This window comes from Centruroides vittatus, unplaced genomic scaffold, assembly GCF_030686945.1.
Source record: "Centruroides vittatus isolate TY-2023 unplaced genomic scaffold, ASM3068694v2 contig_3146, whole genome shotgun sequence".
In the NCBI taxonomy this organism is placed as follows: Eukaryota; Metazoa; Arthropoda; class Arachnida; order Scorpiones; family Buthidae; genus Centruroides; species Centruroides vittatus.
In genome coordinates this window covers 204,236-343,906 of record NW_027122026.1, presented here as the reverse complement: position 1 = coordinate 343,906, position 139,671 = coordinate 204,236, and the positions used below count along the sequence as shown (strand labels likewise).

The 139,671-nt window shown below is 29.8% G+C and overlaps 3 protein-coding genes, 2 long non-coding RNA genes and 1 other non-coding gene across 10 annotated transcripts; 2 read left to right on the top strand and 4 right to left on the bottom strand.

Annotated features, from left to right (window-relative positions):
• Positions 1 to 22,339: 22,339 nt before the first annotated feature.
• Positions 22,340 to 23,320, bottom strand: LOC136973333 (uncharacterized). The gene has a single exon (XM_067268065.1). The coding sequence runs from the start codon at positions 23,318 to 23,320 to the stop codon at positions 22,340 to 22,342; it is 981 nt and encodes a 326-aa protein (XP_067124166.1).
• A 6,141-nt stretch (positions 23,321 to 29,461) lies between these two features.
• On the bottom strand, positions 29,462 to 29,543 carry TRNAS-GCU (transfer RNA serine (anticodon GCU)). Its single transcript has one exon. It is a non-coding gene; the product is annotated as a tRNA-Ser (tRNA).
• Positions 29,544 to 39,987: 10,444 nt separating this feature from the next.
• On the bottom strand, positions 39,988 to 42,318 carry LOC136973346 (bone morphogenetic protein 7-like). Its single transcript, XM_067268081.1, has 2 exons — positions 41,777 to 42,318; positions 39,988 to 41,110 (listed from the first exon to the last, which is right to left on the bottom strand). Exons 1-2 carry the CDS (start codon positions 42,063 to 42,065, stop codon positions 40,290 to 40,292), a joined length of 1,110 nt encoding a protein of 369 aa, XP_067124182.1. The 5' UTR covers positions 42,066 to 42,318; the 3' UTR covers positions 39,988 to 40,289.
• A 22,615-nt stretch (positions 42,319 to 64,933) lies between these two features.
• LOC136973338 (3',5'-cyclic-AMP phosphodiesterase 4C-like) lies at positions 64,934 to 123,018 on the bottom strand. Of its 5 annotated transcripts, none has more exons than XM_067268076.1 (14): positions 122,753 to 123,018; positions 72,824 to 73,003; positions 69,770 to 69,871; positions 69,458 to 69,513; positions 68,652 to 68,764; positions 68,285 to 68,372; positions 68,017 to 68,213; positions 67,831 to 67,929; positions 67,580 to 67,741; positions 67,407 to 67,506; positions 66,957 to 67,111; positions 66,757 to 66,879; positions 66,496 to 66,678; positions 64,934 to 66,417 (listed from the first exon to the last, which is right to left on the bottom strand). In XM_067268076.1, the coding sequence occupies exons 1-14, from the start codon at positions 122,854 to 122,856 to the stop codon at positions 66,121 to 66,123; spliced, it is 1,959 nt and encodes a 652-aa protein (XP_067124177.1). In that variant the 5' UTR covers positions 122,857 to 123,018; the 3' UTR covers positions 64,934 to 66,120. The 5 variants fall into 5 exon arrangements, with proteins under 5 accessions (XP_067124177.1, XP_067124174.1, XP_067124176.1 ...); XM_067268073.1 differs by lacking the exon at positions 122,753 to 123,018 and adding an exon at positions 78,024 to 78,651; XM_067268075.1 differs by lacking the exon at positions 122,753 to 123,018 and adding an exon at positions 73,979 to 75,126.
• On the top strand, positions 68,274 to 68,759 carry LOC136973341 (uncharacterized). The gene is made up of 2 exons (XR_010880474.1): positions 68,274 to 68,453; positions 68,539 to 68,759. It is a non-coding gene; the product is annotated as an uncharacterized lncRNA (long non-coding RNA).
• LOC136973345 (uncharacterized) lies at positions 103,816 to 115,413 on the top strand. The gene is made up of 4 exons (XR_010880478.1): positions 103,816 to 103,867; positions 106,727 to 106,840; positions 114,665 to 114,894; positions 115,178 to 115,413. It is a non-coding gene; the product is annotated as an uncharacterized lncRNA (long non-coding RNA).
• Positions 123,019 to 139,671: the final 16,653 nt, after the last annotated feature.

Genomic DNA, 139,671 nt, shown 5'->3' with positions numbered 1-139,671 from the left:
AACGAATGTTTGGAAACAAAAATACTCAAAAACAGTAAATTTGATCTGTTTAAATCAATGTTACTTTAAATTATTTAAAACTACTTACCATTAATCTTGCTTCACGTCTGATTTAGACACGTACTAAAGAAAAAAGATTTATAACACAAATTTACTTTTGTAATGAAAATCGAGGATTGACCCAAGAATTGACTTGTAAAACAAATTATATAATCGTGATTTTCGGTATAATTAGTGTTTTTATAATTGCAGATAAAAGAAAAACTAGCGATAATCATTTCATGAATAAAATTTCAATAGTTAAGCTATTCACATTTAATAAATGTAATATTTTATGATTTTTATTTATTTTGAGATTTCTCTTTGTAATGCAATGCAGTAAGAAATTCTTTTTATAGTAATGATTATGCCAGTTTTGTGTTGAACTTGGAGATTACATTGAACATGACCAGTTATTTAAGCAAGAATTTGAACTAATGTTTATAGTTCTATCTGACCTATGCCCTTAAAACTCTGCAATGCATTTTATTTTGAATTATTGATAATATCTAGTAATTAAAGTGCTTGAATGAAGTGAAGATGAGATATTGTTAAGATGATTGTTCAGTATGCCATTTTAAAAATTTAAAATTATTGAGAATCCTAAGAACGAAGCTATTGAGTAAGAAAGATTGAGGAAAATAAGCTCAATATTCCATTCTAAGATGATGCCATTTTAAAAATTTCAAGAGTTGTCAGTATCAAAAACATTCTTGAATTGAGTAATTCACACACATTAATTAAATCAACTTAATAATTGATTTGAAGCTATTGGGTTTCTAGATTTGTAGAATACCCAAAATTGTTCTCTGACCAATGGCATCTAGAAGTTTGTGGGACATATAAGTGAAGAGTATTGAGGTGCACAATCATAAAAAGAAAGGTATTGTGTTGCGATACCAAGTTTTCAATGTTTTCTCATGACCAAATTTGCACGTGTACCAATACAGTTTGACTCAATTTGGTATAAAAGCAGCTGAGTATTAATCATTGTATGATGCAATTGTTTGGCAAGAATGTCTCCAAGTCTAGTCTGATTGGGTCAGTAAATTTAAAGCTGGGCAATATTAAGTTAGATAAGCTACATGCAGTTCTATTGGATGACACGCGGTATCTGGTGGAAACCAACCCGCATATGTCTCGCTCATTTCTTGCATCGTCACTTGGTTGTGATCAGTCTACCATAGTTTGTCACTTACATGTCAATAGAAAGGTCTGCAAGATCAACATTTCAGTTCTTCATAATCTGAACATAAATGAGACTTTATTGTGTTGAAACATGCACAGAACTTCTAAAAAGAGTTCCTATTCTTGATACTCTTGTTACAGGAGATGAAAGGTGGTGCCTATATGTCAACTTTGAAACACAAAAGGTTTGGGTTAAGCAGCACAGTCAGTCCCAAAACCAGAATTTCATCAGTACAAGGTTACGCTGTGTATTTGGTAAGATTCTCATGGACCAGTCTTGGGAGATGCTTTCACGGAATACTACTATAACTTAATCTACTGCACTTGGCTACAGTGTTTAGCTGATGCTATCCACACTAAATATAAATATATAACAACAACCGATATAAACCAGAAGTTGCATTATTTCAATTCAAAACTTTTCCCCTGAAAAGAGTTAATGACTGGCAAGATTCTGTTGCTAACAGGAGAAGTATGATGTACAAAAGCAAAGCGATTTTGAACTTACCCTATCGATCTCGGACGAATTGTGAAAATTTCACACAACTGATGTAACAAGCAATTATTTAATTTTTTCATTAGACCTAGTTTTGAACTCTTCAAGAAAATGCACTAAAAATTAAAGAATAAATTCTGATTTATTATTTAAAATGCACAATCAAACCTCTGAACAACAGCCACTAATGGGGACATAAAAAAATGGCCACTGTTCAGAGAATATTTTGTTTGGATTTCAAAAAGGAACATTGCCGAATAAAATGTCATTTAGAGGTGACTGTTATTGGAGGTTTGAATTTATGCTCAATTTAAACTCGCAATGCTAACATAATTTCTGGATATTTCCCATCTTTCTATATAATTAAACATATTTATCTAATATTTTGAGGTTTAAGTTTTTGCATGTTGATCAATTTCTGAATAGAAAAAATTAACATATCTTAATTTTGATATACAGTAACTACATGCTGAGATTTTTAGTAAATACTTAAAACAAGAGGTACAGTACATAGATATCATTCTTTGGAGAACAGTATCAGATTTGATGGCCATTCTCGATACTGTTAATAACCTACGGATCAACCTTAGAAGTCAAACTAGCTAACCCCCGAGGGTTGCACTTCCTGGACATAAATATTAGAGTGGAGGGGTCAGCATCCATCCACACGTCTGTTTTCCATAAACCAGGTTTGGTGTCCGCGTACATACTGGTGGGGTCGTGTGACCTTTTTCCATATAAGATTGCGACATACAAGACTTTAGTTAGGAGGGCGTTTACACATCTACTTCACAAGCTCTTGCTGCCAAATTAATGCTTGTACAGTGTGTAACCTCTGCACATGAGCTAGGCCCATCAGTGGCCAAGCGGTCTTCATATCCTGAACACTGGGAGTTTGGTCATGGGTTCATGCCTCGCTTGGACAGGCTGGCCACGTGGAGTTTTCTGGGTTTTCTCCATGTCTAACGCCTAAATAGGGGCCAATTTTCCTTAAAAAGACCTCCTGGAAGGCATCCCTCTCTAGGCAGATTGCCCAAGTGTTGTGTTGCCATAACTTAACAAACAACTCTGCACATGGGTACCTGAAGGTTACCAATAATTTGATTGAACATTATCACCGCACACACCCAGAGCACGCTGCCATGATTGACACACAGGGACAACCAACCTGATGACAAAGAATGGGTCCCTATCACATTTAATCCATATGTAAAATCGTTATGTACCGAGATCGTCAAGAAATGCCACATTTGGATCACATTCAGGAGGTGACCCACCATCTTTGATATCCTCTGCAACAGGAAGGACCCCCTAACCAGAACAGAGTCCTTGGCATATACAGTATCCCCATTAGGGAGAACAAATTTGATAGTTAACCTGGTTTACATTGGCTCAACTAAACACTCCTTGGGGGTCAGATTACAGCAGTCATACAACATGCTAGAGATACCACTGCCCTCGCCACGTACGCCGCGGATCCAGACATCGTGGCGGCCTTTAACCTGGCGAAGCTCATCCTCACTTCGCCCCGCACAGAACACTTAAGATGGTCGGAGGCCGTTCACGTATATAAATTAGCCTCATCGCCACATGCATCAATTATAAAGAGGAGTTGGTTTTGTCGGTAGCCTGTCGGGCACCGATTCACACTAGTGTTGCCCCAGGCCAGTTTTTAAATTCAGGTTTGGATTAATTAATTAATTTGTCCAGTTTTTGTAGAAATTGTGTAATTATGACGAAACAAATGACTGCTATGATTTTGAAAATGCTTTTTTTTTTATTTCAGTTCAAAAATTTAATTTAAAAAATAATGTTCCAAATATACAAGACTGCTGTGAACTTGATAAATATATAAATAAACTTGACTTCAAAGTAAAAGGTGACGATGTTTTTAATGAACTTTGCACAATAAAGGAAATTTGGAGAACAAGTTAAAAGCAGAAAACAGAATTGACAGTTATGGGCATTTATATTTTAAAACAAAGGAAATCTTCCAAATGTTCAGAGAATAATTGAATTCATATTTAGCATTCCAACTGTTTATGTGAAGAGAAGAATTTTTTAAAAAGCATTGAAAAGGGAAAAGCGTCACTCCAAAAAATTATGTAAACAGATTGCAGAATTTGCAATGATACAGGTAAAATTTTATTAACTAAACTACAGTCGAGTCCGCATAAGTTGTCACCTGGATAACTCGACACCGTAGGTTAGTTAGTCAGTTTTCTGTGGTCCCGGCTGACTTACATAGGCAGTAATGTTATTAACGTTAAAAAACTCTTTACTCGACGTCATTTAAGTTGTCAACACTGGATAAATCAACATACTTTTTCCGTTTCACACTTTTTAGACGTCTGATAAGTCGACTCCCCTCCTGAAAAAATGAGTTCACACCGTACAATAAGCTGTGTGGTGTGAACTCATTTCAAGCTCTAATTTGGAATTTAGTTATTAAATAAAATATTTATGCGTATTATATTGATAATTTAAAGAGTGTTTGTTTCTTTGAATATTTTATATTCATCAATCTTTTGTGCTGACTCTTCTTTTTTGAAAATAAAAAATTTATTAATAAAAGAAGTTATCAATAAAGGATTGGAAAAAGTGAGGAAGAGAAGAAAAAGGAGAAAGGGGTGACAAGAAGGAAAAAGAATGAGAGCAAATAAAGAAAATAATGAAACACTGGAGCCTTGTTTCATCACCACATCCACTGACACAAGAGATTAAAGGGTAAAAAAAATTCAATCAATTTTTTTTCAATTTAACTTTTTAAAATTAGTTAATTAAGAAATTTGCTAATTTTATAAAATTAACATAATTAATATTGAAATTTTGTAGTTATTTACATTTTTGATTTAATTTGTTTAATTTTTATGTTATCTAATGCAAATTTTTAATTTCAAATTTAATAAAAATATAGAATTTTTTCATGTACTGAAACTGCTATATAAAATCTATATATTAATCTATTCTAGTGAAGAAAACAACGACACAAGAAAAAAATTGAAAATGGAACAACTCGAATTAAAGGTTAAAACAATTTTTGACCATACAAATAATTCTGGGTCAGTTCAAATCCTTTTTTAATATTTCAACTAGAGACAGCTGGTTAACAACTTTAAACACCGATGGCACGACATTAAAAAACACATACAATATACAATTGACGTGGATCTTTTCTTTGAGGATCCAACGTCAACAACACAATATCAGTCAGGTACATATCTGTTGTATTTATACACATCTGTAGATCTCTGGTGGAAATCCAGGAGTTCATCAGAATTAGTAAATTCGTATGAATATTAAAATTTCAAGGATTAATCCTTTGATTAAAACAATTGGTCAAAAATTGTTTTAATCAAATAATTAATCCTTGGAATTTTACTATTCACTTGAATTACGGTATTATATATTTTAAATAAAAGTAGTAAAAACAATAACTTTGATTAATTACTTTTCCTAAAAATGGGCTTAATCAATCCAAAAATGTTTGCGAAGTTGTTATAAATAGAAGTTATTATATTTGATTTCTAGTATATTTTTGTTGATAAACACACACAAATGATCTTCATCTAAATATATATGTTATTCTTCAAGTACATTTATATTTTGTGAGCAATCTCCTTCAACACAAAAAATAAATATAAACTAATTGTAAGATATTAACTATAAGAAGTTAATCATAAAATATTCGTTATTGTCTCATATTACCATTCAAATCAAACTTTCTTGAATTGTTTATTAACTACAAGCTTTATAAGTTAATAACTTACTTTATGTTTAAAATTGCATTTATTGTCATCAACTAGAGATGATGATAAATAGATTAGTAAACATGTTCCAGTCTTATCTATAATGAAATTTAAAAATTTTCAATTGTGATAATGTGTGAAGCACCCTCTATGCTTCCGTATTATTTGGCCAAAGTATCAACATTTCTTCTGCGATGACTATGTCAAGATAGAAGACACTGCACAGTAACTATGGCTGTTTTTTTGTTTAATCTCAGTGTTGATGTGAGATCATGTGAACAGTCCCATGTGCAAGTGATCGGATTCAGGATGGAGGAGATCTGAGAGACGGCACGTCAGAAGTGAACCATTCAGATGCCAGGTTAACAACTAATAACTGTTTAATTTCACAGAAAAAGAGTACATGATACAAACTTCATAAGACATTAAATTAACTGATCTATATAATGTACGTGGTGGCAGGAGAGAGAGAGAGTTTACAATAAATTGCATGTTGGTGTAAATACCTGGGGTTCGTGAGATTTTCTAAAAGAACAAGTGAAGGTGATGAGTCAGACTGTCTGTTACTCAGTTTATCACTAGTGAAGGTCAGCATGTTGGGAACATTTGAGATGCAGTTACGTATTCACATTGGGATTGAGGTTATTCCGTATTCAGAGAGGATGGTATTCTGTATTCAGAGGCACAGAGTTCTATATTGGTTGAGGAACAGGCAACGACTGTAACCAAAGGAGGAATGGGTGGCGAATTATTGAGTCGGGGAGGAATGGGCAGTGACTGCCCCGTTCGACCGTCAGTTCTGAGATTAAAACAGTGGTGCATGGCCGGGAGGTCAAAGGATCATGGGAAAGCATTGCTTTCTCTACCGAGAACATGCAAACTGAGAAGTTCTTGGGTAGTAAAGGATAATCAATAATAACAATTGTCAAAATAGGTATGATGAAATCAAAAAAAGATTTATGTTAAAGTCTGGGTTCTCACACAATAAAATTGTTTATGGGATTAGTTGTATGTTGTTGTATATAGGACAAAAAGAAAGATTTTACAAATACATAAAGAAGGATTTTGAATGTACCATAATTTATGGCTTATAAGATGCATTGGGCATAAAAGATGTACCACCATTTCAGCACAAAATATTTACTTAGTGTATTTAAGCCATTCTATGCTTTTGGTACTCAGTACCAAAGTTTTTTTTACTGCTGGTTTAGAAAAATAAAATTAGAATGCACACTTTTATTTATCAGGAAAAAACAAGAGTTTAGAATAAGCCATATACAATTAAAATTTACCATCAAAACATTCTAAATGAATAAATGCAAAAGCTGCTTACCTATAGCAAGCAAAATATACAGTGTATATGTAAAAAGCAAGCTGCCTATATTTTTTATTGAACATCATAGGAGAAGTTCTTTACAATAAAAATATCATTTGTGAATATTGTACATGCAAAAGCTTGTTTAGATATAGTAAAAAGAATTTTACAGTTAAAATATCCAGAAACCAAGAATGCCATATTACATGAAAATCATACCAGTAACAATATAACTTCAGTGTTAGTCTTATTCAATATACCAAGAGAATAGGTGAAAAAACATTAGTCTTCAGTTAAAAACACTTTAAATCATCATCAAAGTCTGAAAATAACATATTTAATTAAACAATAACATTTTTATTCAAAAGTAGGACTAAGTAGAGTTTAGGTACAGAAGGCCATTTGGGGAACTCATTAGCATATGAGATATGGTAACTCCACATATAAGACATGGTGATTTTTTGAGTCTTTTTATTGGACAAAAATTATATCTTATATGTTGCAAAGTAGAGTATTTAACAATTTTCTAATACAGGGTTCAGAATCTGATTTTTCAACAAATTTATTACACACAGTAGTATGGTTGTTATAAACTACAACTTGATAGTCCGACATTTTGTAATCCGACATGCTCAGTAGTCCGACGCACCTCCCATCAAGGTCACCGTAGTCCCCGCCTTCAAAGTGTGAGTACAGTATGTACATATTTACATATGTACATAATTAATCTACCTACATTGTAACATTTAGTTATAATGTTTATAAATTACTGTATTATTTATGCCTATACATACTGTATGTACATTTATTGGCTTCCATATTTCTTTTAATAAGCATGTTTTAGTTAACCGAAATGAGTGTTTCATTTCCATATTCACCTAGGCAGCATTTTACTCATAACATGTAGGAATATTATAGGCTACTACTAGCAAAACAATGCCAAATATGTAATCACTTTCGGTAATCTGACACCCCTTTGGTCCCATACCCGTTGGATTATCAAGGGACAACTGTACTATATATGAATTTAGTTTACTAACTGGAAGAAAGGAAGAGAAGAAATTATAGGATAGATAAAATTAAATAAAAGTGGACAGTCCAAAAATATACTGTTGAGAAAATAAAGGCAAGAATTAACCTTATGCTTTTCTTTTTAATATTTAAGTGTGAAAAGCAAGGATTCCAGATCAACCGTGTTCCACATACAGGATGGAAATGAAATGAAATGAAAGAAACAACTGTGAAATCTTTCCTTATAAAGAGTCCTGACACCAGTTAGGATAAAATTTAATCACGTCCTAACTTGCGAATCTATCATCTTTCGAGTGGAAAAAAGATATATTCAGAAACTTGACTGGAATTTTAGTTTAAACGTTAACAACTTGAGATACATGGATTATGTGAATTTTGTGGGCCAACGATGGAGTTAGGCATCAATCAATTAAATGACAATTAAGAACATGTCTATATATTTATTTAACCTATATCTATCATATATACATACATTAAATGGAGGTTCAATAAAAACTATTATGAATAAAAATAAAAATATTTCATCTTGATACTCTTACAAGAAAGGACTTCAAATCCTAAACCACTAAATCTATCCTGATGAGAGAAAGTTTACATATTTGAGTTAAACATAATACCTCATTTCGATTCCTTATTTTCTTCTTAGTCGTTTACGGACCAAAAGTGTTTCCTGCATTTGGCAGGAAACACTTTTGGTCTGGACACAAACTTTTGCGAGAGTTCTGTTTTCCAGTTCCAGCATTGGGCATTTGTGTTTGACTCTATTTATAGGATTTTAATCATCCAATGATCTGGGATGATTCAAATCATCTGAGGCAAGAAACAACAAGGAAGTTCCTTGTTGAGTTGATATCAAAGTCAACATTTCTCCTTAGGAACTTTCTTCTTAATCAAAAGAAAGTTTTTCTGTGACTACAAACAAAAATGGTTCATGTTTGTCAAATTTTTAAATTTTATTAATTAAACATAAAGTATTGGCCCCAGATTCTCACATTAGCATTCACATGTTACACCTTTGCTTCAAAACTTACACAACACAAAAATATGTTTTTCATAAAATACAATAAAAATGTCTTTGAATATTATTACAGATTTTTTTCCAAATCAGATTTATTTGAAAGGAGATTTATGCTAAGGAAATCAGGATCAAGTGTCATTTTGGTCATTGTTAGCGTGTAACTAAATATCTACCTTTTTTAAGTTACGACATTTCTGATGCACTTCATTGGTATTTATTATCTTGAATTATGACATGTATAAATTAAACATCAAAAGTGTCAATGAAGTATTATTTCAGTTTATGATACTAATGAAGTTTATGTTTTATTGTTAGGTTCTTATTCTTCCTATATCAGATTAGAGATATTGAATAAAAAATTCACAATCTGAGAATTTATTTATTGTAACATTGTCTTCCCTGTTGTCTTCTCAATTTCAACTTTAGCTTGTATATCAATTTTAACAGCACTGTCAGAATTACTTTCATTGGAGGAGCAGACAGTGAAATTTGGATCTTCTTTTGATTCATTGCCATCGTCAGTGTATATTGGAGATATATATGGTAATTTTTGTCTTTCTGTCTTGTCAAATTCATATGACATTCTGAGTGACACAACACAATATAAGTATCATTATTTCCATCAGTGGTTGGATTATTGGAGGGTTTATTTCTACATGGCTCATTTCATTATTTGAATTTTCTGTGTCTCTGTACCATAGAGCTGCCATGCATAAAATATTGGTGGCACAACTTGAAGGAAACGGGTGTGATGCTAATGACAAAGAAAAATTATGTAAGCATTATTACTTCAGTCAGGGCTGGATTATTGAATAGGCAAAGTAGACAAATGTCTAGGGCCCGTAATTCGGAGGGGCCCGGTTTCAGTGCAGAAGATTTCTCTGTTTTAGAACGAGTTAAAAATTATTTAAGAAATGCCATAGGACAGAAAAGGCTGTATGTAACAATTCTTTTCTTACTAAGTTCCGCTCGACCAACCATTATCTAAAAAAACAGTCAACAACCACCTGTGCATCAGAAGTAATGTACAGTACACCACGGGATCTCTTGCGCCATCTAGAAATATTCCTAGGGCTGCGTCTCTTGGTAGTACTGATGTATGGATGGTTATGATTTATTTTCTAAATCTACACCTATACGTCGCGACATCGCATATTCAATATAGCGTTCAAGTTGCTGGAGTGCGAAGATATTACAATTCAATAGTGTTTTATAAAAGAGTTAAAAAGGGTGACACTACGGTGTGACTTGGGGTGACACCACAATATCCGCACCGGGTGTCACCCATGCTAGCTACGCTAATGTCACATTATATAAGATTTGTTTAGAAGCAACTTATTTAAATGGGGCCCCAATTTAAATTTTGTCTAGGGCCCGCTAGAGGCTTAATCCGATGCTGACTTCAGTGATATATAATTCTTCAAAACTGACATAATAAAAACACTGGCAGTAATTCTTGTACAGTGACACAATTCAAAATATTACCAATAACAAGTATTTAGAACTAATACAGTTCACAAACAGCAATATTATGTTTACATTGAACAGTATAATAATTTGATTAGAAAAATAAGGGTCTTGTTATCATTAAAGTAAACAAAAGGAGAGTGGTTATTCTTCAAAAGGTTATAACTCAAAATGGCCATAAATAACTACTCTAAAGTGGTAGTATTCACGACTTGAAGTATATTAACTGATTCCGCTTATCTTGATCGCTTACAATGTCTCAAATTGCAATACAACAGACAAATAAAACTGCAGCACTAAGAAAAGTGTCAGAAGTCAAAATACTGCACATTTTAGCTTAGCTCCAACAACCTGTTTATCACAAGAATCACAGTACAACTGATATTATGCTTTTGTAGTAATCACAGAAGCATTCCAAACAGTAAGAATTTGAATAAAATCTACAAACTAAACAGAAGAAACAATTTAATTTATGGTAACACACAGTGGCGTAGCGTAGTGAGGGCGGCACTTTTCAGTAATACAAACTTTAATATATTGTTAAATTTTTTAGCTAAAAGAACTAAAAGATGAAAATGAAGAGCAATACAAATATATGTATAATGCAGAAGAGAGATTTGATCTCTTTCAAAAAGGTAAAACATTTGAATGACCATCAATAATAATAAAAGTGAAAAACTGTTTATAATATAAAACTGAAAAGTGATATTTTTATCATCATTATCATTAATATAACTTTAAACATAATGAATTTTTGATTAATATTTTAAATTTGATATGTATATACAGTCAAACCTGTTTTTATGCGGTGGATAGGGACAACATTAAAAAAACGCATTAAAAAAAATCGCACGAAACTTCACGAATGGCTGTAAAAAATAGTTTTCGCAACACAATTAAAAAAATATTTTTTTATGCGGTCAACAGGGACCGCATAAAAAAAGTCTCACATAGAAAATAACTGAAAACCGTACGAAATAGAATTTATTGACAACAGATGTCAGCACTTGACTGCATCGTCTGGTCTATCGTCTGTTTTACATATTTTTGTCCAGGTGGTGTTTTGTTGACTTAAAAAGTAAATTATTTTATTTTTCGCATATTCATGCAATAATATTACTATAATAAGTGCATTTATGTTATAATAAGTTTATTTAGCTATAATAAGTCAACGTGAGACATGACGAATCGCACAAGACTAGTCGCCAACTATACCGCACAAATAAAAAATCGCACAAATTAAAAATTCGCATAAAAAACTCGCACAAAAAAAGACCGCATAAAAACAGGTTTGACTGTAATTGTTTAAAAAAATATTTATAATCTAAAATGCAATTCTGTGAACTTTCATTACAAAATTCCTTGGATAAATTATTCCATACAAAAGTTTACCTTAGAAAGTAAGTTGTTAACTTACAAAATTTCGTATTCACAAAGAGATTTCATCCTGTAATCATATTAAAGCAGGATAATTGCTTCTTAAATACAAAATTCTATCCTGCGGAAATTTCTGCAGGGATTAATTTAGCCAAAGGGTTCTATGAGAAAATAAAAAAGAAGTTATTCAAGGTAATATCTGTAATAAAATAATTTTTTTACAATTTATTTTTATGAATTGATTTTAAAATTATTAATATGTAACTTAAAACTGAAAATTTTTTGTTTTCAAATTTTCAGTTTTAGAACTGTTAAATATTCGGTGCAGCAACATTTCACTGCAAAATGAACCGTTGAATAACGTCACTGCAATTCCATCTACAATAAATAATGGCCAATTTAAAAATGGTGTATGTATTTTATTTATTTTGTATAATGCTTAATATATTCTTTATTAATTAAAAAGTTGTAATTTCAAAAATCACAACAAATTTCAGAAGTATGAAATTCAAATATAGTAAATATAATGTTTTTTAAAAGGAATTTTAAATTTGGGTTGATGAGTTAAGGCAATATAACACTGGTAACTGCTGTCACTGCCTCCTACGAGGAAACTGGCCTGTATTTAGGTGATAGACATAAGAAATTCAGAAAACTTTACAGGACCATCTGCTGGTCGGGTGTAAATCAACTTCCAATATTCAGTGATTTTATACAATTGGCCATTGGTGCTAAAAGAAATTCCTGAGCTTATTGTTGATACACAAGATATTTAGTAGAGAAATTTGAAACTATTACATCATCATTCAAAATAAATGGAATAAATGGAGATGATTAAACATTGCTATAGGTCAAATAATCTGGTTTCTATAAATGATCAGGGTCATTGAGAGCTTGTATTAAGTGCAGAGTAAAGTGGCCCTTTTGCCATATTTTGTTGAACAAATGAAGAATGAGGAATGTTTGTTTATTAATGAAAAACAGACTTAAAAGCTTTTTTTTCTGATAATAAAAATAACATTAATTTATAGAGGTAGGAACTGCTAAGGGCCCTAAGTTTTCTTGGGGAACAGAAAATCCCTAGCTTCCTTGTCTCAGTGGCATTATGATATATGAAATTTGTCATTTTGCTGTATTTAATAAAGGATATGATACACTATAAATACAATTACTTGCATTAAGGATTAATTATAATTGACTAATAATAAGAATTTAGATGTTCTGCTGCTGCACATTCCAGAAGTTTTCTTTCTTTCTATTAATTAATTGTTATTTTAGAAATATTCAACTCACATTGATACATATTTGGATAATGTGATTGTTTCCCAATTATATAAACCTTAATGTCTAGTTCTCCCTTAGGATATAAAAAAATCTTTAAATATAATAATGGACAGATACATTGGCGTAGCGTGGGTGTCAGCCGCCCGGGGCGGAGGAAAATTTTGCCCCCTTAAATAAAATATGGGGAATCCCTACAAGTCAGTACAGACGGTGTTGTCAGTCATTACAATGAGCAAGATGTCATTATTATACATTCATTTAAAGAAAAGGGATTCCCCATTTTCGTCACAGAATAAGTAATGAAAAATTTCGTGCTTATTTCAATCGGTCTGAATTGTAGGTGTGACAAAAATATGAAATGAAATGGTTCAAATTTTTACAAGATATTATTATTATTTATTGTGAAAAAATGCCGCCCCCTAAAAGTGCCGCCTGGAGTGGGCCGCCCCTGCCGCCCCCACTACGCTACACCACTGGACAGATATATAAATGTATATTTCAACTGTCTGGATTGATAATATATATATATATATATATACATACAGTATATTGCCTTTCATTATTCATATATCTATTGTAAATACAACATGGAGAAATATTTCTTAATTCTCAACACACCATTTAGAATAAAAATAAAAATTGTTAATATATAACACAACCAATAAGCTACTTTACTGAGTTCACATTTATTTACAAGTTACATGAATAAATGTGAACTCCAGTAAAGCAGTTTATTGGTTTTTGTTATCAGTGGCGTAGTGAACGTAACTGGTGCCTGGGGCACGATACTTTATTGGCACCCCCTCCCCTTCCAGAAACACATATAGTTTGTCTTGGAGACCATTTGGGCGCCCCTCTACAAGTGGTGCCCGGTGCATGATAGACCCCCTTGCACCCCCCTCACTACGCCACTGTTTGTTATATATCGGGTCACCAAACCACAGCCTGCAAGGTCAGTTCATCCACTGCCGCACTGCACAAATGAGCTAAAATATAATTATTTATATGGAAATATCATAGATTGTAGATGAACTTACTATGTAGAAAAAAGTAAAATAAGTATCAGTAAAATTGCCAAAATTGGTCCAATCCGATTTTTGCATTTGACAGTAATATAATTTTTAGGAAAATCAGTGAAATGAAAAATTCGACTTTTTGCCACTTTGGATACCAGACGCTTTTTGTGTAAGTACCTGCAATGAAGTTTCTAAGGAAAGCGATTACAAGCTTGCTGCAGCAACTGTGTTTGTGTATTGATAAATAAATATGTTGGTTTTCTTTATTTTTTATGTATTCAGTATACCGTATTGAACAAAATGGTTATGCGGCCCGCGCTCGTCATTCTCTCGGTTATCTGGACCGCCGTGAAAAAAGTTTGGCGATTCCTGTTATATATCACAACAAACTTGCTTTATTTGCAACATTGGAGTTACTTTTGCATTAATTAAAAATTATCATTTCTTTGTGAACATTTTTTACTTTTGTTTAAACATTTAATGAATTTATATTCTTGCAGAATAAAATAATGAAAAAACTGTTAAAGGATTGTAAAGCTTTGATAGAAAGGATAAGAGTTTTGAGAAAGAAATGTGCTGTTTTAGCCAAGACTTAAAATTATTTGTAGACAATAGGCCAAAGGAAAGAGACTCAGGAAGAACTGAAGACCAAATTATACAGCAAAATATGAAAATGGCAACCAATCTGATATAACCATAGGAAAGCAGATGATGATGATTGATAATAAGTTATTTTTTTTAAAGTAATATCAAGCTTGTTAAATTATTTTGATTAAATTACTTCTAAAATAATAAAAAATTGTTTTATTATATTTCAGAATATACATATTCATTTTATATTAAGAAATGCTTAGTTATTTTTTTGTTTTTTGAATGAGGAATCCGAGATTGGTTCCTTCCACTCTTCAAATATTTTTATGTTTTTGATCTACTTTTAAATGTTTCTTATTGAGAAAATTTGGAGAATATGATTTGAGATTGTTATTCGCATTTCTAGTGCTTCAAATAATGAAAGTATTTGAACCGAAGCAAAGTTTATATAATTCAAGGGTTTTTTATTTTTAAATTTTATTTATTTTAATATCATAATTGAATGTTTATTCTGAGACATACTTTATTTTAAACTTTTTAAACTCTGCTTTCTGAATGTCAAGAGAAGAGTCTTCCTTTTATTATGTCGTCATGGATTTGGCCTGGCCCACAATGGAGTTGGTCAGATAATGAAGGATGGTCCAGTATATTCATGAAAATTTATGAAGATTCAAACTGTATTGAATGCTTTACTAACTCTTGTTGACAATTGTTTCTATTATTTTCATAATCTCAAAATATTTCTATATAAGGAATATATTTAGTTTACTTTTTTTGTTATCAAATAAACAAACTTTTTTCTTGTCATATTCAACAATACACTGTCTTTTCCTATGGATATGATATTGAGAAAAATATTTGATGGAGTTCTTTGAATTCTCAAGCATAGTGTAAATAGGGTGGACATGAAAATACTTGAATGATGACTCATAGAACTAAAGCAGAAATGTCATCAACACTAACCACAAACAACTACTCTCATTGTCCAATTAACCTATCATTCTTTTGTTTCTGCCAAAACAATATTCCACTCTGTTTAATAATGATTGTTTAAAAGCTCATTGAACGTTGGACACAGAATGACAGATCCTATCAAGGAGCATTAGCAGGACCATTTGGCTCTTGGCCTGATATCTACACGAGCCTCATTTATTACAAATGAGGCTCCTTTATTTGAAAAGATTTTTGGAGTGTCTTGCTGATTTTTATCATGATAAATGTCCCAAAGTGGTAGGCTGATGTCATAACTACATTGAGCATCCAGTCTTCTTCCACATGACAATTTGCTTTGAGGCATTGCAAAAAGGAAATTTTAAATTAGTTAACAAAAGTAAAACACATGGGAAGAAGTTAAAATTTGTATTGAGACATTATACATTCCAATTAGAAATTATCCTTGAGTATTTTGTGGTCATACTAGTCCAAAGTATAAATATAGATCTGCAATAGTGTGTTACCGAAAAATAAGAAAAATTGTGTGATCAAATTATTATGTTATTCATAATTAATGCTTGAACACTTTAATATGAACTGGTTTTAAGTACACTCATTGACAAAAATAGTTATGCATCCAGATAGAATTATCTGATTACAACAGAACTCAGCATATAGCTATGTCTTGGACAGGTATGTAAATGATTGTATTCATTTACATGTCAGATTCATAAGGCACTCCTGTGGCATTACCTTGTATGTTTAATTATAATGCTACACTGAGTGCCTTAAAATATCTACCCCAGTATCATATAAAAAGGTTTGCAGAGACTCATTGTGTTCAGAATTTTCATTGTAGTACAGTACCTGTTGTCTTTGATGCTAGGCTTGTGTCAAAAATATTCTGTGCGTGTTTTCCAGCAGGCACCCATGGATCCCTCTCTTCTCTTATCTTTTTCCCTCCCTCCTTCCCATTCCCCTCTTCTCCCATTCTCCCATCCTAAACTTTCTCTTTCTCTCACTACCTCATCCCCTCCTTATCTTCCTAAAAGGCTATACCTTCGAGTCTGGCCTTATCTTTAACTACATGTACAGTACAGTACATGTCAAAGATATGCACAGCTGATAAAATTTGAGAAAGGTAGCATCATCAGGTTGAGGAAAGCAGGATGGTTGTTTTACAAATTGCCTGCCATTTAGGATATTCTGATCTGATTGTGAGGAGTTGGAGCAGCAGATATGTGAGCATTCACGCAAGGCAGGCAGGCTCTGGATGCTCCAGGCGGGCCAAGACAGTTGATTATCTAATTATGAGACAAGCTTGAACAGCTACAATGAAGTCTTTGTTCTGTCCACCATTCGAAGACAATGGAAGCTACGTTACAGAATCATGTCTCTTCCTATATCATTAGCAGGTGGCTAGCAGAGAGAAATTTTCATGTACAGTGATATTGTATGCTTTAATTGCAGTGGTGCTTTGACACAAAACATAGACTGCTATGGACTTGCAGAGTATCATCTTTTAGCAATGAATTTTGGTTTTGTTTGGAAATGTACCTTGTTAATGTGGAAAACCACTGATGAACATTTCAGTCTCACTTTACTGTTGAGCATCACACTGTCCCCACTTCTGGAATCCTGGATTGGGAAGTCATCTCGTAAGTCAGCCACATTGACAGCACAGTAATTTGTTCAGAAAATCCTCTTTGTGTGTGTTGTCTTTCATAGTAGAGCTACAAACAATATTATCTTGCTGGAAAATGGCTCAGTTGTTAAGGCGAGTATGGGCCGCTTCTCAAAAGGTATAGCCCCAAGATAATATTCAGCTGCACACAGCTAGAGTTTTCCAGGAATGTTTTCATCACATTGTCACACTTCCTTTTGCCAGTCTTCTCTAATGTTGTAAAGTACTATTTTAGTTTACAACGATTATCGACTCTACCGTGTCGGAAACAACCGTTAACCTACCGGGTACTTTACTCGGATTCGCGTTAGCGTGCCAGGCCTGGACTTTAAGCGTGCACCGAATTAAATAAAGACAATATGTGTCAATAGAAAAAAACCAAAGATTTAATTAGTCGTTTAGCAATAACTATGTACAATATTTAGTAAAAATCAAACAATAATTTATTCTAAGAAATTCAACAAAGTCAACCCGACAATTCTCGATTCAAATCTATGTCTAACTTAACTCTATTCCCCTTGGGAATCCGACAAAACCAAAAAGCTTAACTTATAACAATAATTCTTATAAACTAGAGATCCTAATCGTCACCTCAATATACTCGGAACCTATTTCCTCAACTCTCAAGACTTTCTCAGACTGTCGATCCAAATTCGAATCACTTCAAATCACCTTGGAACTATTCGAGATCCTATCGGACACCTCTCTTACTGCTGCGAAGCTCACCAAGCTCGTTGCTATCAGAATTCACCTCTCCGTCTTCACTTGAGACTCGGGATTTATAGTGTGAGGTGACGTCACAATTCTGAATGCGGTCACTCCCCTCATTTACATACTTAAATGCTAACAATAACGTTTTTCATCGTCTGGCAGCCCTTTTTCCGACAGTTTACTCACTAACCTTTTACATTATTTGTTTTTACAATTCTTTCCGGGACGTTTTTATTACTTAAGGTTTAGCGAGTTTTATTTCGTGCTTGTAGGTTCTCCCCCCCTCTTCTCGGTGCGGACCTATTCTTTGCCGCTCGGGGCGCGAAAATGTGCGTGAGTCCTATGGCGCTTTTCTTTCGTCGGTGAGTTGGGTTTTAATTCTTCTCTTTTTAATTACTGAAGGTGAATGGTGAGGAAACCTTCGTCCTAACAAAACATAAGCCCCAAACAAAAATAGAATAATAAGCAAAATAAAAGTAAAATAAAAATAACGCTCGGACTTGGTTCCTTACACCCCTTCCCCTTTAGAGTAAAGAGAAAGTTATTTCTCTTTTTTCTTACTGCCAAAATCCTCCAACTCTTTTTTTCTTTTAAGTAGTGCGCTTTATTTACAATTCCTGCCAGGTTACAAAGGAATCCGTCCCTTACAATGATTTATCATAAGCGACAGTGACTCGTTGCTTAGTAACTTTATTCTAACGTAATGATACAATAGAGGGGAAACTGTTGACATGTGCTCATTTCGTGTTCCAAGGTTTGTTGCCATTTTCACGCTCTAATTTGGCGTGAGCAGGGTGAAACGTTAACCCAAAATTTTGTTCTAACGATTATTATCATCTTTCTTACGCTACGGACTGATTGTCGGGTTATAATTTAGCATTGTTAATGGTTTTAGTGTGTGGTTACTCCAGTCAGTCATCGCGAGAAAAACAAAAATTGTTTTGTTTTTTTTCCCCCCCGTAGCCAAAATCCTTTCCCTTCTAGGGACCCTTGGATTACAATTAATTTGGTCAAGGACCATCTGTAAAGAAAAATATATACCTCTGGTTTCCTTCTCTATCTTTGGGCTCTCGGCTTCCTGGTGAGACCGGCGAGTTGTCTGTAATCCACTCGTTGCATCGGTCGTAATCGTCGTTGGATGACTCCAGACGGTCTAGCTCTGGCGATGGACGGCGCTCGGGTTCCGTGATCCATCGACGATCCCGTAACGGAGTGTGATCCTCTAACGTTGCCCCTATTGGTTGCGAGTAGGGGTGTAGCAGTTTTCCTCTTTGGAAAAAGGGTGTATCGCTTCAGATTAGCGATATGTTGACTTCCGTGGCTGGCCCCAGTGTGGGGATCTTTTATCTCGTAGACTACTGGTGAGATAATCTTAGCGATCTCGTAAGGTCCTGACCACTTAGGTGCCAATTTAGCGCTGAAGTGTCGGCTAGAAGAAGAAATAGGGTGAGCTTTTAAAACAACTAATGAACCCACCTTGAATGTATCTGGCCGTCTTCGTGAATTGTAAGCCCTTCTCTGTTTCTGTTGTGCAGTTCGCACGTTGTCTCGGGCTTGTTTTCTTATCTGTTGTAATTCTGCCCATTTTTCTCTAATAGTCGTAGGGCGACTTGGATAAGCCGTTAGACGGTCCCACGGGAGTGCAATCTCTCTCCCGAGATGTAGTTTAGCTGGCGTATATTTCGTCGAATCCTGTTCTGAAGTTCGTAAGGCCAGCGCAAATTCCGATATGTGGGTGTCCCATTCTTTGTGGTTCCTTTCGATGTATGCCGCAATCATCCTACCCAAGGTGCGGTTCGTTCTTTCCGTAAAATTCGACTGAGGGTGATATGGCGTCGTCAGGATATGCTTAATTCCGGTGCGGTTACAAACTTCCGCTAGGAGGTGAGATATGAATTGGGGTCCGTTATCGGATACTAAGATTTTTGGCATGCCATACCTGCAAAAGTATTCTTTATACATACAATTTACCACATTTTCCGCGGTAATCTTCCGCAGGGGAAAAATCTCCACCCACTTACTGAAGTAATCCACCATAACAAGAAGATACTGATTACCTTTGTTGGACTTGGGATAGGGTCCCATAATGTCTACGCCTACCTTTTCCCCTGGTTCCGTTATCTCGGGGACTTGCATTAGTCCGGCCGTTTTCTTCTGGTCGAACTTCGTTATCTGGCATGTATGGCATCCTAGTACATATTCTTTTATGTCCTTTCTCATTCCAGGCCAATAGCAACGTTGTTGTATTTTTTTCGTAGTCTTTCGTACACCTAAGTGGCCAGCAGTGGGATGATTGTGTAGTTCTTGTAATACATCCTCCCGTAAGTTGTACGGAATTACTGGTCTGTAACCTCCAGTGTCATCTGTTTTCCGGCTATAATATAAAACATCATTTACTAGCCGGTAATGGGATGACTTACCTACTATTTCTGCTGACATGGCTGGGTCATTTGGTAAGTTCCCAGTCGCTAAGTAATCGTACAGTCCGCTCCACTGTGAATCAGTTCGTTGAGCGTCTATAAGGTCTTTCTCTCGTTCAAATGTTGTTACCGCTAACAATTTTGCGGTTATGTCTGAGTCGTTACTTAGTTGTGGATCTTCCAATGGACGTCTAGATAAAGCGTCTGGCAATTGATTGTCCTTTCCACTTCTATGTTGGATTTGGAAACTAAATTCCTGCAATCTTAATGCCCATCTCATTAACCTACCTGAGAGGGATGTAGAACTATTAAGCCATCGTAATGCAGAATGGTCCGTTACGACGGTGAATTTGGTTCCGTCTAGGTAGATTTTGAACTTCTCTGTAGCCCATACAATGGCTAGACATTCAAGCTCCGTGGCCGTATAGTTCCTTTCGGCTGCGTTTAAAGTACGGCTAGCGTATGCAATGACTTTCTCCTGGCAAAGCACTGCTCCCAGTCCTACCGTGCTAGCGTCTGTATATAACGTATAGGGCACACCTGGCCTAGGAAGCTGCAAAATAGGTGCAGTTATCAACTTACTTTTTAGCTTTTCAAAAGCTTGCCGGCATTCTTCCGTCCACTCCCATCGTTTCCTTTTCCGCCGTAATTGATACAATGGTTCGGCAATAGTTGCGTAGTTAGGTATGAATCTACAGTACCAGCTGCACATTCCTAAAAAGGTGCTAAGATCCTTCGTATTTCTGGGCGTCGGAAACTCTCGAACGGCCCTTACTTTTTCGTCTTCCGTCGCAATGCCTTTATTGCTGACTTTAAATCCCAGGTACTGAACGTCTGGGCGGCAAAAGTTACTCTTAGCCAACTTAATGGTTAGTCCTGCAGCTGCCAATCGTTTGAGCACATTGGTCAAATGTTCGATGTGTTCTGTAAAAGTAGATGAGTATATAATAATGTCGTCTAAGTAAACTTGGCAATACTTCCCTTTTTCTTCCTTTAGGACTTTGTCCATTAGTCTTTGGAATGTTGCCGGGGCGTTTTTGAGTCCAAACGGCATGACCAGGAATTCATACAAGCCACTATTCGTAATAAAGCTTGTCTTCGGTCTGTCTTGTTCCTTTAATGGCACTTGCCAGTAACCAGACGATAAGTCCAAGGTAGTTATAAAGTTCGCTTCCTTAAGCGAAGTCAGTAATTCTGAAATAATCGGTAAAGGATATTTATCAGTCACTGTTACCTGATTTAGCTTTCTATAGTCAATACATAATCTCCAATCGCCCGTTTTTTTCTTGACCATGACGACCGGGGATGCCCACGGAGAATTTGATGGTTGGATGATACCATCTCTTAACATTTCCGCTATCTGGCGGTTCATTTCCTTTAACTTTACGTCAGAGTATTTATACGGACGTCCACATACTGGTGTCGCTTTGTCAGTGACGATTTCATGTTCTATCATATTAGTTAGTCCCGGCTTATCTGTAAACAGTTGCGAGTATTGCAATAATACATTTTTCAAAGTTACTAACCTTTCACCACTTAAAGTGGTTTGGAGTTCGTCCCACTTAGGTGAAATTCTCTCTTTGGGATGACTTACGTCCAAAGAAATTGTCAAATTTTTAAAGTCCATTGTTATTCTATGATTCTTGGCGAAATCACGCCCTAGTAAGCATGGTATTATAAGTCCTTTTACTACTACGCACGCTTGTCGAAGGGTAACACTTCCAATCTGGATTTTTGCCAGGAATTTTCCAATGGAGGTTCCTTTTCCTCCTTCAATGGCTAACTTAAAATTCGGCCCTGCTTGTAACCGAATATTTCTATTCTGAAAAGAAATTCTCCTCCACACTAACTCATTGATTAAAGTAAAGTCAGAACCCGTATCAATCCGGGCTGAGGTTAGTACTCCATTAATAAAAATATTTACCTCAGGCAACTTGGAGGCTTCACTCACGATTAGTCCTACAGTGGAGGTATTTGGATCCATATTGGAGACAGGATCCTCCCCTCGCTGTCTCCAGTTTAGTTTAAAGGTTTTCTTTTTCCATTACCCTTCCTTTTCCAGGTTACTTTTCGTTCGGGACTATTGGGCGTCTTGACATTTGTTTGATCATTTTGTCCTTTCCCTTTTGGACAATTCCTCGAAAAATGTCCCACCTCACCACATGAATAACAGGTCATGGGTGACTTTGCCGGTGCAAAATTTTTCGGCTCTAGCTGCTTACTTACTTTTCGACAGTCCTTAATCTGCTTTGCACTGTCAGGAGAACCTTGGTCGTTTCGTCTAAATTCGTACTCTTTCGCAGTACGTACTAACTCGTTTAATGAATAAGAACGGCGATTTTCCAGATACTCACGTAACGGAAGAGGCATCTGGGCAACTACACATTGTATAATTTCCTCATCTCGAGCTAAAGGTCTCCACGTGCGGTATAGCTGTACTGTGGTCCATATAAACTGCTCGACTCCATTGGTTCCTGTGTATTGTCGACTAAATAGTTCTTTAGCGACAGCTACTTCGTCAGCTAAAGGAGCGTAAAGATCCAGAAAAGATCGCTTAAACAACGGCCAACTGTTGCCGATTCGGTGGCGTCCTTCATTCTTCCACCACATTGCTGGGCTACCGCGAAGACAACTAGCGGCAGTATCAACCCATCTAGTGTTCGGTATTTGGTTTACCAGGAAATGCTGTTCGAGGTCCTGCAAGAAATCATTAGCAGTTAATGCTGACCTACCGTTAAATTGGATGGCTGGCGGCGGCGGTGCAGTCTGAAGCCAGACCATCGATGCATTAGATGTAGGCACTTCCTGTCTCGGAGTAGAAGTTTCGGGCCGTACAGCACTTGTAACGTTCGGTGTTGTTGGCTCTACAATTCCAGACGTGACACATGAAGTCAGATGAGTCACGGCGTTTGACAAGGATGACACTTGTTGCAACAGTACTGACAATTGTTGTTGCAACTGGTTATATTCGGCTCGGGTGACTGGTGCACTATCTTCCATTTTTTTTTTCTGAGATTACGAGGTGTTATTCCTCTAAGCTAAAGTCAAGATCAACAAAGAAAGCAACAAAGTCTAATATTAACCTTTAGAGTCCCTGTTCGGGCGCCAGTTGTAAAGTACTATTTTAGTTTACAACGATTATCGACTCTACCGTGTCGGAAACAACCGTTAACCTACCGGGTACTTTACTCGGATTCGCGTTAGCGTGCCAGGCCTGGACTTTAAGCGTGCACCGAATTAAATAAAGACAATATGTGTCAATAGAAAAAAACCAAAGATTTAATTAGTCGTTTAGCAATAACTATGTACAAGATTTAGTAAAAATCAAACAATAATTTATTCTAAGAAATTCAACAAAGTCAACCCGACAATTCTCGATTCAAATCTATGTCTAACTTAACTCTATTCCCCTTGGGAATCCGACAAAACCAAAAAGCTTAACTTATAACAATAATTCTTATAAACTAGAGATCCTAATCGTCACCTCAATATACTCGGAACCTATTTCCTCAACTCTCAAGACTTTCTCAGACTGTCGATCCAAATTCGAATCACTTCAAATCATCTTGGAACTATTCGAGATCCTATCGGACACCTCTCTTACTTCTGCGAAGCTCACCAAGCTCGTTGCTATCAGGATTCACCTCTCCGTCTTCACTTGAGACTCGGGATTTATAGTGTGAGGTGACGTCACAATTCTGAAGGCGGTCACTCCCCTCATTTACATACTTAAATGCTAACAATAACGTTTTTCATCGTCTGGCAGCCCTTTTTCCGACAGTTTACTCACTAACCTTTTACATTATTTGTTTTTACAATTCTTTCCGGGACGTTTTTATTACTTAAGGTTTAGCGAGTTTTATTTCGTGCTTGTAGGTTCTCCCCCCCTCTTCTCGGTGCGGACCTATTCTTTGCCGCTCGGGGCGCGAAAATGTGCGTGAGTCCTATGGCGCTTTTCTTTCGTCGGTGAGTTGGGTTTTAATTCTTCTCTTTTTAATTACTGAAGGTGAATGGTGAGGAAACCTTCGTCCTAACAAAACATAAGCCCCAAACAAAAATAGAATAGTAAGCAAAATAAAAGTAAAATAAAAATAACGCTCGGACTTGGTTCCTTACAATGTAAACCGACGGCAGACCGACAGGAAGCTTGAACCATTATGGGAGGCCCGTTTTGGGGATGCTAGCCTAAAGGCTGAGCTGTAAAACTATTAAGCGGAAGGATTCAAGGATTCATCTGTCGACGTGCAGGTTATGAATAGATTCTGGCAAGTTCAGTGAACCCATACAGTCAAAGATTCGAGCATTACAAGCACTCGAAAAAGTTTTAAATGTCAGTGACTTTGTATTAACGAATTGCTTTGCGGGCGCTTCTATCAGCTGATATATTTCGTCTGAAGTCTAGTATTGACAAGATCTTATAAAGACCTTGGTATTGAAACCGATAGCAGCGCTGGCACTAGTATATACTGGGACCTCGTCATTGTTGATAACTGGTTTAGGTCATTAACGCTGGGACTTGTCAATTTGCCAAGCAAAATATAAACTAAGAATATTTTAAAATAATTAGTTACAAAAGACATTTCGTATTATAACATTTATATCACATTTAATAATAATTACTTTCTCATCTTTTAAATTGTATTTAAAATTACATAGATTTTTTACAAAAATCAACTTCATTTACAACTTTTTTAAGATTTTGCATGCAAACTTCATATTCCATTTTAATTAATTGTGAGTAAAACGAACTGCCGGATTATTCGTCGGTTATAACATGGCTAATTTAATGATTAGTTACGAAGCAATTTGTTTATAAGTAGACGATTAGACCGCCATCTAATGACAAATTTAATAATTAGAAATTTAACTTTTAATTAAAATTTAGAATATTCTGAGAAAAAAGCCCGATAAATAATACTAATATCATAGCTCCATAAATAATTCGACTGTTCGTTTGTTATTACTAATCGTCATTGATGTATTTATTATTATTATTTTTCCGGCTGTCATATTTAACATGACGATTTCTTATCATTTTATACCGGTAATAATTAACTCAGCGAGAGCCCTTGTTTAGAAGCTCATTGTGGATTCAGCTACAGGTTATCAGATTTTCAAATTCGTTGTTTGGACGATGATAAACAGAAACACCAATGCTGAATTTTGTATTACAGTGGACCCCAGATATAACGCGCATGTCAAGCGGGAAACAACACCCGCGTTATAAGGTGAACCACGTTATACCGAGCGGCGCGGTTCATCTCTTTAGCAATAATGTCAAGCTTTTACTCATCATGCATACAATAATTAAACACTATTCAAAATACATGCAGGAACTCAATACATACACAATTAATCAATACGCAGTAACAATAAAATGCACTGCTCACTAACGCCGCACGGACCTGTATAAACGTGTTTGAGCTTACCGCCCGCGCTATAACCGAGTGCGCGGTATAGTGAGCAGCGCTATAACGAAGTATAACACTATATATTTTAATTGGGTTGCAATTTGAAAAAATTGTAGACTTATAAATTTCCATTCTCTTTACTTCATTTCGAGAACCGTGTTGTATAGATGAAAGTCGAGAAAGCTTACGGGCAGGAGGCCCGATTAACTACATACGAACTTCCTGTCTAGGCCGGAAGTCACGTGTTTTCAATTAAAAAAAATTCTGGAGTTATATAGATGTGGCTTATGCTGACGACGCCCTGCTGCTCCTTGGGGTCGCTCTCGTGCTGCCCTTGAGGCCGGTGGCAACAGGATTCTGGAAAAAATTCTCAAATGGGGTGAAGACTACAAGCTTCAATTTAACGCTAATAAGACCAGGGGCATCGTTTTTAATAAGCCGGGCCACCAACATCTTTACCTCAGGGTACTTACCCTTAAAATGGAAGGCATTCGATCTCTATTGATAAATCTATCAGGTACTTGGGTGTCATCCTGGACCACTGGCTCCTTTGGAGGGAACATGTTGAATACATCATGGACAGGACCGGTAAAATTTTTAACGCTTTCGCCCGTATCGCAAAGAGACGCTGGGGTCTGGCCTCTGAGGCCATGGACACAATTTATAAACAGATTTTCGTGCCCATTACCTCCTATGCTTGTGGCAGCTGGGGTTCAGTAGTCCACAAGGTGCACAACAAACGTAAATTTATCTCTGTTCAAAGGAGTGTCCTTATGCACATCACTAAGGCTTATTCTACCATACCCAACGCCACTTTACACATTCTGTCTAAAAATGCACCAGTCGACAAGGTCATTACTTATAAGGCTAAGTTTGAGCGGCCGGATGGCCGAGCGGTCAAGGTTAGCAGCCTGCCGCCCTGGGGGACCCGAGATCGAATCCGGACGGGTCGAAAAATCCCCAGGAATATTTCGGGGGATGGTCCGTCCAGATATGTCGGTCCCCGTCCCTCACCACCCGGCCGCCCCATTGTGGGCTTGGCCGAACCCATAATGGGCTTGCTATAAGAGGCCCTCTTAGTGCCCACAGGGCGGAAAGAGTTACAAAAAAAAAAAAAAAGGGCTAAGTTTTGGCACCTCAAACGTGGTCAAAGCGTTCATACTGGCAACTTTACTATCAACTGTACTAACTTTGAAAGCAGCATCGACTATGCTCACTCCAGGCATCCAGCTACCTCCACCGTCAGCAACTTCTCTCAGCCCGATCACACCAACTTTGAAATCTTCACCGATGGATGGAAGGCAGATCTTAATGTGGGTTGCGGCTTTGCAGTCTTTCAAGACAACAGCGAAATTGCCTGTGGATAGTATAGGTTGGGCGAGCACTGTTCTGCCCTGCAGGCTGAGCTGTTTGCCATAAAAATGGCGGCGGCCTGGTCTGCTAACAATTGCCAAAACTGCACCATGGCCATCATCATTGATAGTGCCACTTCCATTACCGTGCTTCAAGGTGTTAACCTCCATCCTATTATCAAGGACACTCAGGACATTACTGCTAACACCAATAACCACTACTTTATCTACTGGACTCGTGCTCACCAGGGCACGCCCGGCAACGAATGGGCTGATGCCCTGGCAAAATCTGCTGGTAACAACCTTGACCTCCCTCTGTCTTATAACAAAATGACAACCACGACCATAAAAAATCTCCTTTGGAGGGACCTTCTTGTGTCTTGGCAGCAGGACTGGGACAATGACAACCACGTTTCACCTATAAACTTATCCCCGACATCGAATCTTTCATCACCAGCCGGTGGTACAAGCCCTGTCATCAGGTTAGTCAATTCCTGAGCAACCATGATAGATTTAACTCTTACTTGGCCAGGTTTACTAATGCACCCAGCTCTACCTGCTCCCTTTGTGAAATCAACGATAGCAGCCGACATTACCTCATCGACTGCCCTATGTTAGAACTTGAGAGGTACCATCTTAAATCCACCATTGAAATGCACGGCGGCCAGTGGGCCCAGAGACTAATCGCATCTTTAATCATCAAGACAGCTACAATGGCTTTCTGGATCTCGTTAACAAATACAGTAGAGAGGCGTTTATCCGAATCAATTGGGGACTGGGGTTGTTCGGATAAGTGATTTGTTCGGATAACCGATTATGTACAAAAAATATATTAACCTATCCGATGTTGAAATTTTTCTCCGTTGCGTGTCGCTTCGTGTTGAATTTTGGTCGATTTTAAGCCTAAAATTTTTATAATAATAATCGAGACCATTGTATCGTTAAAAATGATTTCTTTATTTTGTACAAACAAAATAAATATATTGAAAAATATAAAAACAAAAATTATATTTTAGAAGTTAATCTAGTATCAAAAAAGTTCGATTCAGCACGACACAGTCCGACTGGAAAGCGTTGGATAACCGGGGTTCGGATAAACGATGCTCTACTGTACTACAAGCGTACTTCTGTCCGCATCTATACTTAGCTGCTATTGTACGCGTTATTGTTAATACTTGTATATACCTTATTTGTTTGCGTACTACTTTTGTTATTGTTTTAGTTGCTATACTTTTGCCATGCTACTTTTTACTGTATCTGTTCACTACGCCATAACATTCCACTGTGTTATTTATCGCGCTCTACCTATGCTCATATATGTACTTTTGCCGTGGAACGTTTTATTGTATCTGATTACTATGCCATAACATTCCACTTTGTTATACAGTATTTTGTGTCTTTCTTCTGTTCATTTATGTATATGCCTTTTCTTTGTATCCCCTTTTTACATATAGCTTCTTTTACATTTGTATCAACTCCTCGTTTTGTAACTTGCTCTGTTATGTTATGCGGCGGGTTATGTTTATGCGGCACCCAGAATGTACTGTACTGTACATGGTATGTTTTAATAAAATATAAGTCTAAGTCTAAGATGACCGGCGTATAGGTAAAGTATGATGTAAAGGGGCAAGATACTACAAATCGAGAGCATTGTATTGAGCAATTAAAAATTGCAACCCAGCATTGTGACAATGTATTACAAGTACAAGAATTATTCGTACAGATTATAAGTGTTTCCGTTCGAAAATATCATACTTTACACATTGAACATCAAGTTGAACACGAAATGGATAACTGGAAAACTGTGCTCAATAAATTCTCTGAGCATTGACTTAATTTTTGGGAATCTCTTACGTATACAAATGTAGAATATTTATCTCGGTTCTGGTATATTAGATACGTTTAACAATTTGAACACAAGTTATAAAATAAATGTTGTCGTGTCTCGGTTTAGGAGATTTATACCATGTGCATTAGGCCAGAAGGGGTTGCTATTTATAGATTCTCGTACATTTTGGAAGGATTGTTCTGTTCGTACAGTTCTATATTGTAAATGTTTACTTTCTTTGATAAAATTTAGGAAATGTACTGCATCGTATTTTAATATGCGTAGGTAATCGGTTAGGGAACTGTATATGGTTGTATCTGACACTTGATTGTTTCTAAAAAATTGCCTGTATAATAATATTTCTTCACAGAAGAATCGCTGTTAGATAATGTGTCTGTGCCACTCAATTTTTTCAGTTTTTATAGATAAAACAGTAGAAGAGACAATTTACTGCATAGAGAAATAAAACTTAATTAGCACGAGGGAAACATTTCATTTAGCATATTCATAGCCCGGGACTATTGAGAAAAAAAAGCATCAAAAATTGTAACGACGAGGGTGGGATTCGAACCCACGCGGGTATAACCCAATGGATTAGCAGTCCATCGCCTTAACCACTCGGCCACCTCGTCAGACACCAATCACACCTATTTTTCTGTTTGTATCCCTTAAATTATGCAGTTTGAGACTTTGTGGTAATTGTTTTTTATAACTTGTCGAAGTAGCAACAAATACAATCCCGCGAACGTACATCGGGAATTTAAAAACACGCTAATTAATATTCTAAATTTACCAGTATTTCCGGATGAATTAATAATATAACTCGATCCATAATTACGAGATTTCGTGTTAAATCTATGTGAAAAATAGCCGAAAGAATCCCAATTGTATTTTACAGGTAGAGCTAGGGGGAGAAATGCAATACTAAACAGAAACACTGAAATTACTTTTCTGACAACTATAACACCAATTATATAATATTTATCAAATATCAAGGAATATCGTGCTTGATATAGATATATATATATATATTTTTTTTATAATAGAAAATTCCATGAGAATTTAACAAACACAAAGTCAATTGAACCGATTTGTTACAGACATTTACCGAGTTTTCATATTTCTAACAACTAAGTAGGGACCATTTTCCCATAGAAGGTTCTTCTTGAAATCTACCAAGCAATCTACCAAGGCTATCCCTCTTGGTAGATTGCCCATGTGTTTTTGTTATCTTATTTTCATCAATCCAATCCTTTCTATTCGACGGCCGGATGGTCGAGCGGTCGAGGTGGCAGCCTACTACTTTCGGGACCCGGGATCGATAGGTCGAAAAATCCCCAGGAATTTTTCGTTCCTCACCACCTGGTCGAACACATAATGGGCTTGCTAAAAGTGGCCCTCTTAGTTCCCATAGGCCGTAAAGAGTAAAAAAAAAAAAAAATCCTTTCTCTTTTATACTATTTGTTGCATATAATATAGCAAACTGATAAAGCTGAAGAATTTTATAACAATTTTTTAGTAAAATAAAGAAATTGAATGAAGGATGAAGTTAGTGACAGGGAATGATTTCCATTCAAAGCCAGGGAACCATCGTCAAGGTCTTAACTTTCTCCGTGGGTGTTTTGTCCAGAAACACTGTCAAATGACTAGGCGGAGTCGTCATTACGGTAAAAACTGGAATCGCGACATTTTAAAATACAAATACAGCTAATATATTTGAAATTTTGTTTGTAATTCTATATGTACTATATAAAGTATATGTATGATACACTGATACAGGCCTCATACAAATTCCACCGTGTGTATAATACAATTTGATACAAATTCGTGATGATGATGAAATTTACCGAACCTCCATTAACCTGTATTAACCGCTTATCACCTAAACGTTTAGCACCCATTGCTTCAATTCAATTACTTTTAAATTAGGCGTTTTTTTTTTAAATAAAATCATTTAAATGTGAAATAAATAAATTAAAATATTGTTGATTTTTGTGAAACCGTGTTGTATTATTCTTCGAAGTATCAAACACAAATCCGTGTTAATAACAACCACTTGGCTTTTTTCCACCTTTATTTAGTTGATACGGTACACGTTTCGGGCCTTATGCCCCTCATCAGTCAACTAAAAAATATAAAATAATGTATACAGCGTTTTTACCGACAAGTTATATAAATATCTAAACGTATATAACAGCGTTTTTACCGACAAGTTATATAAATATTTAAACGTATATAACATACCAGTTCCTCCCCCAGTATGGCACTTGTACACGGTAAGTTTGGACATTACAAACTCGAGGATAAAAGTTATAAAATTCTTTTACATCTGTTTTGAGTTAAAAAGTACAACTATTTAGTATAACAATAAATTTACATTAACATGTTAATGTAAATTTATTGTTATACTAAATAGTTGTACTTTTTAACTCAAAACAGATGTAAAAGAATTTTATAACTTTTATCCTCGAGTTTGTAATGTCCAAACTTACCGTGTACAAGTGCCATACTGGGGGAGGAACTGGTATGTTATATACGTTTAAATATTTATATAACTTGTCGGTAAAAACGCTGTTATATACGTTTAGATATTTATATAACTTGTCGGTAAAACGCTGTATACATTATTTTATATTTTTTAGTTGACTGATGAGGGGCATAAGGCCCGAAACGTGTACCGTATCAACTAAATAAAGGTGGAAAAAAGCCAAGTGGTTGTTATTAACACGGATTTGTGTTTGATACTTCGAAGAATAATACAACACGGTTTCACAAAAATCAACAATAGCCATTGTTATAGAAACGGCGAATACCACCAGAAAGAAAAGAACGGAAAAGAACATTAGCGTACCTCAACCAGTGTAATGGGCACAGAACACATCACAAGGATGAAAGGTGAGATTCAAAAAATCTTAATAGACATAAACTACCTCAAGACACACCTAAAAGAAAAAAGACCGTTGAAAACACTCTCCTTACCAAAATCCATTGCCGCCATCATTCCAACTAGAGATAGGAATTATTTTAATTTAAAAATATTAAGATCAGCAATAAAGTACAAGTACATAAAACTAAGGCGATTGAAACGTAATTTGAGGAAAAGAGAAAATATCGATATCGAGCCTGACCAACATCAAGAGCAAAAACAAATAGAGAATTTAGAACACTACAAATATAAAAAAATTGGGAAATTAATAAAAAAATTTCAATATCCATCTACCACCGAAATAAGAGAGTGGGAAGATTCCATAGTGGAAAATAAAACTAACATAGATATACCCGAAGAAATTCTTGACGTCTTACGAAAAGGTTTAGACTACAGCGGCCCAAATAAATGGGAAACTTTAACAATTATACCAAACTTAGACAAAATATGCAACACCCTCCAAGACACAGAGTCTCAGTTCATGAAAATGAATATTAGCAACAAGATAAAGAAATATATAACAAAAGAAAAAGGAAAGAAAGTAATAAAAGACAAATATTACTACACATATAATAATAAAATTAGTCAAGTAAAAAAATTTTTGTTAGATAATAACTTAGATATACTTAAAGCAGATAAATCCAAGCAACTTATAATAGTATATTCAGACTGGATAAAAAAGAAAAAATACGATCTAGTGGAAAGTGAAAAAAAAATTTAGACTACTCCCAATAGACCCGAAAGAAGTTATACAAAAAGAACTAAAAAATAGAATTACTAAATTACAAAAATTAAATAAACTAACCAAACAAGAGAAAGAATTTATCCTAAATGATAATAATGATCGTACACCAAAAATAAATATACATTTAAAAACCCACAAACCAGGTGATAAAGTGAGGCCGATAATAGACTTCAAGAACTCGCCTTTGTATAATCTAGAAAAATTTCTAAAACAACAACTGAAACAATTCCAAAACTCTACTTTCACTATAATGAATACCGACGAACTTCTTCATGATATCAGAAAACTAAAAATAGAAAGAAATATGAAAATCGCCAGCCTAGATATTACTGATATGTATCCGTCGATGACATGGGACATAATAGAACCAAAATTAATGAAACTCAACGTAGAACCGGAAATAATAAATTTAATAGAATTCGCTTATAAAAGCAACTATTTCGAATATGAAGGCAATTACTACACACAAGAAGAAGGCATAAGTATGGGTTCAGTTATCGGTCCAAAGCTTGCAGAAATAGTAATGATAGATATTGATGAGAAGATAAACAACATACATGGAATAAACTTTTATAAACGCTACGTAGACGACATAATAATTATATATAATACTTCAATTATTACAATAGATAAGATAAATACGCTCATAAACAATATACACAACAATATTAAGTTCAAAATCGAAGAAGAAGATAGTATACACAATAATATAAATTACTTGGATATTACAATCAAAAGGAATATAAATAATCTAGAATTTGAACCCTTTAAGAAACCTATCTCTCCGTATTGTGGTTCATAAGATGAGTTTTTTCCGTGCCCAACGTCAGTTCTATCGTGTTCATAATAGGACAGCAGGATATGTTCGACCCCCACACGCCTGGCATATTCAGCAAATATAGTATTATTATTATTATTATTATTATTTTAATTACAAGCCATTCAAATATCTAACAAGATGTATATAATTATTTATAATTATTTATAACATATGGAAGGATAAATGAAATAACTGTTATGATATGCAGAGTTGACCTTTCTCAATTTCTTCTATTCATCAAGTCCTATCCATTCCATTCCAAATATATCTCATCCAGATTTTTGGCGTAACTGTTATATTTTATTCTTAATCTTTAATCTTTTTTTTTTATAAAATATTATTTTAAAAACTTTACAATTCGTACTAAATGTTATAAAATCTAGCTTAAATCGCGTGTGACAATTACAGTATATTTTCTCGATTAAACGGGATGAATTGGAGTAATAATATCCCGGATAACCGGTGCTATTTAAGCCGTGTACCTAGTAAACGGAGCAATGATTTGTGAACGCACACAATTGAACACCTCCTTCTTATTGGAATTTCAACCCATTTCAACTTTCTCTCATTCTTTAATTACCATAATTATTTACTTTCTGAAAGAAGATTATAACACGATACACTTAATAAATTCAGGCTTAGTAGCGATTCTTTCCAATTTACTTCTTAATTAATTTTAATATATTTTTAAAAATCAAAAAAAAAAAAAAAAAAGCTTTCATTGGTCATGTTTTCGAAATGGAGTGAGAGATTGTAAGGGTGTCCACCCCCACCATACACATCACTACAGTGTTTATGGTATGCGGTGCGGGTGGGGGTTCGTATCGTGTTCTCAAAGTTAAATTGAAGCGCTAAATAATAATTAAAAATGCAAATTCTGGCGTTTTTTAAACAGTTGTCGCAGCGATTTCATATTGAAAACGTAATCAAAAAATCGTTCAACAAGTTGCTTAACTTTCCCGGCAACATTAAAATTCCGTATGAACTATCTATTATTAAATTTATTTAAAAACATTTTATATTTTTATTTATTATAAAATGGCAAAATGCTTAATTATGAACGTGGAGATGGGTTTCATAAAAAAAATTATAATATTGATAACCAGGAAAGTCGCCATTAAGTGTCCGTCCCTACTCGAGATATGTCATACGATCCTCTTTATCTCCTCATCCCCTTGACCTTTAGACACCAAATTTTCAGAGCATCAACCTCCCTAAAACACAAACCTCCCTGCAAAATTTCAGAAATTTTCGACAAAAGGCACAGTAGTTATTAAGCTTCGAAATTGGTTAACTCCCCCAACCCACTAACATCCATACATACAGAAAAAACCCCTAGTCTCTCTGCTTTTCTCCTGTTATATAGACAACAGCCGGAAAAGTAGTATACATTACATGCCAGCACTTGATGGAATAGTGAAAATGTATGAAAGATTTATAGGGTTTGTACCTTTTAATGTTTATCTCCTCACGCTCAGATTCGATATAAATTTGTAGCAACGGAAAATAAATTGCTGCTCCATGACAGGGATTCATAGAGTTAAGTGTGACGAATAAACATTGAATGATTGCAACATGTCGTGAATAAAATGAGGTGGAAGCATACGTGTGACCGATAAATCGTCGCCATTAATCGCTGATGCACGTTTATTTACGTGGAAGTTTCTGATCAATTTGTTTGATTTTAATTTTAAATATATATATTTACGAACCAATTTAATATCTAGAAATCTTAATTTTGTTTTATTTATAAAGTTATTTATTGAAATTTTGTATATTTTATCGCTAATTTTGGAATTTTTTCCATTCTTCATACCACTCTATAGTAAGCAAGGATGTTAGGAGGATGGAGATCAGCATCTCCATCCTCCTAACATCCTTGCTTACTTCTGAAAACAGATGATTAAAATATATATATGATATTAACATGGTCTAAACTATTAATAGAAGAGACTGACAGCAATCGAATTGATAAAATATTGCATCAGAATAGTTTATCTATAATTTTTCTCAGAATTATGAACTAAGTGCAATGACTGACTGAAACTGTTGAATTATTAACTATTTATGCTGAATTTGTTCAACGTTGTTTACTTTATTTTATTTTAAAACGTTGTAATTTCAAAAAAATAAGTTATTCTTTGAAAAATTTTCGGTAGGAATATGAAATTCGTATAATTTTCATGGATTGAAATGAATATTTTCAATATCTTCTGAGAGATTCGGCATAATTTAGTTGTTATAGAAAGACTTTTTTTTGGGTCTAGTTAAGGAGAAACCGTGGAAAAATTTCAAAAATCATATGAAAAAAATGTAAAATTATTTAAAAGGCCATTAAAAATACAAGAAAATTAGTATAAATTATTTAGAATTGTACAGGATAAAAGATAGTACATGCTCTGTATCTCGGAGTATTACTAAATAATACAATGAATTTAAAACACAGGAAAAATATTTGTCATTGTGAAAAGCTTGCAAATGTCATAGAAAACACAAGAGATATACAGAATGTAAATTTTATAGTGCAAATAAAGTATTCGTTCTCAGAGAATAGTTTTAAACAATTTTATTTTAAAAGTTTTATTCTTCCTTCTTATGTGAATTTTTCTCTTATATTTTAAAACAATTGATTTATACTGTTCCTTTAATTCAATTTTACATGGGAAAAAATAAATTATAGAAACTAATTTTCTATGTTCTAAAGCTTACCAGTACATGCAGCTTTTGACTTCTCAATGGATTTTCATTTGTTAGACTGAAATTTGTTTATTTTTAAATGAAAATTTTTATTTTATTTTGTAATATTAATTTAATTTTTAATAATTTTATGCACGAACCACCAAATTATCTTTGTTTATTCTTAACCGTGTTACGTATTATACATACAGAGTGGTTACAGAGCTTTTATGCATGAGAGTCTGTATCCTGGTCCTCTCGTTTGGAGAACATCTCTTAAGTTAAATTTAATGGATTGATTCTAGATTTAACGTGGATTTCTAGATGTAATTTGTGGTAATTCGCTCGGGTACATTGTCTTTCAGTATAAAACAGTTGAAACTATGCCTTTCTGAATTACTCAACTCCTGAAACAGTTGAAGACTTGGTATTAGATTTACTTAATGATTTCCAAGTGTTTCTTACATGGATGATAGCACCTACAATGTAAAAAGAGTAAAATGTAAATAAAATAATATAAAATATATGAATTTCCTGCTTTATTAATAATTTATCCGAACTTTTTATAAATATAAACAATACAGAAGTAGAGATGAAAGTCTGGTACCTCAAATCTGAGTTCCAATCTTCTTTGAAATGCATAAAAAGTACACGAATAAAACAAAATAAAAACAGAATTTTCACCATTTATCTTAAATTAATTCATTTCTACCATTTTAATACCTTTTTCTTTATACTAAAGATTAAATTTTGGGCGTATTTGCGGTCTGGTCCGAACCAAATGACTCTGTTGGCTTCTTTTCTATAAAGATCTGCGTAGATAACGTATAGAAACTTAATTTTATTTGCATTAGAATCTTTAAATATTTTGAGAATGTATTAAATTTATTTAATTATATTTATTTACAGTCGATTAACCTTTTAACGACAAATTAAGTGCAACTAATGAAGTTGTTTTCACGGATATCCTTCGAAAAGTCCGTAATTCGCCATTACTGTATAACCATTATTTATATCTCGTGTATTTAAATTAAATAATTAAATTCTTAGGTTAAATTTAAAGAGAATTTAATGCCAAATAATGCATCTTTCGGCAAAAATGTAAAGAAGTATCTGTTGCCATAATGTCTTTGCTCTTATACAGTAGATTTGTGCTGTACGTTCTCTTATTTTGCGTGATTTTTAAATAGCGTAACACTTTGTCATGTTATAGATTCGTGTAAGACTTAAAGCAGAAGCTTGAAAATTGATTGTAACTTTAGGAAATTGAAAGTTGACTGGTCGATGAAATGAGACAAAGCAATTCTTAAGCGATCTGCTCATAAGGATGCCTTCAGGGAAGACTTACTATGGAAATCTAGTTCCTATTTAGGTTTCAGACACGTGTGAAGGACTTTCTATGGAGAACTGGCTCCTAATTATGTTTCAGGCACCAGAAGAAAATGTGGAAATCACGTGGCTAACTCACTGGTGAGGTTCGAACCCGCGACGAACATCAATACCGTTATAAACAATACCACAATTCCTAGGAGAAATGGCAATTCTACAAGCGTAAATTTACAATTACAATTTAAAACCTACGTATAACTCACTCTCTTTTAACTCGTCTTTTAAATACAGAGAGTAATATACATAAAAACCCGTCGACTTGTTTAAGTGTTTCCTAATATACGTATCCATTTCTTTGTCAACAGCTGAAACCAATGATTGTTATCATTATGTAATCCACAATGAGATACGATAATTAGAGAGAGAGGAAAACATGATTGTGTGGCCAAAGAACGGTGCAGAGGGAAGAACAGATGGAGTTCATTGATCCACCGAACGACCCAGGAGATTTCTGGATAGCAACATCGATGATGATGATGATGATGATGAAAACAGTAAGAAGCTGAATGACTTTCGTGCTTTGTAAGGAAGCCGAACGATTTCCTTTAAACGTTTTGGAACCTTTTTTTTTAAGCAAAAAAGATTAAATTTTATAAAAAATTTTCGTGCATATTTGAAAATTATTATTTAAAATAAATAAATAATATTACACAAATTAATTTAATCAATAAATAATTTTTAAAATTATTTATTGTCTATTAGACAGAGCCCTTTCTTATGGGAAATATGTCCCTTCCTTTGTTACATCTCACTTTTCTCTTTTATTTAAATATTTATAATTTTTAATTACAAAATATGAAAAAAAATGTATTTATTTTTCCTTTATGACGTTGATTCTTAAAGAATTTAACACTTTTATTGTCTTTAAGCCCTTCTAATAAATGTAAATAACTCAAACACTTAAAAATATTTTCTTTTTTGGGGGGCTAAAAATTGATTTTTTTGGACGAAATTTCATCGATTGTCCTTAAATATATTTTCATTTTTGACTCTATGTCCTGTAGACATTAAACTAAGAGGGTCTTTTTTCCATGTTGAATATGAGTTCTTCTAGGCCCAATATGTGGAATTATAAGAGACTGAGTGAGCCCTTGAATCTATTTATAAAATAAACAAAATGTCGTTATTATATCTTAAATTTAAAAACAATTTTTTAATTATTACGTCATTTTTCTACATAAATATGTTATTTTATAATAGATAATTCTTAATATTTTATTTATTTGATTTGATAAGGAAAAACCAGACCAAATATTTACTGATCTTCGGAATCTCTTCGGAAAATGATTAAAATAAATCAAAATAAATATTTAAGTAAATTATAATATTAAAAGTCTAATAATTTTCAAAATAAAGCAAAATTCTAGAGCAAAATTGTATTCTTAATTCGGTTAAGCGATGAGAAAAATTAAGTAATTACATTAGAACTCGTTTTACGACCGATCCCTTTAAAAACCCCGCTTTACGACTTGTATATAATATCTAATAAAAGTCTATATATATATAGAAAACATACCGACTGACAGACAGACAATTAAAATAATATTGTAGTGAATTTAGACACAAGTTTAATAATTAATTACACAAAACAAAGAAGGTGTTTCCAACATGGTCGCTAGTGACCTTCAAGGGATCAGTCAGTAATCTGGGGGGAATAAATGATAAGGGGATAAATATATCAATTATTATTATTATTATATATTATTTATCTTAATGTTAGTTAAGTAAAACGTAATTTTTACTTAATTTTTATATAAAGTTTTAATTATACTGTAATTTATTCTTATTTTATATTATTGTAAGGGGTCAGTTGATTAAATATAGTGTTAGAAAGGGGTCGACGGGTGTAAACTCTTGATTAAGCGTAACAATTTCGATATAGAAACAACGTAAAAATGTTCAAAACTCGAATTAATAGGGGAATATATTTAATTCGATATAAAATTTTAATATATTTTTAGATAATTTAATAAAATTTTATTATACTTATATTCATTTTGAGTATGTAAATCAATAATGAGAATTTAAAAAGAGATATTTACGAATTTCTACGAACAGATAATCTGACGGTTAAAACTTTGTAAAAATATGTAAATATTATATTTTCACCGGAATTACCATTTTTATTACAGGAATAATTATTAAAGTTAATTATAATTACGGGTAACGAGTTAAGAGTATTGCAGTTGAATCTTGAATGATTTTATTTATTGTGGTTGTATGAATAAATTACGCGAGAGAATAATTAACAAAGGCGGATAATTGATCTTACAGTTCGAAAAGACAAAAGATTCGCCCTCCATTAGCGAGGTGAAGGATCTTTCGATGTATATTTGTAATTAATTTCCCCTTGTTTACTTTTCACGTCATACTTGATTGTTAAATTTAATTATAAATTAATACTCTGATTTTAAAGACATCGCCATCTTTCGTTTTCTTACTACAGATTAATTCATGTCGGAATTATTTATGATTTCTCTACAATGTTACAGAATTAATTAAAGTCTTTATATTCATAAATAGCTTTATTTTAAACATTGGATTACATTATAGCGATTCTTAAATGCAATTTAAATTCAGTTCTATGTGGTAAAAAAAGTATCGCTATGAGTTCCAAGCCATATATAAGACGAACACTTACACATATTTAACTTATAAAAGTATATAAAAATATATATATGTGTGTATATATATCTATACATATGTAGCTTTAAGCACACAATCCTTCACATACGAGATTGCAATGCGATTTTCAGTCCGTATACATGATTTTTCACACGTTCTGTTCATTATATCACAGTTTGCAATGGTTTCTTGAATATTTAAGAGCATGCACATTCTTGTACGATCATACCCATTTGCTTGGTGATGATGAGTTCTGGTGGATCTTTATCGTTGAAGTGGAGCAGATTTAATGGTTTCAAACGTTTGGGCACACAACACGGAGCCGGTATGTCTTGACTTCGATGATAATTAAATATGCTCTGAATTAACGCGTGTGTACTCGCGTAATTATTATAATCGTGTGGACATCTTCCTTTGCAATAGAAGGCTTCGAATCCTGCAGGTTTCATGATCCATTCCCAACCGATTTCGGCAAAAGAAACCCACATGGAATGCTTACAACATAAATCAGTCTTGTGTCCTTCGGTGCAATCTAAAACGGATGATTGAAATTTATTTTCTAGAGCTTTAGAACGTTTGGATCTTGATGGCGATTCCGTGATCCACATATCCAAATAGGAACGTTTGTCGGTGTCTTCTTTTGTTACGGTGTCAGCCATGATTAATATCTTATTGCGATCTTGACAATCTTCGCATTCCACTTCCAGACCGAAATTTCTCGAAGGCTTCTCTAACCAAGTGGAAACACTTTCTGAAATATCGAATACTTCCCATCCATCCACATCAAACACGACATTCCGGATTTCGAGTAAGATCGTCTCTGCAGAATACTTATTATATGGCTTCATAACTTGGTATAGTTTAACTGTGGCTGTAGTCGATAGCTGATACCAAGGTACTTTATGTTTGTAAATATATAACTTAGCCGAATGCAGTGAAGCACCTTTAATGGCACTTTGCCCTCTGAAGTTCATAGGGAAGAAGAGATGATACTTGTTGGTGAAATTGATCTTTGAAGCTGGATTTAAAAAGAAAAAAAGAATTAGAAAATATTTTATTGACATATTTATTGATAATTTATAAATTTTGATTTCCTATTCCAATTTCTCTTTTATCTGGGTCTACAAACAAAGATTATTTTTCTTTTTTTCTGGGGTCATTGGCTGTTTTCAATACGTTTGTCAATAGGACTACACTTTAAACTTTATTCGATAGCATCGTTACATCTAATTTTTTTATAGATGACCCGCTTTAATATTATAAGAAATGATAACTGTTGCTATTAATTCCGAAAATTTTCATAACACATTCTTCAAAATGCAAGAATCAATGTAAAAAATGATATGGATAACGGAAACTTCGCTGAATTAGTTTGATTTCTATTATGACGTAAAAAATATAAATTTTATATTAAAATAATTCTAAAAAGGCTTTCTTGTTCAAGGATAGTTAATAAAATTATCTCGTCCTTGTAGTTTAAAGGTCTTCCTTTAAAAATAATATCGTCCTTCGAATCACCTCTGACGTAACTCTATCAGATTCCAAAGTATAAATCAACGATTATAAAAATTACGACAGCAATTTTTTTTCCTTCTATTTCTGCAACTTATTGTTTATATTCCTATATTTACTTTAAATATTCTCTTCCGCTTTGGTTTACATCACATCACGGATTAAAACTTACCGTTATCTTTGAAGCTATAAAAATGCTGCTGAGGATCCTCAACTTTCCGAATTCGTTCCTCCTGTTCGCTCTCCTTCACACTTCTCTCGTATGCCAATTGCATTTTCTCAATCTGCTCCTTAGTGATGTTGACTTTAGTCATATCTGGTAATCGACTAAGTCCTAAATCCGTAAGGATCTTTTCTTTCAGGATATTTAATTCTCTTTCACGATCCATATCGAATGATGGAAATGCCCGAATGACCGTGGCTCTCCAGAGCAGAATCAACGCTAACGTTAGATGGATCATCTCGTTCCGATGGTAAAATCGACTGTGATGGGGTTTGTTAGCCTCGCCGGTATTTATTAAGCATCTGATTCCGGTTTCTTTGAAGGGGAATTTGTCCTTTTCTGATAAAGAACGAGATATGGAGGTCAAATGACATCATTGACGTAGACAGGCTGCCATCATCGTTTCCATGTCACGTGTATTGCACAGAATAGTTGTTACCTGACGACTTTTCGGCATGACGTCGAAGTTAATGTGTTGTTCATGCACGCGTTCTGTGATTATCTAGAACATTGAACTTTTAATTTAATTCTTGCAAAATATTTCAATTCCTACAATCTATTGGTACGGTTGATACATTATTCTTCTTCCTAACCCATATTAGTCGACCTACAAAGGGCTAGGCTAGAAGGAGTTAGGAATAGGAGAGGACGAGTCTGTTCATTCATAATGGGTGTAACTGATATCATCCACTGTGAATAAACCCTGATACCTGCTGTATTCTTACAATTTGCTATAACAACATGCGGCGTTATGAAATCCTTCTGAAAATACGGCAACCCCATTACAGAGGATTCTCTATTACTAGTCTAAATAGTAAGAGCAATATAGAATAAACATTTAGAAAATAGATTTTAAAATATAAGATTGTAAATTTGGATATTTAATCCATCATTCAGTAATGTTGATATTATGTGAAGTTCTGAAATATAATATTTTATGAAGTATAAATAGAAACAAATAGAGAGGGCCTTCGTGGTCATTTCATCAGAGGCCTCAAAATTTAACCTGATACGTAAAAAGCAACACCTAAGTGATAAAAATTAAGGGTGAAGAATCTGTTTTGGTTTGATTGGCTTTAATCATATGTTTTTATGGCTTACTAATTAGATACGAGAGAAAACCATAAAGGTAGGGTACATCTGTGGTTCTATCTCATTTTTCTCAACCTGTTTATGTGTTAAACAATAATAAAAACACACTTTATTGCAAGTGTGATTTTGTTATTTCTGATGTACTGTACAAATATATAATGTTTAATAAGAAAAGTGTTTTAAAAATTTAATTCAATTCACAAAAGTAAGAATCTTTTGAAGACAATTCAATTATTTTCCTTTTTTTCAATATCAGATTCGACTTTAGAATTGATTCACCTTTCAAAAATTCGATTAAAATTGCTTAATACAAAAGGTATTTTGTTATTAACTATGATTAGACAATGATAAAAGGCAGCCAACGAAGGATTTACAACATCTCTTTCCTTGATTACTAAATTAATTAAATCAATAACTCATTAAGTTTCTTGAATGGCATTTTAATTTATTAAATAATTACTAATTTAAGCATATAATAATTTTATAAATTCATTATTTTTCTAGCGCTATTCAAAGAATAAATCCAAGCGCATAAGGATAATTTCGAATTAAACTTAATTCTAATTAGCCAACAGGATGAAAACTGTTTATTAACCCATAAAATCTAATTATGTTAATCGACGTATTATACGATAATAAGTTTTCCCGAAGTTCTTATTTAAGACAGATTATGCGGGAAATTCACATTATAAGGCATTTACTGTTTTAAAGAGGCCTCATTTATTCTTTTGCAAATTTATTAATTTGTAAAGGAATAAATGAGGCCTGTTTAAAACAGTAAATGCCTTATAATGTGGCCCACATCACGTTAATCGGAAAGCGGATTAATAGGGATGCTAAAAATGCTTATCTATCAGTCATCAAGTCCCCTCAATTTATCCGCTTTGCAGGTTATTGGCCAAAAGGGGGGCAGGAAATGATACACTTTGCTGAAGTGTCCAGTTTATTACGTCATTTTTTGAAAGTTTACTTGTTCCGTTTATTGGGTAAAAGATTTAAACTATTCGATTAACCGGGGTTTTTATCTAGATGATATTTCCCCGTTCATCCAGGATGATCGAGAGTCTAATGTATTGTAGAAATGGATATCTTAACTGTGATTTGTTAAAGACGACATCTCTAACCAATTACCGTTAACTAATGTATTATTGTTTCAAACTTTATATCACAAATATATGGCTGAGAACGTTATATGTTGCCGAAGATCTACCGTATATTTACAGAAAAGTTTTCTTATTGTATAATTTTCATACATATTATAGGTTATTTATTATAATACTGATAGGTTACTTTATCTTATACTATTATTATCGAAACTTCGAGATGAATGCATCATAAAAATTTGTTTATGTATGACGTTACGCAAACAGCAGAAAAATTATCAACAAGTTTATTAAGTCATTGCTTCGTGCGTCTTATTTGTAAGCATTCTAACATTATTTTAATAAAAGTAAAGTATACCGTAATGAAAATTAATTAAAATAAAAATTATCATAAATTACCTATATTATATAAAAAATACTTCATAATTACAGTATTAGTTAAGTCGAAAATTAAAAAAAGTCTGCAACTATAAGGCAAGAATTAGAAGAGAGCATGCGACTATAAGACAAGGATTATAAGAGGATCCTTGGATCCTCTTATAATCATTACTTCATATAATCCTTACCGCTTATAATCCTTATCTTTGGATCCAATCATATACTCATTGACAAAAAAGTTATGCATCTAGATAGAATTATTCGATCACTGCAAGACTCTGTATACATGTGTCTCAGACAGGTATGTTAGTGATTACAGTCGCGATCTGATTCCATGCCAAGTTATGTCACAAGACTGTCTTAAAATCGCTACCCTACTATAAAGAGGCTCTCTGATACTCATTGTATTTAGAATTATAAGTGTACTAGAGTACTTGTTTGAGGTCTTAGATTGCATTGCATAGATATACCTAAACAATACAATCAAAGTCAACTAACAATGGGTACAGTACACTAAGGATTCTAAATACAGTGGGTCTCTGCAAGCCTGTTTATTCTGGAGTAGCGATTTTAAGGCCAGCTGACATGGTTCGAGAAAACCACATGATCGAGGTGACGGATGAAGAATGTCTGTTTCGCCAAATTGTCTGCTATTCTGGTTCTTCTGACTGTGAGGACTATGAACCTGGCTGTGAATATGTGAAGGCACACATATATGGCGGATAGGCTACAGGCTTCTCAAATAGATTACCAGGAGATCGTCTGATCGGAAAAAACAAGCACGAACAGCTGCAATGGCGTCGTCTTCTACCACCCAGAGACAGATGAAAGTCTCACCACAGAACTTTGTCTCTTCCTGTACCATTTGACATGTGACTAACAGAAGTAAATTTGCATGCACGGTGACTACTATTCATCCTTCCATCAGCACCTCAAAATCGTTGAATTTGTTTCCAGCCATGACAGAGATGAACTGCTATGGACTGGCAGTATATTGTCTTAAATCAATATTCCATTTATATAACACTATCCGGTCCATATTTCCGATTCTACTTGGGAATGAACAACTACCATATTCGAGTGTGGAGAACCACTGATGAATGCTGTAATCCCGTCTTAACTGTCGAGCGACATGCTAGTCTCAGGAACCATCTTGTATAACAGTTGATTACACCTAGATGTTTTTATTCTATGAACAATAATAGAGTATTTTCCAGGTCTATCATGGGTTTGGCCATGCCCACAGCAATGAGGCTAAGTGAAGGACATCTGGACAAACTATGCCCTGAAAAATTCCCGGATGTTCCGGAGCCTCTGCTATTTCTAGTAGCGGTACGACATTAACAACACAGGAAATCCTGCACGCTTGTTTTACCTTATGTGACAGGATGCAAACAGATATTTTACAGACCTGTCTCAGGATGGAGTATGCTTCCATGTCCGATTGTATTGTCGCATGTATAGAAGCAAAAAGAGTCGTACAAGATACTAAAGTTTGCTTTAATCTGTACCTTTGTTGCACAGAATATTGTCCTTTTGCTATGATACTATAATCACTTATTACCAACGTCATTACGTTCAATTACAATTTTTTCTCAGAGCGTAACGTTTTTGTCAATAAAAGCAATTGCTCTAGAGTAACTTTTTGAAACAATGTATTTCGTATTATTAAAATTAGATTATACGAGGAATGAATTAGCATAGAATATACTATTGTACAAGAGAACAAGAATAAGTAAAGAAATAAAGCCTTACAAGTAGAAAAAAACTAAGGGAAAGATGTTAATGTAATAAATCTTAAACATGCACGTTTCCAATTTATTTTTATTAATTAATATCACTTAAAAAATTAGAAAAATCCTGTTTAGAATAAACTTTTTCATTTCTTTATTAAGTTTGCTCATTTCTACAAAGAATCTGTGAGAATTTAGTAAATATGAGAACATGTTAGCTGTAGATTTCCTTACTTAACGTTCAGAATATTTAATTAAATTTTGATTTTTTTCCCTTTAAATCTATTTATATTCTCTACAGATTTATAATTTACATTCACGTCTATTTATACATACACTAATCGTATTTTCGAGTTTAAATTCTGCACACGTTGCCTTTCGTGCGTTTATTTATCGTCGTCAACCAACGACAAAATGATTAGCCATATCATTCTCTCTCTCCCTATAAAATTCATGCATCAGTTGAAAACTAATTACGAAACATTTTGCATATTCTCTAATTCATATTCACAAATTGTATGTCTGGTTGTTTATCCTTATTAACTATTTAAAATGTATTTTGTTCTCGTGGAATTTGATGGTCAATCTGTACTGACGTTATTCAAATTACAGTAATTATATTCACGAAATGAATAATTTATAAATATTGAAATATTTTTAAAATTTTTTAAATTGTCTCGTTGTTTATATGTTAATTACTTTTTTTAATTGTTCAAATAATTGATTTTTAATTGGAAATTTGTATACGACTAATTATTTTAAATGGAGTCTCATTGTAATTAATTAATTTGCATATAATTAATAAGTGATAAAATTTATGAATAATGATTGATTTTTAAGTTTATTTTAGTCTTAAATTTAAAAATTTAACTATATCGACGTTTTATTATTATTATTATTATGTGATTTATCGCTAAAACGTTAGTTTTTTAGAATTTTTCAATAGTTTTTACCATCAGAACTCTAGGTTAAGTTAATTGGAGTAGCCTTACACTATTCAGTGCACCATGAGCCTCTAATGTTCTCCCGGAAATGGCCTAAATTTTAATTCTCATTTTCTTACTACAGTAATGAGTTTTAAAAGATTGTTTTGGGTCCCCTATCGTTGGGTCCTCCAGGCAATTGCCCTTCTTGCCCATAGGATAATGTGCCACTACTTAATACCCACTTTATCTGGTACCCACCAGTGGCCGAGCGGAAAGAGTCACTGAACAATGGTAGTTGATCGCGAGTTCGTCCCTCATCAACGAGCTGGCCATGTGGCTTTTTTTCACGAATATTCTTCACCTAGAAAAGAACCACTTTCCCAGAAGATCCTCCTTGGCACATCGCACAAGTGTCGCATTGCCTTCTTCCATCGATTCAATACAATCCAATCCTCTTTTATTTGTTTGGTTTGTTGATGAAATGTGGCAACGCAACACATAAGCGATCTGCCAAGAGGGGAGGATTTTTATAGAAAACTCGCTCCGATTTACGTAAAAGACAATAAAACAGGTGAAAAAAACCCGGAAAACTCCAAATGGCCAGACCTCTCTTGTATGCTGTAGATCGATGGTTCTCGAGCTTTTTGATGGTTGCTAGTGGCACACACAAGTTTATTTTTACAATTTTTTATATAAAAATATATAAATAATATTTTAAAATATAGATTATGAAGAATTAGTATTTTCAAATGATTTTTGAAATTTCATGGCACCCCTTTGAGAAGTTTCAGGCGCATCAACTGAAAGTTATTACTATATTATAGTGATTAAAAAATTATTAATTCCTTCAAATTTGCCTAAAATATTACAGTGAAGCATGGTTTAAACATAATTTAAAAATATAATTTCACCTCGAAACGACTGAAAATAATAATTTTGTGGATTAATTATTAAATATTATAAAGATTTTTAATGATAAATAACGTTTATCATCAACTCAATTTTGTTAAGTTTACGTTTAAGAAGTCCAAAATTTCGTAATGTTTATATAATTTAATTGATTTTCGATTTCTATAACGTCACCTTATAATATATTTAAGGAAAGAAAATATATAATATAAAGTTTTGTATATAAAATTCCATCTTTCATCTCCTATCTACAATTGATGACATTATCGCGATAATTATTCTGTTTATGGAACATTATCGACAGTCAAAAGTTGAAATTAATTCTAAATTAAATTTATTTTATTAATAAAACGTCTTTTAACAAGCATTTTTGATCTTCTTATCACGACTCCTCGTTTTCTTCTAGCTCATCTGTCAGATTCAAATGGGAATTTCTTACAAATTTTTGTAACTTTACGGACTTTTCCTTGATTAAATTAGTTGATAAATGTTCTAATTCAGTCATTTTTTACAAGAAATTAATTGCTTAGGGGATGAATCAAGTTTCAAAGTTCGTTATCCACGTGGAATGTTTCAATGCCAATGTCATAGATAAAGAAAGGGCATCAAAATCACTAAATTTATGAAAAAATAATTGATTAAAGCTCTTACCTTTAGCTTATTATCTTTGTTAAAGAACTTTGATACCTTCGAGACTTTAATTGTTTATTCTCTGTTTAATTGGACTTAGTGAACAGACGGTCATAGATTATCTTATGAAAAATATTATCACCCTTTCTATATATATATACATTATCTTAATTGTTTTTTTTTCTTTTGACTCATTAGAGAAAATTTCTTTTTTATCAATATGTAAAAATATATCAAAAGAAAATTAAATTCCCTCCACTTCTTTAATCTATCTTTTAAGAAATCTAAGTTCAATAATAAAAATTTAAAGGAATTTAAATGACTTTTCTTAGACTAATTAAATGATTCACCTGTAAGCTAAGTTTAAATTATATAAAGGGTGAACGAAAGGGCAGTTAACCGCCGTCTGGTTTAGGAATGCATTTGGTTTAACTGACTTCTGGACGAACCTGTCTAAAATTCGTACAAAATAACGATGTTTCTATCGATTAAATAATGCTAATTTGATATAAAATTTATTAATTTTTGGTACATTTAACATTAAGCGTAATTAAATTAATGTTTCCCACTTGTGGTTCAGTGGATAAAACCACTGAACACTGGTGAGTCCGTGCCTCACAAGGAGTTCGTGTGGCCATCAATGCCACGTGGAATTTTCCGGACTTTCTTCACGTGTTTAACACCTAAATAGGAGCCAGTTTCTTATTGAATCCCCCATTGGCAGATGGCCCAATGACTTATTCCATTAAACCAATCTTAAATTGATGTTATATCATTTTGATGATGTCACACCTGTATTTTTATTGATAAATATAAACATATATATTAATTGAAGTGAATGATAATGTCGTCCTTCGATCTTAGATAAGAAATTGGAGGCGTAGATATCAATTAAATATTTTTAAATCACATCCGCCGCTAACTGAAAACATAACATTAAGAAATTGTTCCTAAAATAATTTATTATATAAATATGCTATTGCATCATCCCTTTTCATTAATAATAAATATTATTGTTATTTTTAGTAATTTTTTTATTTTTTTATATGCAATAAATTATTATTTTAAATACATAATTATGTACTCGTGTTAAGAGAAAGTGTTGCGTCGTCATAACTAAACAAACGAAAGAGATTTTGAGGGATGGGATTAGATCTCGGATTGCTCAAAAAATTGTCAACTTTAAGAAAAATATGTTTTAATTGTAATTTAATCGAATTTACACTTTACGGTTTTAAATAGTAACATATAAGAGACCCTTCATCCTCCACCAATTAGTAATAAGTTTAAAACCGAAGCCCTAAATTGTTTCTTCCTAACGTGAGACACTAAGATATATTTCCTTAAGAGTAAAATCCTAAACTGTATCCTTGTAACCTCAGGCCCTAGACTGCAGTTTGATTGAGCTGTAAAGTGGATCCTAGAGCCTAGACTCTAGTATCATAAAATGAGGCCTTCGACAGTAGTTTCATATTTTTACATTTACTAGTGTATCTGGAACACTGAAATCAGTGTTTTTCAACCGGGGTGCCACGGCACCTTAGGGTGCCATGGCGCCACGATTGGGGTGTCGCAAAGTTTAAGACCTTTAGGCATTTTTTTGGAAATTTACTTAAGTGTAGTTCAAGATAACTCATTGATAGTATTTCGACAAAATTCAATGGACTTAAATTTTGATTTTGAACACGTAGAAACACTATTTTTTCATTGAAATGCTACTTAAAATGTCAATTTTTTAAATTTTTCTTCCCGGGGAGGGAGTCTTATCCCCTGACCTTACCCCAGCATTACGCATAATATTCGTTTTTGCAAACGATTCATCTGTCCCCCATTAAAGCCCTCTTTTTCAGATTCTAGATCCGCCGCCTGTCAAGGATGCCGCGATTTTTTATTTTTCAATCAGGGGTGCCACTCAATGAAAAACACTGACTCAAATCAAAACACTTTAACTAACTCTTGGGCCATTTATCATCTCAATCACTTAATATGATGATTACATATATTATTACTCATCATCTTAAGCAGTTAAGATGACTAATTTAGGTTAAATACATAACTTATTTGCTTTTTTGTTTTTTAAATTTAATTAGCTTCTTTTTATCTATCTATATATAAAGTTTTTGATCATCTAATTTCTTTAATTAATGCATAAATAGTCATAAATTATTATCATTATGGTGTAGAGCCTTCTCAAGGATTTAGGCTGAAGAAGGGGGTGAAGAGAGTGAAGAGGATGAGGAGAGTTAACAGATGATAAAGAGGATTAAGGACTCAGTAGGATACAGAGCAGAGGCAGATGTAACCTATATCAAAATTAACAAAATTTCGTTTACTAAATAGTTTATATTTATAAATTACAAAGAAATTTTCTTAATGATATGTCTCGAATCATCATCAACATCATCACTTCTTGTTCCAGCATTTCGTGGGTTTAGGTATGTAAGCAATTAATTATTGCTCGTATTGTCAGGAATATAAGCAATAATTAATCAATTATTTTTATGTAAATTTTAAATATATTTAAAGTTTTAATATATAGCATTTAATCAACATTCTGTAAACATGTAGGTTTACTGTACAGTAGGTAGGATCTTTCGCATTACAACCCCCAACGACTGTTTATAATTACACGAAATACTGCATCTAAGTAACATACTTTATTATTGGTCATACCATGTAATATTATATAATCCGAAGATTGTTTCTAGGAACAGAACACGGATTCATCACACTGAACTTCTCGAGAAACTAGAATTCGATTTACGACGTTTAGCTTAAATACGTCGTAAAAGTGAGTCTACTAAACGTAATAAGCTCGATAAAAACGTTTTAGATACTAATTTTCTAAAAAAATGGAATTTATTTCTACATTTCTCGTACGATTTTCCAGTCATTTGGTACAATCTTCCATGATCCACGTTAGATTTAATCGGATTTTCTTAATTATCTCGATCGTTATTGATCTAACTGATACAGAAACTAATGAGAATGCACTATAAATTCTAATGTAATTAAATATATTTTAATTATATTATAAACAGTATAAAAATATTTAACTATTAAAAAAAATATTTCAAGATGATTAGAAGAGAGCCTCGAATTTTCGTTTTATTTGCATGCATTTTAGATTAAATATTCCTCAATTTAAATCTTGAAATTTTCCTCCTCGACCTTTAACAACAAAAATTTAATAGCATCAATCCCCCTATTACACAAACCTCCCTGCAAAATTTCAGATATTTTCGACAAAAGGCACAGGAGTTATTAAGCTTCAAAATGGGTACATAATGCAAACCCCCACATTTTTTGCATTTTTCGACGTTTCAAGGTCCCCTGAGTCTAAAAATGTAAAATCTTAAGGGGTGATATTTTGACAAATGGCCATACTTTCCTTCTTTATATATTATAGCCGGAAAGTAATAGGAAATGTATGAAATGTAACACGATTTAAAGATGAAATCAACTTCTAAATCACTGTATTTAATAATTGTAATCATTTCTTTTGGTATGTTAGTATATCACAATGTGTTGGAGCATTCTAAGTGAAGACTGCATAGATTTATACTATAGAATGAGGAAAGAGTTAGGTTATGAAGAAGGATACGTAAATAAGAATAGCTTTGAATGTAGTTAAAGAAGCAGAGATGAGGGATGAAGGAAGGAGAGAGATCTCACGAGGTGTGGTCTGCTCTCTGCCGTATATAAATAATCACAATCATACAACATAGAGGCTATTGAAAATAGTATTAAGACATTTAATTTACAATTATCTATACAAGGTAATCAAGAAATTACTGTGCACTTAGATTACAAATGATACAATTAGGTAACTTTTTGCTCACACTTATATTGTTTAACTCTTGTATTACTAAATTTTAATCTTAGTTTGATCTCTAATTAAGCTCAAATCGGTGTATTTTTCTTTATTTTTCGACTTGTACAATGTTTTATCATTCCATATAAAAGTATAATATTAAATATTTCATTACATTGTACAGTCAGAAAAATGTATAATGTAGACAACGCCTGAGGTTTAATTCATAATATGCATTATTAACTGAGTAAAATCAATAATTCGTATGTGAAGTGAATTTCTCTGCATTTCCTCGACTAAAATTTCTCCATGCGAATTGAATTTTATGTGTTTTCTGCTCTCTAAACTCTTCGTTTCTTTAATACATTTCAAGCATTTTATGCCGAAGGCAAACGTAGGATAAATAAAATTTATTGCTATTAGTTTCTGTCTGGTTTATTTTTAAGCAATTTCTGAAAGAATAAATTGTATATTTGAATTAGAAATTACCCGGAGGATACGAAAATAAGCAGATTTTTCAATGAGATCAATCGAAAAATTATCGCTTATTTTGCAAAAATCTGCCGGAGTTAAATTTTCCCTGTTTATTGTTTACAACGTGAATAATTTTTATCTGATAAGAATATTATCAATTTAGGATAAATTCGAGTTAAGTTAATCACATTTATCACTAAGGAATTCAACATTTTTGGGTCGCTAAGAGCGGTTTTAATTTATAGATTCTACTTAATCACTGATCTAAAGTCCTATTGAAGGGTATCTCTCTACATAATATATATATGTATAACTATATTAATAGATGATAGAAGACATTTTAAACGAAATTTAACGAAATAAAATATATTTCAATGATTTTTTAAATTAAATTAAAAGAAAAATAAAAAAAAAAATTTAAATTTTCGAGTCGTTTTTCTTTATTAACGTGACTTGATTTATAAGTATTAACTGGTAAAATGTTGTAAATTCATTGCTTTTTATTAATTTAAGCGGCTTAAATAATAAATTTTAAAATTATTATAATTATAAAAATTAATTTTGGCTTATAAATTAACAAAATATTTTAATTTTATTTTATTTTTATTATTATTATTATTTTTTTTAGTTTTCTTCTAATAAAATTTTTATTTTTCTTATAAAATACTTTTAAAGACTTTTATAGAAGGATATTGTTATTATTTTTTTTTATCCTTTTCATGTAAATTATGTAAAAATTTGACAGATTTTTCGAGTTATAAATCTCTGTTTTGTACATTTTCGTCCAGAAATGGGAAATTATTATAGAAAAATATGATAATAACCTTCAAGGAAAAAGTTGGAAAAATATTTTATAGAATAATTTATTCAAAATAAAAATTTTTTTTGAAAATAAATTTTTATAAACAACATATGACAAGCGAATAGAAAAGTGATATTAGTGAGAAAATAAACAGATGCTGTGTAAGACGTTAGGATTGAATATACAGTTTTTATTTTAGAATTATTAGAGATGTTAGGATGTCTTGTATATAAAAAAAAATTAGATTTTAAATCTGTTCTAAAGCTAAAATATAGATTTTTCTAAAATTATCTTTCAAATAGGGATGCTTTAGTCGAAATCAATAACTCATGTTTAGGCTGTGTAATCGCTTGATTTCTGCTCTCTTTGCATCCTAGATAGAGCAAAAATGATGCAAATTTTTATAGAAAGAATAGAGAAATTGTTATTTTTTCTAGAACCTTCTAGAAATTCTAATTTCTTTCAGATTTTTGTCTCTCTCCGTTCTCCCAGATCTCGTCTTGTATGCTTCCTTCCATGAGATCAAGATCTTATCGAAGCATTCAAGTTATGTAATATTCTAAAATATTCTAACATCTTGGCTTAATCCTACTATAAAATTACATAATAATTTTTAAAATATAATTCCAAGCTCATATTCTTTAATAGTTTCGAATTTTTATATGCTGGAAATAAAGTTTTGCCTTCTATTCATAAAAAAATAGATAAATTTATGTAAATTTTAATGGAACAGATAGGAAATTTAATATATAATCCATTAAAAAATGATTAATTTAATGATTTTTAGAAGCAGAATCCATATTTAGACTAGAGAAAGTGACAGTGTCAATCAAGAAAATTTTCATCCACGAAGACCTTGAGATGATGTGGAAAATTCTCTTTATCTATGTTCGAAATGATTAAAAGTTATATAAATTTATATATTTTGTTTAAGATAAATATAAATATTATTTCGCTAAAATAATTTTTCTCGACATGTTCATCTTTGATGTTAAAGTCGATTATAAAAGTTTCTTTAAAGAAATCTTCAATTTTTATTGTTAGAAGCACATCTTTTTCAAGTACTCTTACAACAAAAAAAAAGCATTATTTAAAGCTAAAATTCTCTAAAAAACGATACTCGTTAACCTTTAAAAGTATCAAGAAAGAAAAAGTTATCAATAGATTTCAATGGCTACTCCGAACATCGATTTCGAATCGTAAAACGGATTTTTTTTTTTTTTGATTTATTCTAAAAGAAATAATTCAAAAATGGCTCCTTTAAATACAATAAATGTAAAAAGTATTGTATTTATATAATATATTTCTGAAAAATATTCAAAAAAAGTATTGAATTCTTAAATTTGAGCTCCGTTGAACATCATTAAACACACGTTTATGTGTTGTGTGCCGTAGACAGGATGACCAATCAGTCATTTAATTCAGTCCGAATTGTGACTGAATTAAATGACTGATTGGTCTTCTGTATTATTAATTAAAGTTTATTTAATTGGTTTTATCATATTTTTATGGCTTTAGAAGAGGGTGAAGCCTCGTATTTGTGACTAGTAAGGCCTCTAGAGGAGGATCACTGAATGGGTGCAATAAGCACGTGTTTGAATTCTCAAAAAATTTGTAAAAATCTGAATTAAAAATATAAAACACTTTAACTATCTTTTCTTTATTTTTTAATATTATCTTCGATTGTCAGTTTGTCTATCCGTTTTCAGGAATTAAAATGTATTTAAAGAATTAAAATTTCCCGTTCGTTAGTTTTTCTGGTGGCATAATTCTATTTATTTAATTGGAATTTAAAAATAAATGAATAATTTATTAGATACAGAACGTTGATTGCTATCTATAAAAATGAGAAAATATATAAACAAATAGGCGAAATATAAACAACTTCGATGTCTAATTAATGTCTAAAATTTAATCATTTATCATTTTTGATTTAATCGTTATTTATTTTAGTAATATTTATATGACTAATTATATTTATTTATATAATTATTTGTTTTTTGATTATTAACTAAATGTAAATTTATATATAAAGGAAAACCTCTTTTAAAGGACACCTCTATAAAACGGACATTTCTCCATAACGGACAATTTTTAGTATAAAAAGTATGTAGCCATTACAATCGACCTCTGTTAAGCGAACACTTGTCACTACGGACACATACTGTAAGTCACATCTACCAGATGACATTCATTCAATCTCAATTGTCTTACGTATGATCTTGCATCCTTTTCACCTTTCTTTTTTTCACATTCTCGTATATCTTACGACAAATTGAAATTTTTTTTTGAAATAACCAATCAGCGATAGACACACTTGAATTATCGGTCGAACATGTCATAAGCATGATGACTAGCCTCCAATGTAAGTTATAGGTCCTACTTCGTTTGTCAACCTTTTGAGCATTTGAGTATCGAGAGTTTCTTTGTCAAAGCATTTTCAAGCCATTCCATGGATTTCAAGTATACGGAGACAGAACCTGTGCCAAGCATCAAGCTATTTCGTGAATTTCAAGTACAAAAACAATCTGTTAGTCACTTAAGGAAGAAAAGTGAAGGTGCTGATAATGATAATCAGAGCCAATATTAACGCATGGGCATATCCAACCGCAGCCGAGGGGCTCGTTTTCTTAGGGTCTTCACTTCAAAGCTCATTATTAACATTATTTTTCTGTATTGTTTGACCGTAAAATTGAGTCAAGGACCTCAAAAGTGCTTTAAAAGACCTCTATAACTATAACATGATATTGCTAAGTTTATAGTTGTACTGACCGGCTATAGTAGGCTACAGTTATAGTGTAACTTTTTATTATAATATAAGTACTCATATAATCATAACATAACTTATAATAATTAGCTTATAACTTTATATATATATACATATACAGTATTTGCTTATAATTATAACTAGGTCTAAATAGTGGGAGATTAGCAGGGCCATTTTTTTATAAAACCCGGCAAAGAAGCTCTAAAACGTGATGTAAGTATTTTCACTTGTTTTTTAAATTTTATTCATATATTTTTTGTGTTTTAGAGAGAGTAAGGCCCACTTTTATTCTCTTTTCAAGCCCTATTTCACCTCTCACAGTCCTTAGCTTATAATTAATAATGTAATTATTATTTAATATAATATGTAATATAAAAAATAAGAATAAATTTATCAAATACAGTTAAATTAACTGTAAAAATTTAAATATTTTAAACTATTTTTAAGACATTAATTATAAATTATTTCGTGTTAGAAAATAAATGTTTCCACACACACACACAAAATGTGTAAATTAAATATTTTATACTTAAAAATATTAAATTAAAACTGAAAAATAATTCAAAACGTACTTTTTTTTTAACTTTATACAACTCATTAATCAATTTATATACGTAATTTCTTTTAAAGTAACATTACAAAATAACAATTTACTTGAATTTTTCGAAATAAAAACATTTGAAATAGCAATTTGATGCCAACTTCAAAATCAATCTATTCAATTGTTCTCTATTCAGTAATGTAGCATTGTCTGCTGTTTTTTCCTCTGGTATTTTTTTCTTTGGCTCAATTAATCTTCAGCCTTTCACAACAATTTTTCTAACAATGATACCAGAGACCCTGCTGATATTACAAAAGTAGATTGGATCTTCTTCTTCTATTGGGCTTCGAGAAAGGTGAGATGAGATAAACGATGTGTATCAGTTTAGTACACAATTTATTCTCTCCCCTTCTTTAGTAAATATGGAGTTGCATCAATAACAAACGACAATGGGTTTCCTTCTTTCTAATCAACCAAAATTCTAAAATCAATAAAGTTTTCAGGGCTCCGGTTTAACGGGAAAGCTGCGAAAGAATCGCTACATATTGTTGTAAGTCCGTAATGGAGTATTGATCTGAAGCAACCATTCTATTCCTTCTAAATTTGTCGGAAAAAAATACATTTTATTTATTTATTTTTCTTACTTTCGAGTTTATAACTTAAAGGTTTTCTTTTTTCTTTCAATTGCTAGAACTAGGAAAAATTTATAATACAGTAAAACCTGTGTAAAAGGGAATCTCCGGCATAGAACTACTTTCCGTCTTCACAGGTTTCCGGTTTATTCAGGTTCTGATATAGACAGGTTTCACTGTATATATAGGTCTATAGTTAAACCTATTTAAAGCACGTTTATTTTATTTACAAGTGGAGAAGTCCGAAGATTTTGGCCTCCCCAGAAAACAAACCTCCCAAAAATAACAATAAAACTTGACAGATGAATAAGAAATAACAACAGGGAATAGAAAATAAATTATTCATTATATAAAATGGATTTACATTTGTTTTGTAAGGTCAAATCGCCATATAAAAGGTACTCAAGTGGACTCAAATGAGTGGATATGCGATTAAAAAAAAAAAATGTATGAGATAATGTAAGACGATAGAAAGGGGTAAAAAGACAAGAAATATTACGTGTTCTAACATTAGGTAGACAAATGACGAGCCAGTATTGTTCATTAAAATATTTATAGCAAAGTATACGATCAAAATATTTTACACGATTGGTAAGATCTGGTAAACCAAGACGAGTTCTGACAACTTCTGGGTTATTAGTGTACGGAAGGTTAGTAAATCTATACAGCAGGGAGTAGACCTTATTTAATTCTGTATTAACTTTACGAAATAAACATGGGGCAGTCATTAAACCAGACAGGAAAGCAGTAATCGAAGATCGACTGAAAGTTAAAAAAAAAAAAGCTCTTAAGACGGTATTTGAGGAAATATTTTTACAAAAGCACCACAGAATACCCCGTTTAACAGAAAGAGATTTGATAATATTATTAAATATTTTAAATGAAATTCATTTTTTTCATGAAGTTTTATCCTTATAAGCATAAAATTAAGCCGTAAAATTGAAATACCACTACGGGAACTTTGACCTATGACCTGGAAGTTTCGCCAGCTCCTCGCCGATCACGAGAAAGGCTTAAGTTTAAAACTTGTCCTTTCTAGATCCGGCAATTTTTTTTCCTCTAAGAGCGTGTGCAGTTTCGGATGAAGAATAAGAAGAAAATACAGCTGTTTTTTTTTGGAGATTTTTGCATTTTTCAATTGCTTATATTTCGGCAACCGACATATAGGAAATCATGAAATTTTGCACACTATTTAAGAAAACAATTACCTTTCGAACGAGATATTCGAAGTTACTTTAGACCTTTGGAAGTAAAGAAATCGACTCCCGAAAATCGGCAACTCTGATTCCTGTATATGTAGTCAGCAGTGACTTTTTTACTCGGCGGATAATCACTGCCATGACTCTTGATATTATATTACAATATAATATTTAATACAATAATATTAATTGTAATATTATTATAATTAAATTTAATTAAATAAATAAATAATATATAATATTAACTTACATACAAGTATATACTATGGTAATTACGTTGTTATTAATATTTAATTCAGTTCTATAATATTATCCGTCATCAGATATACAAACTAAATTTAATTTTTATAATCTTTTCTATAGATTATATTAAAGTAATAATTACCGTATTTAAATTACTGTAGAGCCTCTTAGCTCAATTTAGAAAAAAAGTTATAATTTTAATAATATAAAATTAAGAAATATTCAAAAATATTAATGATAAATCTATAAATAAAGTGCAAAATAATGCGCCATCCTTCTTTACACGTTATACAGAGCTAACAAATTTTTTTGTTGTGGAGTTCTACGAAAAGTTAGGGTATTTTAAAAATTATGAATTCCAGCCAATCAACGAAACGAACGAAATACGTTCGTTTCGTTGATTGGCTGAAATTTAAAAAATACGTTTAACGGCCATTTTTATAAGAAATTTGAATTTATTTTTAATGTGTGACAAACAAATTCAATTTTTTTTTTATAATTACGCTTATTAATAGTTGGTTTTCGGCTTCTAATTAGTAAAAGTATACAGGCAATTTTTAAAAATTATTCATAAGAACTGCAATAAGAAACTTCATTTAAAGTATTGAAAAAAACCAATTCTTTAAACGAAAAAATCACATTACACGTTTACGTAATACCGAAACACTAAGGTAGGTCTTAACCTATCTTCTGAGGCACCTTAGCTACTGTTGAGCTATGTACAAATTGTTTAAAGTGCTTTTAAGAGATTCTTCGTACCATTTACATATTAAATGCGATTGAAAAGACTATAAAGTGCTTATCAATGATGTACTTAATGCTTCTTGAGATGTTGAGAGTGTAAACTGGACGTTTGACGTCTCCCTAGCGAGTACTTCATCCCAACAGAGGTTCGTTTTACTGTATTAACATTTAAACATTTTACAGCTCAGCAGATAGGTCAAGACCATTTGAATGTTTTTAGTGTATTTTTATTATTGCTTTAGATAATTATAGGAATAAAACGTGCTATTTTTAATTTTAAATGATTGTCTTTATTTAATTTTTTAAAATTAAATTATCCAGTGAAGAAATTGCTTCATAAAAACTTCGCTAAAAATTGTTCCGCTTCATTAAATCTGAATCCTCTGCAATGGATGATCGGATTATATTACGTTCCGTGTGCTGTAATATATTCCAAGTTTATTAATTTAAAAGCATAACGGAGCTTTTATAAAAAATATTTTTGTTCTTAATTAATTAAAAATGTTTTTCCTAGAATATCTGTACTAAGCTTTCAATTTCAAAAAGTTAAAACTTAATTTTCCCACCTGAATAGACTTTACTCCGTTTGAAAAACTATTTTATTTTCTCTGAAAGCAAATATTGAATTGATTTATTCTGTTGTTCTTTTAATAAATAGTGAATTTTTAATTTTACTAATATTTTCTTCGTTATCGCCATTAAAATAATTGTAAAATTAGAATAAAGCAGGGGTGAGCAACCCTTGGCAAGCGTGCCAAACATGGAACTCCAACACTTTTTCTAGCACGCAATCCAGAATTTATCTTAAAAAATAAGTAGTTTAACATTTTTTATATATTTTTTCTTGTTTTATGTAGAATTTATCGTGTTTCTAAATCCTGTATATATGTGAATTTTTGATTATTTGAAAAAGATTCTCTCAATACTTAAATCGCACCAAATAATATGCTCGAAAACAAGGGCTTTCGTACATTGGGTCACGTGTCCTCTTTTTGTCTCCGCTGCCCTTTTTCTAATCCCAAACAATAGAAAATTCATGACTTCTAGCGTATTCTGCAAATATAAAACCACAGACCCATGAAACTCCTTCGTATGTCGACCCATTCCTTTTTTTCAAAGCCAAGTTTGCTCCGAGTGTAACCAGTCCCACCTTGTGGGAGCTCTGATCCGACGTTAAATCATAAAGTTTGAAGCTCCACGTGTAATGTACGATGCCCTTTTTTATAGATTGTGCCCATTTTCATAGTCTGCGGGTGCCGCTGCTCCAAAATTTTGATTTGTATGTGAAAAAATGTTGCATCATAGATTGGGCGATTTTGGCTCGCAGACTTAAAAAGGTTGCCACTTCTGGAATAAAGTAAGAACGAATTGCAATTTATTTTCCTATTTTTCAATTAAACATATAAGACAGACTTTTTCTTCATGACTAAATAGTAATTAAAATAAAGAAAATTGTTCTTACTTCACAGATTTAGAAACTATGAAAACATTTACGTTGCCAATGGCCTTCAATATTCATATTCCTAATTCATTTCCACTCAGGAGCAGCTCCAAAATGGAGATGAGTTAAAAATTTTTGAAATGGGTGTGTGTAACAATTTTTATCATTTTTAACTCTTATATCTGCGTCATAATATATCATAACACAGTACATAATATCCTTACAACTTAAAGCATCAATTCTTCAAATATATTTATTTGGGTTCTTGTCTCTATTTTCTGTTATACTATATATAACAGAGGGAAAATATGTCAATCAGTCAAAAAATGACCCTCAAGATTTTTACATTTTTGGATTCAGGGCACCTCGAAACGTCGAGAAATGCACAAATATTCGGTGGTTTTTCTGTATGTATGGAAGTTAGTGTGTGGGGTGGACGATTTTGTTCACCCTCTTTGAAACTTAATAACTCTCATGCTTTTTGTCGAAATTGCTGAAATTTTGCATGGAGATTTGTATTTTAATGAGATTGATGCTATTAAATTTTGGTGGTTAAAGGTGGCGGGGGTTGGGCGATAAAGGGATCGTGTGTCATATCCAGCCGTGCAACAGTATTAAAACAAAGATTACAGCATAAAACTATGTTTCTATGTGATATACGCGAAACAAATTACTTAATTTTTTAATTTTCAATAACAGGATTTGCTCCGGAGGAGTATATTTTGTACTTAAAAGCTATACAATGTTTCTAGAAGATAGTAGCGATATGCTATAAATACAGTAGCGGCAACGTGATATAGATGTTATTCAAGTTGCATCATTATGCCATCTGTCGATAGAAATAATCACTAATTTATTATGACTGTCGATATTTCATATTTACATTTCTATTTATTTTTAATCTATTTCTGCCTATGATTAATATTAAAAAATAATAAAGTTAATAAACTACGTTAGTCTTGCATTTACTTATTAAGTTACAGGATTTCCTATTGTTGTTCTTGAAACAAAATACAGTATTTAGTTTTCTATAAAGAATTTTCTAATTTAAGACTAGATATTACTTTTTGGAATGTAATTTTTTTTTCCTTTTTACTGAAATTCGTTTTCCGTTAATGGACTGACTATCCATTGAGAATCACTGATCCGGATTAATGGACTGAATACTATAAAGTGTTCAGCTTTTCTGTATGAGTACAATAACTACTACCTTCAGAATTCAGAGATTTTTTCAGCAGTTTTCTTGAATAATGCCACCAATCTCTTAACACCATTTATTATCTGAAATATTAAGATTAAAAGAATGCAAAATATTCTACAATATAAGAAACTCTAGTTTTCACGAATCTCAGGCCCGACGAGATGGAGGAAAACCAAGATATACCATAAAGGTAGGAAACTGTATTTTTAAGTCTAAAAATTCGTTTAATGTAATTCAAGTGAAAAAATTGAGAAAAAAATAAATATAAGTCGAGAGCATCACTTCTTAAAGAAAAGTATAGAGGAACCCTGAGGCCCTAGCTTCAGGGCACTTGATTGCTCTTTTCAAAACTTAATGCGATGGAAGTTGTGTATTGAAGAAGTATTTCGTTTCGAACTGCTCTTGAAAAGTTTGTATGAAATAAAGTACTTGAATAAGACAGCAATTTAGTCTATAGAGTGGTTACTTACCTTTGAACCACCCTATATTTTGAATTAAAAGGAAATCTATGTTGAAATATATATATAACTTATGAAATTTTAATATTAAGCTAACACATGGATTTTTAGCTTATTTAAAAATCTAATATTAAAGAAATTTTTATCACCGTTTTTAAAATCAAAATTTTTCAAATATCAATAGTTATTTGGCATTTAAAAAAGAAAGAATTTTCTGACAATAAACGTTAACTTCAACAATATTTGACGTTGGATAAAGAAAATCAATCTTCAGCTTTAACATTATGAGGGTTTTCTAGGAAGAGAATGAAATGAATTTCGATTAATTTTTGATAAAATTTAGTGATATTTTTCGCTATATTAAGAATATTTTAATAGGAATTCTTATCTTTTTTTTAACGTATTTTGATAGAACAGATTTAAGGATTTACATCTGTAATTATTTTTATTTATTTTTCAACAATTATTTACAAAATTATCCTTCAAACTATTAAGTAAATTGACGACGATTAGGTAATATAATGTTGTAGATACTCCATACGCTGATTGGTTTATTTGAATACAAATTAACCAATTAGTTTCTCACTTTTCTAGAGTCGTCTCTAGAATCCGTAAATCCGTTATTAAATCAATAACGGTTTGAAGATTATTTTATATTTTAATCTAAAGAAATAGTATTAAAGACGATTTTATTTAAAATGTTTGTGTTAAATAATATTTTAGGTTAAATTTTTAATTTAAAAAAAAAATAGAAAATTTAGCAAAAAATACTTAAATTTTAAAATTTTATTTAAATATTATTGAATATAATCATTTATATTATTAGATATTAAATAGGCTATATTTTTAAAATTAATGAAAATCGATGTGGTGTAGAATGATTTTTACTATTGATCTGTGGTGGAAACTAGGCGTTACCTTACAAAATTAGAAAGTATCGAGTAACTAAAGACGTCGATAAATATTTTTAAAAGAAAATTAAGTATCTTTATTGTTATATAGACGATACTTTCGTTAAAATCTTCTTCGTTGTTTTACAATTTTACTAGAATTTTATTGTATAAGACAGAATCTAGAACTGTTTATCAAGCTCCTTGTAGAATAAACGATAAAAGAGGTTAGTGTATTTTGTTAGGATATAAAAGAAATGAAAGAAGCAAAAGTTTGAATTGTTCAAAAGATATTATTTATTGCTGATGTCATGAAAGAATTACTATTATTATTATTAGGGTAAAAGCGACATTCTTTCTTGATTATATATTTATTATCCTGTGTTTACAATGGGCTCCACTTTCGGTTGACATCTCACAATTTTTATCCAATTCCTCCTGGATAATATTTTATTCTGCATTATCGTTATCGTAAATTAGTTATTAATATATATATTTTCTTTTAAACTTTATAAAATATATATTTTACTTTTTTAAATATTTTTAGCAGAAAATTCCTTTTTGTTGTTAAAAAAAATGTATTATTGATATGTTTGCGTTAAATTAATTTTTTTTTCTTTTTTTTAATTTAATTTATTTAGAATAAATTTTATACAGCCGCGAATTTGTCTACAAACGGTTAACCAATCAGTTTCTTTCTTCTCTAGAATAAATCTGTACATTTCGCTCATTGGTCGATTTTGAATTGAAACCGAGCAATGGGTGAAGAATATTTAAAATTTTAAATTATAAACCGTTTAAAAAATCGGCGGAGAACAATAACACACAAATTTGATTGCATTTATCGTAATAAATACGAAGTATTTTTTTTCTTAAATTTTTATTTAAAAAATATTATTGCATTTAATCATTTTTTTCTTCTTATTTTTTTTTCTTTAAATATCCAGAGATGTTGTTAATAAATAATAAAAAATAAATCTTAAATTTTTATATATATAATAATAATATATAAAAAGCACCAAATAAACTAAATTATGCCATATATTATTAATTAATATTATTTTTTAAAAGGACAATAATGTAAAAACAAAAAAACAACAGATAAATAAACAAAACAGAACAAGACAAATGAATTTTGAGATCTATATTTCTCAAATATTGTACACGACGACCTGATATCGGTCAATTTTGTGCAAGACATATGTTTTGATTAAAAAATAAAAAAAAAAAAGAAAACATTCCTTCGTCTGTTTCTTATTGCAGTTTGTAGAGCAAAGTGAATAGAGACACGACCAATTGACAGGTATATGTGTATTTATATATATATATAATAATATATATATGTATGTGTGAGAGAATGCTGAATTAAATTATTGCTAAAGAAAAGAAAAAATATGGTTTTTTGGGCAAGATCATCAAGCAAAGGATCATCATCATCATCAGTTGGAGAACAACGAATGACAGTTATTAACAAACCGTTTTTTTCTACTGTATATATTACAACGTAATAATAAACACTTTATACAGGGGGGGACACATGGCAATCGGGGATATGTACACGCTGCAATAAACAGCGATATCGTTTCTCCTGAATTTAGGAAACGTTATACAAATAGGTAACGCACATTATAGCAGCATCCTATTAGTGTAAGTATTGTAGGCCCTACTTATTATGTCCACATTTAATAAATACACATTTAAGCGTTAAGGATTGCACTTCGGGAACTGGTTCATACCCTTCCACATATCCGTAATTTCTTATTTTTTCCCCATTTTTTCAATGGTTTAATGGGAATAAAATCGCTCCTTCAATTGGCACTAATTGCTATAGTTTATGTTTCTCGAGTTATTTTTTGACCAAACCGATTAGGAACCATCTTCGTGCCTTGTTTGTGTTGAAGATTTTTCTTTCGTCGTATTCGTTTAGTGAACCAGATTGTGATTAACAAGAGAAGATACTGAAACAACAAGGCAGTGGTTGGACAGTAAGTGGACAACAAGGCATAGCACCAATGTCAATATGGCAACGATGTGATCAAAGTTCTGATCAAAGCTCCAACACAGGAATTAAGATTTAAAAGGAATATAGCAGGAGATGTAGAATCTTTGTAGCTTAAATAAGATTGCCTCGGAAAGATAAGAAGGAAATCGTATATTCCCTTTGTCCATCATCAGCTCGGCTCGTAGTGGACAGCTCAGCACCTCAGACACAGGTTGGTGTCAATCCCAGCCGTATTGATCCCTGTATCCACAAACTTTTCGAAAGGTGCCAAAGTTGTTTCGAACTTTCATCGCACCGAGTTTTAATTAATTTCTTCAGATTTCTTCTGACTGAAAGTCGTCTTCTTCCTCCTCCTCTTCTGGTTCTTCGATTGTCACTTGAAATTTAATCCTGTCAGCCGCTGCATTCAAGCGCGAACCATAACTGGGCATTTCTCTTTCTCTTATAGATTCGGATATTTCGTGAGTGCTAGACGAAGGACTGATTGGTATCATGTTCTGGTACCAATCGCGATTTTCTTCCAACGTATCTAAAATCTCCTGAGCATCTGGATGTACTAAATCTCCCCAAGTCTCCCAAAGGGGATGGACTATATAATCAATAAACCCTACCTATAAAGAGATTAATAATTATGTTTACTAATCAAATATTTAATAATATTCATCTAACTTCAATATCTAGTTAATCACCTGAGATTTTTCAATGCTAATATTATGACGATCACACATCGGACTTATATCCATTCCACATTCTCTTTCTTTATCACCTTGTTGAAAAAATTCCTCCATAATTAAATTCACCCAATTTTTATACAAATCTAAAGGTTTTGTTGGATTACTGAGATCAGCGCAATGTACCATATTCTGTAGCACCTGCAAAAACATATGAATATTTTTGTTTAATTGAAAGAACCAAATTGAATTAAATGTAAACATTGTAGATGCCTTTACCTGAATTCTTTCTGTATAATTATCTAGATGTAATACTCCAGATCCAGAAATTTTCTTGGTTTCCACCATTGTTTTGAGATCAGCTAATAAATTCATGTGTTTGGACATATCAGTAGCCAAAACCTGTAAGTAGTAAGAGTTTAGTATTTTATATTTTGGGAATTTGAATCAATTAAACCTGTAAAAAACCTAATGAATACCATGTCGATAGTCATCTTCCTAAGTGATTGTCTTTGCTTTTGATTAAGATTGACAAAAATGTTGCAATTTTCATCTTGAAGTAATTTAAACGCAACAGCCAACGAATGATTCTCTAGAACAGATTCGTCGTTGTACATCAATGCCAATTCAGAACCTAGAAAATAAAAATATTTTATTAATCTTTTAGAAATTTCTATCAGAATTAAATACAGTGGTGCCTCGTACTTCGAATTTAATTTATTCCAGGAACTATTCGAATTCTGAAGCGTTCGAAGTATGAGGTACTGTACTGCATCACTGTATATAAAAATCTTTCGAGGACAAAAAAATCTACAGAAATTATTTAATCATAAGCGAGAGGGAAAAATAACAGAATTCATGTTTATTATTAAAATATTTTCATTAATTTTTCACAAAAATTGGTAGAGTATAATAAATAATTAACTTACTAGAATTAATTAAGTATTGATTAGTCACACCCGGATGATCAGCATCGTGAATGGCTGCAGCGAATAAAGTTGATAAAATTTCCAAGTCACCAAACACTGTCTACAAGAACATGATTTTTTCTTTGTAAATGTGACATCTTAATATATATATTTATATATATAAATAAGCTTACATCAAAAGCAGAAGCTAGTAATAATACATGCACCGATTGCGTGACGTCCGCAGCGTGGGTGCTGTTATGATAGGGTACTTTTAAATAATGATCCTCTAACGTCAGAAGGAAGGTGATCAAAGTTTTGGACGGTATCTTAAATGTCTTCAATAAATCCCTCTCCTGAAACGTAACAATTGTAACGCTCAGTTGCTAGAAAACGATACGAAGCACTATCGATTGATATTGATGCGATGGCAATACCTACTTACTCGAAATATCGCGTAGGTCATCGCAGTTAATGGATGCCCATTAGAGTATTCAGAAATTTTGAAGATATCTATTCCCCACCTATCTAAATCTTTAAGATACTAAAAGAAATAAATAAATATTTATGAAATTTTTTGGCATGGAAGGAAGAATTAACGTTTTTTTTTTTTTTTAATTACTGGACTCACCCTTCCTAATTCTTCTTCGTAGCATGTTTCAACACCGTATTTAGGCAATATGCTGAGGCTGTTTGTGTGACATAACGTCTTCTTGATGCCGGTTATCTGTGACATGGACTGTCCACCTCGATGTCTTGCACGACTGGGAACCACCTGATATGTTTCATCTTCTCGTAAACTGGTTAAGTCGACTTCCTGTTTCTTATCTGAATGAAGTTTGTGTTTGATTTCTTGTATTTATTTTTAAAAAAATTTCCGAATTTTTTCCCTAACTTACCGAGAAATGTATAGATGTAATCAGAGATTTGACTTCCCGTCTTGGTGTCAGAAAAATGGCTGAGTTCCTTGTTAAGCATTCTTTTGAACTGAAAAAGTAGAGAAAAAAATAACTATATTAGGAAATAAATTTTTCAAATATCCTTTTTCTACAGCGATGTTTACGATGAGTAAGAGACGGATTATTTATCTTATAACATCATAAAGTGCTAAATTACCCAGTTAAATTCCCATTATTCTCTTTGTGCTTTAAAGATTCTCGAACGGAAGATGTTTACATACATTCCAAGTGAGTGCAGTTTATGAGTTGCGAAAGACGTGAGTATATATATATGACGTCAAAAATTTCTAGATGTAAAGCAACTTACCTTGCTGAATGCCATGTCTCCCACCGACCTATGTGCCTGAATAGTTTCCAACTGCTCTAAACACCAATCCAATTCGTCCAAGGTTTCTTGAGCCAGTTTTGACTGAGGCTCTTCTAACAAAATATACAACAAAAGGATTTAATTTTTGTTTTATTTTAGAATTAAATTAGAATTTTGGAAATGATTCTAAACTGTTTTTAACGGTTTAGAATAATTAAAAACATAATTTTCTACTAAGCAAAGTTTAAAATAAACAAAAAACGTGAGTCATATTAAGACCTTAATTACAATTACGAGAAGTATAATGTTTTAATTATTTTAATTGAAAAAATTATTTAAAATAATCTCATTTAAGCGCATAAACTACTTTAAAAAAGTTTTAATGAAACGAAATTTAGAAAATTAGCGAAGTTAAACTTGGCAGGAAGATTTATGAAGAGAAAGAACTGAATATAGTAAGCATGAAGTAAACAAGAATCGCATTAATTCTGTTAAACGTATTTAGGATAAACAAAATTGAATTAATTCCCATCAATCAAAATCTAATAACACACTTCAAGCGAATGGGTAAGGAAATTAGCTTTTTTCTCCTACAGATTTAACTGTAATTTTAACTTGAAATTATAAAAAATATCGTTGTAAATCAATGGCAGATGTTGTCCCTGATCGATTCTCGAGTTAAAATTCGATAAATTAAATTATACAGTCGACAAACGTTATATATATATAATAAAGTTATTACTGTACTACACGTTCTTACATACGAGTTATATATTATTAAAAGTAAAAATTTGGATGAAACTCACCAGAAATTGGTCTTGCTGGACTACTGTTGCTAGGACTGATAGTGATTTTCTTGTTTCTATATAGGGAAATTAATAATAAAAAAAATTATAATTTAGCCACGAATGTGATGCTAATGATCACTAAATGGCAAAAAAGTAATGATGATAATGATGATGATAAGAGTGTATACAATAATAATAAAAGTAATGCTGTGTTATGATTAATAAATAAAATGGATGAATAATAGATAATGATAGTAAGCTTAACGATTATAATTATGAAATACATGATGATAATAACTATAAATTTAATTATTAATAAAGGAAACTCACTTAATGGGTGATACGTTGGTGATACAGATATAGTTGTTTCGTACATTTTTTAAGCTTGCTAAAATCTGGGCGAAAGGTGTGACGATCAAATCTTCGCTGTGTCTGCAATGTAAAACAATCGATAATTGATTTCTGGCCATAGAAACGACATGAAATGTATCATCGGTCATTCATTCGTCATTAGCTAAAAAAGTATTTCTTTCGTCATCACTTACACTCGATTGCTTTTCTCAGAATGCATCGTAACTAAAGCCGAGAATTGGAGGAACATATGTGACGACACGAGTTGCTTATTTTTCGAATTTGCCGGTAGTGGTGATAAAGAGACTTATCGATAAGCAATTATTATGATGAAAACGCTTGAAATTGGCTCAGACGTTTGGCTATAAATAGAGAGGTGAATGGCAAAATTCCAGTAGAAAGCGAAAGAGGAGTACCTAGAACAACATCAAGACAGTACTGGATCGTAGCCAATTAGAGAAGGTAACTATTGAAATATTATCGAGTAAATATCCGTCCCAGTTGTTGTGTAGACATCGGGAGGTGGTCTTCTTCTTCCTCTAACTAAAGAGTGATTCACCTCGACTGAATGCAACTCGACAATCACCACTTTCTAACCATATAACTCTTTAAAAAAATACTCACTGGTCATTAGCCAGAACAACTTCTATTTTTGATTATTATATCTCTAGCATCGTAAATTACCTTAACAATAAGCGTTTTATATGTCTTCTTCTGATAAAGAATCAACTTAATACTAATTTTAAAAGCTTCCACTACCTCCAAGAAGACGTTTCAGAAGAAAATAAACCCCAGTAACTGCAAAATTTCGAGGAAAACGTATGTATTTATACATATTTTTAACTCATAAAGGTAATGCCCTAGTTTATAATCTGGCACAAGAACACGCTCCAGCATCAACTCTCCAACTAACTTCAAGCTAATTGAGCTACAAGTTTAATCTACGTTATCGAGGGCGTTACGTATGTTTACGAATACTTTAAATATTAAAAAATGTACATGCAGTTCGTCATATAGTAGGCAAGGCTTTACTATGAATGGAAATTTTGGATAAAATCCCAAGAAAAAAAAATTAATTTACGTAATTTTAAACTTCATGCAGGCCAATGCTACAAATTGCTAAATGTAGATATTGGATACAGGATTTTAATGTAGTCAAATGAATCGTTAAGCCAGAGATAGATATGAAAATTTATCATGATAAATGTACGAGTATGTAGCGAGTCTGGCGAACTTAAATCGCTATGTTGTGCTCTGCCAACTTGGCATACCGACTTTTTATGACCTTCTAAGATGATATTCCTTCCCACCAACTACAAACAATAAATTATATACATTTATAAAAATTTTCTGTATAGTATCGTGTTGATTTATGTTAAGTTTCATGTGAAATTACGGTGTTAAATCCTTAGATTCTTACATTTCACCTAATACATCTTCTGAATCTCTAGAGCACTTTACGTACGAACTTCACATCTAGAAGGTTATCTGTAGACGACTGAAGTGTTAAAATATCTTTAACCGTTTTCACTCCCTTCTAGAAGGCTCGGTTTTTCAACAGTAGACCGCGGTCTACTGCTTAAGAAATTGAAGAGTATAGTCTCTCGACTGACGTTTCCTGGATTCTTTTCTTATCTTCAATCATAGATAATGATTGATATCAAAGTTAATTATGAATTTATCGTTGAGATTATACAATTAACCTCAAATTTTAAGCCATATTTTCCGTTAATTCCGACACACCCAATTTTATAGTTTCGACAAACTTTCCAACGTATCATAATCGTAATTAAACGTCAGAAAAGTTTTTAATAGACGTGACGTTCGTGTAATAAATGCAAAAAAGGATTCTCCTCGCGGTTTTAAAATTAATTAAAAACGTCTTCCAGGTCTGCTATCGTATCTATCTATTTTTTGAATTTTCAGAATTGCCACGACGTCCAACGTATGAAAGGTTATTGTTCTATCTTCTAAATTTAACAATTGTATAGACGAAGGAATAAATTCTGTGTAGACAGTTTAACAGATCAAAAAGATTTCATGAAATGTTTATGAAAAGACGTGTTGATATGTAACGAAAAAAAGGGGGAAAGAGAAATACTTGACTTTCATCGAACGTGTTTACTTGCCACGTAATCGATGGAGAAACCTTCCTAAATCCAATTCATCAAACGAGAAAAATCCACATCACTGATAGAAAAAATACCTTTCTCTATTTACTGTTGACGCTATTTCGTAAGAATTTTATTATTCAAATATTTAAAAAATACTGCATTTAATTTCAAAATTACTAACCTATAACTTATAAAGTTTTGCTTTTAATTAATTAAAGTAAAAGGAAAAATTTCTTAAGATAATTTTGTTTTTGGAATTTATAAGAGTTTAAAGTTTAATAATATTAAATTAAAAATTAAAAAGATAGAATGGATTTCTTCAGCCGTTCATTTAAATTTAATATCTAGTAGAAGATTTCGCACGCTTTTTTTTCCTCCTTTCCAAAATAGAACCAACTGTTACAGTTTTAATTTAAAGGTGTTCTGCGAGTTAAAATATTTACGAGTGGACTTAAATTTACTGATAAATAACTCGCAACAGTTATCTTTTCCACGACATTTTCAATAGTAATGCCATGAATCACTTGGAAAGGATCCACAAGATTACCAAATTCGTCAGAAAGATATCCAAGTTGCTCGTTGAACTTTGAACTTATTGTTGCTCGCTTGTTAAAATAAGATTCCTTTAATTTATTTTTATGATTATTTAATGAGGTTTTTCGAAGGTTGTCCCAACTCGGAACCGAATATCGGTAACGCCCAGGGAGTCATTGATCGTCAACGGACGAAACGCATCACCTCCACACCCAAACTCTTCAGACAAAGTATCGATTGTCTAGACAAAGGAAGCAAACTCGCATCAAACCACTTGGAAAAATGACTTTTAAAAGTTAATTACCGACGTTAATGCGGCAAAAGATGTAGCAGGTGCTCCTGTACTGGTTAAAAAATCGATCGACACAACGTGAGTACAACTTACGTGTCGCTTCCTAAGGAGGAATGACGTGAAGCGGATTTTGGTGACATTTCGTATTCGCTGTCCGACCTGTACAGGAAGGATTCTCTTCTCTGTGGGAAATTCTGAAGGACCAGTCCTGAAGAAGGACTCGAAGCATCCAGGAGGTGGCGATTTTGAGTCGAGCCATCGTCCACGTCGAAACTGTAAATAGGGAGTTAAAAAAATGCTATAAAACTCACTTTAAGAATCACAAATAAGCCACGAGAAGGACAGAAAGGCGACAATCTCTATCGTTTTTTTCTTAACTAAACGCGAAAAAAAGAAATCATAATTGCGATCATTATTAATTTCCGTGTTTAAGATCGAGTCTATTAATCTTCGCTAAAAGAATATTATTTTTATTTTTTTCGTACGTTGTGAACGGATATGACGTCTTCCCGTTGCTATAGAAACCGCAGGCTAACACGAAAATTCAAAATATACTTTTGTAATTTTTTTCCCCCTCTATACGAGATGAGAAAGCCGACAGAATATAAAATAATTGATGAATTATTCATTCAAACCATTAAATTAATCGACGTGTAAAAGTCGGTCTTAAATCCAATTAGAATCAATAGGAGAAGGCGAGATGAGGAAGATGTGTAGATCCGGATCGAATTTCTGGTCCTAGTCGTCATGGGAATGGCGGCACTGACGTCACGAAAGATGTCTGACACCCTCATAGGGGAGGCGGCGCCGAAAAGGATAGAAGTAGGTCAAAGACGTCATATTTCTCATGCTAAAACTCCTACCTCCGATATCACGTGTTAAGGTATCGACACAGTAAAAGCCAAGTTGATAAGTGCATGAAACTTCCAACTAGTTTATAAAGGGGAAGCTTTTAAATTATTTTTACCATCTTAAGTGAATATTCCATCAACAAACTCTCTTAGAGAATAAACGTTTGATTAATTGCATAAAACGATAAGGATGATCCCCCTAATGGAAGTTGTTTTTTTAATCCTTTTATACATCTATTTTTATTAATTTAATCCTGTAATGTCGATGCGTTGCAGGCAATTTAACATCTCGGCGTGTTAAAGATAAAATTGATCGAAAAATAAAATAGAAATATGTAAAAGAAAAGATGATAATCTTTAAAGGAGAGATGCGAAAGGGGGGAAAAGAAACGTTTACCTTCCGCACGACTTTTCCAAAAACTGCTTCCTCGTTCCACATCCACATCTTGACATACGAGCCGAAGTAGGGGCAAGTGTGACACACGCTCTTCTCTCCCCCCTCGGATACAGATACCTTATCAGAGAAAGCAGCAATACGGCCAGGGCCAGCATTCTCTCATGGCAAAATCGTGTCGAGTAGAGGTCTGTAGTGAGTCATCCCATTTTGCTAGAGGAAAATCCGGCGCACATCAAGACCGAAAAGGATATTGGAAGATGTGAGAGGCAGGCCACTCCGCTTCCATGGGGTGACACCGCAGCAATCAATGTCGTCTTAGCTACTACACGGAGTGGTTATATTACGGGTTCGACGGTATAGTGACGCGCTTTGACTCATGGGATTGATCGTGACTTATAAGTCCTCCCTCCTATTACACCTGGCTAACACATCGAAGCGTTCGACAAGTAATCGTGTTTGTAAACTTCTCCGTCTGACTTGCTATCCTTGTTGGAAAACGCAATTTACAGGGGCAGGCGCATCAATGCGTCAGTCCGTATAGCGCATTCTGTCAGATACATTCACTTCGGCGATACAAACATCAAAACAAGATTATAAAACCGATGCGGTGCAACAACACCTATTTATCTTACTTACGTTTTAAACTAGTTTATAAAAATTCTGCGTTTTTCCCCCTAGAAACGAAATGGAGTCGCTCCCTCAACCGACGTTAACGAAGATTTCTTGATTGTTTCTTCTGTCTTTACAACGTTATATTCGAGTTTAATAGTTGGAGAAGGCGAGGATGCACACGAGAGCTTAAACAATTTAGGCAGGACCGATGTTAATTTGTGTAGATCGAACACTAATCGAATTAATTCAATCAATGTTTGGATCGCTTCCAGGAACAACCAAAATCGAGAGAAAATCAACCTTACAGTAACGCTTCTTTCTCTATAAACTGTTTAATTTTCTGATAATTGAATAAAACAAATTGTAAATTGAGGCAGTTAGAAAGATGTTTATTACCACGAAACGAAGCTCGGTTAATTTAAAATTAGAATTGATAACATTTAAATTAATCATATAATTCGATTTTCACGGCACTGTAGCAATTACCTGTACAAATCCAACAGTAATTAATTAATAAATAATAAACTCGACGCTTATAATATTAAATTTTCTACAAAATAGAACACATTCTGATATCATTTTTTAGTAATAAACAGCGTAGAAAGCAACCGACAATTCGATTTATCTTTGATTACGCCAGTGTCTTCTCGATAACCCAATTTCATTTTATCAAAAGAAAATTATCATTTAACGTAAATATTTACTTTTAAAACACAACAAAATCAATTTATTTATACGTTTTACATTTTAAATAATGAAAAATTATCTTAAAAGTAAAGAATTTTTAAATCGATCTGTACTAAAACATACAAAGAATTGTATTTACAAAGATCAATGATACGTGCATAAGTACATATTATATTTTTGTAAGGGCAATTGAAAAATTCTAGATCGATCACTCTTATAATAATATATATATTATATTCCTTTATTCTCCTTTTCAATGAACACGTAATCACAAATTTTATATTTTCGAGTGTTTTAATCTTTACGTTTTTTCTTTATCTTATTCTAGCGTGTGATTTAGATCTGTTTCAAACTGTACCGGCAGCATCTGTAAACAATAGTGTTTTCCCTTATCTACCGAAGTTAAGATAATTCTGTATACTTCGACTTGGCTGGCATTATGCCAAATTACACGCAATCAACAAACTACATGCATGCACACACAGACACACACACTCACCTTTCTAGGTAGAAAATAGGGCTTTGGACCCCACTAGTCAATTGTTACTTAAGCATAAATTAAATATTTTTAAACTATTTTCAATTTTTTATTGTAATTTTTAAACGTGGCTTTTATTTTTCGCAGAATTTCCTATGCTAATTTTATTTCTAGTTAAAAAATTTCCTTAATGAATTGCATTTTCTATATTGCACTACTAATATATTATTTGCATAAATATTAAATGACTTTGAATTTTATGTAAAAATATATTTACCACGTTACGTCCATCTTAATTAAAAAAATTTCACAAACACTTTTCATTTCATCGAAATTTCATGCGTTTACACAATAGATTTCATACATTTTCATGCATTTTTGTAACTTCAACTCACTGATAAATTCTGTAAATTTACCTCCGTATTATAGATTTTCCTTTGAAATGATTAATTAATTTATTTCTTTTTAAAGAATAAAATAAAATTCTATAGGTAAAAATTCTTTTATATTTTATGTTAAGTAATTGAATTTATAGCTAGTATGCATCTTGTAGACAGATGGCATTTTCCCTTGGGATATTCATATTGTGGTTTTATGTTCATGCTCCGATAAAGTATCCAATTTTAATCTATTTTTTTCCTTTATTTTTTCATCGCGATTAACCACTACACTTACCCAAATATTAAAATTGAAAGTGAATAAGGTAAACAAATATTTTTCCAGCTTATGAATCATAGAGTAGAATACATTATTTATCTATTTAAACTAATATAAAATAAATAAAATTAAGTCGAACCGTCTTAAAATAAAACACATCCTCTCCTCCTTCACTTCTCGACTTTAATAATAAAGGTATAGCTTATTAAATTAAATAAAGTTTATATGCTAATAAATCTGACCTTATGTATATTTTTAGTTAAAATACATCCTATTAAAGTGTAGCGGCATAAATTAAAAATAAAACTAAATGAAAATCATCACATGGAGTAGCAGCCATAATGAGAATATGTTGAACAAACAACTTCTATCCTTACAGAAAAAAAATATATATATATAAAAAATTTAGCGAATTATCGAGAGTATCAACTGAATATCTGCAATCATTCATAAGTCTACAGTTGCAGCAAAATAAACTAAGTTGAAAAGTAAATAATGACACAAGAACTAATTTTCTTCTATACCATCCTTTTGAGACTACGTATCGATTGATAGGTAAGGTGCGTAATGCTTTACGCAGCTTTACATCCACAATACAATTCATTTTTTTAAAGGTTTGACTCCTAAAATCTTCACTTTCAACGACACACCCCTGTATTAAATTCTAAAACATTATTATTATCTTATTCATAAATCTGTTTCAATGTTACAGACTACGAATTTAAATGGATACATTTAACGATAAGTCACTTAAATTTGAATCAATTCTTCGATCGATAAACTCGAGAGAGTTAAGAATAAAGCATTAAATTGTTTTTTTTAAAGAAAAAATAGCAAAAGTCTGATTAAAGCGCCGATAAAACTCTTAAAAAGTTGAATGAACTCTGACTTAGTTTGATACATATTCCCTATATTTAAAGCTAAATTTAAACATTAAATATTTAAAATATTTATTTATATTTTTTTCTAAAATGATTCTAATTATAATAGATGGTAATTAATTACTAAATTCAAACAAACTTCACGCTTAATAACGTTTTAGTGGAGTCATCAATATAAAACCATTAACTTCGAAACGAGTAAGCAACGTTAAAATACTTAAAACAAATAACTACAGTAAAACACGAAAGTGTATTCTTGGCTGAGTTAACGAACAGAGAATGCATTGGCACAATTTTCAAAATTGTTTCGACTCTTTCAGCAATTTACTGATAGAGAAACAAACCACGTGACTATCGATACATTGCTACATTTTTCTCTAACAATCCATTAAAAATTAAACGAGAAACAAAGGTAGCTATAAAACTTTATAAAGGAAATTACGTGTATCATCCTTACACCATTCTGAGTTTTATTGTTCAACCTCTACCCCCTTACCGACCTAATTTCGTTGCGTAGACATTTCGGTAATATAAAAATTTCGAATATTTTAAATAATAAGAGAGAAAAAAAAACCTAGGAAAAAAAGACAGTAGGAGGGGGAAACTACTTAAAAACGTGACGTCAAGTAACATAATACACGTAATATAAACTTCAGTTAAAGAAGAAGAATAGTGAAGGAGAAAGGGAGTGTTTTCGAATTGGAAAGTAGAAACGATAAAATTGACCTACCTCTTATAAAGCTTTAATCTCAAAGGCGTCAAGGGTAAAGTTTGACCTCTCCTTAATCTAATGTTAGCTTTAGAAGTTTTAGTAGAGCTGGTAGTGACAAAAGTAGTTTTTACTGTCCTCTTACATTCTATCGTTTCGCTCACACTACTCTGTTCCTTGTCCATTCTTAAAGAGCTAATATCCCATCACACACACTCACAACATACAACACTTGTGTGACAAATCACTGTCGAATACAATAGACACCTCTCGGTTATATAAATAAGCTTGGTACTAAGTTTAGCAACGTCACACTCCTTTCGATCCAATAGTAACTCTTCTGTGTCAAAACCTACTTTGTCTCTCCAAAAAATACATACATATATATATATATATATATATATAAAGTCCTTGAATTGTAACGATATTATTAATTAATCCCAGTATGCGACCACACGTTACTGATCTTTGTAACGTGTGTTAAGAACTAGAGACGATTGTAATTCATGTACTTTCACGAAATCATGTGACGCGAGTAACAATTGTATCGTCTAGTTTATCAGTTGACAAGTCATGTAGAAGTGTAACGTAATCGAATTGACGAGATGACAATTGCGAAACTTTGTTACGGTTTATATACACCATTTTCTTCAAATTTCGTCCTCTTGGAAACAACAGAATTCTATATAATAATGTATAAAAATAGTTTAGTCACTGTGAAAAAGGGTGAATATACTTTTTGAGTATTTCTAATTTTTTCCAGAGGTTTTAGAGGCACGTAACGTTAGAAAATCGTTGTTTTTTTCTGTAGTAACGTAGATGTAGAAGTAATAAAATAGTAAAATGTCTTTTTAGGTGGATTGTACTTTAAAAAGATAAATTATTCTCGGTTTTTTTCGAGGTATTTGTAAGATTTTCAAGGATTGTAACTTGACCATAATGATAAAATATTTGTAAATATATATAGTAAAATACTTAACTTTATACGTAACAATACAAAATGGTTTATCTTTACTTCTTGTTTACGATTTTCAGAATGATATTTACTCACTATAAATAATCGAAAAAATTGTTTTTTCCTTGTAAAAAAACGACAATTTTATAGATTGAATACAATTCTGTATTTATATTTAAGAAGTTTACTCGCAATAAAGGCTAAAATTACTATAGATACCAGGAATTTTGCTTAGATAAAATGAGAAAAATATGTACACACACTCATTTAATTATGTTTAAATGCTAAAAATACATTTATCTAACTAATCCGCTATAAGAATAAACTGTTAACACTAAGTTAAACCTGCCAAAAAGCATCTTAGATTGGCTGAAACATAAAGGGAGAAGCTATGAAAATGATTAAATTGCTTCTTATTTATTGAGTTAACAATTTAGCAATATATTTAGATATCAACTAGGAAGATTGTACGAATTTTGGCTTCATAAAATATACTCACATTGGTTAAAACATAATGCTAAAACCTTTATCGACATTAACTGTAACTATACTAAAATGTCAGAGAATTTTAAAACACTATAATTAGCTAAAGTATAATGTGAAAAGTAATCATAAACAGCCTACTCAGGAAACGGATGTTTTTTCTGATCACAAGAAAGGATCTAGAATAACTTACGCCCGCCTACAATACTAAAATATCCTCTATATTAATATGACACACATTGAGAAAAGATGCCTGATTTTTCATTTAATAATCAGGCTGCATCAATGAATTTTCATATTATTTACAAGGTTTAAATTGGTATTTAAAGAAGAAAACCAGGTTAGTTTACCTTAACTTAGGCTAAAATTTGGGAGAAATGTCTACTGAAGAGAAATACCTATCAATAGTTAAGTATCTCTACTTATATAAACACATTTAAACAAGAAAAATCAGGTAAAATTAATTATATAATAGGATATAGGAAAGATGCCCGTGAAGAAACACGTCAGGTAAGTAAAATACCTTATATAACACAGGAAAAAATGGGGGCATCTTAACCACGTGATCATCTCATCCTCCTTGTTAATCTTACCCAATTCTGTCGGGAATTACGAAGAACTTCATCGCTCGAGCACGTGAGCAGTTAAGATTCGACACGTCACAAAGAACAATTTATGACGTGTTTTTTCCCTGTATTTTTCAACGCTTATAAAACAGTTGTTGACGATTCAAAACTTTCAACATCGCCCCGAAAACAAAATGGAAACACTCCATGACGTCACCGATTTCAATAAGAAAAATAATAAAGATGATTTAGCAAATTTCGGTTGAATTGAGCTAAAGAATCATTATTATAAATGAATATTTTATATAATATTTTAATTAAGAGTTCCGAATTCTTTTGCTAATCGAGGCCTATAAATGTATAATACATATAATAATCGGAAAACAAATAATAATTTCCTTCTAGAAATGTTCGTAATTAAAAAAATATTTACAAAATTACTAAAGAAATTTCGAGAAAAGTAACATTTTTAACTAGGAAGCGCCGAACTTGTTTTCGTTGCGAATCGTTACTATCTTAAGATAAGCCTTGTCTTATGACGTCAATCAACTGTAATTGTGTTTTATAACCTTTTCGCAACCGGATGAAATTTCTTTATACAATAAAAATAAAATAAAACAATTATTATGGAAAAATAATAGTTTATTTTTTTAAATTAAAATATTTTAAAATATCTACATTATTTCTCTTTTTTTATAAAAAATGTGTATAAATAAAACGAAAACAGACGAACATTTTTTATACAAACTCTGAACGACAGATGGCGGTAGGTAGTTTTCATTACTATTTTTCTTATATTTAAATAAAAAAAAATTAGAAAAAAATTAATTAAAACATAAAAATATTTAGTAATTTTTATTATGTTTAATTTTTTTAATTGTTAAAATAATTTATGTATTGTATAAAAAGTTTATGTTAATTTTACCAGCCGATTACTATAAATTGATTCAATATGGCGACTTTACTGTTATCAGTTAAGTATAGCGATTTTATTTATTTATTTTCTTTTTTTCCGTTGAAAGTCCCGAACGGAAGTATGTGATTATGTAAATTGAGGCATGTTAAATGCTTATTACACATGAATATAAAACTGTTCTGCATGAAAATTGGGTTTTATCTAGCCTTGTTAGGTTGATACCTTATAAAATCATCCTCACTTATTTAAATCGGTAAAACTTGGATAAAATTGATACGTATACTAAAGAAAATACTTTATATGGCCACGTCTATGCACTTACAATTTAATTTAATACATAAACTTCAATTTAAACTTGTTACTGAAACAAAATTGCGTTTCAGTTTATAAGCCTACGTTGTCCACGTCTGCAACCGGTAGGTCGCGGTTACCTTGTGAATCATACAAGATGGTAGCAAATAAAAAAAGGTTGATATATATTGCTCTAAGTTGTAAAAATTCTCCAAATACAGAACTCCACAATCTTAGAAGCTATAAATTTTAAACACGGAACAGACAAATATGAAGTAGAATTTATAATGTATAAACTTTCCATCCTATGAAGTTGTAAAGTTTAAAATACATAAATTATAAACATAAACTTCAGTATATAAATACATAAACTGCACAAAACTAACTTTATATTAGTTTACTGTTTTATAAATTATACTTTATAGGCTGTTCTCAAAGGTAAATTGTTATCTATGGGAATAAAATTTCCAATGTAAAAAAACTATTAAACTATGAACTAAACTAAAATTTAGGATGTTGCAAATTCATTATACAAATCTTTAGTTATTAGAATGAAGGCTTCAAACTTTATCAATGAAACTAGAATTTTAAAAATGCGTAAATTATTCATAATATTTAGTTAAAAATACCAGAAAATACATTAAAAAATATGGCATGTAGATTAAAATTACGGCATATAAATTTTATTCTAATCGATTATACATTATATGCTCAGAAAACTGAAAGTTGCAAAATTAGTGTTATAAATATTTTAATACAAGAGGGAAATATAGAAGTAACACTTTTTCTGTGGCTGTTCAACAAATTTGAAGAAACTTTCATTATCTGGTAGATAAAAAAAGAAAGACTTAACAATATGATGATACATGAATCCCACATTTCGTGAGATTTACCTCCATCATCTTCATATTCAATTTTCAATTGAATTTAAAACAAAGGACGCACGTTAACTCAATCGTAAATGCTAAAATATTAAAAATTTTGGAAAAAATTCTATAATGAAACTTCTGAACAACGAAAAACTTGCCGGTGTTTTGAGATTAAGAATGAATGATTCGAATACCTTAAATGTAAAATTTATTAAACTAATCACGTATTAATTTATATTATATTAATAATAAATAGTATATTTAATTTAACTCATCCTCTCATGATTTAATAGAACATCCCTATAAGATTATAGAGTTATAAAATATTCTCCAAACAGAAAATTCTTTCGAATTAGACCTAGAAAGCTCATTTAATAATGATGATATTCTCATTAAGAAGCTGTGTTATAAATAAATTTTGCAATGACTTTCTTACTTTCGTATTGATTTACTTAAAATTTTTACAAAGTAATGTTGACAAAGACAAAAGAAATTATGTCTTTTACTTATAATTTTATATTGAAACTCTTTACAAAATTATATTTAATATACCTTCATATTATTGAAATTTATATAAAAATCAAGAAAATTTTTGAAAAAAAATCAAAATTTATTACTATTATTTACACGATAATTTGATATTAATTAATTTTATACAAGTTAAAAATATATATTTATGAAAGAATTTCTATAAAAGAAGCGATAATTATCTTTAAAATTTAAAAGAAAAAAAACTGATTGAAAATAATTTATTATTAAACTTGTCAAATGTCATTTTCTGTTGAAAGAGCTTTAAATTAAATTAAGATGTGAATGTTAAACAGCATTACAAGAAACAAATGAGAAAACTTTATTAAAGTATTTTGCTGCACAGATGTTAGAAATTCTACTAACCGGCATTATATACGATGAATAAATAAATAAATAGTTTCACATTATGTAGAAAATTACTATTGTAATTCTACAATTTTAATATTTAAATTTAAAAGATATTTAATTATATATAAGGAATTAAACAATGGTTTTATCATTCAATTTTCTTTTCTTTTCTTTCTAGAATTATACCGTAGTAATGCTGTGATTATTGAAGCAAAACTAAACTTCAAGTAGGATTTAGCTACTCTGTTGGAAGGTTAAATAAATACAAATACTTAGATTTTATCTAAAAATATTGAGTCCTTTAATACACTTACACTTTAATACACTTAAATAAGTGTCTAATTTTTATACGAGCAGAGGTTAGCTTTAAAAAATTTGTAAATATTATATGTAGAGAATTATTAAAGAATTGTTTTTGGAAAGGAAAAAATGATATTTGAAAAATATATTCATAATTGATATGAATAATAAATTTAAAAATATGCATATCCAGTTGCGTAGGAAGTCAAGTTTGATAAGGAAATGAGATAAAAATGCAGGAAATGATGAAGAATCATACACGTTGGAGCTATTCTTTATTGTATTCATTATTTAAACAAAATTATAAAAAAGCATATATTACTTAAGTATTTAAGTTACTGTTTAAGTATTTAAGTTAAGTGTTTAATAAGTATAGGAGAAATACAGATAATTGTAGTATAATTCCTTTAAAAGTGTTTCGGAGTTTTATTATTGTATTATTCATTAATTAATTAAACAATGTTGCAACATAATAATTAGTCCTTAAATAGACAATAAATTCCTGTTAAGAAACATTGGTAAACATTAATGCTCGAAGCGCATCCATTCCTACGATTCTGAATACAAAGAATAACCATTAACGAATCCTGCCATTTAAGATTAATATAAAATTTGTAAATAAACTGAATTTTTTATAATATAATAGTCTCATAAAGCTCAATTTTATTATTTATATTATTAATTTTTCAATATTTAATGTACAGAAACAATTATTAAATTTTGTTTGAATCTTAATATTTTCAAATTGTAAGACAAAAGAAATAAATTATAACAATTGAATTTACCTTTAACTGTTTATATTAATATTTAAATCCATATCATTATAATATCATCATCTATAAGTATTCAATTTTACAAATAACAGCAGAAAACTATTTTTTGGAGAGAAAATTTAATTTTATACACATTTTCTAGATGCATGTACTGTACATTAAAAAAGGAGTTATTAGTTCTTGATACGTGATTAAGCATAATTTGCTAGAAATGTCACTCATTTATTATATTTTTCGCACCGCAATATAACAAAAATATGTCAAACAACAGTAATAATGGAAGAAAAATATGAATATATACAAAACATCATAAATTTCTAGAGCGTAATTAAGCTTTTAGAAATGAATATTCTAATAGAAATTTGGCTAAACTGTTTCATCTAATCGATAAATTTTCTATGTACAGTACAATTAACTTTATCGATATTAAAAATTTTGTTCGAGATGTTTAGGATACGTAATTCATGTTTAAGTGAGTCTTTTATTATGTCTGAAATAGAAAAATAAGACAGGGGAAATGTTATAGAATATAGTCGAAAGGATTTCCAACAATAAATTGAAGATTATTGGATTCTAGTTTGAGAAAAATAAAAGCTACTGCACGTCAAAATATCTTTTATTTGTAATCTGTACATTAACCTTTAATTATTTATATTCTTCTACAAATAACATGAGTAAGAAGCGTAGTAAATTTGTTAGAAATATATTTTTACACGTATTAATGTATTTTTCATTGCTATTAATTTTAAAAAAATCTCTCGAATTATTTGCTATATTTTTAAATATACAACACAAGAGATAATTTCTATTAAATACTAATTTATATATCATCTAAACTAGTAGAGAAATAAGAAAATTCTAAACAATTCCCTTTTCAATTATTCATGCAGATTAAAACACGTGTTTTACACATTAATAAAAGTGAATATTTAAATAATAGTAATTTAGGAGAATTTAAATAACAAATAAATTCTTAAATGTATTTAAGTTTAGAAATAAAAAAAAAAATTAAGAATATGAAAGGAACAAAAAAAATAACGAGATTCTCTTCAACAGATGGCACCATAAAGTGTTATGATAAAGTCTAACACTGGAAATAGTCCAACATTAAACGTTCCTACTAAATATTTTTATGAAATATAAAATTATATACGATAATTATATATATAAATACTAATTTTAGAGTCATAACCATTTATATCTTGAGGTGAATGAACTTTTATCTAACTCTAGTCTTTTCGATTATATTTCTTTATTTATTACGTTAATTAATATAATTTTGAAGATAAAAAGTTTAACTAAGCTTCACGAACGTAAATTAAAATATTATTGCATAATTTAAATTAATTTTCTGATTTTTTCCCTCTTGCAATTAAGCGAATGACATTGATCTAATTCGAGGAATTTATCCGTTGCTGAGTGAAGATGAATTTAATATTAAAATGGTAATTTATGTCCAGAAGCGATTTTAAAATTAGAATTATAGAAAATAGAAAGTTAAGTAAAAGTTTTATATATTAATTTTGGTTTTTTCATTGTTTTTTTAAATAATTTAAAAATGGATTTACCATACAAAAGTTAATGAATTTTTTTTGTTATTTTTATTTTAAATATGTTAGATAAAATTCTAAATCGATATAGAATTTTCATTGTGTTATGTGAAATATTTTATTTATTTGATATAAGCATTTAGCGACTGTATATATTATAAAACTTAAAAAAAAAAAATAAATTATGAGTTTTATTTGAAAGATTAGTTTCTAATTTCAATATCCTTTATATGTATTAGTGAAATTTGGTTTGACGTGAATACACCATGCCAAAAATATCTAGAAAGCTTTCCTGGTTTCCAAGTAATTTTACGGGCAGAAAAACAGACAGACAAAGAGAATGCAAAAATAAAAATGCATTTTTTTTAGAAACCATCAAAAAGTAATGACTTGAAATGTGACATAAAAGGAATATGAGATTTTATTCAGTTTAAATATACAGTAATCCCTCGATTTAATGGACCCCGATTTAACGGACTTCGGTTTTAATGGACGAAAAAGTTCTGTCGTGAAGAAAAAACGTCTGAATTTTTTTTATTTGCGTATAGAGCACGGTAAAGTTGGGTCAATGAGTCTGTTAAATCGAGGGTCTACTGTACTTTACCCAGCTTTCTCTACTAAATATCTTTAAATATTAAAATTGGAATGAAACGCTCATGTGCATTTACTGATAAATATATATCGAATTTTTCCTATAAACTAAACTAATATTTCGTATAATAACCCAATTCTGTATATAAAAATATGTAGAATTTAAAGAATATAAAATTATGCATTAAAAGAGATATATAAATATATTTTCATATATTTTCATAGAATCTATATTTGATATATATAAATGTTAATAAAAATACTTAAATTGTATAATATTTTTTTAGTCTAACTACAAATTCTGATAATTCATAGTGAAAAGCATTTAATTTAATGCATTTAACCATACACGAATTTTAACTCATGTTCAAATGTTTAGAGTTCATGATTCCATGTAATTATATATAATTGTATAGGAAATTATATATGCAGTTTCCTGTAGAACTTTAATCCTCTTTAATTATTATATATATTGTTCGAATAGTTTGAAATAATAAAATTTTTACGGGTTTGTCAACTTTAAAGCAATTGAATCTTTTTATAAAATATACAGAAAGTTTATAATATAAAAATTGAAGAATTTATATTAAAAACTGTTTATATTTATATTTAATTTACGTTAAAATTTATATAATTTAATTTTAAAATCTTTTTATTATCCTGTATCTCATTAATTATAGAATTAAGTCAATTTACAAAGAATTTATTTCTAAATAAAACTGATAACTAAGTACGTAAATTAACGATAATTTCGATAATTACAACACGAAACTATGAAGAAACATTAAATAAATGACGATAAAGTAAAGAATATTATCAAGGAAGTAAAAGGGAGAATATGAGTAAAATATCTGAAAATGTTTTTTCTATATGACATATCAAACAAATACAAAACTTGAAAAATCGTTTTTGTCAACTGTAAAGTAAATACGAGTCGTGAGATGAAATCCTTTATCTCGACTTTAATATCCGAGTATCCTTATCCTGGTATTCAACATTTTCCAGAGTTTATGTACCATACACGATCACTGTATACACTGTACATAAACGAAAAGAGCGCTTTTCTTTTCCGTTCTTACTCTACAGTATTCTTATGACGATATTTAAATGAATAATTGTTTTATTGATAAAAGAAATAAACTATCTGATAATGGATTTTATAACATAAACCATAATTTGTCTCGTTTTATATCCTGTGATATTAAATTTTAATAAGCTTTTCCGGTCACGAAAATATTTTCTTTAGTAGTATTAAGTATATATTCATATATATATATATATATATATATATATATATATATATATTTAATTCGTTGACTTTCAATAAAACTTGAAACTTGTTGACCTGCGAAGGCGTTTAAGGTCACGTTGATAATATCAACAAACACATTTTTTGTCCATATTTAGAGCTGGTGACGTTTTGCAGACAGGCATCTCTCCTCTGCTTTCTGTACACTTTTTTATATTTATAAAGATCATTTCCATCATTCATGATAATTTGAATTAAAAGATAATAATACTATATTTATATTTATTAAGTTTATCTTCTTCTTTTATTGTAAATTATTAAAATTTATAGATGGATTTAAGTTGATTATATCCATTATCTACATATGAATTAAATTATAAATAAACGAGATTAATTTAGATAGAAAACTATAAGAAAATATACAATTTTGACATCTGAAAAAATAATTATGCTAATTTAAGTAACTATATATAAATAATAGTAAGCTAGATTGTAAATTATTTAAAGAATAACGAGTAATAAATAAAATAATTTTGCTTCTTCGTGACGTGCTTATACACAATTTATAATGTGAAAAATAGATAAAAAACTTGTATTTATTTTAGTAAATTCTAAACAATTACTTTGATGTATGCATCACTTAACCATTGTGTTTTGAATACATTTTACTGTGCTTAATGCTTAAAAAATGCATTTGGAATGTAAATTATGCGTATTCTGTCGCGTAGCTTTTACTTAACCATTATGAACTATGACTTCCCTGATATAAGTTTAATTATTTAATTTACATCTGAATACACTCTTTGGTACGTACAGTTTTAAAAATTCTTTTGATTGATCTGTTGCTGAATCATAATTTACACTTAATCAAAGACTTAGATTAGAAGATATTTAATATTTAGAAGTCATACGAGTTAAGATTTTTCTTTAGTATATATTGATACAAAACAGGTTCTGTTCATGAAGTAACGTTTAAAGCTGTATCTGTTTTCTGTCATAAAATTGTAATTTTAAAACATATAAATTATATATTTTGTGAATTATATGTATATGATGTAGGCCTATATAATTCACAATATACACAGTATAATGTAATATATATAGCCTATATATCATAAAAATACTTTAAGCTTCATAAAAGCTTTAATTCAAATGTTTAAATTTATATTTATAGAAAAGTTCATGGTATATTTTTATTGTCATTTAATGTGTAGCCTCAATAAAAAAAAATAAAGGAAAATAGAAGTTATAGTTTATAGCTTTTGTTTATACTAAATTGCAAGCAAAAATATATTTTCTATCACTCGATTTTGAAGAGGTAAAAAACAAGAAGAAAAAGTAATACATTGTTTACATACCCTTAAAGCTAAAGGTTAAGTTGAAATGTGTTGCGTTTTTAGCAAACGGAAAAGGTTAAAGTAAAATTTGTAATATATTTAAATGCTTTTAAAGGTTATGTGTTCAAATTTTTAGCTTATTTATATAAGATTACGTAATGCGAACGGCAGGCAGGTAGTTAAAATTTGTTATGTCTACACCTCCCCAGGGAGTTAAAATACTCAAAACACATCAAAGACCCCGACTGCTATCATTCAAACTACTAACAATAGTACTTAAAGCTTCAAATTACGTCCTGAAACATGATTAAATTTTATAGTCGTGTTTTTTTTTTTTAAATATTTATGAAAATATCAGTTATAATACAAATAATAATAATTATTATTTCATTTTTACAAATAATAAATCAATTTTAACGTATATTTATTATATGATTTTATAGATAATGAAAAAATCAGTGCTTTAAGAATGAAGAATTCCTCTATTAATCTATCATTTTGCAAACTTCCATCATTCGAGAATCGTTTATTTTTAAATAAAATGAGAAATTTCATAAGCAGGTAGGAAGCTTATTATAATTTTATTAAAATGAAAATTTTTTCAATCATCACGATGTATAGAGACGAATTTTGTGATTTATATAGTTTTTTATTGATATTAGAATCAATAACTTAATCTAATTTCACACAACTTGCATAAAAATTGATATATAGCGATACTAATATAGTAATAAATTATCCTGGACAAGCAATATTTTTAAAGGTACATTGTCTGATAGTTTGTAAAGGTCGTGAGATAATCTACTATACTAATACATCTCGAAAATTTTCGCTCCGGTGAACAAATTATGTACGAACAATAATCGATTTTATAATTTATTCAAGAAGAGGATTCAAAATGTTCGTCCGTTAAATTAGCAATGTAAAATAAAAGTTATGAATTATAATTCTCTTTTGTTTCTCTGATATTCTCTTGTATGTATTTAGAGGAACGTTCGAAAGTTTGTCCTGAAGTAATGCATTTTGTCACCCCAGAAATGTATTTACCACCCTTTTTCTCATAGTTTTGTGTTGAATGTTTTTGTTTACGATATTTTATTTATGAACTCGCAGTTGAGTAGTTAATATTTGTTATACCCAAATCTCTCCAGGGAGTTAAAATACGTAAGACTCATTAAACTATTATAAACTACCCGACTACCGTCGTTTAATACTTAATACTTATAAAAGTTGGAATGATAATTTGGAAAATTCTCAATTAAATATTAATATTTGTCCATAATTTATTGCTTGAAAATTTAAATTGATCGATTTATCACGTTTTTATTGACTGAAAATTATAAATCTCTACAGGATTATAGCTATAACTTTCTGCTTTATCACGTTATAATTATACAGCAGTTTTATGAAAAATAAACAAACGTTTTGCAGTATTTATATATTATTTTTACAATATATAAATACGGTGTTCCAAGATATAAAATAATAGACCTATATTTTTTCACAGCAACAATAATCTGAAACTTGGCCTTTGATAAACAATATAATCGACTGTTGACGAGTAAAGATTCGAAAACTTTTTTCTGTAATACATTATTTTTCATTTAAACAATTTATAGTTAGATTAATTATAAATTATATTGTTAAAATATATTTTTAATATATCTTTCTTGATGAATGTAATGAAAGGGAATATTGATATTGTTTGGACATTAAAAATAGAAAATTATAGTAATAATAAAATAGTTTATTTCTTATTCTGTAAAATTATATTTTGTTTTCTGTCTAATGATAGCTTTTATTTTTTCAGTTCAACATATAATCAAGAAATACGATATAATTTGAAACCTATATAATCCTAGATCAGCGTAAGATTATAGTCTTTCCTTTATAGATTTTATTCTTGATATAAATCGTGTACAATTTCCTATTGCTGTTGCAATTTGAAAACTTTTATTCTATTATATATAGGACTATATACTTTATATACATAATATAAGTCATAATAAATAACACAGAGATTTGAGTGTATACGTATATATACTCAAACTATACATTAAATGGGTAGAATAAAATGTAATTTTCATCATAATTACAATTTGTATTTATTTTATTAAAGCAATAATTAGTTTTATGTGCAAGTTTTGTATGCTTGAGTAGAAATTTATTTGAAAAATAATCTAATCACGTTTAACGTATTGTCTCTACAGGGTTATTTTTTAACTTTCTATTTGTTTCAAGCGCCCTAGATTTAATAAATAAAGAGATGAAATAGAATAAAAACTAGATTATTTCCATTTTAAAATTTTAATAAAATATACTTATATTCTGATGTGCTTGAATTTTAAATTTGCACTGTAATACAGTTAAATTAGGTTAAAGAATAATTACAAAGAAATTGTGTACATTATCATTTCTTCAATCATTTAACAAAAAGTAGCAAATTATAAATTTTTCTATAAACTTCCTAACTCTACGTACATCACAAAAGCATCGTCTTCACTCTCAACCTAATTGTTTTCGCATTATGAAACACAAAAAATGAAATAAAGAAAGAAATTCGTCATCCTGTCAAACTTGATATCTAATCTTTTCCTACTCGTTGTAGAAATTACATAATTTAAACTAGAAGATATGTCTCACTAACGATTTCTCATTTCCATGTGTAAATTATTGCATATTCTTAATAAATTTAAAATATTTTAAATTATTTAAACGTTTTTCCAATGCATAACTTGTTTAGATAATACGTTCTATTTAATGACAGAGATAATTTGAAGTTTAATATAAAAAATTAAATAATTTAGTCAATAATACTCAATATTCAAATAATTACTTTTAACGTTTATTTACATTGAATATGTTATAATACTGCAGTAATAATATTTTAATTTTAAGAAGTTTTATGATAATATCAATATTAATTTCATTTTTCAGTGGTGAAAGCATAGCGATGCTTTTTACATCAAAAGATCGAAGTTTTATCTATAAATAACTATTGCATAATTTATATATATTTATAATAGATCAATAAATATTCGTCATCTTTATCATCACCATCATTAGCATAATTATGGTTATTTATTTCTTCCTAACCACGAATTAATTTTGAAATAAGTTACTTTACAGGCAAAAATTAGCTTATACGTATTGAATGCTTAAATAAAAATTCATTAATAATATAAAAATCAGATATTTTAAACTTTATTTGTCAATGCAACAATAACTAATCAATAAATCTAAAAAAATAAACATAAATAATATAAACAAGTATAAAATAATATTAAAAAAAATAAAAATGATTTATTTTCAGAAAAATGTTTAGATAAGTCATTTTTATCATCATCTTTCTGCAACAAGGGAGAATATTTTCAATAGATTGGATTATTATAAAAAAGAACACAAAAATTTAAAGGTAAGTTTAATTATAAACTTTAAAGGAAACTAAAAGTATTTTTTGTACTATTTTCTAATAATGTATTCGATTTTCAAACCCCTTACAATCATATCGAAAGACATGAATCTTGAACAGAATGGTTCTAGATAAAATTACCTGGTTGTGGAAGAACTTAAATCATGATTTCGATATAATGGAAGATAGTATAACAGATGTTACGACAACAGGAAACAGCAATCTAAGCGAAAGCACGATCAAATGGTGATAGATTATGTACTGCGGCAGGAATTTACGAATTATTACAACGAAACTATGCGAAGCTAAATTTTCTCTCCAAAAATTCAGATTTAAAAAGTGTAATGTCAAGAAACAATTATTTAAAATACAAAAGATGAGTGTATCGGGCGTGATTAATTAGTTTACATCCTTCAAAAATTTTCAGGATTAGCGTAAAAAACTCGATTACGAAACTCAAACAAGAATTTAAAAATCCTATCACGGCTCCATTACCTGGAAGGAAAAGGATTAAAAGTTAGTTTAAAAATAATCTAGGGATTAAAAATTGAAGACTTTGTCTAAGAGAAAGCATTGGGGAAATATGTGTAAACATACATGTATCTGCTCGAAAACAGATTTGTTAGGAAGTTTTTGATGGAAAAAAAATTATACAAATAAAAATTGTAGAAGTTAATTTGGAAATGAGATGTAAACAGTTTGAAAAATTATTCTTTCAAATGAATATAGGATGTAGGAGAATTCTCATATGAACATAAAAAAAAATTCATTTAAAGAAAGTAAAGTTTGTTTGATTGAAAGAAATAAAAGCAGTCATTTGAAATTGTAACGACTCTAACTTTATATATTATTCTTAGTAAGGAAGTCGTTTGCCACGTGAATGGGTTGAAGGTTTTGATTTGAAATATTATATCGATCCCAAATGTCATTAGAGTAAGATCGATTCGTATGTGATATTCTATTACAAATTACATTTTTATTTTTTTAATTCTGATATGAAGAATAATATTGTATAATCTAAAACGTTCCTTTTTATAAATTATCGATCTCAATTTTCTGTAATGTTCACGTAACGTTGATCTTCCAAGGATGGAACGGATTCCTTGAAACATTTTTCAATATTCTTGAGTTCGAATTACTATTTTTAAATCATAAATTTTATTTCGTAACTAGAATTTATAGTTTATTTATTTTTTAATATTATAATGGACATATTCTATAGTTAAAGAAGATTAATTAATAATTTATTTATTTATTACTTTTCCGGCTCTGTTATATATAGGCTAACAGAGGGAAAGTATGGCGATCGGTCAAAAAATGACCCTCCCCAAGTATAAATGTTAGTGTGTGGGGATACACGATTTTGTTTATCCTTTTTGAAACTTAATAACTCAGTGCCTTTTGTCATAATTTACTGAAATTTTGCAGGGAAGTTTGTGTATTAGGGGATTGGTGCTATTAAATTTTGGCGGTTAAAGGTAGAGGGGGTGGGGAAATAAAGGGAGACGTGTATCGAATCTCAGTAGGGTCGGGCTTAATGACGATTTTACTCGTTATTAACATTTACAATTGTTTATGAAACGCATCCCTACCCTCAAAATTATTATTATTATTATTATTATTATGTTGGGTTAAGTGAGATATACTCGGTTAACACCGGTGGCTGTGTACTATGTCGGACCAAAGTCAAGGCATAGTAACCAAAACAGAAATTAAAGAAGTGTATCAGTGTGTGTGTCTGTATTCAGGAATTTTCTCACAATATGACATGTATTCAATATAGTGGCCTTCTGTAGTGTGATGTATGTGTTTCTATTCAATTCTAATGTGCCCAGGCTTTTGTGTAGTGTGTGTGGTATGACACCTGTAGAAGAGAGAACGACAGGTACAATAAGCACCCTATCCATCCTCCACAGATGCCTTATTTCCTGAGCGAGTTCTGTGTACTTGCTAATTTTTTCAGTGCATGCGTTTTGTATATTGTGAGTGTTTGGAATGGATATGTCTATAATGTATGTGATTTTATTGTGTTTGTCAATGAGTGTGATGTCTGGTCTGTTGTGGTAAATTGTTTTATCTGTGATTATGGCTCTGTCGTAGTACATTTTGTGCGTGTTGTTTTCCAATACTGTCTGTGGAATGTATTTGTAGTATGGCTCGTGGATGTCTACTAATTTGTGTTTCTTTACAAGCTCTTGGCGTATTATATTTGCTACTTGATTATGTCTGTGTAGATAAGCTGTCTGTGTCAAGAGCTTGCAACCAGAGGTGATGTGTTGTATAGTTTCTGGCATGATGTGACATTTTCTGCATGTGTCATTTGTGAGTGTTGCATCTTTGAGTATGTGTTTTCTGTAGTTTTTAGTATTTATGACCTGATCCTGTATGGCAATCATGAATCCTTCCGTCTCCCCAAAGAGGCATCCCCGAGCTAACCAGCTGTTTGACGCAGTTTTGTCAACAAAATCCTGGGCCAGATCGTAAGGATGCCTGCCATGGAGTGCCTTTCGAGCCCACGATTGCTTAATGGTGTCTATGCTTTTTATATGTTGTGTTGTGTCCATATGATGTGAGTGTAAGTTTAATGGTGTGTTATTCGAGTCTGCTAGAGTTACTGCTTTATGTAATTGTGATGTTTCTTGTTTTTTGTAGAAAAACTCTCGCAGTGACTGTATTTGTTTGTAGTGAAGGTTAACTATGTCAATCAGGCCACGTCCGCCATCTTTACGTGGAAGGGTTAATCTTTCTGTGGCGGATTTAGGATGATGATGTTTATGTTTAGTAAGTGTTGTTCTTGTTTTCCTTTGGAGTTGCTCAAGATCTGTGTGAGTCCAATGTATAACTCCAAAAGAATATGTGAGTACTGGGATGACATATGTGTTTATTGCTTTAACTGTGTGTTTTGCATTTAACTGTGTTCTGAGAATAGCATTTAACCTACTTTGGTATTCTTTAATTAATCTTTGCTTTATTTGTGTATGTTCTGTTAGTTTGGCCTGTTGGAATCCTAAATACTTATAGAACTCGCCCTCTTCCATGGATTCAACAATGTCTCCATTTCCAAGTGCAAAATCTTCTTTCTTCAGGATTCCTTTTTCTATGTGAACTGTTTTGCATTTATCTAGGCCAAATTCCATTTGTATGTCCTTGGTGTATGAATGTGTGATTTGTAGGAGTTGATGAAGTTGTTTTTGTGTGGATGCATAAAGTTTTATGTCATCCATGTACATGAGATGTGACAGTGTAAACTGTGTTGTTTTTTCGTGTCTGATATTGTAACCATATTGCGTGTTGTTTAACATGTTTGATAATGGGTTCAGGGCTAAGCAGAACCAGAGAGGACTCAAGGAATCTCCTTGAAAAATTCCTCGCCTAATAAAAATTTGTTTTGTTTGTATGGAAGTGTTACTAACCCTGAGATGTAGTGTTGTTCTCCAGTGCTGCATAGTGTTTTGAAAGAATGCAATGAGTGATGGATGTATTTTGTACATATGTAGAATATGTATCAGCCAACTGTGTGGAACACTGTCGAATGCTTTTCTGTAGTCTATATAAGCCATGTGTATGTTTCTGTGTTGTTTGTGTGCTTGCCGTAGAATGACTGAATCTATCAGTAACTGTTCTTTGCATCCCTTGTGATTTCTACGGCAACCTTTTTGTTGTTCTGTTAGAATGTCGTGTTCTTCAATATGTTTGTATATTTTGTTTGCGATACAGGATGTCAATAATTTGTACAGTGTTGGGAAACATGTAATTGGTCTGTATGTTATTATTATTATGTTGGGTTAAGTTAGATATACTCGGTTAACACCGGTGGCTGTGTACTATGCCGGACCAAAGTCAAGGCATAGTAACCAAAACAGAAATTAAAGAAGTGTATCAGTGTGTGTGTCTGTATTCAGGAATTTTCTCACAATATTACATGTATTCAATATAGTGGCCTTCTGTAGTGTGATGTATGTGTTTCTATTCAATTGTAATGTGCCCAGGCTTTTGTGTAGTGTGTGTGGTATGACACCTGTAGAGGAGAGAACAACAGGTACAATAAGCACCTTATCCATCCTCCACAGATGCCTTATTTCCTGGGCGAGTTCTGTGTACTTGCTAATTTTTTCAGTGCATGCGTTTTGTATATTGTGAGTGTTTGGAATGGATATGTCTATAATGTATGTAATTTTATTGTGTTTGTCAATGAGTGTGATGTCTGGTCTGTTGTGGTAAATTGTTTTATCTGTGATTATGGCTCTGTCGTAGTACATTTTGTGCGTGTTGTTTTCCAATACTGTCTGTGGAATGTATTTGTAGTATGGTTCGTGAATGTCTACTAATTTGTGTTTCTTTGCAAGCTCTTGGTGTATTATTATTATTATTATTATTATTATTATTATTTGCAATTTTATAATAATTAAATTATATAAAACGTTTTTAAAATAAAATATCATAACAGATGACGCCACCAAAATTTTAAATGTTGCCGGGAAAGTTAAGCAACTCTTATGCTCCAATGCGATCAGATACGCTCTTAAAATAATATTTTATAAATTCGTTAATATATTAAAGTTTTTAAGTACAGAAATGATTCTTGGCGTCTTTAAACGTGTATTTATATAATATTTTCGGGATTATTAGCATTATAATATTTTCATTTCTTTACAGACAATTTATTTTGTTACTTATAATAACAAAGAATGTAAAATGTCAATATTAAATAATAAACAGAATTACAGTCTTAAATTATAAATTAGTTTAATATTCCAGAACTTTAAGTTTATTTTCTTTTTACATATACTAATTAAATTTTGAAATAATCAATCATTAACGAACCGCTTGTTGATTAATTAGAATGTATTACGGTTAATTGCAGAGTATCTACTTCGAATTTATTTTGGACGTCGACGAGATCCGACTGAAGATTAAGTAAAATATTTTAATATGAATGATTTATTAAATATAATTTTTCATTTTTCATAATTTTGATGATATATGCTTAATGAAGCAAGTTTATTTATCACTATTTTGAATTTTTATTAATATTTTCTGATCATTTGCAGGTTAAATACGATTTAAATTAGAAGCTGCGCAATAAAATTCGACGTTAAACAACTGCAGTATTTCACTTAAAACCTTTTTAAACTATGATAATCAATTATTAAACGTTTTCTCTCTGATTAATTATGAATGATATATGATGATGGAGTTATATCAAATCACGGCGCCATCTTGTAAACCTATGAGACCGGATGCTATGAATGTATTCAACTCAAGTAGTAAGTGTAACGATGCGCAGTTATCAGATTTCACAGATTATCCACAGTCTGCTGAGATATTTCTCTTGGGTCCAATAACCATGAATATTTAATATGGCGTTTGTTGCTCTCTTTTAACATACAGATGCGATTGTTATGACTTATGAGAATTGAAGCGCTACTTCCCATAAATGACTTGCTTATTATTTTATAGTCTGTTATAAAAATAAGTAATAGGCCGCATGTTTAAAAATAAACTAAAACTTAAAATAAACCTTAGTAATTATAATTATCTTCTCACTATATACAGTATATATTTTACTGCATGAAATAGAAGTAGATCAAGTATTTGAAACATGAATTATTTCCCGAAGTAAACGTTGCATTTTTCAAGTTAGAACTTAAAGATTTATGTTCAAAAGTCCTACGAACATCTAGAATATTTAATAAGTTTAACACGAGAGTGTGGCAAAGGTCGTTCAGGAAATATATTTAAAGATAAACTTAAGTAAAATTACAAGATAATTTTTACTGATTTTTTTTAAAGATTTTCATGTTTGAAGCAAGTATGTAAATTATGGTTTTATTATTTTAATTAAAAAATAGTTATATTTAATTTTTAAAATAATCTTCAAATCGTTTCTTTTGAAAATAAAACTTATTCCTGTAAGAAAAAAAATTTATATTTTATTTCGTTTTTTAGCTTTTCTTTTTCTCTTTCAAATCATTTTTTATATAAAATACAATAAATCTATTTTTCATCGTGACGTTAAAGTCACATTTTATTCATTTTTTTTATTTTTTGTTCACACAAATAATAATTTTGATCTCGAAATTGTTTGGAAAAATTCATTTTAAATGATGCATTGTGGGTTTCTTTTCTGAAAAATGCCTTGCATTGATAATCGCTAAGAATCTCATTAGTCACAAAATCTTTAATTTTAATTTCTGTTTAACCTATTTATTTTTCTATAGTTATATTAATTGTTATGGCCGCTTCCATTGTTTTCCATTGTACTTTCGAACATCTTGAGTATATTCTGTTCCTCTTAATACAAGACCTATCTAGTTCCTCTTTCTTTCAGACAATATAAGAAAGTATTGGATATATTGTTTTCACGAAAAAATCAATATCGAAATTTATTAAATAAACGTTTGAAGTTTCTGAACGGTGGTCGAATTAGTTTGAAGATGTCAATGTATCTGTTTGCTCTTCGTATTTATCTGTTATCATTATATGAATTTAATATAAGTGAAAGATAGCAATTGTGTTATCGATAGTTTGTTATTTTCACAAGGTAGTAATTGCCAATTTCTATACAATCTAATACTGGAAATAATTGGCAATTTTGTTGTCTTTCGTGTTGCACTCGTATCCATTAAACAGAAATTATCGCTAACATTTTAAATATGTAACAGCGATGCTAACAATAAATTTAACTAATGCATTCTTCATTATATAGTTTTTAAAATTAATTTTAGTTCAGGTAATTTGATAGTTAATTATAAGACTAACGCAAACATTATTTTTACACCAGGCAAAAGTCAACGATACACAATTTATGAACAGAAAATCTCTGTTTAAAGACAACTAATTGGTACCAAATTGAAATCTTGTAAGAATATTTTAATGGTTACTAATGTTATTCAGAGAGTTGTGTATGTTTCTCTTACTAATAATTAACTATGTAACCTGCAGGCAAATTAAATTAAGCAAATTTAGCAGCAAGTTGTGATATTGAACTTACAGTAGGATCCATTAAGCCTATGTATATATATATATATATAACTATTAAACACGGAAATGATTATATTCAAGTGAAGTAGTGATTTATTAATTATTAATTTAAGCAGAGTAATTGGCAAGTTCTAAATTATTATTATAATCTAGAATTTTGTCAATTAATCTCTCATATTACATGCTGATTGAAAATTGATGATTCATGAAAAGGAAATTGAAACAAAATCTTTTCTTTACTAGAAAAGCTGCTTTGAAAGTAATAAAACATAAGGAGAAGAGCTTTGTTTTTGGTAATATATTGGTTGTGCAGCTAGGATCTGATTTACTGCGATATATTGGATCATAAAATAGGATGATCATAAACCTAAACTGTGAGAGCTGGTCACTTTCCTGAATACTTATGTGACTAGATTGTAGCCAGCTCTAATTATCTGTTTACTAAAAGAGATGTTGAAATTAATAAGGAAACCAAGAATTAATTAATGGTAATGATCAATATATTTCATTTGAAGTTAGAATAATTAGAATATATGCAAGAAAGAGTTATGTATAGCAGCAGTTTTGTATAATTTAATTGTAATTTTTGAGGTCTTTTGATTTCAATATCCAGCTATCAATCTATTGAGGCATAAATTAGACGGGATAGATAACATTTAGTTACTTATATCAACTGACAAAAATTTGATAATAATTTAATTAATTCTTTAAATGGTAAATAAATGTTTGAGAAGGTTGTACAAAAGCAGCTTACGAATCATATTACTGGATAAGTTTGTTCTTATATAAATGATATTCTCTCCGAAATGAAACATTAAGATATCAATTTTCTCAATAAGAAAAACTATGATTTATATAATAATAATAATAATAATAAAAAGAAAAAAATACTGTTACTATCAATTTACTAATGCGATTTTATCCTAGACAATAGATTACAATTTATTTTGTACAGGACTTGTACAGTACAAGAGAAATGTAGGAAAACAGCAGTCATATTCGAAATTTGTAAGTCGGATATAAATATTTTCAGATAATTTTATTATATTTAATCATCTTTAAATTAGTTGTATTACTTAATAAATTATGAAATTATAATGAATGTTTAAATTAATACATGAAACCGTTTACTAGATCAAAGATAAAGCGCGCATGAATTTCATGTTTAAAATTTCCAGAATAAATTTAGCATCTTCCATTCAAATAATCTAATTTACTCTATGTCATTATAATATTAATTACAATATATAACGTTACTAAGCCGGAATTTATGTAATTTATATAAATATAAAATTGTTTCTTATACCCTATAACAATAAAAATTCAAGAAAGTTATATTTACAAAAGTAAATTATCTGGAATTTTTTTTATCATCTTCCAAAACGGAAAGACTTTAGTTTTCTTTAAAAAAAAGACGTCATTTACTATCCTGTGTAGCCATTAAAAATTCCTTTATGATCCCTAAAGTTTTTCTCCATTATACACGCTGTTGTTTATTGCTATTTTGCCATCAAATGATACGTCTCAGAAAATAAATATCACCAAATAAAGAATTTTAAAAAAGGAAAACAATTTAAAAAGCAATAATAGTAGATAAAATACTACAAATAATTTATTCGTACTTCCAAGTTGAATTTACTCGTCGTTTTTCGATTTGTACACTCATCTTTTACGTAGGAGTACGTTTTATTGCTAATAAAATAATTTAACAGAAAATCTTCGAGAAGATTGTTTTTTACCCATTTATTTATTGAAATTTCAAAAGTTCTATATTAAATTTAAAATGTGTTCTATTTTTGCTTGTAGTTCACCTTAAAAAGTAATAAAGTAATCAAATCTCTGTATGTCTGAATAGTTGAATACAATGTTAAACTTTCAGTAATACATTAAGCTGGCTACTTACATAACATGCCCAAACAAATGCAAAACTAATAAAAATATATAATTTAGTGGCTGGAATAAAACTGGTGGATAATGTTATACATATTAACACTCCAAAATATTGACATTTTGAAAAAAATGCCTCTCCATTAAAGCATTTCTTTGCAGTTACATACAGTATACATTTTATACAGAGACAAAATCCACATAACTAGATATACAAGTCCTCATTTAATGTATGTGCACACATAAAATGAGGCAAATATTTGTAAGATTAAAAAAAAAAAAAAAAGCATTACAACGAAAGTGATAAAATAATTTTCAGAATAAAATGGCTTAATCTGAAATTCTTTATCTATATTTCTGATAAACACGTTTATTGAATAAAAAAAATTAAATAAATACATTTTTCTACGAAAATGAAATCCTAGATTCTCTTATAATGTATTATTTACATTACAATTGCTTATTTTTTTAGTCCATAAATCGTTATTCTTATATTTAAAAAAAACTTATTTTTTATCATTTAATATTTAAAATCATATATATGATATAAAAAATAATTATACAGTTGATTAATACGTTAAGTTAACTAATCTATTGCACTTCTAGGCAAAACACTAAGAAAAATATTAACAGAGTAGTTATTTAAATAAAACATAATCATCGTTAGAATTTTATAATACTTTATATTTATTATACTGCTTTTTTCAAATACTCATTTTATTGTTTTATTTTTCAGTAATTATAAATCATCATCGAGCCATAAATCAGAATTTAGTAAGTAATTGCACCTTTCCTATTATAACTGTAGTAATTTGTCTTTTTTAAAAATTAATTATAATGGAAAAAAATGAGGCATTTTATTCCAAGCTTTTCTTCTTCTTAGGATTCTTTAATACAGTAAATGATACGTAAGATTCAGCTTATTCAGTTACCAGGATCCATCTGAAATTTCTCAGAATGCTAATTGTAGTCATCTACTTTTTATAAAGAGCGTGCACAGGTCTATTTACTCGAATTCATCCCATTGTTTATGTGTCTAATATATTATTATAGAGTATGCAACTCACAAATATGTTATCCCAATAACATATACACTATTCCTTAAAGCTAGTATGTTTTTTAGTAAACTTATTTTAACAAACAAAGTAAAATTTCATATTTTTAAAGAAAAATAATAATATTTTGTGATAAAAATAATATATATATTAGGAAATAGATTTAGGATCATTAATAATTCATAAAATATCGATTCAAGTTCCATATTCAAGAGAAACATCCACCATTAATCTTTTACAAAATTTTGAATTCTATATAATAACATTCTCAAAAAAAGAAGAAGATGAAAGGGAATATAATAAGACATAATCCATATTACTATTTTTTTTAGTACAGAAATAACAAAGTAAATATTAAATCTAATCTTAACAAACAATATCTATACAATTATTTACAACTGAAAAGAAAGTATTAAAAATCTATAATACAAAGATAAAATTACATAAAAATTAATTAACCGAAAATTTTAAATTTTTCAGTTATTATTTAACATTAAAAATTTATAATATTGTTAAATTTTATTTATAACAATATTATAAATTTAATTTATTGTTATATTTATGTTCATATGTGTATGTATAACAATTTTCTTCCTTATTCTTAGACTTGTCAGTGCAGGGACGCATAAAATTGAATTCCCACAAGTGCCTTTCAAATATATTTTGCTTTGTTGGAAGACCTGACTACCAGTTCGATGATGATGTTCGATTTCGAATCTTGACTTGCCATTACTCTCGAAAATTCTTAAAAAGTTTTCTTTTAATAGTCATGTTATCATGAAAAAAATATTCACATTTATGATGGGTTAAAACTACAAGAAACAATTATTACTACTTTCGAGGAATAGAAATTTTGAGAAATTTTAGTCAGATCCACGCAATAAAGTAAGCTGAATCTCACGCAATTACTGATTTACTTTCTAGAAATACATTATTCTAGAATGTTATATCGTAAATATACAATACATAAAGAGGCAAAAATGATCAATTTCTGGAAATTAATAAAAGTTCATTCTAGAAATATGTATTTTTTGGAATGAATTTTATTAATGTATATATACCGTACAGTGCTTTCTATATACATAACTATTTGTCTAGAAAATACATATTTCTGGAATTAATAACATAAATTTTTTAATTGCCGATTTATACATTCTAGAAATTTGTATGCATTTTTTCTAGAAAATATAAATAAAAATATAAAACAGTAAAAAGTCATTATGATTCTTGACTTTTTTAAAAAATGGTAGATTTATTTTTATTATTTTATCTAAAATTCATTCAAGAAACTTTTTTTTTCTTTGTTATAATATCAACAAACAAAATTATTTCTTAAATATCTATTCAAGAATCTTTTTTTGAATAGATATTTAAGAACTCTTTTAACTTAAAACATAATTTCTTCGAGGAGAAAAAATAATTTACATTTTCCTGCGGCGATTTTTTAATAACAATTTCTAAAAACAATATTTAAAAAATTGATAAAAAAGAAAATTACGAAATTAATTTTACAAATCAGCAGGCAAACTAATTAGTGCATAAGCGAGAAAGAACAATGAAGTGTTTTACATCACTCAATAGTAAAACTAATTAAAACAATTCTTGTCTGCTTAATTAGACATTAGAAAAAAATTATTTCAATTTTTTTATTTCTAAATTTTTCCAGACTTTATTATTATTTTTTTTTTGTAAATTATCTCTTCTTTTTCTTTTCAGTGATCTAGAGCACGCGATGACAACTTTTGATTAGTGGCCTATCAAAAGAATGGTATCAATTTTAATATATTAATATTTTATGATACAATAAAATATAAACTGTATTTTTTATTATAATTTTAAGAATTATTCAGCAACAGAAAACCTACAAAATTGATATATTATTGTTGTTATTTTTAAACATTTATATCTGAAATTTTTACATATTTAAAGACTAAAAAGCTCAGTCATTTCGAAGCTTAGCTTTATAATATAATCTATTTATGTTAAAGAAATTTTGAAAAAAATGTTTCTAAATGTTAAGATATAAATCAGCTTCCTTATGCTAGAACCGTTTCTAAAAATAGAATTTCATCTTTAAACGGGCGTAGAAATTTATTTTAATTCTACGCATTTCCGCATCGTTTAACATAAAAGATGACGTTAATGAGTAAAATTATACTGCTAATGATTTCTGTTTAAGATAAACATCTTATTAAGTAAATTATAAGTAGTATTTTCAGGCATTGAAAGTGTTAAGGGGCATTTTGATCCGATCAGCGATAAAGCGAGAATATCGCGTAAGTTAAAGCGATTCTTTTATCCTAGTTTTTTCTGTGATTTAAGTACCTGAAAAAGAAATATTTCCCACCCCAAAAAATCGAAATCAAAGAAATATTGTTTATATTTTAAAGATGTTTTCTGGCATCATTCCAAAAACATTACCTTTAGTCCAGAGATAGAGAGAGACTGTTTGTCGCCAGCGATTCAAAAAATCGATACCGAGCAAATTCAAGTTTTTTTTTTAAGTTCATCAAACCTAAATTTGAAGATTCATTTAGCATAAAAGAAGGCATTATATCATACAGAAATTACATAAATTGAATGTTATATTTTTTTAATTAATTGAATCACTCTGTTTCTAATAAAGATAAAGCTTATGGATGTAATTTGCATCCTTTAAATTGATTGTTACACCCGATGCATTGCGATGAGCGAAGGTTTTATTGCTAAGAAAAAGCTCTAAATTTATATAATATAAATTTACATTGATTAAAATTTAATAAAGGAATAAGAACATTTATAAAATAATTTTAAAAAATTAGATTTTAAAGCAAGCTTAAGCGTGAAAAAAAAGACATTGATATGGGATATGTGAAGTTATGCTTTCGAGATTTTTTAAGGATTTATAAACATCTTTGCTGTAAATTTTAGCTGTTGTGAGATTTTAAAAAATAAGTTTTAAAACGCAATTTTTTAAGTTGGAAAAAAGACAATTCCAATTTTTAAAATCTCGCCAAGGCGATTTTTCTAACAATATTTCAATTCCTTAGACTTACCAAAAATAGAAAATAGAAAAGAATTATATGCAGTGAAACAATATATCGATTGTTTAAGATATAAATAAATAAAATATCTATATTCTTTCAAAATAAACAAGTTAATGTTAGTATCTTTTGATTGTATTTTAATAAACATCTGCATTAAAAATAATATTTTAATAACTATCAGTATATTACCTATAATAAAATAACGAAGGTGTTTAACTGTCTAAATGTCACATTAATGTATATTTATTTACATGGCACATCACTCTAAAGACCCGAAGATTAAAGTTGAATCTGTTGTTATATATCATTGTTAAGTTACAGACCGTTATAATGATTTATCTATGGATAATTAGTAATTATGCTGTAAGCTAGATTTACAAGAAATCCCAAATGACAATATATCTTTGCTGCATAAAAGTTTTAACCTTTATCATCTTATTATTTAGATTGAGGTCTGTTTATGATGCTATAATTTCGAATTTTTATCTGGATTGAACGTCGTAAAAATTCTTGATCATTTATTGCAGCACCAAATAAATTTATGAATAAAATTATTATGTCTTGTTGTCATTGTTATTCTTACACTTCAGGCAAATAAAATAATAGAAAATAAATTGCGTGCCATAAAATTGTAATTTGCGTACGAAATTGTGATAGTTACATTTTAAAGTGTTATTATTTTGTTTAGAAGTTATTACAGTTATCTCTACACGTTCGACATATATTACGCTTGACAGTACAGGAGTAATAATCTGTTTCGTGGTTTGCATTATGCAGAATATTCCATGAATTTTCTATATCCTGCATAAAAATATGATTTCATGCGCATTTTAATGGATTCTATCAAAGAATATTTCATATGTTTGAGCATTACAAGTATAATTTAATTTATAAAATGTTACTTAAAGCCATAGGTGCAATTGAGGCTTTGTTTGAGTCGTTGTTTTATACACATAACTAACTACAAATGATAAACAATTAATATAGACATTTGGAATTATATTTCTAAATTTTTCCTTAATAAGATAAATTAATATATTATATATATTTCCATAAATTAGAAGAGTAATATTCAACACTCTCATAAAAAAGATCGTTTATAATTGAGATATAACATATAAAAATAGATGAATTAATTTCAAATTTGTACAGATCAATAAAATGAATGTTGCATATAATTAATTCACATCGTTACTAGTAGAAAATTAAGAGCTTTAAACGAAATTTATAAATCAGGAAGAGAAATTATCAATTCAAACATAAACGGAAACGTTCCATTTCCCAGTGATAGATAATGCGAATTACATTCTGGAATGGTTTCGTAGGACGTACGAGACAAATGAATATCAAACCTGCATTCTTTTCCTTTCAATTATGATTGTGATAAGCAAGAAAACTCATTTCTAATGTAATTTTCCTAGACACGTATCTTACTACACCGATCTAGGATAAATGTTAATCAAGTTATATTAGATTAAGGATTTAAGTTTATTGAATAATGATGATGTTGGTTTTATCCGTGTCATGTTGAGTGACAAATAAGATCCGATCAATTCTGTAAAAAAACTATAAAAAAAGAATTGTTTTCTTTTATTTTTCAGAATTAATAGCATCCTTCGTAAAACTATAGTAAATAACTTTCTTAGAAGCAAATGATAAAAAATTATCAAAGGTAAAAATAGAGGAAAGAAGTCAACTGTAACTATGTCCCAAAGGTAAATTAAGCTTGACTTTCATTTCCAGTTTTCTTACAATAAAAAATAATTGCTTTAAACTCACTTTATAATAATATAATACAAGTAATTTGCAATTAATAATTAAATATATATAATTTTTAATACAAAATGTGTAACTAAGTTAAGTAGACGAAGTGTTTGTTCAATAATTATTTTTCCTAATTGTTTGTATCATATATTACATTTCCAGTAATCAAATTAAAAGAAGAAACAATAATTTTCTATTTGTTTAAAACATTTTGATTAAATTATCATTAAATTAAAAGTACACAATTTACTTATTTTAAAATGATTCGTGATTTTTTAACGCTTTATTATTAATTACATTCATCTGTAATGTCATTTTACGAATCGTAATTTATTAAAATCAAAACAGTATAACTTGATTTTAATAAATTAAAAATCTAAATTATGAATTTTCAATTAAAAAAACGTGATTTTATTAAATTAAAAAAGTGAAATGTGATTTTTGTATCGCTTTTATATACTTTTTAATAACTTATAAAACATTTTGTTTCAGTTTTCATTTTTTAATTATTTATAAATGAGTTAGGAGGTGCGTACTAGCCGCAAGAGGTACGGGCGAACTTTTAGTGAAGCTTGATAATTCTGTTTTGAGTGAATTGAAAACCCATAAGAAGCCGAAATATGACAATTTTAAAGAAGTGGTTATTTGTGAATAGACTTTCCTTGAGTTTAATTGTGTGTTTATTAATAATTGCTGGGATTGAGTCCAATCCAGGCCCTTTCCCTCGATCTCCACAACAAATACGTCAAGAAGATATGCAAAGAAGGGGACGAGGCAGACCTTGCAAGAATAAGCTTAAAGAAAAAGAAAGGCAATTGAACGATACAACTAGTGAAGATTATTATCAATTAGAGGATGTTTTTAATAAAAATAGTCCTGGGACCTCGAGAGCTACGAAAATTTACGACTACTTCGAAACTTCAAGAGAGTTAGGGCCACAAGTTCAGGAAGAGTCACAATTTGCATTGAAAGCAATATACGAGCTAATTCAAGATAAGTTCTCTCTTCTTCATACGGAACTACAAGGAATTAGAGCAGAAATCATTGCTTTGAAAGAAGAAAATAAATATTTTCATGGAGAATTGTCAAAATTATCCCAAAAAGTAAAAGAATTAGAGGAAATAATTGCCAATTGAAAGGTATGTTAGAATTTGAAATAGACCAGCTAGCTAACGTGAGAAATAATAATAGCATTATAGTTATAAACTTTCAGTTCAACTCGACTGATCGTGTAAAAGAAATTAATCAGTTTATAAAAAAGGACTTGGGAATAATTAATAGTCACATAGAAGGAGTGGTTAGATTAACCAACAGTGAAATCCAAACCCATAGTGAAAATATTATTGGGGTCCGTATATAATAGGAATCTGATTATTGATGGAATTCTGGAAAAAGAAAGGAGACTTCAATAATAAAGTGAAGGAAAAGATAATAGTTACTTCAGATTTATGCATGAGATCCAGAATGAGAAGAAAAAAAATTATTGGCAATAATTAAAGAAGAAAAACACAATGGGAATAGAATTATTATAAAAGATGATTATTATATTAAAGACAACATAAAATATGCATATGATATTAATCTAGATAAAATAGTCCAATTGAATGATTTTTCGAGAAGGAATTGATCGTCATCATAGTTCTGATTATGGCTAGATAGAAGAAATAATAGTTAGTTTGAATGTTTAAATGCTAAAACTATGGTAATAGAAAAATTGAAACAGATTTGGCCCACACTTATTCCTTAGAAAAAACTTTAATAATGATTATCATAAGTTAGGGGATCGAAAAAATATCAACTATTCCACCGAAGTCATTATATCAAGAACATAATTGATATATTTCTCCTGAATTCTGCCAATCTTAAGATTGTTCTAATCTGTCGAAATCTTGTGTGGTATAATATAATTTCAGAACCTTATATAGCAACTGATATGTTTCAGAATTTACCATTAAATTTCTCCACCTGGCTAAGATTTAATAATAAGAAGATAATTCAATAATAATAATAATAATAATTATCTTGCAGTTGGTGCTATCCTAGATGTAGGGGTTTTTATCCCCCAAAAATTATAAGTGTCGTTTTATAGCGAGACACTACTGTTACGAAATAGATATAACCTCCGTACGACGAACAAGATCAACAATGAAATACTAACTAAGCATTTTGTACGTGGAAAAAATTACAATTTGATGATAATTTGAATAATTTAAAATAAATTTTTTAGTTATGTAATATGATATAATATATCAAATACATATGTTTGCAGTATTGCAAATATATATCAATGTTGAACAAATTAGATATTATTATAAGATGTCAATATTTTATAATTATTAAATAACAAAATCAACTATGTTGGTATCAACTGATTCTCCCCCTTGTAACAGGTATACCCTATTACAATAAACTTTACTTACTACTATACTACTAACTACTACTACTACTACTACTACTACTACTACTAAATGAGTTAGGTAAATTTTTTAGAAAATTTATTTTGTGACATTTTTTTTGTACTCCATACTTGATTTATTCGCTTTGAAAATTAATAAATGCATATAATGTCATTATAATATAACATTGAATAGATTATTTTTATATATATTTAAAAGGGTTACTTTTACAAAAAAAAAGGTCAAATAACTATCTTGAATTTCGTTTATAAATTTACATATTCTTGACTTATTGTACTAAAAAACATAAAAATAAGTAAATATTATAAACAAGTACTGGACTATTTTTATAATATTTAATTTAATTTTCGTTAAATTAAGAATATATTTTAAAATTAAGAATTTTAAAATTTATTTGCAATTAAATATTACACATTTGATTTTCATTATTATTAAATTGTTGTTGATGCATTTATTTGAAGGTTTGAAGATGAAGATTTTGCATTGATCATCTTTAAAATAATTATCATCAATTATAATAATGAAAATTTATGAGTAATACATTCATATTTAATTAAATATTACACATTTAATTTTCGTGACAAAATATAATAATGATAATATGCTGTAATAATATTGTAAAAATATTAAAAATTATTTGTAATTCTTTCACAATTCAAGTTTTTTAAATTGACAAAAAAGAAATATTTTTCAGTTTATCTTGTCTTTTCCCCATTTTTTCCCCACTGAATTTAAAGGAATATACCAAGCAACATTTTATATATTATATAGTCTTCTCACGAAATTTAGAAAAAATACCTTATTTTTCGAAAAATATTTTTTTTATAAATTCTATTTTAATTTAATCAATGTCGAATAAATTTACAAATAAATTGCAAAATATTCATAAAAACAACAAAAAATACAATTAATCTAGGAAATAATCGCGCTTTCTTCAGAATTCCTGATGTTTTTCTTATACAAGAAGTGTTATTTTCGCAAAAAATCGATATTAACAAATATATATTTCGAAAAATCCGGAACATTATTTGACTAGTTAAAACGTAATATTTTGTGTATATATATTTTTCTGTCTGTACGTGTGTCTGCTTTCGAATAATTTTTAATATATCCAACATTGAAAAACGCTTTTTAATTTATAAGTTTGTAATATTTTTCAATAGAATAAACAGTAAAGAACGACTGAGAAACAAAAACTATTGCATTTTTTTAAAAAAGAATAAAACGAAAGTATGGTAAATATTTTAGTTTCAACTTTGAACTATAATAAGTATAAATATAGGGAAATTTTTCATGAAAAATTTCCTGAAATATATAAAATTTAACATCGAAATGCTCTTACTCAGCTGTTGGATGAGAATGATAAACGAAAATTGTCTAACAGATAGTAGGATAGACAAATAAATTATTTGCAATATTGTATCCAATATTTTTCTTTATTTTTTTTTAAACTGGGTTTTCTATTTTTCTAAATAAATTTATTAATATAATATTTGATGACTAAACAGTAGTTTAATAATATAACAAGTCATTGTTATGATTACTAACATTTATACTTAATATATTTACATAATAGTAAACAATTTAAATTATAAACCTTGACATTCGTCTCATAAATTAAAGCTACTTTGTTATTTTACGAACTTTATTAGATCTCTTCAATTATTATATTATTATATAATTACAGGTTAAGTACTACTAATATCAACATTATGTACAAATTATAACATTCTCGAGATCTAAATTCAAATATTACCTAATTAATTGATGTTCATTTGTATTTTTGTGCATTTTATTTGTTATAAACGTTATTAGAAAGTTTATTATCCTCTTGTAACGAAGTTTACCTTTAATACAACAGATTTATAATTCGATATACAGTCGAACTTCGATTTAGCACCATCATTTGTTTGTCTGTGAAATTGGTACTAAATTAAGCGGTGCTAAACCGAAGTATAACAGTAAAAATTACGTATAATGAACAATCTTGTTACTCTTTTCTACTCATGCATATAGCAAACTCTCGATATAGTGAACTCTCAAAGGACTGCTAAATTGTAATAAGATTTAAGTGTTTGAAATCGCAATTTGCTGTTTGCAACGCAAAATTATATATTTAGTAGTTTAAAAGCTACCGAAGCGTCACTATTTAGAGGGTCCGGATTCGTTTGCAAATATTTATTGGCATTATATGGTAGAGGCTTTACTTAGAAAAGTGCTATATAGAAAGAAGTTCGACTTATTATGTTGAACAAAAAATTTTATAAAAATTGACAAAAAAAAAAAAAATTATTTTTAACAACTATTTTTTAGATTATTTATATTATTATTTTTTAATTCACTTTTATTGAATTAATAAGAATAAACTATTAACATTCAATAAATTATTTATTTATTTATTTATTTATTATTATGATTAAATGGAAAAAGTAAATTATTATAATAAGAATAATTACTAAAATATTTTATACTCTGATTTCCTCTTTATTAAAATCCATTTTCTTCACTAGTCATCACCGATATCTTCTTTTTTTTTTTTTTTTTTTTTTTTTTTTTTAAACTAAATGTTAGAATGTAGGAGAAAATTTTAATATTTTCAATAATTTAAATAATTTCTCCATATTGTGTATTTTACGTAGCAAATTTTATGTAATTTTACATTAAATATAACAATGTTAAAGCAAGCATTCTAATGCGTAATTTATTGTAAAAAATTTGCCTTAAAAATTTATTTAAAAGGCATAATTTATTAAAATATACTTCATAAAGCTTAGTTTTACAGCGATTTAATACATAAAAAGTTTAGTTTTGTAAAGTGTAATTTATTGCAATAAATTTATGTAAAGCATAACTTTTACGGTGTAATTTATCACACAAAAAAAAAAAAAAAATATTGTAAAACTTGTAATTCCTACTACAACAATGAATAAAGTCTTAATTTTACAATAATCTTTAATTCATTAAAACAAATAATAAATTTCGTCGATTTGTATGAATTTTGTACAGAAGATTCATATAAATCTTGCATTAAAGTAAACTTGTAACGCATAATTTTGTGCAAAGCATAGTTCTAGAGCGTAATTTATTGAAAAAAATCTTTTAAATTTGTAAAATATAATTTATTGTAAAAGATATTTATAAAATATATCACAAATGATTAATTTATTACGAAAACTTTTTTTTATAAATGTACAGTTACAAAGCGAAATTTTGTAGAGTTTCAGTTTTAGAACGTAATTTAATATGTAATTTATTGTAATAAATTTCAATAAATTTACGTAAAAGTATACTTTTTACAGCACAATTCAGTAATTTAATCCAATAAATGTAAAATAAACTTTTTTAAAACTTTATTTTATTTAACTTTTATAAAGAATTTAAAATTCTTTTTTATTAAAATAAATAATTTTATATATCAAATATTATATTAAATTTATAAAACAAACGTTGTAATGCGTAATTTAATCGTAAAATATATTATAAAATACACTTACAAAGCTTAATTTATTACAATATATTTATAAAACAACTTTAAAGCATAAATATTTAAATATATATATACAGTCAAACCTGTTTTTATGCGCTCTTTTTATGTGCGATTTTTATTTGTGCGATTTTTTTAATGCGAATTTTTAATTTGTGCGGTATAGTTGGCGACTAGTCTCGTGCGATTCGTCATGTCTCACGTTGACTTATTATAGCTAAATAAACTTATTATAGCATAAATGCACTTATTATAGTAATATTATTGCATGAATATGCGAAAAATGAAATAATTTACTTTTTAAGTCAACAAAACACCACCTGGACAAAAATATGTAAAACAGACGATAGACCAGACGATGCAGTCAAGTGCTGACATCTGTTGTCAATAAATTCTATTTCGTACGGTTTTGAGTTATTTTCTATGTGAGACTTTTTTTATGCGGTCCCTATTCACCGCATAAAAAAATTATTTTTTTAATTGTGTTGCGAAAACTATTATTTACAGCCATTCGTGAAGTTTTGTGAGATTTTTTTTAATGCGTTTTTTTTAATGCGGTCCCTATCCCCCGCATAAAAACAGGTTTGACTGTATTTAGTGTACGATTTATACAAGAATTTTTCAAAATAAATTAATAAAACATGTTTTTATTGCGTATATTATAATAAATTCTATAAAACTCGTAAATTTTATTTATTGTTTTATAGGATTTATAGTGTGTAGCAAAACGTAAATATAATGTTTTAAAACTTACATGTATTAACATACGTTATAAATTTTATATAAAAATATAAGTTAATATAAAAAACACTTTATAAAACATTTTTTTAACGATTTTAAACATTAAATTTGGGAAAAACTGGATAATATGAAGGATTTTTTCTCCTTCATTATTTAATAGTTTAGTTGAAACTAAGCAGTTTTACAAGAAAAATTAATTAAGCAGCCCTACACTTTAATAATACATGTAAGTATTTTGTTTGATTAAAAACAGTTTCAAAAATCTTAGAATAAACACTGTCTTACATAAGATCAATTGAGTTATTTTGTAAATGCTGACGTTAATGGAAACAATATCGATGAACGTAAAAAAACAAAATAACGTAAATTAAAAATGAAGTAAACTAATTGTAAACATTTATCCGTCGCGTGCAATTGTCTTTATAAAGGGATTCAATCTTCCACGAATTAATTATATGTAAAATTTAACCTTTTTCGTTTAGTAAATACAACTTTTTTCCTGTTATTGTTGCCGTTTTCTTTATATTTTCCACAGTTATTATTTTCAAATAAATAAATTTATGTGTCACGCTAAAGGCTGTTTACTCAGAATAATCCGAGATATAATTTTATTTTCTACAGAATTTAAATAATTAAATTCTTCCAAGATGATACTTTTAAAAACATAACGATCATGCGGTATTTATCTATAAAATATTCAGGAAAATATCTTTATTAATGGATAATTTTTATGGCTTTAAATAATTAAGTATCATCTTGGCATTTTTGCCAAGTTTAACATCAACGCTCGCTACGTTCAGAAAAGATGGTAAGCAGCCATTTTGATGAAGGAATTTGAACCTTTTTAAAGCACTTTTCAGATAAAGAAAGAAAGCCGAGTTCTAAATTAAATTCTTTCTTGGCTTTCTAGCTTTAGTATAAAAGAACGAAGCTATTCAATCACAAGCTTTTTCAAAATCTTATAAAACTTGTTGCTTCGAGAATTGACTATAGAAAAACCGATTAAAACAAAACCAAAATAAAATCGTAAAAGCATTTTTACCTCTATTTTATCTATAAGAATCTTTTCTAACTAAAAAAAAATTAATTTTTTTTAGATTTTTTAACGAAAATTTCACTTCATCTCTATGGAGGAAACTCGAATAAGTTCACGTTTAAAATGTATATCACAGACTACACGTACTTTCTGGAATTGCACTGGATATTCCTCAGAGAGTGCTTACCCACAAATCCACGAATGTCTTCTTCTATGGGAGTAATTTGGTACTGGCAAAGTCAACCCACTTCGTCTATCATCAGAGCGTTGTCTTTGAGTCGATAACATTGTCTACTTGGTAACTGACTTCAAAAACCGGACATGAAGGTGAGTCACGAAACTCAATATTACCTTATTTTATTCCGTATAGGCGTTCTGGGTACTTGATAATCGATTGATTACGTCAGATATACGCGTATGACGTCACCAGCTTATAACATTCAAGTGACAATAGACACCTTGCAACATCCAATCCATCTCTTTACATATTTGACAATTCCCTTGTCCTTATATCTGTTACAATTACGAAGCTATATTAAGTTACTGAAATTTGAAATTTGCATTATAACAACGTTTAATTTATTCAGCTTTTTTCCTTTATTTTTTACAGAAATTCCTCTCCTTTATACTTTCTTCATTAAGGACAAGACGTTTCAGCAGTTAGGATTTCATACCCTTTTATTGTTAGAAACATCTATTCAAGTATATCCTGGTATTAAAGAGAAAGAGCTCATATCAATGATAAAAAATGTTTTATTATTATAATAACAATAATAGGAGTAAAAAGTTTTTAAAATGTTTCTAAATCCGTTCTTACAAAAGTGAGATTTTTGAAAAATCGATCGTATCCACAGCGATAAGAAAGAAAGTATCACATCATATATATACATACATACACACACATATATATACAGGTATCATTAACTAGTCCTGTGACTGTAGGGATTGTTACCATGGCGACCCATCCCTTGTGGGTTTTACATAGATGCAGATTAAAGATAGGAAATTCCAAAGAGATTTCGTCATAACTAAAAATAAATGATGAATTAATTAATAAAAGTACAAGATTGAAATCAATATGGATATTCTATTAAAGAAGCAATCTTTATAGTTTTGCTTATAGGATAGACTACACCCTATACAATGACAGAAAAGTAATGGTAAAGGCTCTTATCGTGATTAATACTGCAAAAGGTCTATATGTGCGGGTTATTAATTTTTTACAACCTGGATAGGTTGTAGTAGTAAATTTCGACTATAACATTCTCCTTTTTTTCCTCTTAGATGCTCTTCTTTTGAGATAGTTCTTCATCTAAATTTATGCGAGAATTTTCTTGCTGTATTGATAATAGAGACTGTAATTCCTATTAGATGTTGTACTAATGATCGAAATTAAATAAATAATTAAGTTATTACAGTCGAATTACTCTTTTATAAATTGCTAAATCAATGTAATAAGCCATACAATGATTATTCTATCAGCTTTTTGGAGTGATGTTTAAATTACATTTAAGTTACACGAACTTCAGATGTTTTTTAGTATTTTTATACATTTAAAATATAAGGAAGCAACTTTTAAAATTTACTTTTCATAATTCAAACGCAATTTAAAATTTTATAAAAAGAAAAATATTTAATAAGACACGAATGTTTAAAATTTCATTAAAGTTTGGTTTTAAGGAAACTCCGAATCTCTAGTAATTTAATATATATTTATTAAGTAAAATATAAAATTTTCTAACTTTTTCAATATTTTTGTCGATTTTATTTCTAGGAATGATTAATTGATCGTAAGAAGATGTGGAAAGTTGATTGTAAATATAAAATACTGTGTTTAAATATTAGACTATTAAAAAAAAAGCATTTTAAATCCCATACATGCATATAATAATACTTTTATACACATAATACAGGGCTCATAGATTAATACATATACTTTTATTCAAGTTCGCAACTAGAAGGGGCAGTATTGGCTCGTATAAAATTTTGAGCCACCCCTGTTTGTTGTTTCAAACAACGAAATTCTGTCATTTAAAATATATTTAACGTTTAAATTTCGAATATTTTTGTACTTTTTTGTACACATTATTTAATAGTTTATATCACATTATATTTAAACATTTTTCCGACCCTCCCCAAATTCCTATTTTCCTAGGTTACTCCGTAATCCCCAAACCTCCGTACGAGAGCCACCCCTACTATACTGGTATAGCTACGCCCTTGTTTGTATTTGTACAAACTGTACAAATACAAACAAGGGCTCATTTTGTATAGGCCTACCTTATTGGTATACAAAGTATATCAATAAGGTAGGCTTATACACATACACAAACACGCACACCTGGATACAAGATAAATACATATAATAGTAACAAGGATAGCAACCACATTAAAATACTACAATACTAACCCGGAACTAACTTTGAAATTTGTATTTTCCAATTTTTCTGAAGGTTTAAAATTATGAATAAAACTATTAATAACCTATGTAAGAGGTCAGGAAGTTAACAATATGTTTATGAATCTTAAAATTGGATTTAAACACAAAAGTTTAGATTATTAGAGAAGGATTAATTTGCTTTATTAATAATTCAAAACTGTTATCTATAAATATCACTTAGTGACGTACAAGATCCGAAAATAGCTTTACAAATGAAAGTTATAAAAATCGAGTTACAAAATCATTGAAGTCTCGACCAGCTACCGAATTGAATAAACAATTTATTTTATATCAATAAAGAAATAACTTTCGATTTAAACAAAATATGAGAAATTTTAAAATTTTCATTTATAAAAATTAAATTAAAATTAAAATATTTACATTTCAAACCAGGAAAATTTAGTATCTTGTTAAAAATCTAGACATTATAAAGCGTTATATAATTAATTCATATATGTTAATCATTTATTTTAAATGATACATAACTCGTAAAGTGAGACGATACTTTATATTTACATCTTTAAATATCCCACAGGAGTATTCTAACCATTAAATATTTTCTCACTCTTAACACGTTTAAAACTTTAAATCAACATCAAACATTTTAATTTAAAAAATAAATAAATAAATAAAAATAATTAACGCCAACACATTAGTATTTAATCAAACGTTAGATAAAGTCAGCCAGTTAAAAATTTGTTCATTTAAAATCGATATAAATTTATTTTTTTAACTACGATAAAAAAATTTTATCGAAATTAATTTATCTTCGATTTAATAAATTAATCATATTTTTAAACACGTTTTCCGCCTGACAGACTTATCTAAATTTAAAAGTATAAAAATAAAAAAGTTTGCACGGATGATTGAGTGGTCAAGAGGTCAAGACATTGGATGTCTATCTACAAGAGGGTCGTGATTAATTACAGTTAATGAATGGAGTATTGTTTCATTCTAGGAAGAGTAGCAGTTATTAGCCATTTTTAACTACAGAAAAAGAAGCTAGAGTTGAAATAATTAAAGGAAAATATTAAATTTACTTAATTTTAATCCTTTTAGATACCCGATTTATTTATTTTTCTTACATTAACTCGTGACACAATGAAGATTGGCATTGTTAATTTTATTGTTTGTACAGTTAAAATACTTTTCTAAACATAGTTAGTTATCGAATTACTAGGCTTTCACCTGATGTTTCTTGTTAGATTTTTTTATAAACATATATATTTATACATAGTCTAACCCTTGTTTGAGAAGACAGAAATATTTCTGGATAAGTTCCTGAATACAAAATTTGGCCCTCACCCATTTGAACGATATTGGCCTAATGTAAAGTGGGTTAAGTCTACCGCACACAACGTAAACAGATGTTAAAATGTCGAAAGAAAATTATTCTTGTACGCTTAATTAATGCATTAACTCGTTATAACGAGTCTCACTGTAGTGAAGCTGTGCAGAATAATTACTAAAATGTATCCTTTTTTTTCTTTTCTTTTTTTTTTTAGAGTGTAGTTATAATTAAGGATCGAAAGTTATGGATTGTTATTTCAATCAGATTGACATTTGAGTAACTACTGAACAGGTTCAAGATAAGGAAAAAAAAAATACATAAAGAGATCAAAGTGAAGCGCAATCATTAACTACTTTTAAATAATAACAGAAGTCGAAGCGAAAGACGTTTAACGATCGACAGCTAAGTATTATGTTACTTAGAAGGTTTTTCATAGTCTCGACGTTATATTTTGCTATTTTTTTAGTCATTTTAACACCGAAATTTTCGAGAAAATGAAGTGAATTTAACTCATTAAACGAACCTTAATTGATCAATGAGTTTATAATTGGAAGGGAGTGACCCAAGAGGGGTTTAAATTCCACTCTCTTAGATAAGGAAACAAACAATTCATACTATAGACCTTCAGTTAAAGTTCTATTTTAAACATTTTACACGATTAAATACGATTTCGTCTCTTTCTTTTTCTTTTTTATTTTCGTGTTTTAATTGTAATATCGCTCGAAGCGAAAGTCGAAAAATAAAAATAAACAACTTTAAATGGTAAATATTTAACACGCTCTTGCATAAATTTTAGAAAATTTCTGTTTACTCTGGCAATTCAGAATTTAATTTTAACTAAAATTAAATTAATTTAAGATGTAAAAGTGGCGATAATTATTCGCATATATTTAAGAATTCTGGTAAATTTAAGATTTTCAAATTGATATGATAGCTTCCGGATGATTTATATTGTTTCTTTTCTTTAAATTTGTAAAGGATTTACAAGATTATGTTGCCAGCAAGCCTTATCATCTTCGAGCTTTATTTTTTAAATAAAAATGATGATGATCAGTTTAGTCGTGAGCACACGCACACAACATAACGTGCTTTATCTCATTCCCAATCCAGACACGATCAGGGAAAACATTTATTTGCTTACCTATCAAAATAACTATTTAATTTTCTTTTAAAATACAAATTTAACGACTGATAAAATTAGAAAATAATATTTCACTGTTTTAAAAATCAATTTCAAGTCCATAAGCCGCTATATGATACTAACAAAACACGAATCTGAGATGATCATATTTTTTACAAATGTATTTACTTATTTGTAATTGAGTTTTCCAACGAGTAGGTCGCAAACCACATTTATAGTTACTTTCACAGTTTTATAGATGGGAAAAGGAGTTTACAATTGAAAAAGTTGGGAGAAATAGGGAAAATTTTGAGTCTAGACCTTTCCATTGATTAGTATTGTTGATTTATGAAGAAAATTGTCATAATACTGTATGTAGCCTAAGTTGAGTTGCTTAATATTGCATTCCTGGTAGAATTATTCTGACACAAATTAGTAATATCAGACATTGTTATTTAGGAAATATGTCGAGTTGTCTTGATATTGTTTTCGGATCAATAACAGAATTTTCTTTAAATTTTTTCTACATCCCTTATTTGTCTATAATCTACAAGAATGCCCTCATTTGTCTAACTTTGCTTAGAAATTTTATATATGAAACAGATATTGCTGTAGACTTATGAATAGTGTAAAGTTACTGAACATTTATATATCCAACAAACGATTTGGGATGGTTTGATGATCAGAAACGTAGTTTGAGGGTGTAAATATATTAATAATAATATTCATATTCATAATATCACAATAGCTTCATAAAACTAGGAAAAAATATTCTAAGTGCAGACTTCGTATGCATAACTTAAGATTTATGATATTCATAGGATAGATAGGTAGGCCTAGAGAAAACACATAACTCATAAACAGCATTAAGTTATAGGAAACAATAACAATTTATTGTCGTGTTTAATAAAATTTTGACACGTGTTGCGTGGATGGAACCGAATCGTGGAGTGATATTGATACCTTACATTATAAGATGAACAGCTTTAGTATCTGCACTCGCTGCAATCCATTGTAGTTCATAAATTATACGGAAGGATAAAGAAAAGAGTCACAGGGACCATTACTCATCCATACAAAACAAAATGCTACCTCGAAGAAACAAGAGGAATGTAACACAGAAAACGAATTTTAGAATAGTTATGATCAATGAACCGGGAAATATATGCATAAAAAATTCGAATTAATTCACTTTTGAATCGAATCAATTTAAAATTTTTATATTACAATCGTACGGAAACTTAACATATTTTCTACTTTAAGTTTTTTTTAAAGTGGATAATAATATTTTTAAAATTAATTTTTAGAAAATATTACATTCGTTTTCTTGACTGTGCTCTTTAAAAAATTAGAATTTTCGGATAATCTAAGGATTAACGAGGCAAACGATGTAGAGATTCAAAGTGCCAACTGTCCTAATAAATCATATTCAAGCATTAAAACGCTTGTCAACCAAAAATGTCTTGGAACCAATCTATTTTGGCTGGTTATCTACTTCGAAAGAATGAGACATTAACAATGAAGCGAGTCAGTTAATATCCGTCTTAACTCTCTTCCGATCCCAAAAATACGTCATACTAAAGTTAAATAAATGTCAATTAATGCTTGTCATAAATTTTCGACATATGCTCTTTCTATTGAACATACAAAAAATATATTTATGACAATGTTTAGCGAATGTCGTGTAGACGATGGCTAAAAAAGTTGGATACGAAGAAACGGTCTTAAAAAGTGCAGTTTGAAAAAATTGATGCAGCAAATGGCTTTTTTAAAGCATTTAATTTAATTTATGGACGTCTACTTGTCGATTCTTCTTTTGTAATTTAGTATTCGAACTTTTTCAAAGCTATTCGATGGTATTTTTCTTTCGTACGTTATCAAAAATGGCGAATTTGGTTTCTTTTTATCGAAGGTTTACTATTAATTTTTGATTTTTTAAATAAAATAACAATGGTTATAGTAATGCTATTATTATTTCTGGCAATTTTTAATATAACTTAAAAATTTGTCGATTATTGTAGTGGCTAATGAGGACTATTTTCTATATATACCGGACTATGGACTACAGGATTCGTAACCGAAAATTTCCAGAAATCTATCGGTTCTAACGTTGATAACAATCAGAAAGAGATTTAAGAGTACTTAAACTAAACATTTATTACGTATTTAATGTACTACAAACGTTACTTGTTACGCTTTGCTAAAGGTTTTTCTTACGATAGAACTAGTACACGAGGGCAGTCAGCTGTTGTATTTTTACAACTCGCATTATCTAAAATAGCTAATGCGGCTTATTTTTGCATATACAGATATTGGTTTTTGGAGATGAGACGAGTTAGGTAGTTGGAAGTTGCGTCACGACGAGAGCCATTCTAAAACAGAGTGCAATCAAAGGATTAGAAGCGACTTTGTCTATTGTGAGGCGACAAGTTATTACAAATACAACTGTGTTGAAATATTAATGCTAGGAAAGTGCAGCAATCGATCCAACTACTCATACTGCAAATGGCGACTGCAGCTTATCAATTTACTTACTATTGGTTAATCAAAAACGCTCCATTCTAAAAATAACCGAAAGGTGTTAAAATTATTTCTGTATTTTTTTTTATGTTTACTGTTTGTGCCAATGCATTGAAACCCTTAACTGCCGTTTAAATTCTATGTTTTTAAATGAATAAAATAGTTGATGTTTCTTCTAGTAAACGGCTACCATATAATAAAACGAGTAAGTCGTCTTAAAGCTTCTGGCATTGTTTCAGGAAACAATGAATTCTAGAGCATTACCGCTTTTATTGTGGTTTTCCTGCACGTTTAGTAAGGCGCTGACGTCAGAAAATCCGACCCCAAACACACTCGCTCACAAGAAAAACTTTCTCACGAGTAGAAAATTGGTCCAATTGTAATCATTCAGCAATTGTTAAGTTTACGAGACCTCTTCCCTACTGTTAAAATAGGAATCTCGGATACAAATCTCATCGCTCTCAAGATGTAAATAAGTACACGTGACAAACGTCACCGTGTTTTATACGCACCCTTATCCAGTTTTAATACGTGCAAGGTTGAATTTATAACATTTATAAAGTTTGACAGGTACAGAGACACGTTTCGATCGATACAAAAATGCAAGTTGATTTTGTTTTTTTTTTAAATCTTGCTACAAGTTATCATATTATCCAACAATAAACATAATTCAAATCCCGCGGGAAGAAAAAATAACGTGTTTAAATGAAGTGTTTTAAGAGTCCCAAACACGAATTTCGCTCCGCGTGTGACGACACACCTTGTTTGTTTAAATTTAAATTTAATAAAGAAAGGAATAAGTGTTATCACTTACCGTAACACGTTGGCTAGTGTGTGACGTCGATTCCTGGAAACACTAGGGAAAGATTTGGCAGGCATCGAACAACCGACTTTACTGGGAGGTGGACGAGTTGCCATGACCAACTCGATCTACGAAGACCTCCTGACTGACTGGATGACGTGTGTAGCAGCATTCGCTTGGCGGCGCTACACACATACCCGACTGCTCACTTGCTTCTAACTTCATGTTAAAAGGTACATGTGCACCATCCCGTTCGACACTCCGAAACACACGAAAAAAATGATCCAAAAATCTGAAAAATTACAAGAGTCACTCGCTACACTTTCTCTCACCTCTGTGCCTATTCTGTGCCAAACTGATGCACACGAAAAGGCAGGGGTGTACACAAGATACACGTCGACTATATTTATACAGCTGACAGAATATAATTCAGTTCGTACTTTGTTCGTCCTAGTAGAAAAATCAATATGGCTTATTTTGCTTTTTTAATAAATATATTCGCATTTCCTTTCGGATTTATGATGTATTCTCCTCCTGTTTAGGGTCTAAAAATATAGTATAAATATTTAAAAATGGTTTCAACTCTCTGGCTCCTATGATTAATGAGTGTTAGAAGTGTCGAAGTATCGTGATATCTCCAGGATGCTATCCCTGGTGTTTAGGAAAGTGATAAATCGTGATTTTTTCACATTTTTTTTCCTCCGTTTTTTTTTCTTTGCTGATTGGAGTTAAAGTTACATTAATTAAGTCATCCTGAAGTGTTGTTTATTCTGCACGACTTCAATGTCACTCTGGCGAGTTAGCAAATGGCATAATTTTCTTTATCTTTCTGTTGTCTTTGGGGTGTTTTGTGATTAAATTACGTGTTTTCCCCTGCTTTTATCGATTCTAAAGTCCTTAAATTTCAGGGAGTAAACTTCATCGGATTATTTTAACCGCTAATATCAAGGGTCAGAGGTCTTGATGTATGTGACTGCATCTCCGATCACCCAATTAAACGTCTGCTTGGAGAAGTCACGTTGTCAGCTGCAGCTCCACAACATCATCAAAACGTCAAACTCGTCTTTTGATGAAAGCACATTTTTGCACCCTGATGAATAGAAAAAAAAGTCAGTAGAACCTCGATTGAAGAGATTTTTTCTTCTCCCTCTTTATGTAGTGAGAAAATTGCTTAATCGAATTATTAAGTCTTCCGTCCGTGATGCCAGATGTTAACCCGTGACATCCGGGGTAAAACAAAACATTGCTACTACTTCCACGTTATTTTTTTATTTATTTTTTTGTCATTGAGGAAGTGTATAAGAATGAATCCCTTTGGTGAACTTCTGTCAATTTGACGCTCGACCGAAGTTAAATGAGAAAATTATAGAAAGAAGGGTAGGTAGGTGTTAGAAAAGTCGATACAGTAGCAGCAACAGATACCTACCCGAGCTACAAAAGTGGGAATGTCCCAGGGAACCCGTTGCTAAGGATCAATACTGCGGCCTGGACGACCAAACCCTTCCTAACAAGAAGTACTAGATATAATCTATACAACGACTAAATATCTTGACTCCACTCCTACAAAAGTCCCGTTTAAATAATAGAAAAATCACGTTCTTTTATTTAAAAATCCTACCTAAAACTTTGTACAATTCTCAACTTTAATCAGCCATCATTTAGTTAGGGATTAGAACTGTAATTAGTGTAAAGTTAACGCAACTCGACCGATAAATTAAGCAAAGTTTTGAGATATACACCAAAATTTTTTTCGATTTCCTAGTTAATTTCTGATTTAAAAACGCGCTAAATTGATCGGATCTTTACATTATAAGCAGAAAAAAAATCAATTTGGAGCCTTTAAAACTCGCGATTTTAAGCCACCGTCCCATAGAAGTTCGAATATTAACACTCGAAAGTCACACCGCTCAATTTTAGCTCCTGTTTTTTCTTCCTCCCACGCAAAATAGTGTTGATAGAAATTGTGATATTTTAAGAGACGTATCAACTGTGAAATACGATCAAAAGTTGTGATGTACAGTACATAACTAGTGTCGTTGCCTTAACTCGAACATTCCTAAAAATGTAAGTTCTTTTTATAGATTTCTCCACTCTATCCTTGACGAAACTTGTCTTAAAAATATTACATCTTTTTACCAAAAAATCCTAAGTTTCTTTCTCCAGTTATAATAATTATATTTTATAAAGTAAATATATAGATTTTACTTTGAATATAAGCAGCGGCATACCTTTCTTTTTATGTCGGATATAAATCTGAGATTCGAAAGAAAGTAAAGAAAACTTTCTCTATTCACTGAATACCTAACAAAAGTATAAGTTTCTTACATGAAAAAAATATACGGTCATGCGGATGTTATGGGATAAAATGTGATTATTTTTTGGATATTTTTTGATGATATTCCTACTTTCGCCTTCTTTTCTGTGTTAAAAATTTGTTTCAGGTTTTTATAGTCATGCGATCGTATAGTGTATGACTATTTATATATCCTATATATAAATTTGTATATCCCGAGAGGATGTGACATTTCTAGTATCTGTTGGTGACAAGTACGAAGGCATTTTTGTTAGAAAGACGTCTCTTTTGGGATCTTTTATATATTTTTAGTTATAGATTTCTAAATATCTATATATATTTTACATATGAATTTCTAGTTGGATATGTTATTTATATAATTCTAACTGAAGATTTCTGCAAATAGCTTATATTCACATTTCTCACTTAAGCTTTCTAGCTGCATATATATTTATTAATACATATATTTAACTGAAAAGTTCTAACTGCATGTATATTTACATGAATCTGTAGCATTATAACTACATGTATATTTATATACATCTAACTGTAAATTCCTAACTGTAGACTGTATATATTTTATACATACAGTTAGAAATTTCCTATATTTTAAATGGTATACTTCTAGTTACATATATTTTGCATATTTCTAACTGTAAATTTATAGCTGCATATAAACTTACAACTGTGAACTTCTAGCTGCATATATATTTTGCATGAATCTAACTGTAGGGATTATATTTATTTTACATATTTCTAACTGTAAATTTCTAGCCTCATATACATTTACATACATCTAACTAAAGATTTCTTGCTGTACGTATATTTTACATACTCTCTGAAACCTTCTGTGTATATAATTCTAAACGTAAGCTGACTAAACTGTCAGCTTATGCATCAAAACTGGGAATAAGAATATTTAAACTGTCTGCAGATTTAAAGTGGGGGATGTTTTTGTAGCACGTGCCATTTTCTAACCAAAAGTAAAAAATATATATGTTAAAATTTCGCCATTTATATTAGGTTAAATCAGATAGAAGTGCGGCTTATACACGAGAATCTCTCTTATAAACAGTATAACCGTTAATTCGTTACGTTATATAGTTCTTAAAACAGACTGAATAGTTATTTTAAAGCATAAATTTGGAATTTTACGTCAATAATTCCGTTAATAACTCAAGTAGCGATTGGTTATTTTTGCACAATTTTGTAATATATTTTTTCCGCCTCACGTACGTTTATGTGTAGCAGAAATTGGAGATATAGTTTTCATTGGCAGATATACAAAATGGTTTTAGAAAAATCAAAACATTTTGTCGAGGAAGTAAATTTTATGAATGAGATTCTTTTCGATTTTCTTTACTCTAGAGAGAGAAAGAAAAAAAAAAAAAAAGAAAAAATACTGTATAATATTTCTGTCGATTGAATCATTCTTAACCTTTTAAAATGTAAAAGTTTGGCCCATTTTTAACTCAGAATTTATGCATTCAACACATTAAAACACTTAACACCAATTCGATAATGCTTTAAAAATATAATTAAAGTTTTTTATTTTAATTAATGAATTTTAAGTATTATTAAAATTTTATATTTTTTAAGAGTTTAAAACGTCGAATATATGAATTTTTTAAACTTATTACTGTAGCGATAGCGTATTACTTCGAATAAAATGGAATTTTCATAGAAAATTTGGGTGATAAATGAAGTTTATAGGATTTTATTAAAGCTTAAAATTGTCGATAATGCATTTTAAATTAAACATAATTAACAGAAAATATAAAATAAATAGGAAAATATTATCAAATTTTCATTACAGACTTTTGAAGAATGATAAGGAATATTTCGAATTTAAGTAAATATAACTCAAATTATTTTTTTAAAGAATGAATACGTTAATTATATATTTAATATATGGTATAATTAATATAAAATATAAAATTAACAGGAAAATGATATCAAATTTTCTTTACAACTTTCGAAAGTGCAAGAAAGATTACACTAAAGTTTAGGTAGAGTTTACAATAATTTATTAAAATTGTTAATAACACATTTAAAATTAAGTATAATTAATTAAATGTATAAAATAAACTATAAGATTTCTATTACAGACTTTTGAAGAGGAAGAATATTTAAGAAGCATTCTAATTTTAAGTTCAGAAACATGAAAAAATAGAAAATTTCAATATAATAAGATACTGTTTTTTTTTTTTAAATGCACACTTAAAAACTATTTATAATGTTTAAAATTATTGAAACACTTAACACAAATCATTAATGTCATTTAAAAGATTTAAAAAAACTTAATAAAATTAACATACAATAGAATTATGAACTTAAAAAACGCGAAATTTTTTCTGTTTTTTTAAGCATTTGAAACACAATATTTTAGAAAATTTCCAATAAAAATTCTTGCATATAACAATGCCAATATTGAATTTTTACATTTAAATTACACTTCGAGAAAATAACTTAAAGACTATTTATAGTTCACTAAAATCCTTCTTCTATATGTAAATATTATTCAAGACAGTAATAAGATATTTTTTTTTTTCATCATTTCTTTTCTTCGACTCGGAATTCTTTACAACATAAAAATTCACCATTCTCTACGAAAGATTTATTTGGAAATTTCTGCTAGTTTGGCATCCGTTCGACGTCAGTTTTGGCCCATAGGCTATATACATTTGTCCTATTTTCCATCCATAACTTAAACAGTAACATTCCTATAAATATTTAACAATATGGCATCAAAATTTTAAGAATTAAGATATAAATTACGGGATTAACTACGAGGTGGATTTCTATATCACGTTATTACGCTTGACCAATTTCATGCTCGTAAATCTTAACTACTTAGTCTTATAAAGGACTATTTATCAGGGTTATTGAGATAAAAACAAGTCAAAATTTAGGATTTTAATTCGTTTTTTAGTTACCGATCGATTTTTCTATACATTTTGATCAAGGAATTATTCATTTCTGTCTTTCATAACCGTGTTGAACTTTAATCTTGACTAATTTCTTTCAGTGAGTATTAATGTTTTGGTGGATATTTTCTATCAGATCTATATTAATCACTCTCTTCTAAGCTTCTCTTACTGAAAAGATTGCCTCTTTCATTACACACGCGCTTTAATACCGTATTAAGCATCGTCCATTAATGATACTAATACTCTTGTTTTACTTTTTATCAGAAAAATATTTTACTGATAATTTCTAAATAATTACTTACAAGTTAATTAGCATCAAAAATCTTTTAATTATAATTTACTTAATAGAATTTTTACTAACCTGCAAATATGAAAGATTGTTGCATTAATTGAACCTCTGAATCTTTGAATATTTAAGTCCGGTTGTGACCAAATTTGTTTTAAAAAAACTGCACCTCAAATCCTTAAAATTATTCTGAAAATTTCAAGGTTATATCTCGAGCGGTTTTCTAGATAAATTCAGAAAATATTAAAAATATATACGACGGTTGACGAGAAAAGTGATTACATAAGCTGAATTTCTGAATTTTTAAATAATTATTAAAAGCGGCTAGCAACATTAGAAATCCGATAGAAATTGATAGAATTTAAATATTTTATTTAGGTTTTTTTATTATAAAATTATTTTTAAAAACAAATATAAAAATTCAATAACGAAAACGTTAAATTTGTAAAATTTATTCGTAAAAAATAAAACATGTAAATACTGTTACTTTCCCGGCTGTTATAACACAGGAAAGTATTGTAATCGTATCAAACTTAACGATCGAAATTTTTCAAATCTCTACGCTTTGAAACGACCTCCTGAACCCAAAAAAGTGAAAAGAAAACGGGGAAAAATTTCGTGGATATATATATATAGCCTATATACAGTATGTGTGTTGGTGTCTATCGGTGACGTGTTATAGCTTCATGGGGTCCAGGCAAATTTGAATTAGGGGGCCCCATGTCTTCAGACATTTTTCTTCTGGGAATTTTTTAAGAAATATTTTCTTATAAAATATTTGGGACCGTAAACAATTCCTTTTTTGCCGTAGGATAATGCGCCACTGGTGTCTAATATCCCAGGATGGGGTAAAGATTAAGCAACGAAATTTGGCATGATAACTTGTATGTAACGGTCGTTGATGCTATTAAATTTTGGCCTACAGAACTCAACGGGGTGGGGCGATAGAGGGGGGTCATGTGTCGTATCTCTCGAGTGTCGGACTTAATAAAAATTTTAGTCATTAATGGCATGTGCAATATTTTCAGAAATTCATCACTACCCTCAAAATTAAAACCTATTGGCGTTTTTATAATAATTAATAATATAAAAGCTATTTTTTAATAACATTTCGTAACAGATGGCACATAATTTTAACTTTGAGCTAGTGTCGCAGTGTTTTTTAAACTTAAAAATTTTCATTTAAAACAACTATTTATCATATTTCAACACAATTACTCCTCTTAAGCTTTTGTTATTACTTAAATTTTATATTATAATATAAATTGAAAATTCGGATTTCCCTTTAACTTCCTGTTCGTGTGCCTGGAAAGTCGAGCAACAACCTTTGCAGCCTTTTTCTTAATAATTAATCTCTTATATCAAATTATTGCTAAATAGAACCACGAATAACATACATTTTGACTAAAATATTGCTGATTTATATAACATTTTCATCTCCGAAACTATTTATTATAATACTCTGGTAAAAGATATTGTTAGAATGCATTTTTTCTGAAAATTTTCTTTCATTATGAAAGTGTTTTGTTGGATTATCATCATATTTTTATACTCCATAATGAAAAACAGAGTTTATAATAAGTATGGGTAAGATCCCCCATGGAGATAATGAAAATGGATATATTTATTTAAGTTGGCAGTGATTGTAGGGTTTAGTTGACACTATAAACATCCATTTTCGTATTGGGAAGAGACAGAAATTTCTATGCTCTAAACCTACTTGAAACGTGTTTTGTTGTTGGCTTATATATTAAAAATCTCTTTCACTTATAAAAATTTAATGAATAATTTTAGTAATTTCATTTGATACACGAATATTATATGATTAAAGATGTTTATTTGGCCCTAATTTAAAATTAAATTCGAGTCACATCTGTAGAAGGAGCATCAAACTAAAATTTTAAGAAATTCTTGGAAGTTACGTTTGAATTTTTCTATGTTTATTTAGTATTATTTTCAAGAAAATTATGTATTTTTTAAAATAATATTTAAACATTATTAGATAAAGTTGTGTTTGTAGAAATTTGTAAAACCTTGAAGAAATTTTTGTTGTGTATATTACATTAAACTTCTATAAAACAGTTAGGATCAAAGGGAAAAAAATTCAAAATTGAAATTTTAGAAAATTTAATTCCCGGAGGTGGAAAAAAAATAAATGTTCTTTTTTTTGTTTATAAAATAATTTAAGAAAGAGAAAAAAAATATTAAAAAATAGATTTTTTTCCCCCTCTTATTAACAACTTTTTTATTTTTTCTTTGTTTTTAATTTTTTTTATTTGAGTTTCTAACCTTAACTTCATTTAAGTGAATGCAATTGCCAAAATCTCCTGTTTTAACATCGTTTGTTGGCAAATGTTTGACGTCACGAGTTTTTGACGGTTGCCAGGGTAACGTTAAATACAAGGCCACTCGATCATGTGATTTGCCTTCGGGTAACAAGGCCAATTTAATCAATATTGATAAAAATCACCCTTTCCCTCATCTCCGAATGTTCCTTTTGGTTTAGTTTAATAAATAGATAACCCAGACGAATAAAAATTCGAAACGTTACTCAAGAAACTTTCAAAAATTCATCAGAAAACTTCGAAAAGACCTTTGACCTTTTTATCTTTATGTATTTTCTATATGATCTTTCAATTGATAATCTATACTTTCTATAGAGTCGAACATAGATTATTGGAATTAAAATTTAAAATAAATATATCGATATATAAAAAAAATTAAGATTTAAACAGATCGATCTGTTGTTAATGATTGCAACTTATATATATATATATAATATATATATATATTGCAACTTACTATATTTTCCTTTTTATTTTTTAGTGTTATTAGTTACTTCAAATCGATGTTGAAGAAGTATCAAATCCGATCGTTATCTGAACGTGTATGGAGTGTTCTACGACAGAAAAATGTTAATTAAGAATTATTGAATGGCTCAATTGCGAGAAAATGTATTTGATGCCAGTTTGAATAATTTAGAATAGTTTTAGATATAAAAAACTTAAAGGATAATGAGAATTTTTTGTTAATAAAACTGGGAATAAACTGCGAATGGCGAAATGATGCTAATTTGCATTTAGATACGTCTAAATTACACAATTATTGCGCTTGACGATCGAAGATAAGCTTGAGTTTTTAGTTAATTATTCATAAGTGTAAGCATAGATACGTTTGAACTTATCTATGTTTATACTTAAGAGCGTAATTGAAATTATAATTCATATTTATGGTATAGAAGAAATGTTAGCATAGATTTACCATACTATTTCTATAATGTTATCGTTTTCCTCTCCTCAGCCCATGGATTAGTGAGCAGTTATTTTCTTAACATTGTGATCACACAATAAGATCTAATTCTCTAATTATCATCCAAGTATTTTGTTCTAGGACTTTTTCCCAGTTTTCCTTCTTCATTTTCTCCAAGAAGTATGTTACACCAGCTTGAATGCCTCAGATGATGCCTAATTATACCGTTTCTTCTATTTTAATTATTCCTATTAATTTTCATTTTTCTCAATACTTCTTACTATATTCTATATTCTCATAATAAGTTATGTATGTTGTAAACTTATATAATTTTATTTATACCATAATCATTCTCGATTTATCACAGATTCATGTTTATCATATAAGCTATTTATTAAATACACTCATAAAAATTCTGTTTAACTAGTCATATGATAAATGTAAAAGTATATTCATATTTATTTACTTTTATTATATTATTCTATTAATATTTTAAAAATATTTCAGAAGAAAATGGAATAAATTATATATATACTGTATATATAGTTTTATACATTATATATTTACTGTATTATTAAAAACCTAATAGATTTTTGAGATGATATAAGTAAAAATAATTACATTTTTATATGAATTCTAAATGTTTAATGGCTACACATGCCAATCTAATCATTTTTACGGTTATTAGTTCGTTAACACGATGTCTTGAGAGGGGACATTGTGAGAATATTTGAAATTCCTTCTTGCATCTGTCTCATTAAATATCATCAAAATTTTTGGCTGAAGTTCTTAAAATAAAGTACCAGCAATTCGTAATTAACTAAGCGCAAAATATGTTAATGTTTAACACTTCTACATTATATAAACATGGGCTGAGAGAATAAGATGAGTGTCCCAAATCAGTTGCAAATGTGACTTCATTACTCTCCGAAAGCCATAAAAATAGATGAATAAAATCAATATTAAACTGGTAAAAACCGGATTTTTCATATCTTATCTAAAGAAACTTTAATTAATATCATGCTTTTTATGTAAAATAGGGCTACTAAATTTTAGGATTCCTTCTGTGTCCGAGGCCCTACCAAGAACTGTTGCTAACCCTTTTTTTCTGGATCCGTATACCTGTTACTTCGTGACGTGTACGTGAACCACAGGTAATTTTGATATTTTACTGTTTATTTAACAGAGTTTAACACTTAAATGTAAGAATTTTATTCTTACATCGAAGAAAAGGAAAATAAGAACAAAAATTTCAAGTTTTTAATATTTACACAATGATATTTTTGTGTTTATAACATGTAAAAGGATAGTACTCATTTAAAAATATATACAATTTTAAATATTTCGTATATTTATTCATATATTTCTCTGTATTGTTGCACAGATAAGAAGTTCAAAAAAAGCTGGCTCTTTCCAGCGTTTTTGAACTTCTTATCTGCTCGACTTTTCCGGCACTTGAACAAGAAATTAAGGAACAAACTTTAAGTAATAACAAAAGCTTAAAAAGTAATTTTGTTGAAATATGATAAAAATTTCCATTAAAAAAATCCGCATTTAAGTTTTAAAAAACACTATGACACTAGCTCAAAGTTAAAATTGTGTATGGCGCCATTTGTTACGAGATGTTATTAAAAATAACTTTTATATTATTAATTGTTATAAAAAGGCCAATAGGGTTTAATGTTGAGTGTGGTGATGAATTTCTGAAAATATTGTACATATCATTAATTAACGAGTAAAATTTTTATTAACAAGTAAGTCCTATCACACTCGAGATACGACACAGGACCCCTCTATCGCCCCATCCCGTTGAGTTCTGTAGGCCAAAATTTAATAGCATCAACGACCCTTACATACAAGTTATCACGCCAAATTTCGTTGCTTAATCTTTACCCAATCCTGAGATATTAAACTAACATATAATACCAAACACATGTACAGTACAAATATCCATGGAACCTTTTTCCCATTTTCTTTGTACTTTTCAGGATTCAGGGGGTCTCAAAACGTGTAGATTTGAAAAAATTCAGAGGTTCAGTTTGATACGATTACAATACTTTTCCGCGTTATGTTATAACAGCCTGTAAAATAAAACTTGTTATAACAATCTGTATCCATTTACGTACAAATTTCAACGTAATTTAACTCAACAGAACAATCGACTCTCACCTATAATAAGACCAAAACTCCAACAATTTGTTTTATTTAAAATAAATATTTGTAAGATTTGAATGTCGAAATATTTCTTATATAATTTTACGAGGTTTTTAAGGTTTGTAATTCATTGATCCGTTTGCCGGGATCTTCAGTTTAAACGTTTATAAATGCACCCTTTTCCACGTTATCAATGAAGTTTTGTAATGTTAAAAGCGATTAAAAATATCTACAAATATTAATTTTATTTGCATTCAATAATTTTAATAATGCTGTTGGTTATATTTATAAAGGTATTATATGGATCTAGAGTAGTTTAGTGAGGATTACCTTAATGTAAATGGATGTTATTTGGTATATTGGAAACTTGACGTAAAGATCTGTTAGTAAGATTATAATGATAAATTTTAAAGGTAAATGCGATATTTCTATTGATATAATAGTTTTCGAATTTATATATGTGGGTGGGAAACGTCAATATCAAAGCTATTGATGCCATTTAAAGAACGTAAAACATCAATATCGACGCTTTCTCTGGCTATTTAGAAAAGACAAAATGTTGCTATCGAAACTTTCAATCCTATTTAAACAAGTGAAATGTAGTATTAAAGCTTTTATTGACATTTAAAAAAAGGAAAAGAATCAGTAGTAAAATTTTTCAGTACTATTTTAGGAAGGAAAAACGTCGACGTTAATTTTTAATTCTATTTACAAAGGCAGAACATCAGTACTAAAACTTTAGAAGTTACTTAAAGCAGTAACTTCGAAGCTTCAAAAATCAATTTAAGACAGATACGAGATTTGAAGCATTTTAAATTATTTAAACAGGGCAAAACTCCAGCTTCGAACCTTTAACAAAATTCAACTTAAAAAGCTTCCAAAGGCAAAACATCAGTTTTTAAATGACGCATTTGAAGCTCTAATACCAGTTACCAAACGCAATAATTCAGATTCGAAGCGAACCCATTTAAACGAGGCAAAATGTCGGTTTTAAATCTTTAAAATCGTTTAGAAAACCCCATTTTCATCTTTCAAAAGTATTATTAAAACTAATATTTTGTCTTTTTATCGTAAAAAAATGGCAAATTATCGAAGCAGTGACGCCATTTACAAAAGGCAAAATATCAGATTTAGGAGCTCTCAAAACCATTTAAAGGAGGCAAAACAACAATATCAACATCAAGCATGGCCCGTAGCAATGCCACATGTCCTTAATTGGAAATTAATTCAATATAGCATACGAGCTGGTAAAGAAAGAAGGTTAGTGACTCTTCCAACACGTCGAAAGCCAGAACCAATGATTGATAATAATCCGATTATGGCAGCACTAATATTGGCAGGAAATATGGTCACGTGTCACACAAAACAAATTATTCATTGCCCATCATCATCATTATTGGTATTGATTTTCCCAAGTTCGGTCTCGGCAAATGTTCTTGTGTTTTCTCTATAAGCAAGATAGAAGATAAATTACCAATCGAGAATTATAATTGCCTCGTAGAAATACATTTACACGAATAATTTAAGAAGTCTTTTATTAAAATTTCAAAATTCACTTTAAGCGATTTCGTCGCTCGTAATGAATTTTGCTTCTATGGTTAGAGGTTGTATCACGTTGATACTTCTACTGTTATGTATCGAGTTTCAGCTTTGTTATTAATTTATTTTAATAAATTAAATGTTAAGCAATGTGTTTGAAGTCGTTTCGTTAATTTACATAAAATTTCAACTGAGCTGTTTGAATAACAAATTTTCTCATTGCTCTATCAATTGCTCTTCGAGTTGGTCTGTTGCTGGGTGTTTTGATGAAGTTTCCTCAATTCTTATTCAAAATATCTAGCAAGAAACTGGTATAAACTTGTTACTGATATCAATTGTTCTTTCGAACGACATTTTGTTAATTTTTTATTTAGAATTTTATTATTTTTTTTTGATTTTTCTGTAATTGATATCTTCGCTTGGATATCAATTTGCAGCGTTTTTTGGCTCTCTTTTTTGTTATTTCTAGTCATAAATTTTTTAATAATTAAAATATTCGAATTTTTATTTATTTTTTGTGTTTTTTACTATTTTTAGTTATCCTTTTGGATATTTTAAGCTTTATCATCGTCTCGAAAATTTCAGGATCAGTAAAAAATGTTGCGATAGTTTTTACTTCATTTACCTGTAGGTCTGTCTGTTGGACTTTTCCCTCTTCCTATTGAAGTTAGAAGTTAATTATTTTGTTCTCCTCTTTATTCTAAGCGTATCGAGGATTCTTCTTATTCTAAACACGTTAAAGAATATCCATTAAACTCTAGAAACATTAATTAAAGGTATTCTATACATTACACACTTTACGGATAGTAAATACAAGTTAGTTTGAGAATTGTAAGGATAAATTCTTTTTGTTCTAGGTGTGATAAAGACAACGAACAATTATTTATTGTGACATCGTCACAATTGCCAGGCTGCAATTTCTAATGATATTTTTAATTTATTTAATTTAAAATATATGCTCTCCACCTCAAATTAGTACTGTTGTGTCTTTCCCCTGTACATCACACTTTTCCTTTAACAATAAACTCGTGCCGGTCATCTATCTAACACCTTTCAGGGAAAAATTTTTGAATTGAAATAACATGACTTTCGGTTTTCATCGAAAGTTTATATATAGTTAATCGGGGTTTCGTGTTTTATCTATCTAACTCCATTCTCGAGATTAAGGAAAGACAGACAAATGGATAGACGGACGGATGATAGTGGAAATTTATAGGTCTACAATTTTTTCAAATTGCAGCCCAATATATGTTTCAATTGCCCAATTGCAGCCCAAGAAACAAAGATAATTCCTACTGTAATTAAGCTAAATACAGTACATTTTCACTTTAGAAATAATACAGCTCTTTCTCAATCTGAGTATACAAAATATAAATTCAAAGTGGAAGAGTGAACTTAGCTCTTCTGGTAGATGACTTTACAACGATACCATTATATGATAAATACGTAAAATATGGATACCGTTAAATGATAAACTATGGATCATACTAGTTAATTAGTTAACGATGTAGATATATAATGTTTCATAAGTTAAATTTCTGTGTACTGTCGAGGAATGACGTGGAGACAATGCAATTTCATTGACTCCACTGTATTTCTGTAATGACGTGGAGTCAATGAAATCGCATTGTCTCCACGTCATTACAGAGGTACAGTACATGTTTCTCTAGGTGCCAAATGACAAAGGATACTACGAACTTCCATGTCTACCAATCTACGATAGATGTACAGTACAATATAAGAGCATACTTAGCATCTTTTCAGTTATTGATTATTGTTTACCAGTTTGGTCTGCTATATCCCTTTCATTTTTATCGATTATTTGTTTAAATTTTGATGAAGTCTGTTTTATAAATTCAGTGATTTGTCAATTTACATAAATTAATTCGATCTGGTTTACGCTTTCCGGCGTTAGAAATTCGTATTATAGATTTCGATCAACTATTTTATTGCCATTCTAATGTTATACTTTCTTCAAATCATCTTATATATTCAGTCTTCTCGTAGGCGCTCTTTCAATGTTTCTTATGCAAATTTACTACGATTTTACACAGATTTTTATAGTTAAATCTACATAGAAACCACGTAACACCTCGTGCGATGTCCGTGAACGATTCCACATAGATTTAAAATAAAATTTATGCTTACAGGTACGCTATACTGAAGCTTCTCTGTGACGTTTCTTCGGCAGCATTATACAATTAATTTTCGAAGTTTTAGTTTACTTTTTTAAATATTGCGTAAACACTTTTATGTGTAATTTGTAAATTTCGTTGTGTTTTTTAGTCTTAAATTTAAATTTATCTTCTATACGGGGTGGCCCGAATTTCAATTAATCTGTAAAGATTATTTTCAGGACTATTCCAAACCGGTTTTAATGGCCCTTAAAATCTTGTGTACATATTTAATACTTTAACTTATGTATATATGTATTGGTTAACTGACTCTTGTATTTTCTTTTAAATAGGCAGTCTTATTATGTAAAACAGTTAATTAATTCTTGTTTTGTTAAAGAAATAAATGTTTCTTTATTTATTTATTTAACAAAACAATAATTTTTTCTTTTTTTGTATTTTTTAAATTACTACTACATTAATTCTCTTGAAATTTTTTAGTTTTATTTTATTTTATCCCTTATTTATTTCAATTAAAATTGAATGGAAATTCAAGAAATATCACTGAAAACATAACAAAATTAACGGTAAGTAACCTTGACAATTAATTATGCACATATATATAATATTTTGGATTATTTATTTGACAGAATTTGTATTTAATTATTAATAAATTATTATTATTATCCTTATTTTTTGAATTTTCTTTTATTTTCTTAATTGCTTCCTTGATTATTTTCAGTTTATTTATTTATTTTTTTTAATTTTCAGATTTGATTATCATTCATTTTTTTTATCTTTTAAAGTAAGTTATACTTTATTATTAAATATAATTTAAATTTTTAATTATTTCCTCTTCCTGTTCGTCTTGAAAGTGAATCGTAATAGCATTGATTTTTTTTCCTTATTTTTATCAGTCGTAAATAAACGTTTTTTTAAAAATGTTTTTATACGACGAAATTCATTAAAAATGGCAGCTTTTACGTTAAAAATGTGAAATTTTCATAAAAAATATTAGTTTTTACTTAAAAAGTAGTGATTTTTTTTTTCAAGAAATTTAATAATTGAAAACATTGTCGTTTTTCATTGAAGAATAATGATTTGTGTTTAATATATGACACAAATTTTTATCTAAATAAACTCTAGATATAAAATTTAAAAAATCAATTTATTTCTAGAAAATTCAAGAAATAACTCTACACTCTTGAAAAAGTTTTGAATTTTAAACAAAATTTAAGGTAACGCAACTTTAATTATAAATTATTTTATTTGAAAACATGTTCTGAAAATTTAACAATGTAAAACAACGGATTTTAATATAAACTCTGTGTAGAGAGACAGGCCTGACAGACAAAATGACAAACATATGACTTAAAAATAACTGGACTAAAATTGATAAGCACATAACATGTCGCTTAGTTTTGCTTCTTGATTTTATTTCTTTAATTCGAAATTTAAATTCATTTGTATATAAAATTATATGATTTAATTTATTATAATTTATAATTTAATAAAGAATTTTTTAAATTAATTAAAAATTATATAGACATAAATTTAAAAAATTGACAGCTTGAATACATTTAATCGATAAAGTTAATAATTTGTTTAGAGTCTTAGAATTTTAATTTTAATTATTAATTTTTATTGAATTTAAATTATTTTTTATTTAATTCGCTATTTATAAAATTACCTAAATATATATTTTTAATTGATTATTAATTAATTTTAATTGAATGTATCATAGTAACCAACTATTAGGATTCTAGAATTTAAAATAAATCGTTAAATAACAAATAAATGTTAAATGGAGAGGATTAAACAAGAAATTTTGACTAATTTTTATTAATTAAAATTAAATTGTCTTTTAAATTTTAAGTTAATTTCTTTACTGTTTACTTAGGGTGGCCCAAAGACTTTACTACTGGAAATTACAGTGTTTCCATATTTAGCCGGTTAACTGGCTTTTTTACCACCCCAAGTAAAAATAAAAAAATAACTTAATATTTTAAAGAAAATTCAATTTTAATTGATAAAAATTAAAACAGAATTTAATGAAAATTTATTCCGTTAAATATTAAAAAATTGTATAAAATACAAAAAAATTAATTAAGATTGAAATATATAATTTCAAGTTTAATTAAAATTTATTTACACTCTTAATCCAGATTTTTAATAAATGGGTTTAATGAATCGTATGGAACAAGAAGAATATTTTAATAAATAAAGCTATCAGAATTATTTATTCTCATCAAATATTCTGAAGCTTAATCTGAATTATAAATTAAGAAGATTTCATAACATTATTTCAATTTTTTAAATGGAAAATTCGAAGACGTTTAAGTGAGCACGTAATTTTCTAAAACAAA

Excerpts from the sequence above, each read along its gene's own strand:
- LOC136973338 (XM_067268073.1), bottom strand. The coding sequence starts at position 78,187 with ATGGACAAGGAACAGAGTAGTGTGAGCGAAACGATAGAATGTAAGAGG. Across the intron at positions 67,930-68,016 it reads ACGAAGAAGAATTAGGAAGG|TATCTTAAAGATTTAGATAG; the intron begins GTGAGTCCAGTA and ends TATTTCTTTTAG. Across the intron at positions 66,679-66,756 it reads ATTATACAGAAAGAATTCAG|GTGCTACAGAATATGGTACA; the intron begins GTAAAGGCATCT and ends ATGTTTTTGCAG.
- LOC136973346 (XM_067268081.1), bottom strand. The coding sequence starts at position 42,065 with ATGATCCATCTAACGTTAGCGTTGATTCTGCTCTGGAGAGCCACGGTC. Across the intron at positions 41,111-41,776 it reads TTATAGCTTCAAAGATAACG|CTTCAAAGATCAATTTCACC; the intron begins GTAAGTTTTAAT and ends TTTTAAATCCAG.
- LOC136973333 (XM_067268065.1), bottom strand. The coding sequence starts at position 23,320 with ATGGAAGATAGTGCACCAGTCACCCGAGCCGAATATAACCAGTTGCAA.